At 41.3% G+C, this 144,179-nt stretch overlaps 1 protein-coding gene across 2 annotated transcripts; it reads right to left on the bottom strand.

Moving 5' to 3' along the window:
* Positions 1–76,892: 76,892 nt before the first annotated feature.
* GPATCH2L (G-patch domain containing 2 like) lies at positions 76,893–133,021 on the bottom strand. Of its 2 annotated transcripts, none has more exons than XM_025392472.1 (10): positions 132,915–133,021; positions 129,851–130,522; positions 117,549–117,613; positions 112,253–112,429; positions 110,663–110,742; positions 107,563–107,630; positions 106,333–106,372; positions 103,385–103,470; positions 87,884–87,978; positions 76,893–82,124 (listed from the first exon to the last, which is right to left on the bottom strand). In XM_025392472.1, the coding sequence occupies exons 2-10, from the start codon at positions 130,510–130,512 to the stop codon at positions 81,964–81,966; spliced, it is 1,434 nt and encodes a 477-aa protein (XP_025248257.1). In that variant the 5' UTR covers positions 130,513–130,522; positions 132,915–133,021; the 3' UTR covers positions 76,893–81,963. The 2 variants fall into 2 exon arrangements, with proteins under 2 accessions (XP_025248257.1, XP_025248258.1); XM_025392473.1 differs by lacking the exons at positions 76,893–82,124; positions 106,333–106,372 and adding exons at positions 83,031–83,942; positions 106,222–106,276.
* Positions 133,022–144,179: the final 11,158 nt, after the last annotated feature.

Below are 144,179 nucleotides of genomic sequence, written 5' to 3'. Positions count from 1 at the left end.
TGAGATTCATTTATGCTGTTGTGTGTCTGTAGTTCAGTCCTTTTTATTGTGGAGTGTTATTCCAAGATATTGTCATATCATAATAACAATTACCACTGGTTGGTGGACATTTGGGATTGTTTCTGGTTTTCAGCTATCACAAGTAAAGTTGCCATAAACACTTTTGTACAAATCTTTGCATGGACATATGTGCTGATTTATCTTGAGTAAATAAAAGTGGAATTGTGGGTTGTATAGTAAACATATGTTTAACTTTATAAGAAACTAGCTAACAATTTTCCAAAGTGGTTGACCATTTTGCATTCCCACCAGTGATGTATGCAAGTTTTAATTGTTCTAAATCCTCATCAGTACTTGGCATTAGCAATCTTTTCAATTTTAGCTGTTCTAATGGGTATGTGGTAGGATCTTGTGGTTTTAACCTGCATTTTCCTAACAATTAATGATATGCTTTATTGTGTGCCTATCAGCCATTTGTATATCTTTTTTGTCTGTTCAAATATTTTGTCCATTTTTAAATCAAGTTGTTTTTCTTATTGAACTGTAAGACTTCTTTATGTATTCTTGGTAAAAGTCAGGGTGTGTGTGTATGTGTGTGTGAGAGAGTGTGTGTGAGAGTGTGTGAGTGTGTGTGTGAATGTGTGTGTAGTGTGTTGAGTGTGTGAGAGTGTGTGTGAGTGTGTGAATGTGTGTGTGTGTGAGTGTGTGAGTGTGTGTGTGCGCGCGTGTGTGTGTAGAGAGAGTACATTTTCTTGCAAGACATGGCTTGAGTTTTCATTTTCTTAATAGTATCTGTATTTGTTTCCTATTGATGCTGTGACAAATCGCCACAAATTTACTGACTAAAAGCAACACAAATGTACTATTTCATAGTTCTGGAGGTCAGAAGTCAATTTCATGGAGCTAAAATTAGGTGTTGGCAGGACAATATTCCTTCTGGAGACTCAAGGGGAAAATTCATTTCCTTGCCTTTTCTAGCTTCTAGAGGCTTTCTGCATTTTTTGGGCTGGTGGCCCTGCATCATTCCAACCTCTGCTTCTGTCATCACATCTACTCTGACCCTTCTCCCACCCCCCTTAAAAGGACCCTTGTAATTACACTGGGCCCACTTGGGTAATCCAGGAAAATCTCCCTATCTCAAGATCCTTAATTTGATCGCATCTAAAGAGTGTGTTACCATGTAAGGTTATATATGCACAGGTCCCAGGATTAGGATATGGACATCTGTGGGAGGCCATTATTCAGCCTGCTACAGTGTCCTTCAATGAACAAAAGTTTAAGGGTTTTTTAATTAGAGTTCTCCAGAGAAACAGATTCATCAGGAGATATATAGAGATATGAAAAGATATTTATTATAATGAATTGGCTCACATGATGATGGAGACTGACAAGTCACAAGATCTGCAGGGTGAGTCGGCAAGCTGGAGAACCAGGAGAGCTGACAGTATAGTTCCAGCCAAGTCCAAAGGCCTGAGAATCAGGAAAGCTGATGGTATAGTTCCAATGCAGACTCAAGACCCAGGAAGAGCCAATGTTTTAGTTCAAGTCCAAAGGCAGGAAAAAGTTGATGGCCCAGCTCAAATGCCATCAGGCAGGAGGAATCCTCTCTTACTCAAAGGAGTGTCAGCCTTTTTGCTCTAGTCAGTCCTTCAACTGATTAGACGAGGCCCACCCACATTAGGGAGAGCACTTGGCTTTTTCCAGCCTACCAAGTTAAATATTAATTCCATCCAAAAACACCCACACAGAAACACCCAGAATGATGTTTCACCAAATGTATGGGCACCTGTGACCCAGTCAAGTTGACACATGGTATTACTTGTCCCAAGGTCTATGATCCATTTTGAGTTGAATTCTGTGTGTGGTGTGAAGTAAGAAGAATTAAGCCTTTTTGTTTTTTGGGGTCTTTGGGGTTTCTTCCAAATGGATAGCCAACTGTTTCAGCATCATTTGTTGAAAAGACTATCCTTTCCTCATGGTAAACCTCAGTAGTTTTGTAGAAAAGCAACTGACCATACATGTCTATGGATCTACATTTGAACTCTCCATTCTATTCCATTCATTAATATGCCTATCCCTATGCCAATACTTTATTGTTGTAGCTTTATAGTATCTCCTGAATTCTGGTAGTATAAATCTTCCAACTTTGTATTTTTTCAAAATTGTTTTGGCTATTAGGAGGTCTTTGCATTTCAATATAAATTTTAGAATATGTTTGTCAATTTCAGTTTTTAAAAAACCTACTGATATTTTCATTGGGATTGCATTAAATCTATGGATCAATTGGGGGAAAATCGGTATCTTTGATTTTAGTGCTTTTCCAATTTTTTTTGTTGTGATAAAATGTATGTAAAGTTTACCATCTTAATCCTTCTTAAACTACACATCAGTGGTATTAAGTACATTCACAATATTGTACAAACATCACCACCATCCATCTTCATAATTCTTTTTATTTTATAAAACTGAAACTCTGTACCCATTAAACAAAAACGCCCCATTTTCCTCTCCCCGCATTCCCTGGAGCATCATTCTGTTTTCAGCTCAATAAGTTTGACTACTTTAAGTACTTCATATAAATAGAATCATACAATATTTGTCTTTTTGTGACTTGCTTATTTCACCAAAAATAACATCCTTGAGATTTATCCATATCGTTATGTATGTTAGAATTTCATTTTGAAAGGCTGAATAATATTCCATTGTGTGTGTGTGTATATATATATATATACACCATATTTTGCATATCCATTCATCTATCAATGGACAATGGACAATGGGTGAGTTGCTTCCTCATTTTGGCTATTGTGAAGAATGAACATGGGTATACAAAGATCTCTTTGAGACCCTGCTTTCAATTATTTTGGGTACATACCCAGAAGTAGAGTTGCTGGATCATATGGTAATTATATTTTTAATGTTTTGAGGAATTGCCATACTGTTTTCCAGAGTGACTATATCATTTACATCCCCACTGACAATGGTAGTAGCCATCCTAATACCGACAGGTATGAGTGGTATCTCATTGTCGTTTTGATTTGCATTTCCCTAATGATTAGTGTTGTTGAACACCTTTTCATGTGTTTGTTGGCCATTTATATCTCCTTTGGAGAAATGTCTATTCAAGTCTTTTGCCCATTTTTTAATCGAATGGCTTGTTTTGTTATTGTTGGGTTTTCTGAGTTATCTCTATATTCTGTATATTAACCCCTTATCAGATTAGATATATGACTTGCAAGTATTTCCAACTTGGGTTCTTTTTTTTTTTTCTTTTTAGAGATGGGATCTCGCTATGTTGCCCAGGCTGGTCTCGAACTCCTGGCCTCAAGCAATCCGCCCACCTCGGCCTCCCAAACTGCTGGGATTACAGGCATGAGCCACCACGCCCAGGCTAATTTGGGCTCTTTTTTAAGAGGAAGATTCTAGCTGTTAATAAACTGAGGAACCTCATTGTCCACCATAATAAATGATGATAAAAAGAAAAATGGCTACAATTTATTGAACCCTGGGCTTGTACAGGTACTCTAAATATATTATTTTACTTAATGATCCTAGTAACACTATGAGATATCACACCATTCTCAAAATTTATAGGTGAAGACTCCGATACTCTGAGAGGTTAAGTAACTTGCCTGAGGTTACCATATTAGCAAGTGGTGGAGCTGGGATTTCAACCTAGGCTTTCCTAACTCCAAAATCCATACCTTTCATCAAAAATATTCTGGCTACTTTACATTATGTTCCTCTATCCCTGCCTCTTCCTGCCCTGACCTCAACTTCCACCTACTTGACTCCCTAATTAACATTTACTAGGCACCTATTGTGTGTACCTATTGTGCTGGGTTAGGCGATTTATGCATCTCATCTCTTCCCTCAGAGAGCTAGACGTTCATATATGTCTATGTACCCTCACATGTACACACAGGTCTGCCTCCCCTGCAAAAGTCCCCATGACGGGGATAAGGTTCAGCCCACTGTCAACTCTGCCGCGAAGTCAGGGCAAGGTGCAGGGAGCTCCTAAGCATGCCCACCCCACTCTCCTGGCCAGCCCTAGGCCTCTGAGACTTCAGGGACTTCTCACTCAGCTCACCTGTCTGGCTGATCATTGTAGAAGAGGTTGTGGATTTCCATCTTTGGATGAATGGTTTGATCCTTTTCTCTCACTCTCAATAAATAAGCAAACTTGCACAACAATTGAGATGAATGGCAGAGGACCCATCTCTAACTGTGGGAAACCAGCACTGCTATTTTTAGGTAACCCACTTGCTCTGCGATCTCACCCCTCTGTGGATAGATTTCTTCTGCTCACACAGGATCGGCTCTGAGGAAGCAGGTTTTCCGGGACACTCTTTCATTCCCAGCCACTCTGGTGTATCTCACCATCCCATCCCTTGGCATCCCCATCCCCAAGACCTCAGGCTTGGGTCTGGCTTTCAAAGGTCTGAGCAGCAGTACCTTAATTCTGACCTCCATCTGTAGCAGTAGCGACACCTTCCGTGTAAAGTCTCTGCTCATTTAACGATCAGAGGGAACTTTGATACACAAGGGTAAAAGAGCATCTTGGTCAAACTGTCCTCTTTCGCCCATACTTATCGTGGAATAGTTAGACACCCTAGTCCTTCAGTGGGGTGTCTAGTGTCAGCATTAGAAATTAGGGAAACATAGGCCGGGCGCGGTGGCTCACGCCTGTAATCCCTGCACTTTGGGAGGCCGAGGCGGGCGGATCACGAGGTCAGGAGATCGAGACCATCCTGGCTAACAAGGTGAAACCCCGTCTCTACTAAAATACAAAAAATTAGCCGGGCGCGGTGGCGGCGCCTGTAGTCCCAGCTACTCGGGAGGCTGAGGCAGGAGAATGGCGTGAACCCGGGAGGCGGAGCTTGCAGTGAGCCGAGATGGTGCCACTGCACTCCAGCCTGGGGGACAGAGTGAAGACTCCGCCTCAAAAAAAAAAAAAAAAAAAAAAAAAAAGAAATTAGGGAAACATTTAGGGGCAGGCTGGATGCAAGCCATGAAACGTCTTTCAGACATTCACTCCCTCATTCAGCAAACATGCATGGGACACTCACCACTAGGTTCCTGGTACAATATGCAGTATAGGGGACAGAAAGGAGCAGAGGACACAGTCCTTGGCCCCAAGAACACACAGGCTGGTGCATAGGCTACAAATAGCTACTGTAACAACAGGATGAGCACTGCAAGAGGGGACATGAGGAAAGCAAAAATAAATGTCACTGAAGAACAGGACTCACCAAGAGAGAGGTTCATCCCAGAGAGCCATGGGCACCATTGGTTCAACTCCGATTACAAGGAAAGGGTGGAAGGAGGGGGATGGATTCCCCAGGAGAGGACATGGCTGAAGGCCACTTCACACCCAGGTGATTCACCTGCCTGGTCTCCAGTGAAGACAGAATGTAAGGAAAAAGGCCAGCTCCACCTGGGCACAATGGAGATGACCTGGTCAGGGTGTCAGTGGAATAGGCTGTACAACTCTCTTTTGAGGGGTGTCTACAAATACGATGGATACTCATCAGTTTGACATGGTTCAAATTCAGTTCTGGCTAAAGACAGGGAACAAGATGATGCCCTCTCAAGGTCACTACCAGACCTCAAAATCTCAGACCTCAGGGAAAATGATGGTGCCCCTCGTGCCATACAGTTAGACTCCTGCATGTGACTTAGTAAAGAATATGCCTTGAGAACTTCAGGTAGAACTAGGAAACAGGCAAAGTAACAAGAAAGAAGAGAATGCGTATGGTCGAATGTGCATTATCCATGGAGTAGTGGTGAACGGTAGCGAGGCTGGAGTCAGGCAGACCTTGGTTCAAAACTCAGTTCCACCACTTCTTACCTGCTGTGTGACCATGGGCAACTTACGAAACCTCTCTGAGCCCCAAGTTATTTATCTATAAAAAAGCCTCCATGGCCTTCCCCATAGTTGTGAGAATAAATGGTGCAAATGTGTGTGAATCACCTAACCTCCTGTCCCATGCTTGTTGAGCGAATGGATCAAAGAAGTGCTTAGGAAGAGCCTGGCAGAAAGTAAACACTCAATAAACACCCACCATCATTATTAGCATCATCCAAATGCCTACCCCACCTGCACCCGTCCCACCAATGCTCATGTTTTCCTATCATTTGTAGAAAACAATAAAATACAAGCACAAATACAGGTCTCGGCCCTGGGCTGTCTGCCAACCAGCACATTGCTTCTCTTCTGTTGTCTTCCCGTTTGGATCCAGTTCTTCTTCCCCAATCCCAGCCAACAATTTTCTAAAATGAAAAGAGAGGATCCTGGTCTATTCCTCTATCTCTGCCTCTGTTCTTTTCCCCTCCTCCCCCTTTTATTTTGGCCCAGGAACATGTCCCCAGCATGTCAACAGCAGTGGGAAGTAACCTAATTAGTAGTTATTTGATAGACTGCCCACCCTCCTGTCCCACTGGCAATCCAGCAGCCTTGTTCTGCAGACAGGAAAATATTTCCTTGCTAATTAATCTGAGCACAGGGATTTGAGTTTGGACCAAGGCAGGGAAATCCATCTCCAGGAGTCTTGGCTCAATTGCATCTGTTTCTCCTGCAATCATTTCCTTCCTTCTGACTCCCCCCTGCTCCCACCCACCCCTCTCCAATCTCATCTTCTACCTTTATTAAGGCTGGTTACCCTGATGACTTTCTGCATGCCCCCTACGGCTGCTCTTATGAAGAGGTTGCTCTCCCAGGACGCACTTCGAGTTGGCTCCTCCAGCACCAGGTGCTGCCTGAGGCTAGGCAAGTTCATGCTTCTAGGCTTGTAGCACATGAGGCACCAATGGCCTGGTCTGTTCCACTCCCAGGCCCCATCAGAATAGCACACACCTCACCGCAGTGCCCCCTGCCCCGGCACGTCACACTCCCAAACAAATACAGACATCTCACTGTCGCTTTTAAATAAGGTTCAGCTGCTGTCCCTGGGCCCTGCCCTGGTCCTCTGTAGAATCATCTATTTGCATCCAGGGAAGCTCCTAAGAAAGGGGCAAGTGTACACACAATTCCGCATGCTCCTCCTCCCTGGCAGCTTCTCCCGGGGTGCTGCTTATGTCTCCAGGACACACACTGGACACTGGCAGTTGGAATGGGGTCTTGGGTGCTGACGGGAGACTGAGAAGGAAAAGAGGCTTATCCACGATGAAGGAATGATGGTCTCATTTCTGTCGGATGAGCTTAGGATCAATGGAAAGAAAGCTGTCTTTGCCTGATATTAACTTTTTAGACAAATGTGAAGATTTCGGTGAGAGAGAGAGAGATTGGTTGTAGTTGGTAGATATTCTATTGTTATTGTTTGTCTAGCATAGCCTTTGTCTGATAACTTCTCTCCAGTTTTGCTCTGGCGAGCGGTCCCACACCCATTACTTGCAACCTTGGAGGTACCGCTAATCACATATGACTCATCCTGGGCCAATCTCTCCTTAGGTGGTGAGTGTAAAGTTGGATACCCAAAGGCTGAAAACAGCCAAGCATCCCCACATCTTAAGCTGCCTTGGCTCCTTTATGAGGCTTGAGGCTTGGCCCTTTCTGTGAGCTCTGCCACCCTTCCAATACATTCCAGTTTTGCTTAAGTCAGCTCAGTCAGTTTCTGTTGCTTGCAACCAGACAACAATGGAGCTGGTGATACAATGCCTTGGACAGTCTAACCCTTGTCTTACCAGCTTCTCCTTTCTATCTCCTAAGTCCAGGTCTGGGAAATTGTGTTTAGTCAGGGGTCGGGCAATTTTTAAATGAAATTGTAGTATAAGGGGCTGAAGGTGAATGTGCTTCCCTTTGAAGTCCCTGGGTCTCTTCCTTCTCAGACTATTTCTCAGAAATGTTCTCCACCTCACTTGGGAAACACCTCCAACGCAGTAAGAGTTCTTTCTCTCAGGCTGTATCCTTCCTGTGCCCAGGCAATGCCCCCAGTCTGAGCCAATCATTACAGAGCAAAAGATCAGGCCCTGACCAGATGGTCAGTGATACTCAAATCCAGCCAACTTCCTTGAATGCGGTGGTGCATGTCTGTAGTCCCAGCTACTCTGCAGGCTAAGGCAGGAGGATCACTTGAGCCCAGGAATTTGAGACCAACCTAGGCAACATAGTGAGACTCTACCTCTAGAAAAAAAATTTTTTAATTAGCTGGGCATGGTGGTGTGCACCTGTAGATCCAGCTACTTAGGAGGCTAAAGCCCAGGAACTGGAGGCTATGGTGAGCTACGATTATACCACTGCACTCAAACCTGGGCAACAGAGTAAGACCCTGTCTCAAAAAAAAAAAAAAAAAAAATTCACCCAACTTTTAAAGGACAACTGGGAGGTAAAAGAGACTGGGCCCTGTGGTAGATGTGGATCCTTCCAGATCTAGCTACCCTTCAGTAGCTAAATCTGCATAAGCCACAGGGAGGCCAGCTACTTCATCTACTGTCCTTTTAAAGGAGGCACAGAGCTCCCCCAAAGATATTAATTGTAGGAGGCAGATAACGCAGTCTACACCCAGCTTGAAAGTGGTAATATTTTCTCAAGTATCAAGGCATCTTACCCTTCTACCCAGATGGTGCTTTCCATGATTTGAACATAACATTTGTCTTCTTTGTTGCCCCACGTGGGTCCTGCCCTTATAACAAATGCACTACATTGGCCTGAATGTTGATTTCCCTCATTATTCAAGGATGGGCCCTGAACTCCACTGAATTCTAAGGGTTCCACAGTCTTCCTCTGAGAGAGTTGGCCAAATCTTGAGAAACTAAAGAAAGTTATTTATTAAAAAGGAGGAATAATGTCCTAATGACAAATTTATGATGTCCCCATTTCCTGGAGAGCCATAGCAGAATTCCACTGTTTAAAGAGCACATGAATAAATCCAGATTGGTCCCATTTGTTTCCAATGTTAGTGATAGCATGAAGATTATGACCCTGTTGGAGATGAAGTCCTTCCAGCCCCTGAGGCAGGGCCATGTTATGTACCACGTGGGGCTGCCTTGACTTGGAAGCATTTCTTGAGAACACTATTGGGGATTACTGTTATCTATTCTGGGCCCAAGACTCCCCTGATGACACCACATTTCCTACAAAAGAAGAGCTCTCTCTCCACCTACCAGCCACCTACAGAATAAAGCTCCTCTAGACCCAAAGAACATACTCATGTTTCTCTTGGACAGGGCTACGTGAATCTCAAAGGAGAAGTGACATTTTCCAAATGGTATTTACTAATCTCTATTGACCAAGGCCTGTAATCCCAGCACTTTGGGAGGCCAAGGTGGGTGGATCACTTGGATCCCTGGAGGTTAGGAGTTTGAGACCAGCCTGGCCAACATGGTGAAACCTCATCTCTACTTAAATGAATAAATAAATAAATAAATAAATAATCCGGGTATGGTGGTGGGCACTTATAATCCCTGTTACTTGGGAGGCTGAGGCAGAAGAATTGCTTGAACCTGGGAGGAGGAGGTTGCAGTGAGCCGAGATTGCGCCACTACACTCCAGCCCGGACAACAGAGGGAGACTCCACCTCAAAAAAAAAAAGAAAACAACAAATAACAACAACAAAAACTCTCTTGACCAAGACACTACTTTCTTTAATCTCAGCTTGAATCTGTCTGAAAAAGCCATGCAAGCTCACTTGTCCCTCTCAAATATGACCTGAGAACTGGAGTGGCTCAATCCCAAAGGCCTCCCCACCCATCATACAGCAACATGACCAAGAGCACAGCACTGGAGTCCAACCGCCTAGGTCTAAATCCTGGCTGGGCTATTACCTGTTGCACTGATTATCTATTGCTGCATCAGAAATTATCCCAAACCCAGCGGTTTAAGACAAGACTCCTTGTTAGAGTGTGCACAGTCTGTGTATTGACGGTAGCGATAGCACCTACTTTACAAGGATGTGTGTGGATTAAATGAGATCATGCGAGTAGGGTAGTTTGTGCAGTTCCCTCTACATAGGAGGGTCTCAATATACATAGATGCTGCAGATGAGATCAACCCAAACCCTGGGGCCCTGTGGCTCTGGGAATCTGGGACTAGCTGAGCTAGGTCCTCTGGCTTAGCGTCTCTCACAAGGCTACAGCCAAGGTGTGGCCCAGGGTTGCAGTCATCTCAGACTTCCAAACTCACTCACGTGGTTGGTGGCAGGATTCAGTTCCTCATGGGCTGTTGATGGCAGGCTGCCTTCAGTTTCTTGAGGCCTCTCCGGAGGACAACTGATATGGCAGGTCCCTTCATCAGAGCAAACAACCTAAAGGAGCTAGGGAGAGAGAGTAAGAGCGAGACAAATGTCGCGGGCTTTTGCCCTAATCTCAGAAGTGACATGCTGCACTTTGATCTATTCTATCCATTAGAAGCAAGTCACTGGGCACAGCCCACACACAGGAAGCAGGAACTGTATGTGGATGTGAATACCAGAGGCAAGGATCTTAAGGGCAGCTTAGAGGCTGACAACCACACCAATCATGTGACTTTGGCAAGTTATCTCACCTCCCAGTGCCTCAGTTTCCCCATCTGTAAAATGGGAATGTTAATACTTAATAGCAATTAGCCTCCAGAGATAGTGTGTGGGTTAAATACACGAATTCAGGTAAAGAACTGGGAACATGCCAGGGAAGAGGATGTGTTCAATACATCCTCAATTACGAGTCTTTACAGCAGGGGAGAAATCACAAAGATGATTTTGAGATCCTGGCACGCACCCACTAAACTAAGTCCCAGACTGGTTTGCTACTGCAGAAAATATTCCAGTACCACAAAGAGAGAGGGGGAAGGGGAGCTGGAAGCGGGAGGAGATGCAGGCGGACAGGTCATGAGGATGTGTGACGCGAAAGGTGGGGAAAGGAATCTGGCAGGCCAGGGCTGTTCCAGGAATCCAGGCCTTTGTCTCCTAAAGGGCCCAGGGTTTAGGCTGATCTCATCTGTAGCATCTATGTATATCGAGTCCCTCCTATGTAGAGGGAGCTGCACAAAGTACCCTACTCACATGATCTCCTTTAATCCACACACATCCTTGTAAAGTAGGTACTATTGCCACCCTCAATACACAGACTGTGCACACTCCAACAAGGATGATTATAAATTGCAATTTACTGACCAAAAAAGAGGAAGCTCAGGAGGTTAAGAAACTTGCCTGGGGTCACACAGCTTTGGAGTGGCAGAACGGGGAGTCAATTGAGGTCTGTCTGACTCAGAGCCCAACCTTGAATCCACCAGGCTAACAGGCAGGGACGAGGCAGAGAATGGAAAATAGAGCATGTACTCCTAGAATCTCCATTCACTCTCACTCTGACCCTCACCCTCCAGCCTCCCTGGTGTGAGAAACAGGCTCTCAGGCTTCTCCAGAGCGGCACACGCTGTTGCTCAGCCTCCCCTCCCCATCATTACAACCCACATGTGAGCCTTAATGGTGTCCAGCCTCCAACCTGTCTGACTCACCCTCTCCAGCTTTTCACATCATTATGCCTGTGATAGACTGCATGTTTGTCCCCCTAGAATTCTTATATTGGACCCCTAAGCTCCAGAAGGATGATATTTGGAGATGGTATCTTTGGAAGGTCACTAAGTCATGAGGGTGGAGCCTTCCTGATGGGATTAGTGCCCTTAGAAGAAGAGATACAAGATCTCTCTGTCTGTCTGTCTCTCTCTGTGCATGTGTGTGGGTGTGTGTCCCTTCTGTCTCTCTTTCTGTCTGTCTCACTCCCTCTCTGTCTCCCTCTCTCTGTCTCTTTCTCTTACTCTCTCTCTGTCTCTTTCCCTCTCCTTATCTCTCTCTCCCTCTCTCTGCCTTTCTCTTTCTCTCTCTGTCCACTTCCTCTCTCTGTCTCTCTCTTTCTCTGTCTCCCTCCCTCTCTCTCCCTCTCTCTGTGTCTCTCTGTCTCTCTCTCTCTTCCTCTCTCTCTCTGTCCCTCTCTCTCTCTCCACTAACCCCCCCCTCTCTCCACTAACCCCCTCTCTCTCTGCCTCTCTCTGTGTGCCTCTCTCTGTCTGTGTGTGTCTCTCTATCTCTCTTTCTCTGACTGTGTCTCTCTGTCTCTGTCTATTTCTCTCTGTCTGTCTCTCTCCCTCTCTCTCTTTCTCTCTCTCTGTCTCACTCCCTCTCTCTCCCTCTCTGTGTGTCTCTCTGACTCTCTCTCTTCCTCTCTCTCTCTGTCTCTCTCTTTCTGTCCCCCCCTCTCTCTCTCCACCCTCCTCTCCCTCTGCCTTTCTCTCTCTGTGTCTCTCTCTGTGTGTCTCTCTGTTTCTCTCTCTCTCTCTCTGTCTCTCTCTCTCTCTCTCTCTCCCCCAGGTGAGGACATGAGAGAGCAGCCATGTGCAAGCCAGGAGGAGGAGGCCCTCCCCAGAACCCAACCATGCTAGCACTCTGATCTCCGACTCCCAGCCTCCAGCACTGTAGAGAAATGTATTTAAGCCCCCTAGTCTATAGTATTTGTTATGGCAGCCTGAGCCAACTAAGACAGTCTTAACAGAAATAGAGCAACCTCAACACCATCATTGGAATCCCATCCTGCTCCTTTAGATTTCTTACAGTTGTCACAGTCTGACACCAAGTGCTTTCCAAAGTCACCTTTCTTCTCCACCTTTGTATTAAACCCTTTTCTTCAGATCATATTCATCTATCTTGAGCTCAGGAGCTGGCCTCGCGGACCCCTAATTCTTATGACACCACTAAGATCCTCCTTCCCACAAATCTCTATTTCTAGATCCATATCATGGACTCCCAGGCCACCCTAAAGAGATGCCCACTGTCCTGAGTGACCAGTGGTCCCCTCCAGGAGGAAAAGATTTTTCTCTGCCCATCACCAGGATGGAAGAGAAAGCCAGAGGCCCAGAGGAGAGACAAGAGAAAGATGGAGACCGAGGTGTAGACTCAAGGGGAGAGAGCGTGCTCTAGGGGGGCTATAAATTCCCTTCTAATTCCAAATAATTCCGATTACACGGATGAGTAGTTTTCAATCAGGAAGATAATCTCAGAGATAGATGGCAGGATAATTGTTCGTAGCGCCGACGTAAATATTGTGTCGTTTCTATTAATCTCCGCGAATCGGCTGTCAGAGGTGTCACTCATTCATCACAACAAATTAAAAATAAAATTTTAAGAGAGAAAGTCACGCCTGGGGGTGGGGTGGGAGAGGCTGGGCTCGCTTCGGGAACTGTGAATAAGAGGGGGAGGTATCGCCTGGAAGCTGTTGCCAGAAATAAATCTGGCTTCCCAATTTAATATATTTATTTATGAAAGCAAATGGTAACGAGGGCTGTAGATCTCTATTAACTTCCCTGTAAGCGTGTGCACACATGTGAGCATGTGCGTGCACATGCCTTAACGCAGAATGCCCTACTGAAGCCAAGGCGTGGGCTGCCATCCTGCTAACATTGCCCAGGGATGAAGCATCCTCAGCCCCATCTGGACCATGGAGCATGGACCTCCCAGGGACAGGTCACCTGTATTCTGCACACCCCAGCCTCTCCCAGCCAGCGAGGGGTGATGGTGGGCAGATCTAGGCATTGAGACCCCCCCTTCATATTAGAGATCTGAGATCATTTTAAAGATCAGGGATGGGCTCGCTTCAGCAGCACATATACTAAAGATCAGAGAGAAGCACTAACTGGACTCACACTGATGTTTCTGAAACTGTTGGTGATTTTCTGTAATGCCGTGGCCTTGCAGGGTGACTCAGGCACCGAGGAGCATAATCCAAAGTAAAGATGCTTTAGAGCGACATCTGAGAGACAAGAGTAGGAGCTCATTTCTTTGTCTCTCTCTTATTTCAATTCCTTGAGGGCTGAGGTCCCTCCATGAGAAGGTACAATTTCCCAGGATCCTCCCCCACCCAGTCCCCTCTCCATGCCTAACCACCCATGGTGGCAGATGCAATAGACAACACTGGGGTTTTACCACTGGTTTGGAGACGCTAGCATGCACCCATTAAACTAAGTCCCTCCTGCTTTGCTGCTGCAGAAAACATTTCAGTGCCTCTGTTCTCTGTTCCAGGTATATTAGATCAGCTCTAGTGTTTATATATGTAGTTATTTATAACAATCGCCACCCACACATGCTTCCAAAATGGATTTCTCAAAGAAATTGCAATTTCTCAGTACAATTTGTATTGAGAAAATTTGTATTGCCTACAGTGGCAGTGTGTTTAAGGTCCATGAGCATTAGTCCCTGGTCCCCAACACTGAGCCTATTGTCTGGCACCACACTGAATCCACTCATGTTTGTTGAATGAGTGAGTGAGTGAGTGGGTGGATCAATGGATGGGAATCAGGGTGAAACTAAAATGAAGTAGCACAGGAAAGTCAGGAATACATTGAGTGCCCAGAAATACATAAGTGAATTCCCATATAACTGCTCGAGGTGGGCAGAGAATTTGGAGTTAACGTTTCCCAGAAACAAAGCAAAGAAGGAAATTCCCTTCCTTACAAGATTCACAGTGTTCCTAAGCTCAGCTGTTCCATAGAAGCCCAACTAAGGTCAGAAATTTCTCCTGAGGTCTCATCAAGTGGACACCATAGGTAAGGCAAGTCCCAAGTTCTTGTAGGTCTTTTGGTTTCACCGGTTTCCTCAGGCAGGAGTCTTCATTCTCCAACTTGACTTACGTAAACCTAACTGCTGGAGCTCCAGGAGCCAAGTGGGGAAAGGAATAAAGGAACTGATTTTCAGTATAGAAACTCACTTAATGCTCCTATCTTCAACATGGAATCCCTTCCTTCAGCCGTGTCTAGAATTAAGAGTCCAGAGCCTTTCTGGCTCAGTTTCTCCAGAAAATAAACCTCTTTCCTTTCTCTATGGTAGAGGAGGGGAAATCAGTAGCCCGCGTTGTGGAGAGGGAGGAATGAGGGTATAGGGCTTCTAACAGCTACTTTTCTGAATTTAAACCTGTCCTTTTTATTTTAGTCCCGTCTAGCTTGTTTCTCTTCTCTTCGCTTCGCTTATTCTCCTTTCTTCTCTTCTTTGAGACAAGGTCTCACTGGAGTGCAGTGGCACTATCTCAGCTCACTGCAACCTGTACTTTCCAGGCACAAGTGATCCTTCTCCCTCAGCTCCCTGAGTAGCTGGGACTACAGGCATGTGCCTCCACATCCAGCTAATTTTTGTATTTTTGTAGAGATGGGGTTTTGTCATGTTGCCCAGGCTGGTCTCAAACTCCTGGGTTCAAATGATCCGCCCACCTTAGTCTCCCAAAGTGCTGGGATTACAGGCGTGAGCCACTGTGCCTATCCTCTCATTTTCAAGGGACCTGGTGCCTCTAATATCCCCAGCCTTGCTGGGGTCCCAGAACCTCCGGTAACCTGCTTTGGGGTTCCTCTATCACTCCCTCACACCCCTACCTCCACCCCACTCCAAATTTCAGCTTTAGCTTTCCTTGGTTGACCAGGTCAGCAACACTTGTTTATTTGGTTTCCAACTTCCAATATTTAATTGCTATCATTTCCTTTTCACTTCTAATACTTAATTGCTATCATCTTCTTTTCATTTTCTTTATCCTTATGGGCCTGTGCCTTTTGAAAATCCATTTATCATACTTTAGCTGCTGTGGGGAAGGGATGACAATAAATGCGTGTATTTCAGTTTGCCACAGTTAATCCTGCGTCTCAACAGGCTTCAGATAATAAACATGCTTGTGTATTTCCTACAACCAATGTGGCAGAGCCAACACTGTGAGTCTGCCATCCTGTTCTCTCTTCTTAGGCACTCAGGAGAACACAATTCTCAGACTCCCTTTTAGACAGGTTGGGATCATGTCGCTGAATTCCCGTGAATGGGGTGTACCAAGGAATTTTGTTCATTTGCCCTCAAATCCCTGTCATCCTCAGGAATGAAAGAAAAACACTCCGAGACAGCTGTGTGCCAGCAGGGAGCAGACTGGGTCTCTGGGTCTCTTGTGGAGGAGACACCCCACCGACTCACATTGCACTGTGAGGTGAACACGAAGTCAACCTGTGTTTAACCCTTGTGTTTAACTTAAACCTCTGTGTTTAAGCCAACTGTGTTTAACCCCTGAGATTGAAGGTTTATTTGTTGTCGCATCATGGCCTGCAATATTCTAACCAATACAACTGCTTTGTATAGCATATCTCCATAAAAGCCAAGGATATTTTCCCAAAATAGTTGTCTAGGGGAGCAAAGTTGTATAGTGAGAGCACACGGCTTTCGGTGGTTCGGGCTTGGCCTCGGGTGCACGCTGGAATATCCAGGGGAACTATCCGGGTGTAAACGCTCCGCACAGTCCTCCATGTGAATTACTTTTTGAAATAAAAATTCTTATGAGTTGGCCAGTTACATCTTTGGGGTTATATTCCCTAGCAAGAATTTGTAATACTGATACTGTGTTTTCATTAAGTGTGGAAACATGGCTTTGAAAATGAGCCAGAGGAGAAACGGAATTAACATTCTCTTAGGAAAATGAAGCTGCTGGCCTGTACTCCGCATGAACAGAAGGACCGCTGTGGGACCTCTAGAAAACAGAGGTGTTCCTCCAACAACAGTTCCAGAATTCCTCCAAGGCGAGCACAGGAAGGTGGAGGTTCCAAGGTGGACGGTTGGAGTGGACATTTGGGGTTTATCTGCCAGACGGTTATTCTCTCTTCCTCTGGTAAGAAGCTCTAGTTTTCCTTGAGAGATCTCCTCTTTTCTATCAATGTTGGTAAAGTGGGGCTGACCCCCCCAACTCTGTCCCCCCACATCCCCCCCACATCCCCCCTCCCCCGCCTGCCAGGACATGTGACCAGGTCTGGCCAATCAGCTTGCTGTGTTCTCTAGGCCACAAGGAGCAGTGCAGGAGGAGTGTGAGGTCTCAGGAACTTAAAGAGAATGAACCCTGCGGATTTTGTTGAAACTATTTGTAAACACCGCCAACTGCTACCATTTACATTTCCCCTGGGGTTGTTAGGCTGAATGGACGCGGACCTGGGCCTGCTGCAAACCCTGTTGTCTCCAGGAGGGGAGCAGTTTCCTGGGAATGTAGCTTGTCCAGAGGAACGCAGAGCCCGGAGGTAAAGAGGGCCCTTTCAGCCCCCGCTGGCTCATAGTAAATCCCAACTACATTTCAGGATTGGGGAATAAAAATGAAGAGCTGGAATAAGAAGAAAGAAAGTAGGGGCACTGGGCACCGCGTGGACCCTAAGTTTTCTCTCACTTTCTCTCCAGCGTAATTCAACTCCTCTTGGCTATAAATATCTGTAGAAGCCCCATGTCTCCATTATGCCTCTGACTGGCGTTTGTTTTAACCAGAATCCTTGGCATTCAGAGAGAACATTCAGGAATGTATTGTGGAGGCAGACCATTAAAAACATGAACCTGGGCCAGACGTGGTGGCTCACACCTGTAATCTCAGCACTTTGGGAGGCCAAGGCGGGAGGATGGCTTGAGCTCAGGAGTTTGAGACCAACCTGAGCAACGTAGTGAGACCTCCATCTCTATTTAAAAATACAAAAATTAGCCCGCCATGGTGGTGCGTGCCTATGGTCCCAGCTGCTCGGGAGGCTGAGGCACCAGAATTGCTTGAATCCAGGAGGTGGAGGTTGCAGTGAGCCAAGATTGTGCCACTGCACTCCCACCTGCGCAACAGGGCAAGACTGTCTCAAAAAAACAAACAACAGAATAAAACCATGCAACTGGTACAAGGAGTGAAGTTAACGTCTCAAAAACCCTCAAACCCTGCAATTTTCCTGCTGGCTAAGATGCTCCATATCTCTTGGTATCTCTCTCTCTCTCTCTTTTCCTTCCTTCCTTCCCTCCCTCCCTCCTTCCTTCCTTCCTTCCTGCCTTTCCCTCTTTCTTTCTTTCTTTCTTTCCTGACTGAGTCTTGCTTTGTAGAGTGCAATGGCACGATCTCTGCTCACTGCAACCTCAGCCTCCCAAGTTCAAGCGATTCTCCTGCCTCAGCCTCTCGAGTAACTGGGATTACAGGCACTCACCACCACACCCAGCTAATTTTTGTATTTTTAGTAGAGACGAGGTTTCACCATGTTAGCCAGGCCGATTTCAAACTCCTGACCTTAGGTGATCCACCCGCCTCAGCCTCCCAAAGTGCTGGGATTACAGGCTTGAGCCACCGCGCCCAGCCCTCTCCTCTCTTTCTAAATCAAGACACTTCTACTACCACAAAAACAAAAACAAACAAAAAGACAGGAGTAGCAGTAATGACTGCCAGCTGCTACCATTTACATTTCTTGAGGGCTCACTGTGAATCAGGCCCCTAATTCTCACAGTGAGCCTGTGAAATAGGTGTCATCCTCCCCATTTTATAGATGAAGAAACAGACTCAATAGTTAAGTGACTTCCCAAAGCCTGCCAGCCAGCAGGTGGTATAATTGAGATTTTAAAAATAGCTTTATTGAGGTATAATTTACACATCATAAAATGTAGCCATTGTAAATGTATTCCAATGATTTTTAGTGAGTTTACAAAGCTGTGCAACTCTTGCCACCATCCAGTTCTAGAACATTCCCATCCTCTTAAAAAGATCATCTGTCCAATTGTAGTCTCTCCTTGTCCTCCTTCTCTAGCCCCAGGCAGCCACTAATCTACTTTCTGTATTGATATGGTTTGGATCTGTGTCCTGTCGAAATTTTATGTTGAATTGTAATCCCCAGCGTTGAAAGTGGGGTCTGATGGGAGGTGATTGGATCATGGGGGTGAATTTCCCTTGGGTGCTGTTCTCTTGATAGCGAGTGAGTTGTTACGAGATCTGGTCATTTAAAAGTTTATGGCACCTGCCCCTTCTCTGTCTCTTCCTCCTGCTTCGCCTTTGCCTTCAACCATGACTGAAAGTTTCCTGAGGCCTCCCCAGAACTCACTACACTTCCTATACAGCCTGCAGAGCCGTGAACCAATTAAACCTCTTTTCTTTATAAATTACACAGTCTCAGATATTTCTTTATAGCGATTTAAGAATGGACTAATAAATGTATCTACAGATTTGCCTTTTTGGATATCTCATATAAATGGAAGCATGCAACATGTATCTGCATGGTTTGTATCTGACTCCTTTCACTTAGTTCATAAAGTTTTGAAGTTCATCCATGTCGTAGCAGGTATCTGTACTTCGTTCCTGTTTATGGGTACATAGTAGTCCATTGTATGGACATACCACATTGTATTTATGCATTCATCAGCTGATGGACATTTGGGTTATTTCCACTTTTTGGCTATTATGAATAACGCTGCCATGAACATTTGCATACATGTCTTTGTGTGGACAGAAGTTTTCATTTCTCTTCGGTATACACCTAGCAGTTAATTGCTGGGTCATAGTTAGGATTTCAGCCCTGGTCTGACCCCAGAGCCTCAACTCACTACCTTTTGTTCACTCCCTTCCTCATCCCTTAAAGTCAGTCTCCAGCAGTTCAAACCCTTAGCTAGGATATTCCCTTCCACTCCTCACTCTGCCCCTACCTAGGGAAATATTATGGTTTCCACCAAGTGAGACACTGAGAAGTTGAATGCCAATGATGGGTCCATGGAAGAAAACTACCCTCTTTAAAGGCACAGGCAGGGAGAAGAGGGACTGCAGCAGAGGCACCTGGGGTCCCAGCTGCTTTCAGCAGCAGCTTCAGGCTCCTAGGATGTCCCAGCACAGATGCCACTTGTCCTCTGGCCCCCACCCTGGTCAACAAGCAGAGTGATGACAGGTTCCTCTCACCACCTAGCTTCCTCTGTGCCTTCCAAATGAAAGTGACACTTTGAGGCTGGCAGAAAACGTTGGGGTGGTTGGAGGGGATAGAATGGGGGAGATGACAGACACCTGCAGTCAGTCAAGGGCTGTCGAAACAGAACTGACAGTAGCCGTGCCTCCTCAGGTCAGGTTCAGGGCCAACACTGCTGCTTTCCCCACACAGCGACCAACTCTCAATGGAGTCTTTGATGAGCAGCCTGCATTTGGCATCACAGTGTCTGGCCTGCAGGGAGGACCTAGGGGATGTAAGCTCTGGGAGAGACCAGCATGGGTGCTGGGGCAGAGGCAGACAGGGAGCTGCAGAAGAGAACTGTCTGTCTTTCCACCAGACTGTAAGCTTCTTGAGGGCAGGGACTGTGTCTGCCTACCATACTACAGGAGCAGCACAGTGTCTGGTACACGGCATAACAGCTGCTTAGTAAATACTGGTGGAGCAAAAGAATGGGTGAAGAAATGAATGATTATTGGAACAGCTTCATCAGAGGCAAGTTGCAGAAGTTCAGTGGTGGAGGTGGCTATTAACCAAATAATTATGGACATCTTCTAGATAGTTGGAGATATTCTAGCCTCTGGGTAGGATGTTTCTTCAGGGCACATGTAAAATGGGAAGAGTGAGGTGGAAGGATCTTCTCTGCTCACAGCCCCTAAAGTAAAAATAGGAGTGCAGCCTGGGGCACCACCGAAATGCAGGCCTCTCTGCTGCTCCTGCTGCCACTGTTTGGCCTGGGTGGCTTGAGCACCTACCAGCCCTCACCTTCCTCCATCCTCCCTCCTCTGCCTGTCCTTAGCCAGCAGCAGCCAGACCACCTGTACAGGAGCAGCCAGCATGTGGTGGAGGAGGCTTCATGCCACCTCTTGCTGTCAGGGAAGACCTGCCTTAAGAACCTACTCGCTGAGGGCCCTGGGAGATGCTAATGACCATAAAGAGTCATCTAGATGCAGCGGTGATTAGAGTCTCTTGTCCTCTGTCTGCCACTGCATTTTAGAATAATCTTTCCTTCCTCCAAATCCAGATCTAAAAGGTGCAGCAGTGTTTTAAGGCTTGCTTTAGAACTTCTAGCCATAAACCCCACACCTGAATCAGACCACAATGCAATTATAGGGCCTCTCTGAACCTCAATTTCTTCATATGTGTGTAATGGAAACAACAATACCTACTACGCCCAGTTGTTGTGAAGGTTAAATGGGTTGACATAGGTGTTGTGCCAGGCGTAATGCCCAACCACATGAGCACCTGCCTCTCCATGCCACGCAAGGCTGACCCTTCTCCAGGATCTGATACAATGATACTTACTCACCCAGCACTCATACTTCCACCCCACCATCGCCTCACCCCGACATAAAACCCACAACCTATTCTCCTTGGCATTTATGCCTCTCCCAAAACTCAGTCACTATGCATCCATTGCCTGGTGTTTTTGCTTTATTTCTGGAACGCCATCCCTTTCCCACATTTAGTATCAGGTGCCAGTGCGGCTGTCAACACCAGTGCTTGCAACTCCTCCATGCTGATGCTGTAAATCCAAACTTCATCTCTCCCCAGGAGCATCTTCCAATCAGCGTTGGCTGCCACATGGTCATTACTATTTCTGCAGTTTCTCAGGAGCGTTGCACGATGCTACGCTAACAGTCGTTAATGAGAGGAATATATCTTTGTGAAGTCGGCAGGCAGCTCTCCCAGAACTCAAATGGTATCCCTTTGGGTGATTCTGCATTTTTTTAAAAATAACAATGAATGGCTATTTTTCCAAATATCAAAGTGGAAGAGGCTGAAGCATTGTGCCCTGCTCTGAGAGTCTTTGTCCCTCTATCACCTTGAGAGAAGATTTGGCTTAATAGGCTCCTGCATTTTTGAGGCTAGGTTTACGAAGTGATGAGGTCTCCTGTCAATAAGTTAGACATCTTTCATTCCTCAGAACTGACTTAAGTAGTGGGATTGTCACTTTGTGGACTCTCCAACATATAATCCCCTTCCTGTTACCATCCCAATATGGGAAATCCCACTGATGCCTTCTTGGGGGTAGAGAGTGTCTGCCCACCATCATGGGGAATTCCCCATGGGGTGACATCTTAGGGAAAGGGAGCACTTGGTCATCATTAAGGAAGTTAAAGAGTCCATTTTTGACCCTTCCTGCTCATTCCAAAAGTAGGCAGGAATATGACTCCAAATCGGCCCATCAGACACCACTGGATGCCACTGAGGCTTATCATATAAGACAGCAAAGCCACCCTCAGATGAGGCTCCATCTCTCTGCTGCTCCTCTTTCTGATATAAGTTAGAATGAAGGCACATAAAACACAACTTCTCTACTTCTCTATGACCAACAATTCCGCTCCTAGGTATTTCCCAAGATAAATGGAAAACACATGTCTATGAAGGACTCCGATACAAATGTTCATAGCAGCCTCAAACCAGAAACTACCCAAATGTTCACCAACTAAAACTGGATAAGGAAATGGTGGTGTATCCATACAATGGAATTCCATTCAACAATAAAAAGAACAAACTACTGGACACATGCAACAAATTGGATGACTCCCATAAACATTAGGTGAGTGATAGAAGCCAGACCCAAAATGTAAATAGTGTACGATTCCATTTACGTAAAATCTAAGACCAGACAAAGCTAACCTAGGATGGTAGAAGTCAGAACACAGTGAGCATTGTCTCAGTGCAGTGGAGGCAGGGGAATGATTAGAAACGGGAACAAAAAGAACTTTCTGGAGCTATGAAAGTGTCCTGTGTCTTGTTGGGTGGCAATTTCATAGGTGTATACATTGCTACAATCCATTGCGCTGAACCTAAGATCTGTGCATTTGACTGTACATAATTACACCTGAACTTTTTCTTTAATGTCAGTTAAAAAGAAAAACTGAATAAAGGCTGGAAGCTGCTCTTCTCTGGGGTTTAGAATGCCACCCGTCTCTCCATGTCCCCCCTACCCCCGATCCCCGCCAAGGTGTGGCAGCCCTACAGGTGACACCTGGCACTCCCCAGACCTGCTCTCTGCCCCCAGCAAATCCAGTTATCCTCAGCTTCCAGCTTTGTCACCCATCCCCACCTGGGGATAGAACTGATAGAGTTATCTCTGCAGGCTTCTAGCTGAGAAGAAAGGGACTAAAGAAACCACAGGAACTCCCGGGCTTTGGTTACAGTTGTTCCATTTCAACTGTCCATCTGTCAGGACCACACACCACAGAGGCAGCCCCAAAGGGTGAAAAAACTAACTCAGGTCTTCTGGTCCAGCGCATCCCTCCAGGAAAGAGAAAGACCTATTTGTTTTGGCCTAAACTGAAGAAGGCAGCTGAAATTCCAACTGCCTGCAGAGAAGCACTCGATGAAGCCCTTGGAATGTAAGTGCGGTTGCTGGGGTTGGGGGGAGGAGAGCTCTTTTCTAAGAGGCCTTGTCGTGTAGGATAAGAGAAAAAACACAAGCATTGAGGCAGAGACCTTCAGATCCCAGCTGTGCTACTTAACCAGGTGTGTGACCAGGACCAGGGGACAGCCTCTCTGTGGCTTCCTCATCTACCAGTTCAGAGGGTGGGAGGGATGTTGGGGAGAGGGCATACAAAGTAAGTGCCAAAAGTCCCTACATTCAACCCCCTAACCTGAGCAAGCCACATGGTATGATAAAGATTCTTGCAAACCGTGTGCTGTTTGCACAGAGTGACAGACATATGTAAAGTGACGTGGAGGTGCCTATGCATTACCTTTGTGTAAAAGTGAATAGGTAAAGTCCTCACCTTTCTTTGTATCTCAGGCTCAATGTCAGTTCCTTGGAGAGGCCTCCCCAGACCCTTAAATGTCCCCTTCCATATTCTCTCTCAGGTAGTTATCCCAAGTGATTTTTTTGTTGTTGTTTTTTTGAGACAGGGTCTCGCTCTGTTGCCCAGGCTGGAGTGCAGTGAGGCAATTGCAGCTCACTGCAGCTTGACTTCCAGGGTACAGGCGATCCTCAGCCTCCCAAGTAGCTGGGACTACAGGTGCATGCCACCAGGCCAGGCTAATTTTGGGATTTTTTTTTGGTAGAGACAAGGTCTCACTATGTTGCCCAGGCTGGTTTTTAACTACTGGGTTCAAATGATCCTCTTGCCTCAGCTTCCTAAAGTGTTGGGATTATAGGCGTGAGCTCCCGGCCCAAGTGATTTTTTTTTTGTTGGGGGGGGACAGAGTCTCACTCTGTCACCAGGGTGGAGTGCAGTGGCGCAATCTTGGCTCACTGCAACCTCTACCTCCCAGGTTCAAGTGATTCTCCTGCCTCAGCCTCCCGAGTAGCTGGGACTATAGGTGTCTGCCACCATGCCCAGCTAATTTTTGTATTTTTAGTAGAGACGGGGTTTCACCATGTTGGCCAGGCGGGTCTCGATCTCCTGACCTCATGATCCGCCCACCTCACCCTCCCAAAGTGCTGGAATTACAGGCATGAGCCTCTGGGCCTGACCTCAGGTGATTACTATATATCCACTTGGGGTCATTTATTTTGTGTCTCTCTCACTCACTAGGCTACTAACTAACTACAAAGGCAGGGACTGTCTGCTCTCTTAACCCACTATTTTCATTAAACACGTAATGCCATGCATGGCACAGTGGCTATGCAACAATTATTTGTGAGTGAACAAATTCATATCCATAGTAAAAATGGTTTGAAGCTTATTATGTGACGCTTCCCCACATCCCTAAATCTGGAACGTGAGAAAACCTGGTAGGTAGAACGCTCTTGCTAAAGGTATGAAATGTTTCTGCATAAAGACATGTGTTCATAGAGATTATCATTACAGTGAAACCCACAGAACTTTATTCCCAGCTGGGATCCAGCAGTAAGCTAGCGTCTGACAAAAGCATTATTTTTATTCAAATAACCTGTATCTATAAGTGGCACCTGCCCATAACAGAGCCTATGCTTTTTTTCTTTTAAAAACTCAATAAATCATTCCTGATATTTTAATGGAGATGAAATTAAATTAATACTATCAGCTTCTTTTTAATGCAGTTCACATTTTCAAAGTTTATTTTAAACTAGGTTGAGGTCTGTAAAATCCAGTGCTTTGAAATGGTCTGGGGTTTCAGGGTTAATTTCCATATTAATTTAAGCTATAAACATGGTTAGGAAGTAAATCTACTGCCAAAAAATATATATAAATGCATTCTGAAATCAAAGGTGCATTTGGGGTTATCAATGGATGTAGGTTTCTATGCCAAAGAAGCCCTCAATTAATATAAGGGGATGTAAAACTACTCCATTTTTACTAGTTAAATTTTTATGGAGGTCAGCTTTTGAAGTTTCATGCCACCCTATTAATCAGCAATTTCCCTTTCTTAAAATCATTCCTATGACTCACTTCTTCTGAGAAGCCTTTTCTAAGCCCGCTTCAAGGAAAGCAAACTCAGAAGTAACCCTTGACCTACCGGCCCCAGAAACTCGCCCTCAGAATACCATCTCTCGGAATTGAGCATATGGAACATCCCCAAACAAAAAGTGAGCTCACCTCTGTTCACCAGTGTCTTTGCTCTGAGCTGGGCAGCCCTTGTCCAGCCAGGCTCTTCAGCCTTGAGTCAATCAATAATGCCTGACATTTTTAATTTTTGAGCATATACAGTGTGTAGGGCACTGTCCTGACACCTTTTGGTAGATTATCTCAGTTCTATGAGGTGAATCTCTGTTTAGCTCCATCTTACACATAAAGAAACCGAAGACCAGAGAGGTTAAATAACTGCCCAAGGCCACACAGCAGCTAAGTGGACAGCTAGGCAGACCACCTCCAGGCTGTTCTCTTAGTCACTCCACTCTACTACAATGAGCTGAGCAATCTCTGAATTTAATGTTTTTAGTGTTTGGAAGTCTGGAAAGATATCTGCAAAGAAGAGGAACAAAGAGAAGATTGGAAGGAGCCAGGTGGACCTGCCTTCACTCATACAGTGAAACTCCAGTCTTGGAAGGGAGAAATGGGAGATAGCAAGAGAGTCCCCCAGGAGAGCCACATACACCCAGGCTATGCAGTGGGAAGTGAACTGCACCTGCTACATCTACCGAACTGCCATCTCTACATCCATCTCCATTTCTTCCTCCCGTGCCCTTTGCTGCCTCCTCCCAGAATCCCTGTTGACACAGCCTCTGCCCTCAAGCCTGAGCCTTACCTGCCTCCCTAGCCTCAGCCCCCGAAGCTTAACATACCCTGCAGCATGTCCTAGGCACAATCAACTATAATCAGCCTCTAGCCCTATAACAGATGGAGCTCTTGTGATTTCCTGCAGCTGTGCCAGTTGTTGAGGATGCCAGCAGCTGAATCCCTTCATGGAAGACGCTGAGAGAGACAGTATAGTGGCGGAAAGGATGTGAGTTTTGCAGTCAGATCAGTACTCAAATTGAGATCTCAACTTACCAGCTACTTGACTTGACATGCCCTCCTTGAGACACCATTTCTTTATTGCCCGCTTCAAGGAAATAATAAAATGAAAATAATAAAACCTACCTCTTGGGGCTAAGTGTGGATCAGCATGATGCACTTGGAAAGTAGCTGGAATGAATATTTCTTGTTTTCCTTGTCCTGCATCCTGTCCTCTTTCTACGACAATGCCTTGGCTTTTCCGTGGGGGACCACTGCCCCCCTCTTGGTCAATGTGGTCTGATTAGGTGACTCTACCTTTCCTCTGAGGTGGAAGGATGGCTTAGCCAAATCAGGCCCAGTAGAATCTCAGTGATTGGTTCAGTGATGAGCACTTGACCAAGTCTGTGCCAATGAGAATTGGCCTTAGAACTTTTCCTGGTACCATTGGGATAGAAGCCTCCTGTTCCCTGGAGCAGCCCTGTGGCTGAAATATGAGCCAAGAGCTGTGGCAGCTATCTTGCCACAACAATGGAAGGGGAGCTTTCTTAGAATGATTTCAATATTGAAGAAAATGGGGCTGAGGGAGGGAGAGAGCAAGGCCCTAGACAACTTGGGATACCTGGAATCAGCTGTAACAATTTGATCAACTCCCACTTTTCAGATGCCAGAGGTGATACATTTTCTCATTGGCTTTTTTCACTGTGAGATGGCTACTGTTATGAGCTAAAATGTGTGTCCCTCTTCCTCAACAAATTCACGTGTTAAAGCCCTAATGTCCAGTACACGGAACGTGACTGTATTTGGAGATAGGTCCTTTAAGGAGGGGATGAGGTTGTTGACATAGGCTATTAGGGTGTGCCCTAATCCAATCTGACTGGTGTCCTTATAAGGAGAGGAAATTAGATGCACACACAGCAGAGAGTTGCACAAATATACAATGCGAGGACGCAGTGAGAAGGCAGCCGTAAGCAAGCTAAGGAGGCCTCAGAAGAAACCAAACCCACCAATGCCTTGATCTTGGACTTTTAGCCTCCAGTACTGTGACAAAATAAATTTCTGTTGCTTAAACCACCCAGTCTGTGGTAATTTGCTATGGCAGCTAGTAACTAACACAGCTACCAAAGGACACTTGACTAATACGCTTTCTTTTCCTGCAATCTATGGGAGAACCATAAATGGCCACTTTTCAATGTTGGATAGGAATACACCAAGGGTTTCGGAGATGGGAGAGAATAGAGTGCTGAAGTAGTCAGACACGGCTTCGTGGCAGGTGAGTGGGGGTAAAACCCAGGCTGGGCTTTAACGAATCAGTAGAGAAGATAAAGGCATCTAAGTAGAAGGAACGACCCAGGTGGGAAATAGGATAACTAAGCCAACTGACCCAGCCAGAGAGTGGCTGAGAGAGAAAAGGAATACTGGATAAACGTTGAAGGGCCAAATTATGGAAAGTCTTCTCAAGTCCACACTGGGGAGTTTGAAATGTATATTGTAAAGGACAAGAATTCATTGTTGGTCTTGGGGCAAGGGAGTCACAACTTGAAGGTGGTGTTTAAGGAAGCTTAGCTGCCTCCAGAGATGGAGAGAGAGCAAAGTCAGGGAAACCATCTCTGAAACATTGGATTCCTATCAGGTTCCCACTGGGAGATGGGGAGGAGATGACCCACCAGTCTACTTGAGACAAGGTCCTCCTTCCGAGCAAAGGAGCAGTCTCAGTGGGTGTTGGGGAGGCTGATGGGAGGCTTTGAGGTTAGATTTGGTGACAGCTTTAGTTTATTAATGTTCTCTGCCCCTCCCCCAAGGAACACAGCTGGATCACAGCTGGATGCCATCATCATTGTGAAGGGGATCCAGCTAACCCACTCCACCACTGCTGTCCCACCTCTAACATCCATCTCTGTCACAGCTTCCCAGCTCCACTAACCCCCATGGCCTTTTGCCTTATGCAGACATTCAGATCTTACGATCCCAGCAAAACACTGGTAGGTCCAAAGCACCCTCCAAGCCCAGCCTCCATCCTGGGAGAGGAGTAAAGTCACCTTCTTTCTACCCTCTCAGAGCCTTCCACGATGGCAAATCCACAGAAACCAGTACTAGAGGCCCTTTCATCCTTTCATCCAATAAGTATTTGCATATATTATGTGCCAAGCACTGTGGTAGGCATGGAGGATACAATTAAGAAATTAAAGTAAGACTCAAGTGGAATTCCACAGCATTTAAGATATTATGGAATTGTCACAAGGACAAGCAAATAGACCAATGGAACAAGAGAGTCCAGAAACAGACCCACACATATATGGCCTATTAATTTACAACAAAAGTGACATTGTAGAGCAGTGGGGTAAGGATGGTCTTCTGAATAAATGGTGCAGGGTCAACTCAATATCAATAAGAAAGGTAAAAAGAAAATAAGATGATCCCTACCTTATGCCATATACAAAAATCAATTCCTAGTGGACTATAGATCTATAAAGAAAAACAGAACAATAAAGCTTCTAGAAGATAAGGCAAAAGCACTGCCCGTAAAGGAAGAGATAGATAAATTTAACATCATTAAAATTAAGAATTTCAGTCCATCAAAAGACACTATCAAGAGAATCAAAAGCAAGCAACATAATAAGAGAAGATTATTTGACAAACACATAACCAGCATAGGATTTGTGTTCGGAATACATAACTCCCAAAGATTAGTTGTTTTTTTTTAAAGGCAAACACACACATAAAAATGGGCAAGAGATTTGAATTGGCACTTCAAAAAGGAGATTCCAAAGAGCCAGTAGACATATGAAAATGTTGACCTCATTACTAATTGGGGAGATGCAAATTAAGGTCAGAATGAATTACCTTAAAAATCTGTCAATCCCCAGTGTCAGTGAGCTGTGAAGAAACAGTTACTGTCAGACGCTTCTTGTGGGAAGGTAAATTATAAAACATAGAAATATACTTTGACCCAGAAAGACCACTCCTAGGTTTCTCTCCAAGAGAAAGAACTATGTGTACAGGAAGACCAAGAGACATGGAAAACAATGTTGATAGTAGTACTCTTCACAATAAACAAAAGCGAAAGATTACCCGAATGTCCGTCAACAATAGATTGCATAAATACATTTGGTATGCTCCCACGATGGAGTGCTATACTGGATTAGGCCATTCTTGCATTACTATAAAGAAACACCTGAAACTGGGTAATTTATAAAGAAAAGAGGTTTAATTGGCTCATGGTTCCACAGGCTGTACAGAAAGCATGATACTGGCCATCTGCTTGGCTTCTGGGGAAGCCTCAGGAACCTTACAGTCATGGCGGAAGGTGAAGGTGGAGCATGCATGTCACATGGCAAAAGCAGGAGCAAGAGAGTGAGTGGGAAGGTGCTACAAACTTTTAAACCACCAGATCTTACAAGAACTTACGCATTATCATGAGATCAGTGCCAAAGGGATGGTGCCAAACCATTCATGAGAAACACCCTCATGATCCAACCACCTCCCACCAGGCTCCACCTCCAATATTGTGGATTACATTTCAATATGAGATTTGAATCATTCATTGCTCAATTAAACTCCTTTAAATTTAATCCAGCTCAGATGAAGTTTTTCTTTTAATAATGTATATGTGCTATACTTTATAATATTGTTAAAATATTATACACACATCCAAAGTATATCATATACCAAAATGAAAATACACAAATTACAGCTACATGTCACACATGGATAAATCTCACAAATCTAAGCAATAGATAGAACTAACTGTAGGGCTAGAGTTCATGGGAGCTGTTCCTGGAAGGGAAGAAGAGGGATAAGAATTGACAGGGGATCTGGGAGAATTTTCTGGAATGCTAGCAATGTCTGGGTAATGAATACACAGGTGTTTTGTTGTATAATAATCCACTGCACTTTATACTGTATGTACAGTTTTATGTTGTTAAAGTAAACTAAAAATGGCCTGACAAGGACTCCGTACTTCTATATTTGAGTCCTTGTGGATGAACCGCAACCTAACTTAATAGGTAGACAGGATTGAATACCTAACTTAGGAGTATGCACCTGTAACAACAGCTGAGTCTTGGCCAATCCCAGCAGCCATACTTCAACCACTCATACACTGCTGAGTGTTCAAACTGTGTCTAAATAAGGCAAATGCCAACCTGTAACCAATCCAGCTGTTTCTGTACCTCACATCTGATTTCTGTACGTCACTTCCCTTATTTTGATCTATAAATTTGTTCTGACCAGGAGGCATCCCTGGAGTCTCTCTGAATCTGCTGTGATTCTGGGGGCTACCCGAATCACAAATCATTCGTTGCTCAATTAAACTCCTTTAAATTTAATCCAGCCCAGATGAAGTTTTTCTTTTAATAATGTATATGTGCTATACTTTATAATATTTTTAAAATCAACAAAAATTATGGTGTATGCCATCGACCAGTTAAGAGCTTTTTGGGGAAAAAAGAGAAAAGAAAACAGGCATTCATGACACAATGAAATCAATGCCATGATGAGCCTGACCCAGCTCTGCCCCAATCTAGTCATGTGGTAGCAAGTGACTTAAACTCTCTCAGCCTTCTTTTCTTCTTGCATAAAATGGGAATGATAACCATACCTGCCTCATGGGGCTGTGAGAATTAAATGAGGTAACAGAAGTAATACAGCTAGAATATACTTTGTATATGGTAATCAATCAATATTTTTGTTAGCTATTACTATCATCATTATTAGTACCACCACTACTAGTACTATCACTAAGAGTACCATCATTACTAGTATCACCTCCATTAGTACTACCACCACCAGTAGTACCACTTTTACTACAACTACCACAAGAACTCAAGGAGGAGAGAGTGGAGTTCCCCGCATCTCTTACATCTGCTCTTTACCACTCTCCAGCCAGCTGGTGTCCCTGGGAAGATGGAAGAGGAAACCATTGAGTTACTTTCCCCTCTCTTCCCCCAGGGTCCTCAAATCAGCCATAGCAATCAATTCTCAATTCTCAATCACTTCTCACATTTTGCTCAAAACCTGGCAAAGGAAACACTAGAGCCACTACTAATGCCCAGGTTCTCTTACCATGCCAGTGCCCTATATACAGCTCACTATATGCTTATTGAATGCATGTAGACTAAGGGGATAAGGATAAGTGAGAAAGTGGGTGAGTGAGCAGAGCCAACTGAGTAGCACGAAGGAACCCCGTGTGTTATCAACAACCATCAACAGAAACAGAGGCACCGGCTGTCCTTGAGCCTTCTCCTTTTCTATCCTCGTGGCCAGATTCCTGGCTCTTCTCTGCTTCTCATCCTGCTCAAACCTCCTGGCCACCCAGACTAGAGGCCACGCAGTGATCTGCTGAGCCACCTACTGCTCAGATGGCAATGTAACAGAGTCACTATTTATCTTTGTTACTGCTGCGAATGTCCAAGAAAAAACAGCCTCAAAGATCACGTCTGTTAGGATAACCTATTGATTTGTGTCACGTTTCTCCCAATCCCCATTTTATTGTTGTTCAAGACGGGGTCAGGGTAGGTCAAAAATAACTCTTTCCAGTGGAGGCAACAGACTGAGAAATTATAACAGGAATTTAAAATTCTCTAAAAGACATGGGCCAGGGAGGCAATGGAAGAGTGAAGTGTCCCAACCCCAAATTAGAGACTGTGGGAGGGAGGGTCCGAATGAGGTCTGCAACAGACAAGCTTAGGGAAAAAAAGGAAAAATTAGGAAGATAGAATGGATTTGCATCTTAGGATCAACACCCAGTACAAGCTTTTAGAAGATGTTTAAAACTTAGTTTTTCATACTGGCCAAACCAGTTTGCTGAATATAGTCTAAGTGTTAGCCAGCGATCCTATGATCAAGGAAGAGGTAGGTACTTCATTAAAATTAAGAACTTCAGTCCATTAAAGTTGTAGCTCTCTATGTTTAGAGCCAGGAAAGTCCACTCATTTGCCAAATACTTCATCTATAGTAGGGGTCAGCTGTATCCAACTGCAACCAAATCCAACCACTGGCTGTTTTGTAAATAAAGTTTTATTGGAACTCAGTCATGCCCATTTATTTACGCATTTATCTATGGCTGTTTTGCTACAATGGTAGAGTTGAGTTGTGGTGACAAGGGAAAATATGATCTGCGAAGCCTTAAATATTTACTATCTGGCTGTTACAGAAAAGTTTGCTGATCCATGGCCTATAGGATCTTAGTAAATTCTCACAACCTCATTTTACATAAGGAAGGTTTAACTCATAAGGGTTAAATAAACTTGGTCAAGATCAGGTTCAAGGATGGTATTGAGATTGGAATACATGTCTGCCTGATGCAAAAATTTTCCCTGAGATATGTGCTACTTTCCATAGGAGAAGATATTATGATCACTCCTAATAATATTACCTACAAAAGTCAAACACCTATACAAATCAACTCTATACCAGTCAAATTTGGCTCAAAGGCTGTCCAAACCCTACTGTTTAGCCAAAAAGTCATTCTCTTGAGAAGTTTTTGAGGTGAAGATACCATCTTAGGTTTAGAACTAATTTGGTTCTACTGAGATTTCAGGGCAATGCCATTCATCATAAAGTTAACTTACCATCCATTTCATCTTGAGGACTCCTACTTGCTCCTTAGCTTTGACCAACAATGACCAGTTGGATGAGAAACAAATACAAACTCTCTTATTGGAAGCTAAGACGAGGCATGAAAAAGCAATGCCAAGGCACAATCTATAGCAATTTGAGATAAAACCCAAGGATTCTATGGCTTTGTCTTTCATCTTCGCTCCATTTCCTGGCAATAGAGTCATTCCCTAAGACACTGGGCAAGGCTGATACAATACTCAGGGTGAGGGAGGTGGGAAGTTGTAGAAATATTTGGAATGCAGTACTCTCCAAAGTGTCTCTGATTCTTGTGTCACTCACGGGAAAAACTCACCGTGATCAGAATGAAAAGAGGAAATACGCTAATGCTTGATTTCAGGAGAAAATAGTCACTACATAAGATAGGGTGAAGAGACAAATACAGAGGGACTTGGAAAGGACATGATATCAGCATCTCTAGCGGGATTGTTTAAGGACAATTAGAGGGACACTTCATAGAAATGTGATTTTCAAGCAGCTACTAGTTCCCTGGGACTCCAATGTAAGCCTTGGCCCCAGGTGCCTTGTAGATCTGTACTTTTGGAGTGATATTGTACCGCATTGTGAGAAGCCTGACAGCAGCATGGTCATGAAGCTTGAAAAGAATGATGCCTGGGAATTGCAGAAGGATCTCAAAAGGTAAAGAGTAAAACAACCATGAGGGCATTTCATTGGATGATGTGGAATAAAGTCCACAAAGCAAATGACGGTCAGCTCCCCATCACTGGCAACCCTAATTCTGGAGCAAAATAACTTTAGGAATGTGACTCTTCCAGAGTCAACCTGGGGACCCCAGTAGATACCAATCTTACCTACCTTTGAAGTAGAATGCCCCAGGTTAAACCAGCCTTTTTTCAGCTGACCCAAACTTCTTGGCTGTCTTCCTACAACTCAATTCTTCCCTCAGATGATCCTGGAGCCAGGCTTCTCTTCCCACCTCCTATTGAGCTTGACTGTGTGCACACCCCATCTTCCCCATGCAGCTGCCCCAACACAGGATCACTTGCTGGAGAGCAGCACTGGCTGCAGACACAAGATCAGTTCCCAGGTTCACCTCTGCCCCTATTGCAACCCCAGAGAAAGTTTAGTTACAGCAGTGGGAAAGCCAGGAAGACCCAGACATGGGCAAAGGCATGACACTGATTAAAAACACACAAGGAAAGATACAGGGATGAGATACTGAAAACACCATTGAAAACAGTCTCAATTTACTTTGTTTCTTCAAACTTCCAACTTTGCTACCAAAAGGGAAATGAGAAAAACAAACCAAACACACATTCAAGATGGAAAATGATACACATCTTTCATCTCAAACCTAACCCTGTTTTTGCTCCTCCTCGAGACATCTCTTTCTAATGGAAGAAATTAAACCCCTTGAGTCTTTAAATGCTGCTAGGGGTGAGCACATTCAGGTCAGAAGCAGCGCTGGTCCCAGGCAGAGGCACCTCAGGAGTTAACCAGGGGTATTTATTTACAGGTTAAAGAGGCAAGCTCCAGAGTGAACGGCTGGGCTGAGGCGATGCTGAGCGTGAGCTAACAAGACGCTCTCTCTAGTGGCATTCTGGGCGATTACTCCCGAGCACCCAGCCATACCAAAATCAATAAACAATTTCAGCGCAGCCCAGGGAACTTTGCCACACTTAATAAAAGTCTCCAGCTGCAGTTATGGCTTCATTTCACCTTAACGTCTTCTTTAACTGTCCCTTCTTTTCAAGATCAATTAGAGGTACATGCAAAGAGAATAAAGAAATACACATGCAGGTGCACACACACAAACACACACACCAGAAGCAAACAAGGTCAAAACTAGCTATGTGCACCAGTGGGCTCTCCCCTCTCCACTCATAATTTCTACTTTAAGATGACCCACAGTAAGTCAGTCTGTGGGGTGCAGTTGGGTTTGCAGAGAAAGGAGGGAGGTGAGGGATTAGTCCACATTGCCCAAGTACAGATGACTACTCCCAATATGAAAGGCACCCTTACTAGGTTTCCAAGGATCTCTTCCTCTCCATAAAGCACCCATGATTTTTTGCTTTTGGCTATTTCCTTACTCCCTAGAATATCCACTTAAGAATAGATCAAAATAGGGAGAGAAATGAGGCCAAAATGTGTTAATGTTATTGTTAATGCCTTCAGTTAAAGAGTTGAGAGGCATTGCTTGGGGTAGGCAGGCTGGAGGGAAAAGAAGAGACACAATTCAACCTGTTAGCTAAAGCGATGTGTAGTTCTGGGTTGTTTGTGTGTTTCGTTGTCTCAGATCCCTTAGAAACCCACCAGAACATTGGGTCTGGAACTGGGACTAGCACTTGCCTACCTGAGCAGTCATCAGCCATTTTCCAGCCTTGATTGAATATATGACAAATATAAATGAAAATCTATTTGACTTTTTAATAAATGGTCCCAGTGTGTGTTACAGCCTCTACATTTGAAAGTTCATTCTATATGCACATCTCTATGTGCACAAACCCTGCCCTCTCACTTTAGAAAATTACCGAACTCTGGTTTCTTTGCCAGTAAATAGTATGGTCAGAAACAAGTAGAAAGCTCCATCTGCAAGAAGCACAGGGTGGCTAGGCACGGTGGCTCATGCCTGTAATCCCAGCACTTTGGGAGGCCGAGGGGGGCAGATTACTTGAGATCAGGAGTTCGAGACCAGCCTGGCCAACGTGGTGAAACCCCATCTCTACTGAAAATACAAAATTTAGCCATGCGTGGTGGTGGGCGCCTGTAGTGCCAGCTACTCGGGAGGCTGAGGCAGGAGAATTGCTTGAACCCAGGAGATGGAGGTTGCAGTGAGCCGAGATCGTGCCATTGCATTCCAGTCTGGGCGACAGAGCAAGACTCCATCTCAAAAAAAAATTTTTTTTAAAGCACAAAGGTAAAGACCTTCTGTGAACAAACACACTTTACCAAAACAGAAGTCACTCAGATGACAGGAAGAGATATATTAGGATATTTGAGTGAAAATGGAAATGGTGATGTCCCCTCCCCTTCCTTCCCCCTTTTCCAAGTGTCACCAGCTCTAGAACAGTGAGCTGCAAAAGCAGGTCTTGGGAGCCGCCTTCCTTCGGGTGGAAAAGGCCTTCAGGAGGAGACACTGGCTCTGATTGCATAATTGTGGCTCCTCCCTTTCCCTGCATTCCAAAGGCACCCTTCCCATTGGACAGACGAAATGAGCGTGCGGAGAGTAAGGGGAAGCCTTTTACCAGGGGCCTTAGTCTGAGAGTCCTCTCTGCTTCCAGACCCGTCAGTTCCTTGGCCCTGACTCTCTGAGCTACAGTTGTTCTCCAGTTTTCCAAGGACTTGACTCCAGTCACCGTGGCAGCTGCATCCTCTACTCAATTTGCCACCTTCTTTCTCCAACTCTAAACATTCTCATTCCCATCTGCCTTTCCCAGCAGACTCTTCAATCTTACCAAGTATATCTTCCATCAAGCTTTGGAACATCCCAGGGCATTTGGGAGGACAGAAGTCCTTAGAGAAGTAATTATAGCAAAGTTCCCAAGTCCTTCTACCAGCCTAGAAAGTGGCTCTGTTTAAAAGATCCATTTATATGGGGTAGAAGGAATAATTGTGAGGTATTTGGCAACTTTGAATGCCATTATAAGAGGTTGGAATGCTAAAAATCAGAGTTTGGTAGAACACCACAGAAATAAAGCCGCTGTTCTAAATTTGTTCATTTTTATTTCAAGACCAAACTAGACATGTCAACAAGTCAATCATAGAGTTTCTCATACACTAGGCATCTCTTCAGGTTCCAATGCTTTTATTGCTCACTCGGCATGACAAGTCCGTGACCAAGTTAACGCATTAGGCAGGAAATCCTAAAGCTATCAGTAGCTAACATAGAACAAGCCACAGGTACACCTACCTTTCTAAAACTCAGTCAATAAACACATTTGTAAAAATATTCCACAAAACGAAGACTGATCTGCAGCTTCCAGCAGAAAAACACAACTACAAAGGTGTGTGTTCTTATGCCTTCCTCATGCCTCTATCCTATTTAGTATTTTCATGGTGAGCATTCTGTCCTTTGATATCCTACAGGAGCTCAGGATGTGTAACGATCTTTATACGCAACCTTCACAAGCAGAGAAACACTCATTTAAAAAATAATCAACTGAGAATCTGGTTAGAATAAGGCTTAGCTATTGAGGACTAAGAAAGGCAAAGTGCAGATTAGTACAAAATACATTAGCTGGCTGAAAATGGGAGGTAGTTGGACACCTGGGTGTCTGAAGACCTCCTTTATTTTGAGAAATACATAAGACTTGCAGGACAGCAAACCTTCAAGTGGTGATTCAAATGGTCTAATTCACCAAATTCACAAATGACAAGATCTATTCTTTGTATGTTTTCTGATCTCTCTATGGTTCTGTATATCACACAGAGCTTTGAAATATATATTTGGAACCACACAACATACATAGAAACTGACTTCAGCTATAAGTCAATTCCTGGCTTACTCATTACTTTTTTAAGGAAATTATCTGAAAATTAAGTGGAAATCAGTCACAAGATATGATTAAAAATCATTTCGTGATCAAAGAAAAGACTAGAAATAATCAGACAATGGGCTGACCTGCCCAACCCAGGCTACCTCCAACACCCACCATCATCCCCCACCATAACATATGTCATATACCACATAGCAATTGATCACTGTACACCCTCCTCTCAACTAAACCCCCTCAGCGGCTATTACTTGGGGCTCTGTATTGCCAAGACTAGTACTTCATTCTGTGGTTACTCCTCCAGGGCATGCCCTATTAACTCATCCCATCCATCCCAAGACCTGCAGGAAGATTGAAACATTTGCACTGAAGGCATTAGGAGCTTGACTCATGACATTCTATTAGTGAGGGACTCTATTTCTCAATGTCCTACTGTTCAGCTGTGTTGACTGTCTGTTTGGGCCAAGAAGTAGCATGAGTCCTTTCTTGGTTTTTCAGGGCAAATGATGAGCAACTACAAGGACTTTTTTTTTCTTCCATATGACTAAGAGGTTCATGCTAGTAACCTCCTGAGAAGGTTAAGGATTACTGAAATCTATATTCATAAGCTTGCATTAGCACATTCCCAGAGTTCACTAGGAACTTCTACTCTGGGGTCTCCAAAGCCATCTGGCATCTGTGCAGTCCTTGGTCAAAAGGCACAGCCACTCCTGAACGTGCTTGCTCAGAGGCAGGATTCCCCCAGCTTTCCAAAAGGACAGTGTCCCACCAAGTGCACCAGTGTCTTAGAGTCAGTCAGGTTTTCAATCGTTGTCATTTTTCCCTTTGAATTGTGAGTTACTGTTGGTTTGGCTTCAAAAATATCAACTTAGTTTGTTATGAATCCTGTAATGTCTTCTGATGCCTACTTGCAGATCTGCGTGGTAGGATTTCTAAGCATTTCTCCAATTACTTGACTTAAAGACCTGTATTTTTGCTATTCAAATGGTAATCATTCATACCTCTCATGGTAAAAGATATATTCATGACCCTCTCATCACCATCACCCTCAACACACACACACACACACACACACACACACACACACACAATTTCCTCATACAGAGACCCTGGATTGCAATCACTGAGCTCTTTTTTTCCATTAGAAACTGTGAACAGTAGGTGATTAGCCAAAGTCATGGATTCTAGACCTTTCCACAAACACACGGGGTTCTGGGACATCAACATTTAATGGCAGAGATATAACATCTGTGGGAAATTATATATTTCTTGGTGGCATCAAATTTTCCCATGAAGTCAATCAAGATTAAAGAAAATTGCAGTACACATTTTAGAGTCCTCCTGTGATTAAAAAAAATCCCCAATACTGTAATGTTTTCTTTTATAGAAATTCTGAAAGTTGTTCCAGTCTTGTGAGATGGTTCACAGAAGAGCTGCGCCCATATCATGTGCAGCCCAAGTCCCTTCTAAAGGTTGAATGAGGAAAAAGCGTGCAGGAAAAGGTAGTTTGTTGAAAACTAAATGATCTAAGAAAATCAATATTGAATCTAAGAGCCTTAGCCTGGCAGTTGTACTGGACAATCCTCTCTCCAAAAGTCTTGTTCTCTGCACCAAGCATTCTAACAGGCTCATCTCTCCCCCATTCTCCATGAAGGATGATCTCTTTCTTCAGTAACACCCTTTCCTTACAAAGGCCTGCTTCTATTTTGTCAACTACCACAAGAAAGACGTAAGTTGGAGCAACTTCCAGAATTCAGACCAAAGGCAACTGAAATTCACCTGCAGATGAGCCAAATCTCAGATGGGAATGGAGGTCCCCAGCCATTCTCCTACCAACTTCACACCTTTAAACCCAAGCATAGCCTGTTTGATTGCTGAATAGGGTTGTTGTTATATTTGAGCTATTATATACAACACGGGGATTTATTTATATATGTGCATACATACATGCATGCATTTACAAACACATATACATGTGTATATATGTACACTCTTTGTTACATCCTTTGTCAAGTACTCACTATGTGCAAAGTATTTTCTTAGGGTAAAAAGCGACAAGAGGGTAAGAAATGTTAGGGTGTGTGTGTAGAAATACAAAGATGAATAAAAAGGCAACACCTGAAAAATCATTTGGCAATATGCATACCAAAACTGAACAAATGCCTAGCCTATGACCCATCAATCCAGCCCCTTGCTCTGTGTACATAAACTCACCAAAAGAATGCACAAGAGCATTCCTAGCAACACTATTTGTAATAGCCCCAGACTGGAAACAAACAGTTCATCAACGGTAGACAGAACATCTAATTGTGGTATATTTATGCAATAGAAGAGTGTGTCTCAATGAGAATGAGCAAATTACAGACACATACAACAGACTGGGCGAATCTCACAGACATGATAATGAGCGAAAGAAGCCAGACCAAAAGAGTACACGCCGTGGTGGTTCCATTAGCATGAAGTTTAAAAACAGGCAAACCTGATCTATGTCTTTATAAGTACTGAGAGTGGTTACCCTTGGAAGGGGATAGTGACTAAAAGCAGGGCAGGTAGAAGAATGGCTTTTGTGTGCTGGTAATGTTCTATTTCTTGATCTGGGTGCTATTTATATATTTGTGCTGCTTTGTGAACATTCACCAAACCAAAACTCGAAGGTTACATATTTTTCAGTATGTACAACTTACTTCAATCAAAATACAATCACTATCCTTCAGATTATAACTGGATACAAAGAAAAATGAGCACAAGGATAACTTTAATGAATCTAAAAACTATCACTAGGGTTTTTAGCTAATTAGAAGCCTTTCAGCTACAAGTAACAGCAAAATCAACTTAACTGGCTTAATCTAGAACAGCTAAGAAAGGGCTTCACATACTGTGAAGTCCAGGGCAATAACAGGATTGACTAATTCATGGTCCAACAAAATCACAAAGAACTCTGGTTCTTTTTTTTGAGATGGAGTCTCGCTCTATTGCCCAGGCTGGAGTACAGTGGTGCAGTCTCAGCTCACTGCAACCTCCTCCTCCCGAGTTCAAGTGATTCTCCTGCCTCAGCCTCCTGAGTAGCTGGGATTACAGGCATGTGCCACCACGCCCAGCTAATTTTTGTATTTTTTTTTTTAAATAGAGATGGGGTTTCACCATGTTGGCCAGGCTGGTCTCAAACTCCTGACCTCATGATCCACTCGCCTCGGTCTCCAAAGTGCTGAGATTACAGGTGTGAGCCACAGCACCTGGCCAAGAACTCTGGTTCTTTCTATCTTCTGCTCATCCATCCACCCATCCTTGGGCTCCCTTTGATTTATAAGGTGGCTTCCATGATTCTAAAAATCATATCTATGCAGATAATATTCGGCAGTACTCTTTCTTCCATAATATCTTTCTAAAAGCCTTTCCCAGAATGCTATGCTCTTGTCTAGCAGACATTTCGTAAGTCATTGGCCAGAAATATATCACATGACCACTCCTGCACCAGTCATTGCCAAGGGAATTGGGGCCACTATGAATGACTTGAACTAAACAGGATTTGACCTGACTCAAACTAAACCAGAGCTCTGCCATAAAGAAGCAAAAGGGGAAGGGCGATTGGGTGAGCAACAAGCAGGCACACAAGGTGTAATGTGGGTTTGGATGAAGAGGGGAACATCTGACTGAGAGACTCAAAAGTGATGTCACGGAGAAGGTGGCTTTGGGGACAGGACCTGGAGGATGCAAGGATTTTATAAGGTGGAGATGGGACTTGGGCTATAATTTCAGGCTGGCTGGCCAAGGTGTGGAAGTCTGACTGGGGTTCAGGGCACAGCAAATACTAGTCCAGTTGGGTCTGTTCAGGGTTATATGTAGGAGCATCTTGCGGACTTAACTGTAGAGTGAGCACTTAATTTGAGGTACTAAAATGACTGAAAGCTTCTTAGAAGGAATGTCGCATGAACAGAGACTTAGCAGTGGTGGTATAAAGGTTTGTTTTATTGTAATGTATTAGTTATCAATTACCGTGTAACAAATTATCCCAACTTAGTGGCTTAAAATAACAAACTTTTATTATCTCAAAGTTTCTATGGGTCAAGAATTCGGGAGTCACTTACTTGGGCCATTCTGTCTCATGGTCTTTCATGAGATTGTAGTGAAGGTGTTTTCCAGTTTTGCAGATATGACTGGGACTGAATGATCCGTTTCTGAGGTGGCTCACTCTAGGGCTGCTGGAAGGAGGCTTTAGATCCTTGCCACATGAGTCTCACCATAGGGTTGCTTGATCTTTTTTTTATTTTATTTTATTTTCTGAGACGAAGTTTTGCTCATGTTGTCTGGGCTAGAGTGCACAGTCTCAGCTCACTGCAACCTCTGCCTCCTGGGTTCAAGCAATTCTCCTGCCTCAGCCTCCTGAGTAGCTGGGATTACAGGCACCTGCCACCACGCCCAGCTAATTTTTGTATTTTTAGTAGAGATGGGGTTTCACCAGGTTGGGCAGGCTGGTCTCGAACTCCTGACCTCAGGTGATCTACCTGCCTCAGCCTCCCAAAGTGCCAGGATTACAGGCATGAGCCACTGCGCCCTGCCTTGGCTGCTTGATCTTCCTCGCAACGTGGCAGATGTTTCCTCCGGAGTAAGTGATACCAGGAAGTGGAAAAAGAGGAAACTACAATGCCTTTTATGACTTCCCTTCAGAAGTGATCAAGTTTTGGGTAAAATATGACTTCTGCCATATTCTGTTCATTATAAGAGACACTCAGTAGAACCTACACTCAAGGGATAGGAAACTAAGTACCACCTTTCAAAAGGAGTAATATCAAATAATTTGTGAACATACCTTTTTTCTTCCTCAACTCCCACCAGCCCACAACCACCCCAGCCCCTGGTAACCACCATTCTACTCCATATTTTCATGAAAGCAATCCACCTAGATTCTACAGATGAATAAGTTTGTGTGGTATTTGTCTTTCTGTGCCTGGCTTATTTCACTTAACATAATATCCTCCAAGTTCATCCATGTTGTTGCAAGTGACAAGATTTCTTTCTTTTGTATGGCTGAATGGTATTTCATTGTGTATATATGCCACATTTTCTTCATCCATTAATCCTTTGATAGACACTTAGGTTAAGTCCGTACTTTGGCTATTATGAATAGTGCTGCGGTAAACATGAGAGTGCAGATATCTCTTCAACATACTGACTCCATTTCCTGTGAATATATACCCAGTAGTGAGACTGCTGGATCATATGGTAATTCTATTTTTAAGTGTTTGAGAAACTTTCATACTGTTTTCCATAATGGCTGTACTAATTTACATTCCCACCAGCAGTGTGCAGGGGTTCATATTGATAATTATCATTTTGGTAATAGCCATCCTAACAGATGTGAGGTGATATCTCATGGTTTTAATTTGTATAGACTTTGGTTACATGGTCTAGATAACCATGGTTAGTGGTTAGTGGTGTTTTCTGAGATTTTAGTGCACCTGTCACCAGAGCAGTGTACACTATACCCAATATGTAGTCTTTTATCCCTCACCCTGTTCCAACCTTCCCCCTCAAGTCCCCAAAGTTCATTATATCATTCTTATGCCTTTGCATTCTCATAGTTTAGCTCTCACTTATAAGTGAAAACACACAATATTTGGTTTTCCATTCCTGAGTTAATTCACTTAGAATAATGGCCTCCAGCTCCATCCAAGTTGCTGCAAAAGACATCATTTCATTCCTTTTTATGTCTGAGTAGTATTCCATAGTGTATATATACCGCATTTTCTTTATCCACTCCTTGGTTGATGGGCACTTAGGCTGGTTCCTTACCTTTGAAATTGCAAATTTTGCTTGCTATAAACACGCCTGTGCATGTGTCTTTTTCATATAATGACTTCTTTTCCTTTGGGTATATACTCAGTAGTGGGATGGCTGAATTGAATGCTAGATCTACTTTTAGTTCTTTAAGGAAGCTCCACACTATTTTCGATAGTAGTTGTACTAATTTACATTCCCACCAGCAGTTTAAAAGTATTCCCTTTTTGCCACATCCATGCCAACATCTATTGTTTTTTGACTTTTTAATTATGGTCATTCTTGTAGGAGTAAGGTGGTATCTCATTGTGGTTTTAATTCTCATCTCCCTAGTGAAGAGTGATGTTGAACATTTTTTCATATAGTTGTTGGCTGTTTGTATATCTTCTTTTGAGAAATGTATTCATGTCCTTTGCCCACTTTTTGATGGGATGATTTGGGAGGGGTTTTGGTGATTTGTTTGAGTTCGTTGTAGATTTCAGATACTAGTCCTTTTTCGGATTAATAGTTTGTGAATATTTTCTCCCACTCTGTGTGTTGTTCATTTACACTGCTAATTATTTCTTTTGCTGTGCACAAGCTTTTTAGCTTAGGTTGGTCCCATTTATTTATTTTTAATTTTTGTTGCACTTGCTTTTAGGGGGTTAGCCATGAATTTTTGCCTAAGCCAATGTCCAAAAGAGTTTTTCTGATGTTATAACCTAGAATTTTTATGGTCTCGGTCTTAGATTTAAGTCTTTGATCCATCTTGAGTTGATTTTTCTATAAGGTGAGAGATGGGAATCCAGTTTCATTCTTCTACATGTGGCTTGCCAGTTTTCCCAGCACCATTTATTGAATAGGGTGTCCTTTCCCCAGTGTATGTTTTTGTATGCTTTGTCAAAGATCCGTTGTATATAAGTATTTGGCTTTATTTCTGGGCTCTCTATTCTGTTCCATTTGTCTATATGCCTATTTTTATGCCAGCACCATGCTGTTTTGGTAACTATAGCCTTGTAGTATAATTTCATATCAGATAGTAAGATGCCTCCAGATTTGTTCTTTTTCCTTAGTATTACTTTGGCTATGCAGGCTCTTTTTTTGTTCCATATGAATTTTAGAATTGTTTTATCTAGTTCTGTGAAGAATGATGATATTATTTTGATGGGAATTGTATCGAATCCATAGATTGCTTTGGACAGTGTAGTCATTTTCACAATATTGATTCTGCTCATCCATGAGCATGGGATGTATTTCCATTTGTTTATATCATCTATGATTTCAGTGTGTCATAGTTTTCCTTGTAGAGATCTTTCACTTCCTTGGTTAAGCATATTCCTAAATCAGGGGCTGGGTGTGGTGGCTCACGTCTGTAATCCCAACACTTTGGGAGGCTGAAGCAGGCAGATCACTTGAGGTCACGAGTTTGAGACCAGCCGGGGCAACATGGTGAAACCTAGTCTTTACTAAAAATACAAAAATCAGCCAGGTGTGGTGGCGCATGCCTGTAGTCCAGCTACTCAGGAGGCTGAGGCATGAGAATCACTTGAATCCAGGAGGTGGAGGTTGCAGTGAGCTGAGATTGTGCCACTGCACTCCAGCAGTGTCTCAACAGAGTCTCAACTCTGTCTCAGCACAGTCTCGTTCTCTTGCCCAGGCTGGAGTGCAGTGGCACAATACATATTAAAAGTTAAAAATATATATATAAGTTCCTAAGTATTTTAATTTTTTGTAGCTGTCATAAAAAGAGATTGCGTTCTTAACTTGGTTCTCAGCTTGGTCATTGTTGGTGTATAGCAGTGCTACTGATTTGTATACATTGATTTTGTATCCTGAGACTTTACTGAATTCATTTATCAGATCTAAGAGCTTTTTGGATGAGTCTTTAGGGTTTTTTAGGTATATGATCGTATCATTGGCGGACAGCAACAGTTTGACTTCCTGTGTTCCAATCTGGATGCCCTTTATTTCTTTCTCTTGTCTGATTGCTCTGGCTAGGACTTCCAGCACTATGTTGAATAGAAAGCGGGCATCCTTCTCTTGTTCCAGTTCTCAGGGGGAATGCTTTCAACTTTTTATGTGAACATATTTTAAAACCACAACAGGTGGATACTGATTTTCTGCTCTCAACTTACCTGGCACGTGTAGAGCCACAGAAGACATACCAGCAAAGGTGGCAAAACACTTCTGGGAATGCCTGGTATTACGCAGCTATGAGATCTTGTTCCCTGTCCTCCCTAAACACTTTTGGGTTGGTGATGTAGCCACACTCTGGCCAAAATGGATGCTCACTAGCAAGAACTTTTCATTTCAGGTAAAAGAGTTGGGAAAGGAGCTTTCGCCCAGCAAATCAGATCTTCAGCCAGCCTATACTGACATACCTGTATTTGTCACACAAGGATAATGTTTATCTCTCTAATTTTCAGAACATTATCAGGCATCTGAGAGGTACCACCTGGTTGATTGTAACACAAAGTATTTTGCCCAAATGAAAATCGTGGAAAAATTCAACACTGGTCAGTATAGAATGCACATGCTCGTAAAGTCTAAATATTTGCTTCCTCTTGACTCCCATGTGAGTTGCTTAGGTAGATTTCTGGCTTGGGTTCAGAATGAAACTAAAAGTACAAAGAGCATCTTTGCCTGGCTCAGGATGTTCTCAGTTTTTAATGAGATGGGAACTCCCAAATGGACTACAACTGGTTGTCCAACCTAGGATGGTTTAAGGGAAAGGAAAGGAAGTTTCTTTAGAACAGTGGTTCTCAATGATACCGAGACCAACAGCGACAGCACCACCTAGAACCCTGTTAGAAATGTAAATTCTCAGTCCCCCCTGGAACTACGAAATCAGCAGCTCCAGGGTGAGGCCCAGCAATCTGTGTTTTAACAAACTTTTCTAAAATATGCTTGAGTTTGAGAAACACTGCTTCAAAAAAAAAAGTCCTACACACAGCTCATTGCATGTAATTTAATAATAACTCAGTAAAGTAGCTGGGCTGGATACTTTCACTTATTATTGTTCATGCATAAACACACCAGCACAGAAACTGCACAGAGAGATCAGGACACAGGACACACATAGCACAATGAATGGCATAGACAATCATTCATAGGTTAAGTACCAAAGCCCAAACCCCCTGACCCCTGAGAGTGGAAAATGTCTAGTGTCCTTTCAAGAAGGGTAAGGGCTGGGCACAGTGGCTCATGCCTGTAATCCCAGCCCTTTGGGAGGCCAAGGCAGGCAGATCCGTTGAGCCCATGAGTTCGAGACCAGCCTGGGCAACATGGTGAAACCCCATCTCTACAAAAAATACAAAAATTAGCCGGGCATGGTGGCACACTCCTATAGTCCCAGCTACTTGGGAGGCTGAGATGGATCACTTGAACCTGGGAGGTAGAGGCTGCAGTGAGCACCACTGCATTCCAGCCTGGGTGACACAGTGAGTCCCTGTCTCAGAAAAAAAGAAAGAAGGGTAAGGAAGAGAATGGGAAAGGGGAGAGACAGAGTAGAGAAATAGGAGAAGGAGGAAGGAGGAAGAAAAATGATAAAATACAGTGTATTTTCAAACACGATTTCATGAGACACAAAGTCTTTCTAAAGACAATCAGAATTCAAATGCCAGTGATCTTCACAGGAATCTTAATAAGAAAGTTAAAAATTTTTAATAATTGTATGGCTCATGAAACTCTTCATGACTGAGGGTGTTGCTCACATCCTTAAAAGGATAAACATCCCACTAGAGATGCATCTGGCACTTCAGAACTTTCTCCCAAACAGCTCGTTTGCTTTTATCTCGTGGACACTGTGAAGGGAATTGTTGATTATGTTTCCTTCTTCCAGAAAACGCAGACTCAAATTAGCAAGTGAACATCAATCAGCCTTTGGTATGAGAGCCTCACGTGGCTTTGCCTCATGTTTCCTGCCTTTATTTCCCCTGCCTGGGTGTCCTCCTTTGCTGCACTGTTTTTGTTTTTGTCAGATATTTCAAATCCTTTTAGGAATGAGGCTGACAATAAGGAAATACATTTAAAAGTCGGGGAGAAAAGAGAAAGGCTCTCTCCCCAAGCAAACTCGAAACCTGGGAGGAAGGGCAGTCAAGGCATGACAGCCATGGGTCCAGTCAGGTGGAGAAGCCCAAGGGGGCTGGCTGATGCTGTGGGAAGTGGGCGAGGGGCAGCTTCTTTGCCTCTGGTGGAAGGTGGATGGGCGAGCCTGAAGGCAGGAGCAGAAAGGAGAAGGACAACTACTAGTGGCTGAAAAGCTCTTTGCTCAAGTTGTTTCCTGGGGTTAGGAAAAGGGAGTATGGAGAAGGAATTTGTGTCTTTTTTCTATTTTTTTTTCGAGACGGAGTTTCGCTCTGTCGCCCAGGCTGGAGTGCAGCAGTGCAATCTCAGCTCACTGCAATCTCCACCTCTCGGGTTCAAGAGATTCCCCTGCTTCAGCCTCCCGAGTAACTGGGATTACAGGTGCCCACCACCACAGCTGGCTAATTTTTGTATTTTTAGTAAAGACAGGATTTCACCACATTGGCCAGGCTGGTCTCAAACTCCTGACCTCAGGTGATCTACCTACCTCGGCCTCCCAAAGTGCTAGGATTACAGACGTGAGCCACAGCACCCAGTAGAATCTGTATCTTATAGATCGGCTGATCTCTGTCTTCCTTAGCCTTCTCTCTTTGAGACTGAGTCAATATCCATACAGGATTGGTCAGCCTGATGCAGGCACTGCGGATCCAAGCATTCCTCCCTGTTGGTGTAATGTACCAGGTACAGATCCAGACCACCCTGGTTCCACTCTGCTCAGAGTTCCCAGGGAGATGGGCCAGTGGCATTAGAGCAGATGATTAGAGCACCTGTTCAGGTCTGGTGCAAAATCTGAGAAAATACGTGGTTTGATTTCCTATCTGGTTTGGAATGGGTAGAAGGGTATTTTCCTTGGATAGCTATGTTGGAGGGACTTATTTCAGCTCTAAGGTGGTCTGGTTGGACAGAACCTGGGAATCAACCACAAGCAGGGGCTGTTTGGAGCTGCCCTTTCCACCAGCCAGCAGTGCCTCCCAGGAAAACTTCCATAAGCAGCTCCATCAGGACTGCAGTGCCAACCTTGACCAGTCACTTCTGAGTCCAGTTACATCCATAATGACATTTCTCCACTGCCCCCTTCGTCCCCGGAGCATGACAGATGAGGGGCTTCAAGCAACAAGTCCCCGAGCTGTGATGGGAATCTGTCTTGCTCCGCTGCAGAAAGAATATATATCCCTGAACAGCTGTGAGGAATTCTTTTATTAGTCATCTGCATCTTACTGCTAGTCTTCGCTTCCTCTTTTTAGAATAAAAAATGAAAACAGATTAAATGTCATATTCTGACAATGATTGTTTTCAAACACCCAGGCTAGGAAAGGAGAGGTGACAGAGAGAACACTAGAGAGAGAGAACAGAGCCATGGGCCATGGAGACAAAAAGGGAAAACTGTCCCTGCATGGGGGGGGGGGGCACAAGGGAGGGTCCCAGGGTGGACGGATCTGCACAGTGACCACATAGGCTCAGCTCAAGGCTGAATGCTTATGTTCTAAAGCTTTTTGTTGGGAGCAATTTACAACCATTCAGAAATCAGACTGGAGAAGCTATGTGGAGAGGAGAAAGTAAATTACACCATAAACAGAAATATTCACAGGGAAAAGAAAGTGCAGACAGACACCCAAAGATCATATACTCAGCGTTGTCCACATTGGAGAAGAAACTGCAGGGTCTGTTGAGAAGGTATACACCCTTTGGCGGGTCTCACATGAAGATGCTTGCCTCTCCAGAAAATCACCCTAAGGCTAGTGTGGGCAGGCTGCAAGGAGATCATGGGGGAAGGTGAGAGGAGGTGAAGCAATTGTCAGAGAATGCCACAATCAGCCTGGCTGGAAGGAGGGCCTGACCACCTCAGCTAGTGCTGACGTGGGTCACAAAACCACCTCAGAAGCAAAGGATAGTGAAGTTCAACCATCTGGTCAATGACCAGAGGACTCATTCAGCTAAAAGCACAGTGTCTGATCCGGTCTTAACTAGCCTTCACGTTTGTTCGTTATATTAGTCCATTTTTACACTGTTAATAAAAACATACCCAAGACTGGGTAATTATAAAGAAAAAGAGATTTAATGGATTCACAGTTCCACATGGCTGGGGAAGACTCACAATCATGGCAGAAAGCAAAGGAGAAGCAAAGGCATGTCTTACATGGCAGCAGGCAAGAGAGCTTGTCCAGGTGAACTCCCATTTGTAAAACCATCAGATCTCATGAGACTTATTCGAGTTAAGTCTACTACAAAAATAGTATGGGGAAAACCGTCCCCATGATTCAATTATCTCCACCTGGCCCCACCCTTAACACATGGAAATTATTACAATTCAAGGTGAGATTTGGGTAGGGACACAGCCAAACCATATCAGTCATTCAATTCAATATAGTTTAGTGAATGTCTACTGTATTCATTTTTTTTCTTTTCTTTTTCTTTTTTTTTTTTTCTTTTTTGAGATGGAGTTTCACTCTCGTTGCCCAGGCTGGAGTGCAATGGTGCGATCTTGGCTCACTGTAACCTCCACCTCCCGGGCTTCAAGCAATTCTCCTGCCTCAGTCTCCCAAGTAGCTGGGATTACAGGCATGCACCACCACACCCTGCTAATTTTGTATTTTCAGTAGAGACGCAGTTTCTCCATGTTGGCCAGGCTGGTCTCGAACTCCCGACCTCAGGTGATCTGCCAGCCTCGGCCTCCCAAAGTGCTGGGATTACAGGCATGAGCCATCACTTCCTGCCTACTTTATTCATTATCTGTGCTGGTTAACTACCCACCACAAACTTAGCAGTTCTAAATAGCACACACTCATTATCTATAGTTTCTGCAGGTCAGAAGTTTACACACAGCTTGGCTGGCTTCTCTGCTGAAGGGTTTTACCAGCTGCTATCCAGGTGACAGCTGGGGCTGCAATCTCATCAGAGGCTCAACTGAGGAAAGATCTGCTCCAAGCTTCTTCAGGTTGTTGGCAGAATTTATTTCCTTGTGGCCGTCAGACTGAGGGTGTCAGTTTCTTGCTGAAGTCTACCCTCAGCTCTTAGAGACTGCTGACAGTTCCTTGCCACATGGGCTTCTCCAACATGGTCATTTATTTCATGGAAGCTTGTTCCTTCAAAGCCAGCAACAGGTAGAGGGAGAAAGAGAGAGTGATAAGAAGACAGACTCCTCTGTAACATAACCATGGGCATGACATCTCATCACCTTTGCCACATCCTATTGGCTAGAAGCAAGCCACAGCCAAGGGGAGGGGATTACACAAAGCTGTAGACTCCAAGAGGCAGCAATCATGGGACATCTTGAAATCTGTCTGCCACACCTGCTGTTTTAGGCACCAGAGGTACAACAGTGAACATTAAGCCATGTCTTACACGAAAGCAGCTGGAGAGAAAGAGACAGAGAAAGAAACCATAGATTAAAGAATTAAAGGACATCTATTACATTAAAAGACATATCTATGAATCTCCATGAATCTCAGTATCTGGTCCTCATTGGGATCCTAATTTATTTTTTATTTTTTAGAGACAAGTTCTTGCTCTGTTGCCCAGGTTGGAGTGCAGTGGCACAATCAGAGCTCATTGCAGCCTCAAACTCCTGGGCTCAAGTGATCCTCCTGCCTCAGCCTCCTAAGTACCTAGGACCGCAGGTGTGTCCACTGTGCCTAGCTAACTTTTCCTTTTTCTTATTTTTGTAGAGAGGAGGTCTTGCTATGTTGCCTAGACTAGTCTCAAACTCCTGTCCTTAAGTGATCCTCCTGCCTTGGCCTCCCGAAGTGGTGGGATTACAGGCATGAGCCACAACACCTGGCCTGGACCCTAATTGTTTTTAATGTAAAAAAAAAAAAAACCCTGTTATTTATGAAACAATTGGAAATTTCAATACTAGCTGGGTCTATGATGACATTAAGGACTTATCATTAATTTTTAAAGTATAATCATTGTGTTTGTGAATGTTTAATGAAGAGTCCATATCTTTCAGAAATTCATACTGAAATATTACAAATAAAATGATGTGTCCAGGAGATTTTCTTCAAAAACACTATGACAGTGGGAGAAGAAGGTGGGGCTACGGATGAGGTAGAATTCCCAGGAGCTGATTGATGGTTGTGGACCTGGGATGATGGGCATGTGGGAATTCATCAAACTATTCTATCAGCTTTTATGGGTGTTCAAGATTTTCCACAAGAAAACCTTTAAAGATGGGCAAGTATTTGCCCTCATTTGTAATCAGAAATGCAAATGAAAATTATTTGAAACCACCCCTTTGTATCTATCAAATCGCTAGAATTTTTTTAAAAATGGCAATGCCCATTGCACATGAGGGAGTGATAAAACGGATGCTCTGATACCTGCTGGGCGGGGGTGGAGAGGAATGGAAGACAAATTGGTCTAGTCTTGGGAAGCATCTTGGCAATATGTATCAACAATCTTTAAAATATTTATGTCCTTTGCTCCAATAATTCCACTTCCAATAATACCCTAAAAATTCACCCTCAAAATGGAAAATGCTCCTGCACAAAGATATTTGTCATAGGCTGTGTAGTAAAGAATCCACCTTACCCAAAAAGCAGTCTGGCCTTTGTTCTCTGCTGCAGGAAGGTGAGCTTTGGGCCCTTGGCATGTCCTGCCTGATAAGAGTGCCTTTGTTTGCCTGGGGCCTTGGCCACTGGACAGTTTCACAGTGATTTATGATGGGGACATTGGGCCATGCAGTATCCATTTTACCTCTGGAGAGGCTGGAGACTAAAGATCAGCTGCACGGGCAGTCAACTGTGGAGCCCCAACAAAATCTCAGGACGCCAAGACTCGAGTGAGCTTCCCTGGTTGCCAATATTCTGTGTGCATTGTTACACATCAGTGCTGGAAAATGACACTGCCCAGGACTCCGTGGGTAAAGGACAACTGGAAACTCCATGCCTGCAACCTTCCTGGACTCTGCCAATTGCATCTCTTTCCTTGGCTGATTTTAATGTGTGCCCTTTAGCTGTAATAACCCATAACTGTGAGTACAACAGCTATCAGTGAGTTCTGTGAGTCTTTCTAGTGAATTATCAAAGCCCACAATGGTTTTTGGAACACCCCCGGACTTGCAATTGGTGTCAGAAGTGAGGGTGGTCTTGTGCACTGTGCTCCCGCTAACTTCGAGCAGAGTTATTTATAAAAGAAAAAAGGGCCGGGGGCAGTGGCGGGCACCTGTAATCCAAACTACTCATGAGGCTGAGGCAGGAGAATTGCTTGAACCCGAGAGGCAGAGGTTGCTGTGAGCTGAGATCGCACCATTGCACTCCAGCCTGGGTGGCAGAGTAAGACTCTGTCTCAAAAAAAAAAAAAAAAAAAAAAAAAAAAGGCCTGGGAACAACTGCAATGTTCAATAAGAGGAACACTGTGTGTTTGATACAGCCATTAAATATAGCACTTATAAAAATATATACTAACATGAAAGCCTGGTGCGGTGGCTCATGCCTGTAATCTCAGCATTTTGGGAGGCTGAGGAAGGAGGATTGCTTGAGCCCAAGAGTTCGAGACCAGCCTAGGCAACATGATGAGACCCCATTGCTACAAAAAATACAAAAATTAGCCTAGGGTGGTGGCACACGCCTATAGTCCCAGCTACTTGGGGGGCTGAAGCAGGAAGATTGCTTGACCTGGGAGGTTGAGGCTGCAGTGAGATGTGTTTGCCCCACTGCACTCTATCCTGGGTGACAAAGTGAGACCCTGTTATATATATATTTATGTGGGAGGATGGCTACGTAACACATCAAACACAAAATGTTGGAGGCATAGTATCATTACTATATACATGTAGAATTCAAAACACATGTAGAATAACATCCACAGAAATTATAACAAAATGCAAATGAGTATCTGTTTGGGGGTGGTAATACATATGATTTTATTTTTGCATTTTCTACTTCTGTATATTTTTCAAATGGTCTACAATATGCTGATACACGTAGCTTAGTTTGATAACCAGAGGAGTGTGTGTGTGTGTGTGTCTGTGTGTGTGTCTGTAGTTTCTAATTTTAGCCATACTAGGGGCGATTCCATAGCATAAAGAAAGATGGTTCATGACTAGGAACTCCTCAAAACCTCAAATCTGACTCTGTCACTAAAAATGTCACCAAAAGGAAAGAAAGGGAGATGGGATGTAAAGAAATCTAGGCAGCTGCAGAAGGAACTCTGATGGGCACCACTAAAAAGGGGGAAGGACAAATATAAAGGGTCAGAAGAAGAAACAGAAAGCGAGGACCTACACAGAAGGTCACATGAAGCCCTGAGCCGGGTGCCAGGCAGCACTAGGAAAGAGAGGGTCATGATGACGGATGATGTGAGTCGATAATGGGGGGCTTCAGCCTGGCAAACCCTTTGAATCACTCCCCGGTCAGTACCAACAGTGAGGGCTTCATTCCTTGAATCAGGCAAGGGGGTTTTGAGTTGATACCATGCCCAAAACACTTTCCTAAATATTGCCTCTATTCTCATGGGCTTCTGTTATTGGCAGAGTGGAATGTGAATTAATAAATAAGCTGACTTTTGGTTAAAGAGTGTCAGAAGTCCGAAGCCAGCAATGAGTTGAGACTTGCAAAAAGAGCCCAGGGCATCACAAATGGCTCCTGCTTTTTAAAGTTAAGTTTAGGGCAAGTATAAAAAAAGATAACACAGGCCACTATTTAGGATCAGTAGTGATTATCAGAAAGAAGGCAGAAGCCCTCCACCCTTAATTTACTTGTCGTTTCTGTCAAATAAAGTCTTTTACCATGAAATGGGTAATACAAATGTTGGTGAGGGAATTAAAGCTCCAAGAGGAGAGGTGATAAAAAGTGCTCCTGCTCTCTAGCCATGCTAATGAATTAAAGCTGCTTACCTCGATGAATTGCTTTCCAGATGCTGACAGCCCTTGAAAATGGGACTGGTAAATTGTCAGTGATCTTGGAGGCAACCAAGAGAACAGAAGATTTTAGAAGATGAGGGTTGGGCCGGGCGCGGTGGCTCAAGCCTGTAATCCCAGCACTTTGGGAGGCCGAGACGGGCGGATCACAAGATCAGGAGATCGAGACCATCCTGGCGAACACGGTGAAACCCCGTCTCTACTAAAAAATACAAAAAAACTAGCCGGGCGAGGTGGCGGGCGCCTGTAGTCCCAGCTACTCCGGAGGCTGAGGCAGGAGAATGGCGGGAACCCGGGAGGCGGAGCTTGCAGTGAGCTGAGATCCGGCCACAGCACTCCAGCCTGGGTGACAGAGCAAGACTCCGTCTCAAAAAAAAAAAAAAAAAAAAAAAAAAAGAAGATGAGGGTTGGTGCTCTTATAACAAACTACAGCCTAGACATAAAGCACTGCATTTTACTAAGTATTTTTACACAAATTCTTGTTTGTTCTTCCCAACAAACAAGTATAGTTGGGCCAAAGTATAGAGGATCAATGTGACCACAAGTGGTAAGGTCCCACCCAGAGGCTTGCAGGTATGATCAGTGGGATCGATAAAATTATTCCATCCATTTTACAGTTGAGGAAGTTGAGGCCCAAGTTAGACTCACCAAAGGTCCCACCGAGAATTCATTCTGCAAATACAGGAGCTACTCATGACTGCCAAGCAAGAATCTCAGATCCTAAATAACCTCTGAGCATCTAGAAAACAAAATGGTGATCACAGTGATGCTGCACGGGTTCATTTACAACACACATATGCTACATCCAATTGACATCATTTCTGTCTTTGCCACATTAGACTCTTGGATGTGGTCCATCTGTATTTCAGCAAAGGTCTTCTTACTCCCCTTCTGTGTCAGCCACAAGGCTAGGCTGTCCCTTAATGGATGGTTGAAGCATGAGGTGCCCACCAGGAAACCAGGAGAGCTGTGTCAGTGAAGCTAACGTGAGTCAAGGCGGGCCCGCCTCAGAGCCTGGTTACTGTTGAAACCTGCACTTTGTTTTACATTGAGAGTTATATTGCTATAGGCAATAGACTATAACTCTCATACATTGAAGGGAAACTGGACTTACCTGGGAAAAGACTGGAGAATTCATAACACTGATGGGAAGGTGGAGGGTCCAGGCAAGGGTGGCCAGAACTGTCTTGTCAGGGCACTCTTGCTGGAATACATGCCTCTGAGTGTTGTCTCAGGGCAGGGGGGCTGTCCTTCTACCACCAAATCAAGATTGAAAGTTCAGGACAGTGAGTCCCACTGCGTAGCTTTAGAAATTGTGCCTACCTATCGAGCTTGGAGAAAGGAGGGAGAGAGATGTCATTAAACCTCATGACATGAGAGTGGAGGAAGGCAGATTCTCCAAAGAAAATCGGGGTTATTGCTGGAAATAAGGCAAGCGAGCCACCTTATTGACACTTACGCAGGGCCATAGAGGGCAGCTTCTTGGGAGAACGCACCTCTGTTTCCAGGGCCCGTGTTAACATGTGGAGGGACTACTGCGAGAAAAACACCAGAAAATAGATTTTGGTAAAGTATAAGAAAACACTTGCTAAGAGTTGAGCTTTCTGACAAACAGATGAGCAATTATAGGAGGCAGCAGTGATGTTCAGACAATCATTGGGTTTACCAGGAAAGTTGTAGTGAACTCATATATCAGATGGGGAATGGGGCTGGACCGCAGAGCAAAGTCCCTGTCAATTCTGAATTTCTGATTCTATCATGAAACAGTGAATGCATGGCCTGGTTCAACAGCACGAGCAGCATCTAGCATAAGAGGGAATATCAATCCTTTACAAAACTCAGAAATTAAAGTTCACTCACACCACTCCTAAGCTGCCATATTTCATCGTCAGCCAAGCTCCTGACACAGGGGTTCAAAGAAATTAAAGTCTTGTTTTTCTTGATGCCCACGGAGAGTTTGCAGTCACCTGGCTGTGGGCTGCAGCCCTGTGGATGGAAAGCACGTCTGAGTCAGTGCCTCTGTCAGGAGACAGATGGAAGCGGCCACATGACCCCTGGTCCCACATCCATTCCACCAAATGGAGAGACATGACAAGCCTTTTATTTTCAGGACAGGGCGTCATTGATTATTCCCTGTTAATGCTTCCCTGTCGATGGCGGGCAGGGACTAGAGGGAAATGGAAGGATGTGATATCCGGGCCCCCCAAAGGGAAAATCAATGTGATATGGTTTGATATTTCATCCTAGGATAACCTCTTTCTCTGAGCTCCAACCCACAGGCCACTGTTTCTCTCCCCACCAACTCTACCAGACACTGTCACCTCCTTTCACAGTCATCGAAGGACACAGAGGGAGGAGACAGATGAGGAGTGGGCACCAAAAATGATTAAACTCTGCTTTTGTTTTCTTTTAGGAATGTATAGCAACAAAACAGTCTACGAGCTGTGCTGGGACTTCCTCAGCAGTATCAGATCAGAAGGGAAGAGCCTACTAAGTCAGCTGAAGAAACCCTTGTCTGACTTATTACAGATGCAACCCACAGAACACTAATCTCAAAGGACGACCTTGGAAAACCGACAACCTAGAAACTGCCTGCCCCCTGGCACAATGCGGAAAGTTACAAGTTCAGAGCAAGAGGCAAAGACTTGTAATGCAGGGAAGTGAGAGGGAGAAAGCAACCTCTTTCTTTGTGTACACACACGCACACACACACGTGCGCACGCACACATACACACACACACATCAAACACCAAGTATTTATGTTCCCCCTCCCCCAAAGGAATCCAACCTTCAAAACAAAACTCTCATGAATCTTGTATGTAACAGAAAGGGGATTTTTTTTTCCTTCTGGGGTTTCAGGGTAAAGAGGAAACACCACCACTTTATTATCTTTTAAATGGGGATGCAAAACAATAATATCCAGATACTGAAAGCTATGCTCACCCTTTGGTTCCAGACAAGGCATCTTGTTAGCATTTAACCTCATCAGCGCTGTAGCCACACAGATCCAGAAACTGTGTTAGTTTATTTTGTGCTGCTTAGTTTATTTTGCAGTGTTGCTTCTGGAAAGCTCCAGGTTGTTCACTGCTTTTTCCCTTTCACGTAGGAGTTGCGCTGGGAGAAATGAATAGTGGTTTTCCCTGCTTTCCTTGCTCCCTGGGGACAGGAATCAGGGACTGAGCCCTCTGCCTGGGAAAGGCTGAACCAGGTGAACTGCAACAGGCTTTTCCAACTCTGATTCTATGTAGGGTTCCTGTGGTACAGACTCATGGGGCTGAGCCAAGGAGTCTGTTTTCTGCCTGTTGGGGGAATTGGGCAACTCATGTTTTACATACTGATGCAGTGTGGATATCAATTCTACTGGAGTTCTTGTAAGTACTACTTTATCCAATGCATTCGTAAATGTATAGGATTATATCTGTGTTACTCACAGGAGCTACTGTTTAATATCTTAAACTAAAAGCATGTGTCTTCACAGGAGCATGATTCATTTCGGTTATGCAATTCACAAATGACCTGCAAGGATGCTGCCACTGAAGCTATGGGTTGCAAACATCCTACACAGTGTTGCTGCACATCCCTGGATTCGTCTCTCCACAGGGAATCAACTTCACATTTTGGGTTCTACCCCATCGACTGGTCACAGTTATTCCTGCCTGAGTCACTCTCTCCTGGACTCTGGTACACCATTAGTCTCATTTCCCTGCGGCCTGGGGTCTTTCCTCCACCCCACACTGGCCAGTGAGGGGCTCAGGTCTTTTGAGGTTAGGAGAAGAGGGAGAAACAAACACTGGCAAGCACTTAGTCCCACACCAGTGATATGGTGTAGGAGGGTGAGTATCCTAATCAGAACAGATGCTGGCCAAAAGACTCAGGGTCAGAATCCCAATGTGTCTGATGCTGTGGAAGTTTCTTTTCAAACAATGTGGAGAATATACACGGCCTGACAGCCTATTTGAAAAGAAAACGCCATGGGCCCTCAAGGATCCCCAAACTGCAGGAGGGTTGGAGCTCGTGGACAGTCCAGGAGGGAGGGACTCTGTGTAATACTTCCTGCTGAGGCTCTGGGCTTAAAGGGGAGCTGGGACTGCACATGCCCTCCCCTCAGCTCTCAGATATCCGCTTACATTCAAAAACACCTTTCCATGCTCATACACTTTTTTGGGCTTTCATTTGCCTTGTTTCATTGAATAAAATACGCTTCCAGAAAAATGCACAATCATAAGTGTACAGCTCCATGTACACTCTCTTTTACAAAGAGAACTGTCTTAGTTTATTTCATACTGCTGTAACAGAACACCTGAGACTGGATAATTTACAAATAAGAGAAGTTTACTTTTCACAGTTCTGGGGGCTGGGAAGTCCAAGATCAAGGCATCAGAATCTGATGAGAACCTTCTTGCTGCATCCTCACACAGCAGATGGTGGAAGGAGGTGAACCCACACCCACGAGCCCTTTTTATAGCATCATTAATTCATTCACAAGCCTTCAGTGAACTTTAATTTCTGAGGTTTGTAGGGGATTGGTATTCCCTCATATGCTAGATGTTACGCTTGCTGTCAAAACCAGGCCATGCATTCACTCTTTCATGATAGACTCGGGATACAGCAAGAACACATCCTCTAAACAAAGACAGAACATGACCACAATTTCCACAGGCCCTTCTTCTCCCTCCAGTGACTACTCACATCTACAGCAAGCACAATCCTGATTTGTAACAGCAAAGTTCCGTTTTGCATCTTCTCAACCCTGTATAAATGGAATCATATAATGCGTTCTCATCTTTGACTTCTTTTGCTCAACACTGTAATTCTGAGATTCATACATGTTGCTGCGTACAGTTTGTTAATCCTCATTTCTGTATAGTGTTCTGGTCTATGAATATACTACCACTTAGGAATTTATTACCCTATTGATGGGTACTGGTATCATTTCCAGTTTTCACTGTTATATGTAGCACTGTTGTGTACATATGTTTTGATGCATATATGGATGTATATGTATATTTCTATGGGTTTGTACTTCACAGTGGAATTTCTGGTAGATTGGGTTTGTGTATGTTCAGCTTTAATGAACATTGTCAAATAACTTTCCAAAGTGGTTGTACAAATTTACTCCCTGACAGTAGTTTATGAGGGTGTTCACTGTTCCATATCCTTACTTAGTAGTTGGCGTTATCTTTTTAAATTTAGACCTTCTGTTGAATGTGTAGTAATATCGCATTGGGTTTTCATTTGCATTTCATGGATGACTAATGACGTTTAAGCACTTTTTGATGTGTCTATTGGCCATTCGGATATTCTCTTTTGTGATGTTTTCTTCAAGCCATTTGCCCATAATTTCACTGGATCATCTGTTTGTTTTAATTGATTTGTAGTACTTTTAAAAATAGATTCTGAATGCAAGTCTTTGTCAAATATTTGTGTTACAGGTATAATCTCCTTTTTTATGGCTTGCTTTTTTACTAATGGGGTCTTTTGATATATAGAACATTTCAACTTTAATATAATTCAATAATTATAGTAATCATTTTCTTTCTCTTCCTAGATAGTGCTTTTGGTATTTTATTTTTTAAATCTTTACCTACTTCAAGTAAATGAAGATGCTTTCCTTTTTTTAACCATAATCTTTACTTTTTTATGTAATCTATATGGACTTGTTTTCAAGCTGTGAAAACAGGGATCAAGATGTATATTACCTGTGAACATTCAACTGAGTCAGCACCATATATCGAACAGCTCACCCATTCCTTGCTGCACTACATCATTACCTTTGTCCTTAGTTAAGTGACTACCTGTTTGGATCAGCTTCTAGACTCTGTTCTGTTTCACTGTTTTATTTGTTTATTCTTGCACCAATACCACATGGTATTAATTACTGTAACTTTATAAGAAGTCTTGATAGCTAGCAGTGTGTCTTCCAGCTGTGTTCTTTAAACACTCTCTTCTCTATTCTTGGTCTCTAATGTTTCCATATGTTTCAGAATCAGCTTAATTTCCCCCAAGAAATCTGCTGTGATTTGGACTGGAATTGCATTAACTCTGTAGACCAGTTTGAAAATAACTGACATCTTTACAATACTGAGGCTTTCAATTCATGAACACAGCAGATCTCTCCATTTATTTAGACCTTATTTATTTTTCCTCTGTAATGCTTTCCATATAAAGATTTTTTTCTCTCTTTCATTAGATTTATTATCAGTTTATGTCTTTGATGCTATTGTAAATATTTTTAAATTTCATTTTTGAACTGAATATTGCAGATAAATAAAAATATCCTTGATTCTTGTATAGTAAACTTGAACCCAGTAGCCTTGCTAAATTTACTTATTTCTAATAAATTTGTTGACCATAGATTCTTTCGAATGTTCTACATAAACAATCATATGCTTTGCAGTCTGTAACTTTTTTCCTTGCCTTATTGCAATGGTTAAGATCTCTAGTACAATGTTTAATAGAAATAGTATTCAGAAATATTCCTAATCTCAGGGTGAAAGCTTTTAATATTTCACTATTAACTATGATATTTCCTGTAAGATTTTTACTGATGATCTTTACCAATTTAAAGATGTTTCCTTCCAGTCCTAGTGTGTTAAGTGTTAACTATGAATATGTATTTGATTTTATCAAATGCTTTTTCTGCATCATTCTATTGAGATATGTTTTCTGCCTTATGATGCTAATATAGTGAAATACACTAATATTTAAATGGAAACATAATTCATATATTTTAAAAATCATCATTTTAAAGAGTACAATTCAGTGGTTTTTAGTATATTCACAAAGTTGTGAACTATTACCATCATATAACTCCAGAACATTTTCATCACTCCAGAAAGAAACCTCATACCTACTAGCAGGCCTTCCCCATTTCCCTTTCCCCTTGGCAGCTACTAATCTACTGTCTGTCTCCAATATCTATCCCTATGGATTTGCCTATTCTGAACATTTCATGTGAGTGGAATATGGCCTTTTGTGTCTGGCGGTTTTCAACTAGCATAATATTCTCAAAGTTAATCCATGTTGCCACATGAATCAGTACTTCAGTTCTTTTCATGGCAGAATGATGTTTTACTGTACAGATATACCACATTTTGTTTACCATTCATCAGTTGATAGGTACTTCGGTGGTTTTCACTTTTAGTCTATTGTAAATAAAGCTATAATGAACATTTGTGTACAAGCTTTTGGGGGTACATAAGTTTTTAACTATCTAGGAGTGGGCGTAAAGTGGCATCTTGTAGTTTTAGTATTTCTTCAGTGACTAATGATATTGAGCATCTTTTCATGTGCTTGTTGGCCATGCATACATCTTCTTTGGAGAAATGCTTACTCAAGTCTTTTTGCCCATTTTTAAATTGGATTGTTTACCTTTTGGTTGTTGAGTCATAAGAGTTCTTTATATATTCTTGATATCAGACCCTTATCTGATATATGATTTGCAAATATTTTCTCCCATTCTCTGGTCATCGTTTCATCTTCTTGACAGTGTCTTTTTGAAGGACAAAATTTTAAATTTTGACAAAGTCTTATTTATCTATTTTTTTTTCAATTGCCTGTGTGTGTGGTGTCATATCTAATAAACCATTACCTCATCCAAGGTCATGAAGATTTATGCGTTTGTTTTCTTCTCAATGTTTTCTAGTTTTAGCCCTTACATGTAGGTCTTTGATATGTTTTAATTATGCATATTGTATAAAAAGAGATCCAACTTCATTATTTTGCATGTGGATATCCAGTTGTCCCAGGTAGTTTGTCGAAAATAAATCCAGTTGAATGGGTTGAAAACACTGATTTTGTGATGTTAAGCCAAAATCTTGCATTTCTAAAATAAATAATTCACTTTACTTTCTAATATTTTCTTTAAAATATTTATAAGTAGTTCATTAGATATAGTGACCTATAATTTTCCTTTCTTGTAATGAACCTGCCACCCTTTGGTATTAAAATTATGGTAGCCTCAAAGTGAATTGGGAATTATGTTTCTTTTTCTATTATTTCAAACAGTTTGTATAAGACTAGTGTCAATTCTTTAAATGTTTAAAAGAATTTGCTGGTGAAGCAAAAATCTGGACTGGGGATTTGTTTATGGGAAAGTTATAGTTACAGATTCAACTTTTTTTTTTTTTTCTTTTTTTTCTGAAACACAGTCTCACTCTGTCATCCAGGCTGGAGTGCAGTGGTGTGATCTCGGCTCACTTCAATCTTCACCTCCCAGGTTCAAGCGATTCTCATGCCTCAGCCTCCTGAGTAGCTAGGATTACAGGAGCATGCCACCATGACCAGCTAATTTTTGTATCTGGTCTCAAGCTCCTGACCTTAAGTGATCCACCTGCCTCAGCCTCCCAAAGTGCTGGGATTACAAGTGTGGGCCACTGCGCCCGGCCCAGATTCAACTTCTTAAATAGATATAGACAATTCAAATTTTCTATTTATTCTTTTGGGTTGTTGTTGTTGTTGTTGTTGTTACAGGGTCTCACTCTGGTTGCCCAGGCTGGAGTGCAGTGGCAGCATCTCAGCTCATTGCAGCCTCGACCTCCCGGGCTCAGGTGGTTCTCCCACCTCAGCCTCCTGAGTAGCTGGGATCACAGGTGCACGCCACCACGCTCAGCTAATTATTTGTATTTTTAGTAGAGACGGGGTTTCACATGTTGGCCAGGCTGGTCTTGAACTCCTGGACTTAAATGAGCCACCCACTTTGGCCTCCCAAAGAGCTGGGATTACAGGCATGAGCCACCATGCCCAGCCTTCTATTTACTCATGAGCTGGTAAACTGTATTTTCCCAGAAATTCCATTTCATGTGGATTTTCTGATTTGCTGACATAAAGTTCTTCATATTATATTCTTAGAATACGAAGATTTGGGGTTTTTAAAAACCCCAGGCTTTTTCTAGGGTTTTATATTGGTAATTTGTGCCTGTTTTCTATTTTTAAAATAGAGTTTAGAGTAGTTTTAGATTCACAGCTAAAGTGAGCAGAAGGTACAGAGTTCCCATATACCTTCTTCCCCCACACATGCACAGCCTTCCTCACCAGAGTGATACATTTGTTACAATCCATACATTATCATAACACAGTGACACATCTTTATGATCCAAAGTCCATAGTTGATACACTAACTTTCACTATTAGTGTTGTACATTCTATGGGTTTTGATAAATGTATAATGGCATTTAGCCATTATTGTAGTATCATACAAAGTATTTTCACTGCCCTAAAAATCTTCTGTGCTCTGCTTATTCATCTCTCCTTCCCCTCTAACCCTTGGCAACAATTCATCTTTTTACTGTCCTCGTAATTTTGCCTTTTCATATAGATGAAATCATACTGTATGTCTCCTTTTCAGATTGGCTTCTTTCACTTAGCAATATGCATTTAAATTTCCTCTATGTCTTTTCATGGCTTGATAGATCATTTCTTTTCAGAGTTAAAAATAATATTCCATTGTCTGTATGTACCAGATTGTTTATCCATTTACCTGCTGAAAGACATCGTGGGCAATTACAAATAAGTCTGCTACAAACATCTGTCTGCAGTCTTTCTGTGGACATAAGTGTTCAGCTCATTTGGATAAATACCAGGAAGCATGGTTGCTAGATTGTCTGGTAAGAGAATGCTTAGTTTTGCAAGAAACTGCCAAACTGTCTTTCATCATAGCTGTGCCATTTTTCATACCCATTAGCTAATTCCCATTAGCGTTCCTGTTGCTCCACATGCTCACCAGCATTCAGTGTTGTCAGTGTTTTGGAAAATCACCATTGTAATAGGTATGTCATGATATCTCATTATTATTTTATTCTGCAGTTCCCTAATGACATATGATGACCATCTTTTCATATGCTTATTTTCCATCTGTATATCTTCTTTGGTGAGGTGTCTGTTCAGATCTTTTCTCCACTTTTTAATTGGGTGCTTTTTTTTTTTTCTTATTGAGTTTTAAGAGTTCTTTTTACAGTTTGGATAACAGTCCTTTGTCAGATGTGTCTTTTGTAAACATTTTATCCCAGCCTGGGGCTTATGTTCTTTTTTTTTTTTTTTTTTAAGATCAGTCTTGCTAGGGGTTTATCAATATTATTAGTCTTTTCAGAGAACCAATATCTGGGTTTGTTGCTATCCTTTTTATACTTTTTGAGATGCGTACTTAGACTGCCTTCAGACTTTTTAATGCAAGTTTTGATGTCATTTAAAAATTGCCCTAGTTCAAAATACTGTCTAACATCTATTGTAATTTATTTTTGAACTGTCAGTTATTTAGACGTATAATGCTTAATTTCTAAATATTTCAGGCTTTTCTGGGGTTTTTAAAAAATTGATTTTTAGAGTAATTTTACTTTGGTCAGAGAACATATTTTAGATGATTTACCCTTTGGAATTCGTTGGGACTTAAAGACCAGCATATGATAAATTTTGGTAAAAATTCAGTGGGTACTTGGAAAGAATACCTCTTCTGACACTGCTGGTTATAGTATTCTACAGACATCAGTTAGGTTAAATTTATTATTCATTTTGTTGTAATCATCCATATTATTAATGACTACTTGTACTATCAGGTACTTCTAGGTCTGTAATTTTGTTTTCTATATTTTGAAGCTATATTATTAGTTGCATTAAAATACAAACTACATCTTTCTGGTAAATTTATCTTTTTATCTCTATGAAATGTTCCTCTGTGTCCTTAGTAATGCCTCTTGACTTACATTTATCTCAACTGATATTTGTATAGCTATATCAGCCTTTTTTGGTTGGTGTGTTTTTATCGTCCTTTTACTTTCAATCTTTCTCTTAACACTCAAAGTATGCCTCTTGAAAGCCAGATATAGTTAGGTTTTTAAAATATTTACCCATGTGTTAGGCAGCCTCTAACCTCTAATAATGAGGTCATTAAGATGACCTCAAATGACCAACCTCTTGGTATTAAAGCCTTTTGTAATCGCCTTCCTTGTGTGAGGACTGAACCTGACTAACCTCTAGTGAATTCTAATGGTTAGTTTTGCTCATGCAAAATGGAGTCACTTGTGTCAAACCCTGACAAAATGGAGCCAGGGAAGGCTATGAAAGGAGGGATTTTGTGCACGATTTGCCTGATAACAGAAGCGAATCAAAGCTTACCATTTAAGTCACACAAAGACAGCAGGACAGCTAATCACTTTTGTAAGAACACTTGCCCGACACACTGACTCATATGCAAGGCCAATCGAACAAAATATAATTTTAAGATTACAAATTTCAGCCAACAACTGCGGCCACTGACAAATCACCACTTGCCAGCTCCCAAAAGACACTATCCCCAATGACTTTCTTTCAAAACAACTTGTATAACCTCCTGTTTCCCCAATAAAACCCTAACATTTTCCTTTCCTCTGGACATACTGGAGGACACCTTGGTCTGTATGTATGACCTGGTTTGCAATCCCACATCTTGTGTATTATTCCCCAATAAAACCTTTTTACTTAGAGATTCATCTTTCTATACATTTTTATGTTGACACACGTTATTTTGCATGTATAGATACAATTCTCTCTGTAGGGCAAATTCCTAGGATTGATGGGTTTAAAAATGTAATGTGCCTTTGTAATTTTAATAAGATAGTGTCAACCCTTTATAGTTTGCACTAGTTTATACAATGTATGAGACAATCTAACTACACACTTGCCATTATAGTGTGTTAACAAACTTTAGTATTTTTGGTAGGTGAAAAGCTTCTATTATTAAGCATTTTCATATGCTTTAAAGTCATTTGTATTTTCTCTTCTATTAAACGTCTCTGTTAATCTCCTTTGCCCATTTTTATATTGGATTGCTAATGTTTTCTTTTTTATTGATAGGGACTCTTTCTGTTTTAGATAACTTAGTCCCTCATCTTGGCAGAGTTACACATTTCTTGCCCAGGTTCTCATTTGCATTTGCTTATGGTGCTACTGTCACGATGAAATTTTTTATGTCCATGAAGTCTAATCTAGCAGTCTTTTCTTTTATGGCTTCTGGGTTTTGTGTCATACTTAGAAAGGCCTTCCCCACTCTTAGGTTATAAAATAACTTTCCTTTTTTTTTTTTCTACTTTTAGAAGAAGTATTTTTTTACTGTTTAAATCTTCAGACTGTCTGTAATTTGTCCTGGTATAAGAGGTGAAGTATAGATCCAACTTAATTTTTTTCAACAGAGCCCTACCTAGTAGTTCCCACCCCATTTGCTGACTAATCTTTTTTCCACTGACTGAAAAGCCACCTTTATCATCTTCTCAATTCTCGTATTTAGATCTATTTCTGAACTGTTCTGTTCCACTCATCTGTATGACTACTCACAAATTACTACCACTGTTTTAATTGCTGTAGATGTAAACATTTTAATATCTAGTAGTCTCCCTCTATCACTATTGGTTTTGAATATGAACTTTAGAATCAATTTATGTAACTTTTTTCAATTCTACTGATATTTTTATTGAAGATCACATTAGATTTGTAAATTGAGAGAAGTGATATCTTTATGATGCTGTGTATTTCTATGCGAGAACGTGGTATATCTTCCCATTTGTTTGGGTCTTGTTTCATCTCTCATTAGCATTTTAACCTTTTCTACAAATAATATGTCTTGTGTTTATTCCTATGTTATCATTTATGTTTTGTGCTGTTATAAAATGGGTCTTTTCTTCCCTTAGAGCTTGACATTAGACATTGTATCTATAAAAGCTATTGATTTCTGAAAATTAATTTATTCTTATTTTGTAAGGTCTGGTTAGTCTTTAGTTTCTAAGTAAAAAACTCAGTATCATCTGAAAATTACAATTTTCTCTTCTAATTTCTGTATCTTTCTTTCACTTGTCTAATTGTTTCGCCTACGTCCTACAGAACATTTTTAAATAATAGTGCTAATTAGTGGACATCTTTTTCTTGTTCCTGACTTTAATGAAATTGCTTCTGGTATTCTCAATTAAGCACAACGCAGGCTTTGGATTGAGATAAATATATTTTATCACATTAAGGAAACATCCAGCTATTCCTAATATTAAATGATCCTTGAATTCCTGAAATAAGCCTTATTTAGTCATGGTGAATTAGTCTTTCATCTAGAGCCAGCCTGACTGGGTTCAAATCCCGGCACCATTACTTCTTGGTTTTTGTGTTCAAGCATAATACTTCACAACTTTATGACTCAGTTTCTTTGTCTCTTAAATGGGGATGATAAGAATATCTACTAATTAGGTTGCTGTGAAAATCAATGGACTATATGGAAAGTTGAGCATCTTTTCATATGTTTGAGAGACATTTGCATTTTTTTCAGTGAACCGTCTGCTCATATCTCTTCCACAGTGGTCTACAGGAAATTCTCTATTTTTATGTTATTTATAAATTAGAAGTATTAGCCTTTAATCTGTGATGTAAGTTGCAACCATGTTTCTGGGTTATCACTTGTATTTTAGTTTGCTTACTGTGTATATGCATACAACATTTTTTTAAAACAGTCAAATATATCTCTTATTGCATCTGAATTTTTAGTAGTATTTAGTGTGGAAGAGTATATTATTGGTTCCAAAACTTTTCAGTTCCCTATATCCCCATCCTTTGCCATGTGGATTTACATTCCCTTCTACCAAAGGAGTGCAGTGTATTTTTGTACTGGTCCAAGGAGATGAGAGACACTTAGAGCAGATATACCCCAGCTGAGTTCAGTGGTATTATTATGCAATAGCTAACCCAGGTTACAAAGCAAGGGTCCACAGTCTTTTTTAAATAAAAGTTTGGATAGTGAATATTTTAGAGTTTGCGACCACATAAAGTCTCTGTTCCAGGATCTCCTCTTTTTGTTATTGAACACTTTAAAGGTGGAAGAAAAAACAAAGCAAAACACCATTCTTAGCTTGCAGCAGCCCAAAACTAGGCCTTGGGTCAGTCAGATTTGGCCTACAGGCTATGTAGCTTGCTGACCCCTGTCACAGAGGAATTCATCTTTTTTTTTTTTTTTTCTAGTAGTTGTATAGTTTAAATTGTACAATTAAATCTCTCTTCAATTTGAAAATTATCCTGGCATAGTGTGAGAAACAGATCCACTTTTTCCTGTATGGTTATATATTTATATGTAGCCACAAAACTATATCCAATTATCTCAACACCACTCATTTTTATAATCCATCTTTCCCCCCTACTGACTTAGGGCACCACCTTTATTGTATCCTGAATTGTCATATGCAATTGGGCCTGTTTCAGAATTTTCTATATTGTTCCACTGACCCATGCATGCACCTCTACCACACTTTCAGAGTTGAGACTTTATGTTTTAATACGTAGTGGGACTAGCCCTCCTCCTACCAAGTGCTCTCTTAAAAGGGTTTCCTTGGGCTGCTCTTGTGTAGTTGTTCTTCTAAATGAGCTTTACAATCAATGTGTCAAGCTCCAGAAAAAAAACTGATGGCATTTTGGGGGTCCCATAACATCTTTCTGCAGAGTACACAGGCCCAGATTTTAAACTACTTACTAAATTTGTTTAATGTTACAGAACTAATCACATTTTCTATTTCCCCTGAATGAGTTTTGAGAAATTATTTTCTCTAGGAATTTTGTCTAAGCTTTCAAATTTATTGGCTTAAGTTGTTTATATTCATAACTTTATCTGTGAGAGTTCTTTGATAACTGGATTGAAGGTTCATTCCTCCAGAGAGAATCTGTGGTTGCTTCTAGTAGTTACCTGGGGTTACAATTGGCTTGGGTCTACGGTAAATTAAATTTCCTCATGCAGTATTCTGCACCATACAAGTAGTACAAATGTGAGCCCCAACCCTCTATATAAGGGACAACTTGTTCAACATTTTTAGGTTGGTAGGAGAGAAACAACTTTTCCTTCACCCAGGGCCAAAGTCAGGAAAGTTTTGTCTTACTTGCTTTCCTAGGTTTAAGCTTTCATGTCATTTTTTACTTCTATAGATTTTTTTCATTTCTCATCATTCTTCTGGGTATTTAGAAACAATTTTTGTTTTTTTGTGTTTGTTGTTTTACTAGAGGAGCAATGATAAAACTAACTTCAAAAGTAAAAGAATTCTGTAAGGATGCTCAGTACCTCACCATCACGCAATATACCCAGGTAACAAACCTGCACATGTACCCCTCAAATCTAAAATAAAAGTTAGAAAAAGAAAGAAAAACCTTTTCCATGCATTTCATGGCTTTAGGGCTTAGATTATACTAAGCTAAGAAGATAAAAATTGACTGACCTTTGGCTGCAAAACAAAAAGAGTTTGCTACTGACTGCTATGGCATAAATGTTTGTGTCCCCCGAAAACAGGTGGAAATCCTAATCCCCAAAGTGTTGGTATTGGAGACAGGGCCTTTGGGAGGTCATTAGATTAGGAGGGTGGAGCCCTACTGATTGGGATTTATGCCCTTATACAAGAGACCCCAGAGAGCTAACTAGTCCCCTTCACCATGTGAGGACACAACTAGAAGGTGACATCTATGAACCAGAAGGCAGGCTCTCACCAGACATTGAATCAGCCAGCACCTTGATCTTGGACTTCCCAGACTGTGAAACTGTAAGAAATAAATTTCTGTTGTTTATTAAAAAAAAAATAATAAGGCAGCAAGATACATTAGCATACAAAATCAGTAGCTTTTATATATAGAGCAATAACCAGTTAGAAGACATAATGGCAGAGGAAATCTCACTTACTAGCAAATAAATTAAATACTTAGGGATAAGCTTAGCCAGAAACGCACAAAACCTACACAAGGATAATTTTAAAACACTGCTGAAAAGGCACAAAATAGACTTGAATAAATGGAAATACATCCTGTTCTTGGATAGGATGACTCCACATTTTAAAGATGTTAGTTCTCCCTAAATCAGTTAATATCATATAATATCAATAAAATACCAATGTACCTTAAAAAATGAATTTAGACAAGTTGATACTAAAGTTCATATGGAAAAACAAACATGTTTGAATAGCCAGAAGCACAACAAATAGGAAAAATTATAAGGGGGACTAGCCTTGCCAGTCATTAAAACATACTATAAAGTCTCTATAATTAAAACAGTGTGGTACCATGCACAAGTAGACCAGTGGAATAGAATAGAAAACCCAGAAAGACCCAAGTACATATGGATCCTGGATTGAATACCAAACCAGAAAAACAACATTACTGGGAAAACTGCTATAATTCAAATAAAGTATGTAGTTAATAGGATTGTGCCAATGTTAATTTCCTAGTTTCAATAATTGTACCATTGGTATGTAAGTTAACATTAGGAGAAGCTGAGAGGACACACAGGAAATCTATTTTTGCAGCTTTTCTGTTAAGTCTAATTTTTTTTTTTTTTTTTTTAAAGGTTTTGGATCAAGAGCCCCTGAGAATGTGGAAAGGGAGCTCTGTGTCAGGCTAACATGGAACACCAGAGGGAATAAATCACCACTGCTCACATTCCCTGAGTTGGTCTCACTTTATCTCTGGCTGGTCAGCTTTTGCTTGGATTCTATAAAATACATGTCTTTTCAATAAATTCCATGTCATGCTTTAAAATGTAAAATAAAAAATTGGTGTTATAAAAAGTTTTTGTTAATCCTCCAAATGCATTTGTTTTCATTGGTAGGGTCTTTAAAAATACTTAGTCATGCTAATTGAAATACTTACTTCATTTCTTCTACAATTGTTATATTAGATTTCTTTTGATGTCATTTTTTGGCAAATTATACCTTCCTAGAAAATTATCCATTTAATCCAAATTTTTTAATTGTTTGCGTACAGTTGAGCAAAGTATATTTTATGGCTCTTATATATTATCTGGTAATTTTTATTTTGTGTTTGTCTTCTCTTGTAACGGTGGCTAAAATGTTACATATTTTACTGCATATTTTAAAAACTAGCTCTTTAATTCTGTTTCCCCATTTTTCTAATTAATTTTTCTGGATTCTTTTAGTCTGCTTTTAAAAGATGCCTTTTTCTAATATTTTGAGTTATACAACATTTATCTTAGTTTTTAATATACAAATTTTAGGGCAATGAATTTTCCTCTGAGCACTGTTTTATGTGTATCTCAGAGGAACAAATTTATAGTCTAGATATGAAATGCTTTTTAATGCTTTACATTTCCTAATCAACCCAAGAATAGTTGAAGAGCTCAAAAACATTTTAGATTGCAGATGAGCAGTGTTTTCTGGCTTTAATTTATTGCATTCTTTTTTTTCTGACCACTTATCCTCAAATTCTAAGTTTATTACATTTTTATCAGCAAATGCCATCTGTTGTTCCTTTTCTCTGTTCTGAAACTTATGTTTTCTGTATGCTCTAATACACAGTCAAATGGGGAAATGTTTTATGGGTACTTTAAAGTGTAGTTACCATTTTTAGGGTAAAGTCTAGTATGTATCAACTAGATCTTATGCATCTTATTTAAATCATCCCATGTCCTAGGTTTTATCCATTGATTTGTCATGAACTGACAGAACTGAATTAAAATATCCGACTAACACTGTATTTCAGTTTCTTCCTGTGTCTCCCATGGCTTCCAATACATAAATGGTTTTCCATTATTTGGTACAGATATTGAGAAACATTGTATCTTGTGAGTCACACCCTTTAGCATTATGTAGTGTTTTTATTTTTCTTTCAATTCTTTTTCCCTAAGTCCAACCTTGCCTGATATGCAGACTACAACTCATTTTCTTATTTGCATTTGCTTGGTTTACTTTTGCTCAACCTTTCTGAATCTTATAACATGAAATTAGTGTTTGCTGACATTTTTGCCTTTTATCTATAGCTAAGTTTACTTTTATTAATATGACAGGTACATTTGTTCCTATTCTATTGTTTTAGAAATCTTCCATTTTTGTGATTTGTTTGGTTGTGCATACATGTTTTTTCTCATAATTAGCAGTCTGAATTTTTCTTCTAGTGATAATCTCTTTAATCATATTTTCATATGATTCCCATAATCCTCTATTTCATTAGTCAATATACCTTCTCTAGTATGAGCAATGAAAAATTAGTATATTTACCTCTCCTCCCTATGCTATTTTAATAATGGAACATAAAAGTCACTTTCTTATTTCTATGTACAAAAGCTAGACTATATCACCTAATTTAAAATGCTGGTCAGTCAGAAGCTGTTCAGGAAAAATGTTGGCCCAAAACTCACAATTATTTCACTTTTATGCAGTTTCAAAAGGTTTAGCTAACTTTATGTATAGCACGGTATTAATGAGACCAAAATCATGGGATCAGAACTTAGTGTGAGCCAGCAGATTGGTTTTATCCCATGGGCACTTTCTGTAGGCTTAAAATATCAAAGATTGCTAAGGTGTTCAGTCCAAAAGGGGTAAACAGATCAACACAAATTTACCGTCACTACTGAGAAACAAAGCCCAAAAAACTTAACTGGCAGTTGAACAACTTCATCGCTGAAGAACAGTACAAGGAACTAAGACCATCACATTGTGCATTAAACTCTACTAAGTCGGTGGTTCAAGGGGAATAACCTCAGACTGGTATCATGCTAGAACATGTAATGGAATCAGTCAGCCATGATTCCAAATAAAGCATTACTTCCAATTCAGTTTAACCTAGTTTTAACATGTCAGTAGCTCCTACCAATAAGTGGGCCTAGCTATATTTCCAACGGAAGGTGACCAAGGCAATGCAAACCTGTTCACATCTCAGTTCCAGCTTTGTATGCACAATGGGCCAGTTGCAGTAGGGTTTCCATGAATACACCCTGAGCTTAGCAGAGGAATACTGCCATAGTTCTCCAACTCAACAAGTAAGCCAGTATACACAGGACCCTTCACTTCCTGTCTCCTGCCTTCCTCTCTCTGTTCCTCTATAAGCTTTACATGTGGGCCATACGAAAACACTTGCAGTGCTCTGAACAAACCATGCTCTTACCCTTGGAGGGCTTGATCCACTCTTCTTAACTCCTGCTCATCCTTCAGGATTTCATTCCGTGTTTTTTTTTTTAACTCTTCCACTGCCCAGTTTGAGTTAAAGTGCCCTCTTCCTTGCTGCCAAAATACCCTGTCATTCTAATACTTGCTTTTCTTGTCTCTTCCTCAGAAGACCATGAACATCATGACAGCAGGAATGCCTTCCTTCTCTGTATACCCAGCTCCTAGAAGAGTGCTTGGCATAAAATATGTTCTATACACATCTACTGAATAAAGGGACATTTCTAAAAGCCAAGACTGTTAAGGCAGCTTTTGCTAACAGTCAAAGAAATGTTTACCAAGGTGTTGAAAAGTCTATCACTAACATTACGATCTCATAACACGTATCTTCCTCGCTTAGGAATCAGTTGGCCTTGGTACACAAAGGACAATACCTTTTTATTGCCATAGGTTTGCAAGATCTGCAAGATTTGACTTTTCTCTCGCTCTGGTCACTCTCAAGAACAAAACTAGGTTGTTATAAGAGGATGTCACAGAAACCAGCTATCTCCATTCAATGATGTACACACAGAGAAGGGATGAGCCCATTCAGTGGCCTGGTAGAGAAACCGCCCAAGAGAAACAAGTCAATAAAGAGGTCTCATCAGACACTGGCCCAGGGCCCAGTGGCCCACAGCTTATGCATACGTATATGCCCTCTGACAGTTCAGTTTGTCAAAAGAGGCAGCAGAGGTATTGGTTGGGAACAGACACTCTTTAACATCAAACAGACTTGAATCTGAATCTTCACTGATGCTTAATAGATATGTGACTTGAGCAAGTTTGTCTATAATTGTATTTCATTGTTTTAAAATGGAGACAAAAGTACCTACCCTTAGAGTTGTTGAATAAATGAGATGTTGTTTCCAAATGGCAGACCACTAAGTACATATTTGCCATTATTATTATTAGGTATTCTGGACAGGGGCCTAATAGTCTCAAGGATAGTATATCTAAGGGGCCCAGGGGTATCCTGCTTTAGGGCAGTTATCCTCTTCCCTAAGAGGTCCCTGAGGAGCACTTGGCTTAATCAGTGTTCAGTAAATGTTTGTTGAATGGGGCAATGGCTCTGGTGGACCTTTGTTATTCTTATTGGCTGTCCAGCATCTGAAGTACCTTCCCACATGTGAGGAAGCTCAACTTTCCAGATAACCTCATTCTGACTTCCTAGCCAGGACACAGGCATATGACTACTAATCAGATCCACCTACCTCATATTTTGAATCAGAAACTAGCGATTCAAAGACATCAGGAACACACAGCATCACTTCTGATGAAAGTGGAACCCATATATCCAGTTCCAGGGGCAGCATGCAATGGTAACAGTAGACTGGGAAATCAAATTTCACTGTATTCATAGGGCTAGTGGTGATGCCCCAATAAAAAGTTCCTTGATAAAGATCAACATGAAGCTCAAGGTCAAAAAGGGATGAGGCAGCCCAATTAAAAATCTTAACCAGCAGCAGAAAGCCAGAGATTGAAGACAGCATTAGGTGGAAGAGCCTCTTTTGGGCACAGGCCCCCTTACCAGGCCAAGACGCCGAAGAGGAGAAAGCAGAAGAGGGACCACAGTCCAGGTCATCTTTTCACAAACAGCAACTCATAAGTAAACAGGAGTGATCCACCTTAGAATCTCACTAATCTAATCAGCAATTCCTCCTACCTCACTGGGCTTGGAGGAGGAACAAGGGAGGTAAGAGAAGGACCAGAGTCCTTTAGTATGCTTTCCTAGAAGCCTGCAGTGATTAGTGAATGTGAATGCTCCCCTCTAATCTGTGCTTTTAAGTTGGTGCATTAAGGTGGTATGGCAAAGGAACTCACTGGCACACAGGTGTTCACTTAAGTAACGGAGGTGGTGGCAGAGACCGGCATCCAGTCTGTGCTAGACTGACCTACCAAACAACCCAGAGAAATTGAGAAAGAGCAAAGTAGTGGGAGAAAAATCAGGAAAGCAGGGTCAGGAAAGGGAGCATTCCAAAGAAGGAAGTGGTTATATAGCATCAGTATCATAAAAATCAACCTATGGGCTACATTTTGACAGTAGAAGTCACTGGTGAATCCAGCAAGAACAGTTTTCATGGTAGCAAGGGTAGCAGCCAGGTTTTAGAGCGGTGGTTCTCAGCCTCAGCTACACTTCTTTTTAAAGACTGAAACCCGTCCCACCTCCCCACGCTGACTTAATGGGTCTGTGGTCCAGTCCAGAATTAGGACGTTTTAAAGCTTCCCAGGTGATGCTAACATGCAGCCAGGGTTAAAAACCACTGCCTCAGTGGACTGCAGAATGGACAGAGTGCAGATAAGGGCAGTATACTTTAGTGGTAGTTAGGCTTTCAAAGGGTTGAGGAAAGGTATTTTTGTTTGAAGCAGGAGTATCTGAACATGTTTAAATGCAAAGCTGTATGTGCCAGGAGTGTGAGGCTGTATCTAGATAAGTCATTTATCAAGGGAGAGGGCTTAGAGCACAGGAAAAGGGATTCGTCTTGGGCAGGACAGGCACTGGCAAGAAGGTAAGGAAGGGTGTGTGTGAGGGTGTCTAAGCGGGAAGTTCTGCCTGAGGCTGTTACGTGGTGGGGGAGGGCTGAGATTAGCTGCTGAGATTGAGAGAAGGTGGGGGTAGAAAGGGTTTATAATAGCCAGTTTGCAGTAGCTGCTGACAACAGGAGGGAGTTTGAGATCAATATTGAGAGCAATTCAAATCGTTACCATGGTTTTGGGGTGGCATCAGTTTGCATGGTCATGAGATTTCTTTTCATGGCCCGCTTGAGGAAGCAAGGTGTAGGACCTATACATAATGAAATGTGTTGATTTTGAGTCAAAGTCACGAAGGCCATCTTTAAGTTCTCTGATATTTTCTTACCCCTTTCAATTAAAAACATTTGAATGAGGGGTCAGCAAGGGTCAGAACTTTCAGAGAAAGAAAACATTAACTTATATAATTTTACATCTTAAAGCCTTCTAACTTTTTAGTCTCACACCTTGATAATATCTAGTAACACTAACATTTGTGGCCAGAGGTAGTTTTAACTGGTCTTTAAGATGGAAAAGAAAAATTGTGTGGCGTTTTAAAAGACTGCAAAAATTGAAATGAGAGCTTAACAGCCTACACACATAAGCATCTGAGGAAATGAGAACTCCTAGTGTACCTTTGCAAACACAATGAACTCTTTAGCTATGCATATTCCCTGAAAAGACAGAACCTGGATTTCTGGGCTCTGGCAACCAGTTAGGACCCAGCCCAATTAACACAAGTAAAATATAAAGAAAAAATGGCCACGGTTTTTTTTTTCAAAGCCTTAAGATTAGAGTACCATATTCTGAAATGCTGAATCCACGAGTCAGACAATAACAACAACAACAAAGCATGAGATTGCTATTGGTCTCCAACCCCTGCAGAATCGCTAGCTGAAATCTAAAAAAAGACAACACGGTGTGATTAAGTGGGATCACAGAAAATTGATTTTTACATGCTCTGAAGTACTGAGATTCAATCCTAGCAAGAGATTATCAATAACTCAACAGCTATTTATTACACACCTATGTACCCAAGGTGGTTTTTTCTTCCAATATTTTTTTTTCATTTTTATGAGCCATACTTTAAATGATTCATCATTATCATGCTGGAAAATACATGATACTTTCCCTTGAAACTAAGATCTTATGAACAAATGTGGTAAACTCATACCTTACACAAATCACATTTTTACTGCCAATTGTGAAAAATGACTATCATTCATAGACTAACAACTCATTGTTACATTTTTATCCATTTTTATTTGATTATTCATTTTTTGATACAGGATCTCGCTCTGTCATCCTGGCTGGAGTGCAGTGGCCAGATCATGGCTCACGGCACCCTCAACGTCCTGGGCTCGAGTGATCCTCTTGCCTCTGCCTCCCAAGCAGCTGGGACCACAGGCATGCACCATCACAGCCAGCTAATTTTTAAAAGTGTTTGTAGAGACAAGGTCTCACTATGCTGCATAGGCTGGTCTTCACATCCTGCGATAAAGCAATCCTCCTGCCCTGGCCTCCCAAAGTGTTGGGATTATGGGCATGAGTCACCACACCCAGGCTTTATCCATTTTCAAGGTTATTTCCATCCATCTAAACATAGCCCTTGATAGCATCCTTTGTCAATTTTTCAAAAAGATCTTTCAGGAGCTTGCAGGGGAAAAAAAAAATATGAGAAATAAAGACATTAACAGTTTCTGCAAAGAATTATACAAAAAAAAATCTCTTTACTTATGGAGGGAATATGAGAGCATCTCAGAGCTTAGAAGGAGACCAGTCCATTAAAACATCTTTTTAACTGTGTCAAAGTCTATGGTTCTCAAACTTGAGCATGCACCAGAGCCCCCTGGAGGGCTTACTGAAAGACTGCTGGGCCTTGCGCTGGCAGTTTCTGATTCAGCAGGTCTGGTGTGCGCAAGGTGTGCTGGTGTTGTTGGCCTAGGGACCACACGCTGAGAATTCCTGCTGGGCAGCTCCCTTTCTCTCCACGTTGCTTCCCATTTCTCCACCTTGCCAAGATTGCTTCTTTGCTGAATGTCTTCAGGATGTGCCCCCATTCTTCAATACTGTACTTGAAAAATTTTTTATTCCCTAAATCTGGCAATTTTACCAAGCATTTATGATGTCTACTTGCAGTGATAGAAAAATGTCTTCTTTCAGCCATAAGTTTGTCTTGCTGGACTTGTTAAAAACCCTACAGTCCATACTCTTCAACAATACTTCTCATCTTCCTTCTTTTTGATGTTGCTGTTTCTGGGCATTTGATGTTCATCTTTTGGAGACGTTAACACAGGAGAAAGCATCTCTGTGCCACTTGCATTTAGTTCTGAGTGATGGAATTCACCATTTTCCTCACCCTTTCCCTCTGTACCAGACTTCTTCTAAGGGGAGAAATTGTTGCCAGTGACAGTAACTCTGTGACCTTTCACAACAGGAGTGGGAGATAAGGAAACACTGACAAATAAAATTGGCAGCTCAAGCACTAGCAGAGGGAAGCAGCTGACAAGAGCTAACTGCTTTTACCATCCCTCCAACCATCGCATGAACCATGACGTCCTCCAAGCCATGCCTCCAACTAGACTGCATCCACAGCTGCGAGAGTGAGCCACTCTGCTCTCAGTCCAGCTCGGATAAGCTTCACAAGACATACAGGGCACTGAACACAGCTGCTAATGCTGAGGTTTTTACAGTCTTCTCCCCAGGGGGAGAAACCTGTGTGGCTCAGAACCACAGTAATGAAGCCAAAATGAAACAAAGACCGGAAATGAATCATGCATCACCACCAGGAGCCTACGCCTGGAGCCAAAGTGGAGAACCCATCGCATCAGCAATGACTGTGCCAGCCTAGTTCCTTTGTCTCAACACTCCGTATCTTCTTCAATTCCAAGTGACTTTAATGATAACTCTGCAGCAACAGAACTTTCCAGGCTATATTACAGGTATATAGATACAGCTACAGTGTCTCTAACTCCAAAATGCAAGGCTCTATCAATCTATTTGGAAGTCATAACTAGTTTAGTTACTTGTCCTAGGTGTTGTGCTTTACTTAACAAAGGATGCTCTACAAGCATCACAGACTAAGAAGATTTATTTCAGCTTTTGGCCATTTTGCTACAAAAATAGCCTTGTTAGTAGCCTATTTCATAGCCCAGCAATGTCCTCTAAAATTTCGAATCTCATTTGATTTCTAAACAATTCAAGGCTAATGCGGCCTATTTTCCAATCACATACCACTCAGTAAAAACTATACCCAGCCCCCTCCAAATCCGGTACCAGGTAAACAAGCTACTAATTTCCTTTTATTAGTTCTTACCAAGAGGCAACACAAGGCTGGGCATGGTGGCTCACACCTATTACTACAACACTTAGGGAGGCCGAGGCAGGAAGATTGCTTGAGGTTAGAAGTTCAAGACCAGCATAGGCAACAGAGCAAGACCCCATCTCTACAAAAACTTAAAAAACTAGCCAGGCGTGGTGGCACACTTCTGTAGTTCTCACAACTCAGGAGGCTGAGGCAGGAGGATGGCTTGAGCTTATGAGGTCAAGGTTACAGTGAGCTATGAACACATCACTGCACTCTAGCCTGAGTGACAGATCAAGAACCTGTCTCTAGGAAACAACAACAACAACAACAACAACAAAAGGCAACACGAGAGTTTTGTTCCTTTCAAATACTGCATCTGAAAAATAAACTAAAATTCCCTTAAACTCGTAATTAAAACCAACTTTTTATTAATGATCCTCACAGAAGCAGATAATGTTTTGACTTCTGCCCATCGTGGAAAACACACAAAATTAGGATTCAGATAGGCCATCTGTGTAGCCAGCTGGGAAAAATCAGAACCCTGAAATAAATAAAAACTGTTTAACTCAGCTTTAGTTATTACTTTTGAGCAGGTCAAATACATGAGCTCAAGGATCATCCTCAAAGTAAGTCGTGTTTCAGAGTTTTTCAACACTGATTACAAAACCTGATTTTTGAAACTAGGTAATTTCTTTGAAAGATAATAGATTTTTCTTAATTTATGACATTATACACTGTGCCGCATATAAAGAAACTTTAAGTTTTAAGATTCAAAATACACTCATTTCTAAGGCTATCCTCTGAAACTGGTTAATACAGAAAGCAAGCAGAATACATTGATTAATAATCCTTAAACATGCACATACAGCACCTTAAAATGAGGAGCACAATTTACAACCCTGTGTTGGAAAGTATTTGTGTGCTTAATATTCTATTCTCTCAGGCAACTAACTTTCTCCCCATTTATTACAGGTAGATGTTGCATTCTTGGGTAATCCCTGTTGAAAGTATTCAAAATGGGTAGAAAAGCATGCCCAAGAAGATAATAAATATTCACGGTATACTGTTTCATAAATAAGCCTCTCAGACTGACTCAGGTCTATCACTGAAAAATAAGAGATTATAACCCAGGGCAGAGAAAATCTGAAAGTCTGGGATTCTAGTCCTGGCTTAGTTCTGTGATTTGGAGCAAGTCACTCAACTCTGTGACTGTTTTCGTCTCCTTAAAATGGCATGACTTTGTAGAGATGTTTGAAATGTAAATAATGTTGTATATAAAAATTATTTTTAATCATAGGTAGAAAAGTGGACTATCAGGCAACAAGTTATATAGAAAAAATGTGGGAACACCTTGGCCACCTGACCTTTGGAGGTTTTCACTAATAGGCCATGATCATGGGACCAATCACTGCATGAGTCACACAGCTTGACACAAACAAAAAATTATGTCCACAGATTTCTCTCAAACCCAACCAAGTATGTTAAAAATATATGCCACGGGTCACTATGGTGACAATGCACATGACAACAAAATCTAACCTCATCACTAAAACAATTCAGTGGTACCAATTTATATTCAACAGACATATTTTCTATACTTCTGTGGGTGCAGCCCACAGGGAAGGGAAGTGCAGCCTGGGAAATCCCTGTAAGCACACACACTGCTGCATGAGAGCCACGGGTGACTCAGAGGTCTGCTGGGCCAGTTTCAGCATTCTCCCATCCCATCATCTCCACTCCTGTTAAGCACACATACTGCTGCATGAGAACCAGAGGCAACTCAGAGGCATGCTGGGCCGGCTTCAGCACTCTCCCACACTGCTGCATGACATGAGAACCAAGGGTGGAACACCCCTGTGAGCACACACACTGCTGCATGAGAACCAAGGGCGACTCAGAGGCATGCTGGGCCGGTTTCAGCACTTTCCCGTCCCATCATCTCCACCTGCTCTCCCTCTACCATATTCCTGATTATGAACAATTGACATGTTCTCAGTCTTAAAGTGCCATGTAAACTTAGCTTCAAATCCCCTTTTCCAACTAGATTCATGCCCACCCACCTCCCCACTTCATCGATAAAGAAATCTGGAGTTTCCATTGATAAGGACTATAATTGTAAAAGGGAGTATGATAAAGCAACCCATCATTACACTTTGTATGGGAAACAGGGGCAATCGCACTTTGGGGGGAGGTGCTGCCCCATCCAGCACCTATTTAAGACAGAAAATAAGCAGGTGCATGAGTAGGAGTCCCTCTACAATGTGACCAGAGCAGGCAGCAATTCACCAAGAGCTTCTGTGTATTTCAGAGTAAATGCACTCATTGGTATTAAAAAAAAGCCCTTCTGTCAGCCAGGCCCCTGAATGAATGACAGACACTCTTGATAATACTTTTTAGAAAGCGTGGCTTCTCTCCAGCAGCTCCAGGCCATCACTTATTTCTCATTTTGACAAAGTAGCATCCAACTTCAGGCACGACTGTATATATAACTCCACATGCAGCTGAGCCATCATAAACACGCCAAATATAAAGGCATGTCAAAAAGACATTTTACCTCCCCAAAGCATGGCCCCAAGAAGCCATTATTATAATAGAGTATGAATTTCTGCTGCAGGTTATTAACCTATAATACTAACAATAAAGTTCTGCTTAGGACATAAAGGCTTACACTGGGACATGAAGTAGTAAGACACAATTCACTGACTATTTTAAATTTGCTGTACACCTAAACCATCTTCACCATTACACCAAGCTGTGTGTGTGCATGTGCATGTATACACACGTCCTCTTTCAGTAGAACATAAACTCTGAAGATGAGGTAAAATACAATACAGCTGCTGCTGCTGATGAGCTGTCTGAGTTTCTGCAGACAATCTGCAAAAAAATGGAAGTTCTCAAGGCCCAGTTGCTGGTGTCTCTTTTGAGGCTCCAAAATGAGAACCTCGTTGATTTATCTTATTGGCACTCTGCGTGAATCAAGAGTAGGCTCAAAGGCAAGCCTTATCTCCTGCAAACAATTCCATACAGGCCTCAACTCAGTATTTAAATTTGTTTGGAACTGGCTACAAATTTGGAACTTCCTCAAATGATATTAAAAGCTCTACACAAAACGTATGCAGAAGCAGTTACTGGTTTTTCAAGAACAAAGACAACTGCAAAAAAGCAACAGCTCTGTAAATGGAGCTGTAGTAAATGTTGAGACAGCAATAACAAGGTAACAAATAGAGCAGAGGATGACCTTTTTGTAAAAAATTGCTGCCTCAATATTTTACTATTAAAAAAAAAAAAAAAAAAGATTCCCACAACATGATCTTCTGAGAGAAAAAGAGTCCACTGCTGTGTCTGAAAGAGGAGTTGGTTCTGGTGGTGAAAGGACTGAGAATGTTGATTAAGATATGCAAGACTATCTAACACAAAGTCCAACATTTGCTTCAGCAACACCCAGTCAGCTCCTGGAGGGTGAAGTCTTGCTCTCTAGCTGTATCCAGGGCTCTTTTCTTGTGGCATTTTAAAAAATGTAGCAGTAGTTGCATCTGTGGCTTTCTCTGCTGCAGAGGTCCTGACCAACCACTCAGAGCTGGGTGATTTGGGGGCTTGTGATGCTGGTGTGGTTGGCTCCACTGCATCCATGTGAACTAGTAAGGTTACAATAGAGAGGAGCAAAAACATCAAGGGGAGATAAATTAGAATAAGACAAATTAGAATGAGAGACACTTAGAAACAAAATTTTCTTAATCCTTATACTTCATGTCCTAGTAACCTAAGTGGCCACATAAGGTACCTCTTTTTTCTCTACAAAAAAGTAAAGACAAGATTTAAGTAAGATAGTATTTCCTAATCTGAGAAAATGGGTTCAATTGAACAAATAAATAAATTCAGGAGAACGCATTCATAATGTAGTAAAAATCACTTATAAAGTACTTACGTGCCTATTGCTTAAACAATGAATACTCATGATCTTAATTGTTAATACAAACCCTTACTCATAGATACTCGTAGAGATGACTCATAGTGATCTCCACTTTCTAGATCAGGGAACTGAGGTATAGAGAGATCAGACAAATTGTTCAGGGATAAAACAGAGCTGGTTAAATATCAAGATTCAAACACAGATACTGGACTCTAAACCCCACGCTCTTCCTGCCACAACCCATTCCTCCGACAGGGCAGTGTTACCAATAAATATATACCATACAACAAGGAAAATGGCAGAAAAAGAGCACAATCAGGCCCAATATTTTTCCATAAGATCACTAAAGACATTCTGGACAGGAGACATGGCTTGTGCAGAGCTGTCCTGTACACTTCAGAACACTCACCGATCTGGATCCTATCTGCTGAATGCCAGGAACATTCCCCAGTCATTGTGACAAACAAACATTTACTTCACATTTCCAAATGCCCCTGAGCGGAGTGGCACAAACCATCATCTCCACCCACTCTGCTAAGAACAAATATATACTAAAATATGGCAAAACCTAGGAAAGTTTGGATTTTACCATGTCACCCAATAATTCCACTCCCAGAAATGTAACCTAGAACAGTAATTTTCAAATTGCGGGTCACAAAATCAATTTAGTGGGTCATGACCATTACTTTTTTTCCTCAATGAAAAAAATTGAAAGTATCAGCACGCACCCAGGATTTATTTCAGATTTACATGTGCAACCAACACACATATTCAAACATGAATTTCTTATTGTGGGCTAATGTAAAAATATCTTGAAAGCTGTTACTCTAGATACAAGAGTTTCTTGAGGGCAAAAGCTTTCAAACATTTTGGAACTTCACCAGAGCAGCAGGAAATACATTTGACAACTCAAATCTCTCTCTCTCTTTTTTTCTCTCATACACACACGCACTCACAACAAACTCAGGCACACATACTCACTCATATTTAACTGGTAATAAATTTCAAAAAACTATACCTACATGGTCACCAAACTGCAGTGAAAAAAGCACTACCCTAGAAAAACTTTTTTTTTTTTTGCTATTTTTTACTACAGTAAAATACACATAAAATTTGCTATCTTACCCATTTTTAAGTGTACAGTTCAGTTGCATTAAGTACATTCATACTGCTGTGTAACTATCACAACTATTTATCACCAGGACTTTTTCATCATCTCAAATGGAAACCTCGTACCCATTAAACAATAACTCTCCCCATTTCCCTCTTCCCTTGGCCCCTGGCAACCACTATTTTTCTGTTTCTATGAATTTGACTATTCTAGGCAGCTTATAAAAGTGGAATCATACAGTATTTCTCCTTTGATGTCTCACTTATTTCACTTAGCAAATGTCTTCATCCAATTTGTAGCATGTAGCAGTTTCATTCTGAACAAGAAAGCTTTCAAGCTACATAATATTCCGTTGTATGTATACAGCACATTTTGTTCATCCAGCAATGGACATGTGAGTTGTTTCCATCTTGACGATTGCAAATAATGTTGCTGTAAACAAGGTGTGCAAAAATCTATTTTGAGTCTCTGCTTTTCATTCTTTTGGGTATATGCACAGAAACAGAATTGCTGGATCATATGGTAGTTTTATGTTTAATTTTTTGAGGAATTTTTTTTACATACTGTTTTCCACAGCAATGCACAATTTTACCTTCCCACAAGTACTGCACAAGGGTTCCAATTTCTCCACATCCTCACCAACACCTGATGCTCTCTGTTTTTGATACAGCCATCCTAATGAGCGGGAAGTGGCCTCAAAGAATGTTTGCACTTGTTCTCTCAGAGAACAGTGCAGTATTTTCCATAATAGCATAAAACAGGAATACGGTCCAAATGTCCATCAAGAACATTTAATTACGGTATATTAATCATATTCATACAATGGAATACTATATACATGGCAGCTGAAAAATAGATTTTGGCAGGACAAAGCATGACTGAATCTCAAAAACAGAACCGGGTGAAAGCTGCAACATAAAATATGACATACTTTGATTCTATATACAAGGGTTCAAAAAACACAAAACTAGACAATATATTGCTTGAAGATACATATGTCTGCTAAAACTACTTGAAAAAAAACAAAAGAATGACAAACGATAAAAAACAATCAGAATAACTTTTACCTCTGAGGAGAGCAGGGAGATTTTTAAAGAAGATTTTAACTTTTGAAAAAAGAAAATTTTAACTTTTTCTTAAAGTGAATGGTAGGTACATGGATATTTGCTGTATTTTCTTTACTCCTTACATATCTGCTATAAATGTTCTTTTATACCCATTCAATATTTACTAAGAAACATGTTTAATTTTAAAAAACATTTAAACTTTAAAAAGAGACAGTGGGCAGTAAGAATTTGCCCTATGACTCCCGAGAAAAGGGACATCCTAAAATGGAACTACTGAATCCAACCATGTGGTTAGAGTACATCAGGAATCACTCTGTTTCACCTTTAAGATTCTAATAATTTATTCTTACAACAAATAACTAGTGGGTTTGTTCCACGGGCTAGGTATTCATTTAGATGCTAGGGGTACAGTAGTGAGCAAAACAGATACGCAGTCCTGCTCTTGTGAATGCATCTGACAATCCATTTGACAATTCAAATCTCTCTCTCTCTCTCTCTTTCTCTCTCTTATGTCACTGACCTAGTATTTGAAACCTGATGTAACTAATTAGCAGATTAACTATTCGGTATCCTTCTGAATGATACTCTAAGCACACATATCCTATCCCAGAAAGAGAAAGGTCAGAAAAAGTTTTTGGGATAGCTAAAATATACTCACACAAATAGCTGGGTTCTCAACAGAATTTCTGATCACCTCAATTCCGCTTTATCAAAAGCCATGTGTTTACTTTTTGAAGGATTGGAATCTGCATGCCGATGGCTCTGATCTACCATTCTGATGAAGAAAATCATTTCAAGAAAACGAAGTCTGGTTTTCATCTGGGTTTATTACGTTTTTTACAGCTACTTAGTCTCAAATTTTGGAGAAGATATCCATTTTTTTTCTTTTCTGAGTACATTCTTTAAGAGCATATTCAGCTAGTTCACTTCAGCATGAGGGAGACACTTGCGGGAAAATCCCTGTTCTGGTGTATCAAGTCTCAGAAGCAGGTTAGCATGCTTGCTCACTAAGATCCAGGGTGGAGTTCTGTGCAGTAGACACTTGCAGGCTAGAAAGCCATAAGGAGGGGAGAATGAAGATACAAAGAAAATAAAGGTGCTACACTTTCAAAATGGGTCTATTTAACAACCCTATGGTCATTTATGGTCTTTTTCCTTGGCCTTTTGTTACTATTAGTACAAAAAGACAAGGAAGACATACTGTTTCTTCCTGCTCTTCACCTCTCTACCCTTATTAATATCTTTAAATTCAGTCAATTTCAACTCAAAACTTTCTACCAGTGGGGGAGGGGAAGAAAGGGAAAAGATTTGTGGCTGCATGTTTAAGAACGAAGCTGAATTCATCACAGTGACAGGGGAGAGTGTTGGCAGAGATCTGAGCTATTTATTCTTTTAGGAAAATCCTATAAAGAATGACACAAGGAAGCCTCTATCTGCAGTCTTGTTCATCACACTGGTGAAGAGTCCGATAACAGATGTATGCAGTAGCGTGATTTAGTGCCAGGAGCTGGCCCCTGATGTGTATTAATACAGCGGCAAAGCGGAACGCACCTCTCTTCATCACTCATTCCCATAAAAGAGGTGGAATCCGAGATGGCCCGATGTTAGGCAGAGCAAGCCCATTTGTTCTACTGACTGATGGCACAGACTCAGGCTATGTCCTTCACCTCCATGGGGCACTCAGGTTGTGGGTAGAAAAAAAAGAAAATGCTCAGTGAAGCAGGGCTTAGTCAACAAGTGAGAGAAGAGGAGCTGGGCTCAGGAGGGGAAATGTTTAATGCTCAAGTCTTGTTTAATACCCACCCCCACACACGTACATTTCCCAACCTGAATATGGAATGAGGATTTTAAACTCTTCCCAATGGTTCGTTCTTCTCTTATAAACAATTAAAAGCTAAAACCAGAAGCTAGATATTAAGGAGGAAAAAAAAGAACAAAAAGATAAAAGAGGGGTGGTTTTCTTTTAATGCTTCCAATACCATAGACTGAATGAGGATCTGAGTTTTGATGCGGGGTCATAGTCTGGACTTGATCCTATTGTATATAAAAAGAAGAACACCTGCAGTGCTCGAGAGGACAGCTCTAGAGTCACAGGGAAACTGGTCTGATCTTGGCTCTGCAATTTATCAACCATGTGGCCTCAGGGAAGTGATTTAAGCCTTGGTTTTCTCATGTGTAAACTGGGAATAAAAACAGCGTCTACCTTACAAGGCTGTTGCAAAGATTAGGTGAAATAATGTTTACAAAGTGTTCAGCTCAGGGCCTGGCCATGTGGAAAGTACTAAAAAAAAAAAAAAAAAAGGTACTATAATCATCAGACCTGTGATGAAGACTGTCCAGTATGAACCACCATCAAGCAGACACCACAAACAGAAGCTCAAAGAGGACAATTTCACAGTTCACCAAAACTTACTAAGTCAAGGTAGAGGATAGGGCTCCCTCCCCATCTGTCTGAGGTTTACTCTCTATTCAGCTTTCAACTGCTCTGATCTATATAATAGGTAGCATTTTCTAAAGAAAATAAAATATTCAATGACATATTCAATATCCAGTTTTCTCACAGAAATATTAATAAATACATAACTCTCCCCTTTTTTTCATTGAAGGATAACATACACACAGTGAAGGACATCAATCCTAAGTGCACAGCTCCAGATTCTACCTATGTAAGCAGCCATACACCCCACCAAATTCATCATATGGAGCACTGCCAACAGCCCAGAAGGTTTTCTTGTGCCCTCTCTTGGTCACTGCTCACCCCACCCCCCACCAAAGATAAGCACTATTTTGGCTTCTACCAATTAGTGTTAGTTTAAAAAAAAAAAAAAAAAAACCTGAAAAGTTTTAGCCTAAAAAAGTTTTTAATTAGGAATGTCATGACCAATAAAATATTAGCATTCCACTTATAAAAGCAGTGAGAATGTACTGTACTATATGCAAAATAAGAAAGTAAATAACCCCGTGTGACTGCCTGACTGCTGATTGAACTGCCACCTCACCTGGACTTTCATTAACTTGGACCTAATTTCCTGTCAGTGCTAAAACAAAAGCTCAGATGACTGGAGATTGCTGATAGTGGAATACAGGGTTTCAAACTCTAGATAGTCATGTAACAGTGAAAAAGCATAGACTTCAGAGTCAGCGAGAACTAGGCTAATTATTTCTTGTAGTCTCAGTTTTCCCATGTAAAGTGGGAAAAAAATGATCTACACTATCACAAACATTACATGAAAAGGTATACGAAATACATAATTTAGTGCCTGACACACGGTACATGCTCAATGAATGGTAACTGCATGTAATCACCTGCACTGGGGCTAGACAAAGATGCTGTGGCCACTGGTTTCCGCTTCCTCTTGATGTCACGTGAACATGGTGGTCCCCAATGTACATTTGCCTGTCTGCAGATGTAAGAAGAGGAAAAAGGTTTGAACTTTTTAATTCTTATTGTAAGACATTACATGTAGCCCAGTTTAAATCCTTAACCCATTACAGACATAAATAAAATGGGCACTGTCTTTTGCCATTAAGCATTGGGACAACATTATTCAGAATTAATAATAACTCACTCTTTATCCACAATACACACCCATTCTAAACTTTTTACCTGATTTCAGTGTAGGAGGCATTCAAGATTAATTTCAATAAATATGTGTTGCATTACATGCTTATTTTTATACAATTATTTTTCATAAAAACTATAACCACAATTGTTCTAAACTCACTAATGAAATACTTACTCCCAAGAGGTAATATATTGAAAAGTTTAATGCTGCAAGAACACAGATATTTGCACAGAATTTTAATAGAAAGTTTAACCTCCTGCCATGTAAATCTGAATTTTTAATACTGTCTACATCACAAGTAAAGTAAGTTTGGCTTCTGTGACTTTTAAAAATACTAATTATGGCCGGGCGCAGTGGCTCACGCCTGTAATCCTAGCACTTTGGGAGGCCGAGGCGAGTGGATCACAAGGTCAGGAGATCGAGACCACGGTGAAACCCCGTCTCTACTAAAAATACAAAAAATTAGCCGGGTGTGGTAGTGGGTGCCTGTAGTCCCAGCTACTCAGGAGGCTGAAGCAGGAGAATGGCGTGAACCCGGGAGGCGGAGCTTGCAGTGAGCCGAGATCGCGCCACTGCACTCCAGCCTGGGGGACACAGCGAGACTCCGTCTCAAAAAAAAAAAAAAAAAAAAAAAATACTAATTATGTTTTTTATTTTACAGGCAAAAAAAGAAAATAAAAATATTAATTATGTGACAATATGTTCCTTCATCTGAATATTCAGCTTATTTTAAAAGCAAATGATTCTGTGAAAGACAATGGGCTTAACACTGAACTAGCTGGTATGCTATTTTAGTTCACCACTGTTCCCCCAAGAATGTATTGTACTGTATGCAAATTAAGAAGTAAAATAAAAATCTTTACGTATGTTACAAAGTATTCAGCTCAGGGCCTGGCCATGTGGAAAGCACTAAAAAAAATCTTTATGTATGTAAAGATTTTGTCCCTCTCAAACTAGACAGATCCTGCCCCTGATTAAAGACCAAAATGAGTCTCATCTTTACACAAAGTGTTCCCTTGAACATTTGGGGCCTCATCTACCATGAAGCAATGTTTAACTGGTGTGCATATATATATATCTTGCTTCTCTGATGAAACAAGAAGGCTTAATCTCTTTGAGGTTAAGAACAGGGATCTTGAGAACAAACTTTATTTACACTTCTTTGATAATTTTCCAATGATCTACCAACCTTGGCTCAAGGCACACAGGCGATCCTCATCAGCTGTTGATTAAAACTGCTATGAATGAATAAAAGTTCTAAAAATCAAATGGCCAACTGAATGAACACTTAAAAGTGGTTAAAATAGTAAATTTTATATTATGTACATTTTACAATTTAAAAAAACTAGCCAAAGTAAATAACATATAAAATTATACCAGATAAACTCCTAATCAGTAGTCCCAGCTGAGGATCAAGACCCTTAGTAGTTTTAAAACTGGAACCTCAGACAAACCTAAGAAAACCTGGTTAGCAAGGCAACAAGACAGCTGGTGAGCGGACAAATTTTTTGACTCAGAAAGCCCCCAAAATAACTTGCACAGTTGAAAGGGGTGCATGCATGCATGTGCGCGCATGCACACACGCACACACACACACACACTTTCAATTCTCTAAATAGCAAAAGCTTAAGAGTCAATTCAATTTATAAATAGGAAAACATAAGAATTTGATTAAAATCCTAACAAACTAGGAATGTGAAGAATGTTACAGGCTGAGATTTATAATACAAAGCCAGTGGTTTGGAAAATTCCATCCAAAGCACCTTTTATTGATCACTCTGTCCTGTACAGAAAATTAAGTCAAATACCTCATGAATAATTAATTCTGAAAGCCCAAATAGTTAATTCTAAATAGCTAATTATAAATGTGTAAAGTAGAGAAAACACTTCCTTTTTCATACCTTGCCTTGCAAAAATCCTGGGAATAAGTCTAGGGAGCATGCTGATTTAATAACAAATTAACATAGAGGACAACATCAAAGGTAGACAGGACTTCAGTCTGAATGGAGTGCTGGTAATTCCCTTTGAAGTCCAGACACAAGCAGAAAATAAAGTTGACATGACAAAATTGTGTTTCTCCTCAAAACAGAAATGTGGAACACATACAGCATCCATCTTTTCCATAAACATGGGACTTGAGTACAGACCCAAACTGAGACTATCCAAGCACTCTGATCTTATTCAATCATCCTTATCCTCAGGCATGATTCAGAAGGAGAAACAAAGTCAAACAAAGGCTAACATAGTCATGTATAGTCATGCTTTTTTCCTCTTTATCTGAAGCTCATTAAAGGAACCTCCAAAGCTTTTCAGAAAAAATGTTGACACCATTGCTTCAAGCTAAACCATGTTACTGTTAGACATCAGGATGGTGGCACTCTACAGCAGTGGCGAGGGGGAAGACCGGCAGAGAAGGAGGCACAGGGAGCTTCTGGGGTTCTTCTGATAATGCTCTTTTTCTTCATCTGGATGCTTGTTACTTGACTGTAACTTTGTGACTGTTCATTGAGTGTATATTTCTTTGTACTCTTCCCTGTATGTTTATCCTTCAATAAAAAGTTAATTAAAAACATTGCTTCTTCAAGATCACAGTTTACAATATGCTGAGTTTCATGAGACAGACGCAAAATGAGAAGCATAAGTACTCAACAAGTATATTAAGATATTAATTCTTGGAGTATCAACTTAAGCTACACAAATACTGCCTTTTATTTGCCCCCATCCATCATTTTCACCATTTTGCATACTTGACATGTGTCAGTAACATGGGAAAAGGCCCATATTATCAACTGTTTTATGGATCTAGTCAGTACTACTTATCTCACACTTTCAAGGAATGATAGTGTCATTTTGGAAGTAAAAAAAAAATTTATGCACTACAATGTTTAAGTTTTTAACAACTTTTAATGGAAATGCTTATTTACTTTAGCAAACTGCGAATAAGTATTACTTACCTATTATTACGCACACAGGTTATTACACTGCAACATCTTAGGGTGTTATTGGGGGTTCAATGGCTCAGGTGGTCCTTCCACCACCCTGCTCCTCTAGGCGATACTGTTTAGCCTTCAGGTCAATTGTCTCTACATTAATTGACCCTTGACTGTTATGCCTCCAGCATATTACTTCTCTCTGTGGTAAATGGTCTACTTCTACCACCCCATTCCCACCTCTAACTGTTGTCTTGAATATCCTAAATCCTTCAGATTTTGTAAATTCCTCTGGTTACAACAGGAAAGAACTGAAGACTTTCTAAGAAATCAAGTAATGAAGTTTGTTAAGTGAATTATTTTATTGTAAAAGTAATGTACTTTTGTGGACTATTTCCTTTCTACTAAGCAGTTTTGTTGCTTCTTTCATTGTTCACTAAATTTTTACTGAGCACCTACTCTTGCCAAGCACTGTACTAAACACTAGGAATATAGTGATAAACAAGTGACAATCTCTGCCTTGATGGATCTTATAGTCAAGTTCTACCTGCAGCTGTGCAGCTTTTCAGATTACAGAATATGAATAACAAAGAAACAAGGGTATCAATAAAGAGAAGGTACGTTCATTTTTAAAAGTCAATTTAAATGATCCTTCCCTCTTAAAACATTTCTCTTAAGACACATTTCGAGGTTGGAGAGCTATTTCATAGGAGGTAGAATAACATCATATCTTAGCAGTCAGTATACGAGGACATTTTTCTCTATGTCCCTTCCTAGACAAGATTTGGGGAGGGAAGAAGAGAAACGATCAAACTGTTATAATAGGACAGTAAGACATTTTGCTTCTGTCTTGATTTTAAGCGAACATTAGTACTGCTAGAGTTTACAGCTTGGGAAAATCTATTTTTCTTTTTTCTTTTTTTTTTTTTTTTTTTTTTTTTTTTTTGAGACGGAGTCTTGCTCTGTCCCCCTGGCTGGAGTGCAGTGGCGCGATCTCGGCTCACTGCAAGCTCCGCCTCCCGGGTTCCTGCCATTCTCCTGCCTCAGCCTCCCAAGTAGCTGGGACTACAGGCACCTGCCACCGCGCCCGGCTAATTTTTTGTATTTTTAGTAGAGACGGGGTTTCACCATGGTCTCGATCTCCTGACCTTGTGATTCGCCCGCCTCGGCCTCCCAAAGTGCTGGGATTACAGGCGTGAGCCACCGCGCCCGGCCGGGAAAATCTATTTTTCTATGTGAAAGCCCCATCCACTTGGAAAGAACCCTAGAGGACAAAGGAGGAAGAGGACCCAGAACAAGCCTGCTACACAATGGAATACTATTCAGGCATTGAAAAAAAAAAAAGAGTAAATCCTGTCATTCACAGCCACATGGATGGAACCAGAGGACATTAGGTTAAGTGAAAACAAGCCAGGAACAGAAAGTTAAACACCATCAGTTCTCACTCATAAGTGGAAGCTTAAAAAAGTTGATCTCATAGAAGTAAAAAGTAGAACAGAGGATACCTCCGGCTGGGGTATGGGAAGGGAGGGATAGAAAAGGATTTATTAAAAGATATAAACTTAGAGCTAGATAGGAGGAATAAATTCTAGCATTCTACAGTACTGTAGGGTGACTATAGTTAACAATTATATATTACACAGTTTCAAATAGCTAGGAGGATATTGAATGCTTCTAACAAAAAGAAATGATAAATGTTTTGAGCAGATGTATATGCTAATGACCCTGATTTAATCACTACATATTGTATGTATTGAAATGCCACTGTATACCCCATAAATACGTACAACCATTATGTGTCAGTTTTTTAAAATAAAATAAAAATTTAAAAAGAAGAACTAAAAAAAAAGAACAAGCCTGGGGAAAAGAAGAAGGAAGCTGGGTGCTTAGAGCAAGAGGATTCAGAGGCAGGAAACAGAAGCTGTCATGCAGCATGGCACGTCCAGAATATTAGCACAGCCCTGCTCAGGAGTAAAGAATACTACCATGTGTGGGGCTGGCAGGGCTGCCTGTATTATTTTGGGGAACCTTAGCATGTGGGTAAGGCAACTGCTACAGCTTCGGCTTCCTATCGAAGAGGAAGTTCCAGTTTTTTGTTTATCCCCAAATAATTCCAGATCATCAAGGGTTGCAGACATAAAAAATTAAAGAAGGGAAGGAAAAATAAAGAGGTTGTCCACCTCTCCAACCCCATTTTCATTTAGGGGTACTTAACAACCACTTGGCTCCTTTTCTTTTTAACGTGTTATTTATTTAATGTGTGTTATTTTACTTTGAAAGCATCACTGTTTACTCTCAAAATGGAAACTAAAAGAGGGACAAAAGCACAAACGCGGTAACAAAAAGGATAAAAAGAGTCTAAGCTTCTCTTTCTCACCAACACAGAGACCCTTCCGGCAAGTAGAAAGGGTAAAAGACTAACGAGATATTTCAAAACTATTTTTCAAGAGTAGTATACGGTTGTTCTTGGGTTGCAAACCATGTAATATATTAGGGGAAGTGATCTTTCAATTAGGCATAGTGTATAAAAGGCTAAGTATTAAGTTAAAGTCTCCACCAAGTTAAAACTTAATTCTCAACTGGAGTGGCAAATGGTTATCAGAATTATATAAGGAGCTTTTACTAAATACACATGTCCCTATCAAGATCCTAATTTAGTAGGCTGGGCAGGAGTGGGAGGAGAATCAGTAACATACTTATTTTTAAATTTTTCCCTGGGTAATTCTGATAAGCACCTACCTACTTTGAATATTACTGAGTTGAAAAATCTACCAAATTCCCAGAGTCAACCTAGTCAATAATGCAGATCTAACTATTCAACCTAAAGAATAATAGAATGATTAAATTAATATACACTTAGATAAAAATACTATTCCCCAGTATATACGCAATTAGAGAAAAGACAGGCTATGCCTTTTCTGTTTCATCTGATCAGGGCCTCAGGGACAATCTTCACTCAGGCCAGTAAAACCTGGGGCATATGCTTCTTTCACAGTGTAAGTGTGGGATCAGTACTTCCCCTAAGAGTGTGATAGTTTCCCCACTGTGGTGGCATTTGCCAGGGCAGAGTTGGAAGAAAGAGCACTAAAAGCAAAAAGTACACTCTTTTTAAAAAAATTCTTATCCCAGAAAAAGTCACTAAATTCTTATTGTGTGAAGGTGAATGCTGAAGATTAACAATTAATGGAAAGAGGATTCTTTCTATCCAAGCATAAACACAACATTTCTGTTTTCTTTTTTACTGCAGGTAACTGAAAGATCAGGTGAGTTGTTAAAACTGCAGTGTTACTTAGGAAACTGGGCAGATCACTATGTCCTTGGGGCAGGAATGTACTTTTAGGGAAAAAAAAATACTTTGAGAAATACATGCATGTTTAATAGAACCAATGTTGGCAAAAAAATAACTGAAGTGACTGCTTTAGATTTGGAACAAAGATGTTTAGAGTCACTCCTATGGAGAGAAAACAGTCTGTCTGCCAATGGCAAGCTAGTTTAAGGAATAGTTCACCTTCAAAAATCACTCATTTTTAAAGTTAATGAAAAGTTCATTTTTTTATATAGAATAAAAATCCTCAAAAAACTGGGTATGGAAGGAACATACCTCAACATAATAAGAGTCATACATGACAGGCCCACAGCTAGTATCATACTGAATGGGGAAAAACTGAAAGCCTCTCTTCTAAGATTAGGAACATGGTAAGGATGCCCGCCTTCACCACTGTTACTCAATTTAGGACTGAAAGTCCTAGCTAGAGTAATCAGACAAGAGAAAGAACTAAAGGGCATCCAAACTGAAAAGGAAGAAGTCAAAGTATCCTTGTTTGTAGATGATACGAATTTATATTTGGAAAAACCTAAAGACTGTACCACAAAACTATTAGTAGTGATAAACAAGTTCAGTAAAGTTGCAAGATACAAAATCAACACAAAAAAACAGTAGCATTTCTATACGCCAAGAGTGAACAATCTGAAAAAGAAATTTAAAAATTAACCCCATTTATAGTAGCCACAAATAAAATTAAATACCTAGGAATTAACTTAAAGAAGTAAAAGATCTCTATAATGAACATATAAAATATGGATAAAAAAATTAAAGACACCAAAAAAATGGAAAGATACTCCATGTTCATGGATTGAAAGAATCAATACTATTAAAATGTCCATACTACCCAAACCAATCTACAGATTCAATGCAATTCCTATCAAAATACCAATGACATTCTTCACAGAAACAGAAAAAGGAATCCTAAAATTTATATGGAACCACAAGAGACCCAGAAGAGCCAAAGCTATCCTAAACAAAAAGAACAAAACTGAAGGAACCACATTACCTAGCTTCAAATTATACTACAGAGCTACAGTAACTGAAATAGCATTGTACTGGCATAAAAACAGACACACAGACCAATGAAACAGAACAGAGAACCCAGAAACAAATCCACACATGCAGAGTGAACTCATTTTCAACAAAGGTGCCAAGAACATACACTGGGGAAAAGACAGTCTCTTCAATAAATGGTGCAGGGAAAACTGGATATCCATATGCAGAAGAATGAAACTAGATCCCCTATCTCTCAGCATATACAAAATCAAATCAAGTAGATTAAAGACTTAAATCTGAAATCTCAAACTATGAAACTACTATAAGAAAACACTGGGAAAAATCTCCAGGACATTGGGATGGGCAAAAATTTTTCTAGTAACATCCCACAATCACAGCAACCAAGGCAAAAATGGACAAATGGGATCACATTGAGTTAAAAATCTTCTGCACAGCAAAGGAAACAATCAACAAAGTGAATAGACAACCCACAGAATGGGAGAAAATACCTGCAAACTACCCATCTGACAAAGTGTTAATAATGAAAATATATAAGCAGCTCAAACAACTCTATAGAAAAAAAATCTAATAATCCAATCAAAAAATGAGCAAAAGATTTGAACAGATATTTCTCAAAAGACATACAAGTGGCAAACAGGCATATGAAAAGGTGCTCAATATCACTGATCATCAGAGAAATGCAAATCAAAACTACAATGAGATATCATCTCACCCCAGTTAAATTGGCTTACATCCAAAATACAACTAATAATGCTGGTGAGGATGTGGTGAAAAGGTAACCTTCGTACACTGTTGGTGGGAATGTAAATTAGTACAACCACTATGGAGAACAGTTTGGAGGTTCCTCAAAAAAACTAAAACTAGAGTCTTTTTTGACTCTATTTTATGATCCAGCAATCCCATTACTGGGTAAATACGCAAAAGAAAGGAAATCAGTATATCAAAGAGATATCTGTACCCACAAGTTTGCTGCAGCCCTGTTCACAATAGCCAATATTTGGAAGCAACCTAAGTGTCCATCAACCGATGAATGGATAAAGAAAATGTGGTGCATATACACAATGCAGCACTATTCAGCCATAAAAAAGAATGAGATCCTGTTATTTGCAACAACATGGATGAAAATGGAGATAATTATAATAAGTAAAATAGACCAGGCACAGAAAGTCAAAAATTACATGTTCTCACTTATTTGTGGGATCTAAAAATCAAAACAATTGAACTAATGGAGATAGAGAGTAGAAGGATGGTTACCAGAGGCTGGGAAGGGTAACGAGGGTGGTGGGGAATGTGGATAGTTAACATGTACAAAAAAAATTGAAAGAATGAATAAGATCTACTATTTGATAGCACAACAGGGTGGCTATAGTCAATAGTAATCTAACTGTACGTTTTAAAATAAAAGAGTAAAATTGGCTTGTTTGTAACACAAAGGATAAATGCTTGAGGGGATGGATACCCCATTCTCCATGATGTAATTATCATGCATTACATGCCTATATCAAACCGTCTCTTGTACCCCATAAGTATATACACCGACTATGTACCCACAAAAATTAAAAATTAGAAAGTTAATAAATTTCAGTGTAAAAAGGGTATTTGTTTTCTATACTTTTTCTTTAACACAAACAAGTAACACCAGGAAAAAATTTGATGTTTCTAGGGACCAAAGGTCATATATATCATATATTCCAATTATTCTCCTTAATTACTAATCTGTTCACCTCAATTATTTTTAACAAAAATTTATGGAGGCCTACCCAATGTAACATACTATGCTGGATGTGCAGAGGGAGATAAAAGATGACTGAGCTGAAGTCCTGTCCCCAGGAGCTCACAACATAGTAGGAAGGCCAATTTCTAAAGAAAGAATTAATACTCCGAGACACTGAGTTGTAATCAGAGAACAAGTAAGTGCTAGGGTAAAAGGAGAAAAAGGAGGATTAAATCTAGGGATTTAATCCCTAGATTAAATGTGCGACTCCTTTCTCACATGCGATTTTACCTTTAGGGTTTACTGACATTTATTAAGCAGTCAGAACGGGAAATATTTTCAGACTTGCACCTGGGAAAAGATCTAGGCCTATGGCACTAGGAGCAGCTAGGAAGGAAAAAAAAAAAAAAACCACTTCACAATTATCATAGGAAACAGAGGAGGCTTATCTAACAGGACGCGATCCTAGCAATTCCACTAATGGTTTTCACTTAAATCTAACCCTCAGTAGTCTGTGACAAACTGCTCACCGGCACCTGAAAATTCCCCCTAATCTAATTCCCTTAGTGGGGCTAAAGTAGGCATATCATGAAGCTGTTTCATGCCACCCATAAGAGTTGAATCATTTCACATCAGTTGGAAAGATGGGTATGTTACAATGGAAAAACAGAGAGACAGAGAAAATGCTTTCATCATTCCACTTAGGCAGTAAGATGCCAGCCAGCTGACAGCCACTGTCAATGAGACCCTCCAATAGAGGACAAAAGATTCAAGAACTGTGTACTATACAATGGGCAGTTCCAATAGGCTTGGGCAGCCTTATAGACAATACCACAGCAGAAACATTGCTTCACACATGGCCCAAACTAAGGCACTAAAGAGGTGAGAAAGCAACACTGTACTTCACAGCATCAACAGATACAGGACTAATAAAAGGTTCCTTCCCCCAAGCCCTGAGGTAAAACCTCAGGCTGTTTATTATGGCTCCAAAGGTCAAAATTAATAGCATGAAGTGAGTCTTCTTCTTACTCTTTGAAACTCCTTGTCAAGTGGCACAGCCAGCTGGGCACACAACTCTGATATGTAGATCATAACGTTTGGGAACACATAAAATGAATTACAAATGAGCTCAGCCTATCCTATTTCAACTCTCTAATGGGCAGGAAGGTCTCTCTGTCTCTCTTTTTTTTTTAACCCCAACTCTGTCCAAATGCCTCCTCTTATAGACCATTTGAGGCCATTTAAGCACCTCAAGAATCTGTATTGCATCTAATTAGCAAATGACTCTGGAAGCCAACTCAAAGTTTTTAAAATTGCAGTTATCCTAAGGACAGAGTAGGGCAGTAACTACATAACAAAAATTTACCAGGATGCTAAATATTTACATATATTATTTCATTTTGATCCCCACTCAACCAATTTAAAAAGTATTGATATTTCCATTTTAAAGATGTAGAAATTGAGGTATGGGAAGATTAAGTCATTTGCCTGGGTGAAGCCAGGATTCTCACCCAGGTCTGCCTGACACTAATATCCACACTCTTAACCTCCTACCACCTATGCCAATGGTCTATGAAGAAAGTAGAAGCTATGAAACTTTTCATCCATTCATTAAGAAACATGTATAATATTTGCATACCAGGCTGATATCTGCCATCCTTACTGCAACTAAAAATAAGATTTCCCAAAGAAAAAATAGTTTATTTACAAAGGAAGCTGACCTATATGAAAAGAAGATATCAGTACTTTGCTATTTCAGAGCTTAAAGAAAGAATAAATTAAAATGGTAATGCATGACCAAATTATCTTCCAAAATAAAGGAAAGGTCACTACAAGTTGACCTTTCCTTTGAGTTGGAGAAAACTAAAACACTGCCATGAAAAGTTTTTGCACTCAAAAACTGCAACTGGTGACTTATGCATCACACAGATGCAACTGACCTGTATGTAGCAATTGATAAATCCTACTTATCGTTTTCTTTGGTAATAACAGTAAGAAAAACTATCCTTCACAATCAACAAATCTCTCATTTTGGGAAAAACTGCTTGCAGCACTAGTCTCCTTATTACAAGTTTGTGACTGTGCCCTTAACAATACCACTGCCTCTACCAGAACGCCAATCACACCATCTGCTGTTTGAGCAGCAGCAATTCTTAACACCACTACCAAGTATTACACCTTTAACAGCAAATCCCAATACTAGCAACCAAAACAACCAAACCAAAACAGTTGGTTTATGGATTTCACCCACACGGCCAGCCAACAATCCAACTATCCATACAGCCACCTGACAAAACTCTGCCCCCCCCATTTATTAAGAACTATGTGCTGGGCACTGTGCAGATACTAACACTCTTCTTTACCTGCAGTAGGTTCTCCAAAACTAAAAGAAGTCCAGGGGTCTACCTCCCATAAGGAATGGTGCATACTATACCAAAGCACAGAGTTCGTGCCAATTATGAAATGGGAGCCCCTATTAAGCAAATGACAAAGCACCAGTCACAAACCCATATGCATTTAGGACAACAGTTCTTAACCCTGGCTGCACATTAATCACCTAGGGAGCTTTAAAATAATGCCAATGTCTAGGCCTCATTCCAGACCAATTAAATCAGAATCTCTGGAAGTAGGGCCCAGCATGGATATATTTTCTTAAAGCTTCTTAAGTGATTCCAACTTGCAGCCAGGGTTGAAAACCACCAAGTTAACTATTTCCAGAGTGGTATTCCTGAAATCCATAAATCTATTAGATGGTACAAAGACCACAAACCCTCCCATCTACTGCACCTGTCATCTGGGCTGTATTAAAACGATACATCAATAAAATGTTATTTTAAGATTATGGTCCAATTATTTATTTGTTTATAGCAATGAAATACTAAACAAGAGAGGATTTTAGGTCATGTGCCATCCTCCCAATGCCCCCCGCTCCCACCTATTCTGAGAACCAGAAAGGCATACGGTTCTAGCAGGGAGGAAACTGTTGAAAATCCCTTCCTCTTGCTTGGGAGAATGGAATTGGCAGTGTCCAGGCAAGAAGCAGCCTCAGCTCAGTAACCTGACAGGAGGGAACCTTCATAGTTCAGGCATGATTATCGAACTCTTTGTGCTCTTAAAGGAGAGTAATTATAGGCATGTGAAAAAAGGGAAGCACTCCCTGAGGAACTCTTCCTCACATGCTTCCCAAGAGGCAACAGGGCCATTAAAAATTCCATGATGAAGAGGAAAAACAGCCTGGGAACAGCCAGGAGGCAATACAGCAAATTAATACACCAGCCCTCCTCGGGGAAAGCTGTGATAAAACAGGAAACACTTCTCTTTGCAAAATAAAATTATACCACTAATGATAACATAGTCGCCACACACACACACACACACACACACACACCCCCCATGCTAATGATGCATGTGAAATTTCCAATGCTGTCCAGATGCTTTGAAATAAATGTTTCCCTACTACAAATAAAATGGGACAAGAAAAAGATACAATTTCCATTCAAAACAGTTTTTAGTATAGTCTTTCACCTGCTTCTTCCGCCACTTACTCCTTCACACTCCTCCTTGGTGCCAGGCTTTTGCTAAATGATCCACTCTTTGCAAAGCCTACTGCCCCGTTCTGAATCCAGTCTCATCAGTCTGCCACACTGGACCTAAACGGTTCCATCCTCACTAACCCCCTGCTGGGGAGGAACTATTACAAAGGAGTGACCAGTTGCCCTGAGAGCTCAGTATGTCATCATTCACATTTTCTAAACATTGCATAGAAGTCACTTGCGCTGATCATTTCCTATGGAGCAGCGGTTGCCAAGTTTTATTGATGTGCACCCTCACGAGTAAAAAATCTGAAAAAAGATGATATGTGTAGTACATACACATAAAATATAAATACATGCTACTAGACACAAATGTACAATTTAAAACAAAAAAAAAATTTGAAGGATCAGCTATCAATAAATGTAAGTTTAAAAATGTACCTCCCCTGTCCCAAAAAACCTTCATGTATGCAACCCACTTGGTATCTATTGCCCTGGGTATGATGTCTAGAAGTAAGGACAAAGAGGATGTATGATTATCCACATTCTCTCTCCTTTGCTTTCAGCAATGGTCCAAAACAATAAGCAATATCACCCTAAGGCTGAGTACATAGAAGCACAGTAGAGACTTCCTTAGGTTTCCAAGTTCAGCCACAAACACTGCCAGGCAAGAGAGTGAAGACAGTGATACAGATAATGAGATACACAAAGAAACAAGAAGCTAATGCCTAGTCCAGCCCCAGGATAAGGCTTTTAAAAGAAACAGGAAGCCTAACAAAAGTACGAATACTGATCTCAGCACAGCACAGCTCTAGGTAGCACAGGTAAAGTGAGGAGGGAAAGTAATCCACTTTCAGCATTCTGACATGGTATCATGCTACTCAAATCATTTTCCCAAACAGTATACACAGACATCATTTTATTTGGTATTAAGACAAACAGCTGAAGGACTGTTTTCCTATGGATTAAAATCTTGTTGTCTTCTCTGACAGCTTGAGCACAACCTCTAAAAAGATCTCCCTGAGCCTCGAAGTTAGGGGCCCCTCCTCTGTGCTTTTTCAAACCTTTATTGTAATTGTCAACTTCCATACCTGACTTTCCCATGAGAACATAAGCTCCTTGAGGGTGGTTTCTAAACAAAGAGGCTGGCTCACAGCAGGATCCCAGCAAACGCTGAATGAATTAATGATGAATAAACATCATGCTACTGAAGGAAACGCCTTACAACTAATAGTTTATATCACTCCACAATTTTCCACATTCTTTTTTTTTTTTTTTTTTTTTGAGACAGGGTCTCACTCTGTCATCCAGGCTAGAGTGCAGTGGCATCATCACAGCTCACTAAAACCTTGACCTCCTGAGCTCAAGCAATCCCACCTCAGCCTCCCAAGTAGCTGAGACTACAGGTATACGTCACCAGACACAACTGATTTTTAAAAAAATTTTCTGTAGAAACAAGGTCTCACAATGTTATAGCCTAGGCTGGTTCCACATTCTTAATAACACCATTTGTGATGGTCTCTCTTTTCAAAAGACATTCTGTACAGAAATACCAATATTTCAGTAGAAAGATCTCGCAGTAGGTTATGGTGCAAAATTTATTATTATAGCCCACAGTAGAAGTTCTAACTGTATCCACAAAAGAGTAACTTCTTTGTGCAGCCTGCACCTCAATAACTATGAACATAACCATTTAAGAACTTATTAGGGAAAAAAACAGTTATCAGAACCTTGGAAAGAAATTCTTTGTGCCACCAGAAACAATAAAACTTCTAGGGTCCAGCCTATTAGCTACTCTTTTCTGCATAACAGCCCTGTAGGGGCTGCTACCATTAAAACCATATTTACTTCCCACGTCACCTAAAAGAATTTATATTTGTAAGGAGTCATTCATTTGACTAATATATATTAATGCCTAACAAGTCCCAGATACTGTGTTAGGGAGTTATCAGGAACAAGACAACATCCCAGTGCTCTGAAGCTTATATTCTCATGGGAAAGACTGAAGGATAAAGTGAAAAAGAAAAAAAAGAAAAAGAAAAACCAAACCCACTAAAATAAACTAATAAGCAAATTCATTTCAGACTGTGATAGAGCAATAAAGGAAACAAACAGATAATGAGCAGGAAGTGCTGGAGGTGGCCCCTTAGACGGGATGGTCTAAGTGGTCCTCCTTGACGAGGTGGCACCTGAGCTGAGACAAGCAGCAGCTCAAAGACAGTTTTCCAGTCAAAGGGAAAAAGAGCAAAGGTTCAGAGGCAGGAAAGGACTGCTGCAATTTTTGAAGAACAAAACACAACTCCCTGGTACTGCTGGATCTCTCCCGGACAGAGGGAGAAAATTATACGAAAGGAGGCTGTACATGCGGGAAGAAGTCAGATTATGCAGGGTTTTACAGGGTCATGGCAAGGAACATTAATAATGTTCTTTGAAGATGGGGCTTTTAGCAGCGGAAATAAAATGAAATATGAGCCAGAAGACCTAGGTCAAAGTTGAGACTTAATCACATACTAGCCTTGGACCATAGGAAAGATACTTCACTGCTCTGCCTCAGTTTCTATATCTGTAAAACATCTATCCACCTCAAAAGATTCCTATGGATTAGGAGGATTGTCAGGATCAAATTGGATACTGTACACAAACATATTTTATAATTTCAGGAGTAACAGAAAGGAATATAGTATTGTCCAGAAGCAAATAACAGCTACTAAAAGACAATTACCTGGCAGAGCAGTGTGCTGGTGAACACCTTCGGTGAGAAGCATCAGCAAGAACGTCCAGTGAGTAAAGGGGAGACAGGGGATTGAACTGCAGGAATGAATAAGACTATTTTAGTAAGGCTTACAAGAAACGGACCTGATCCTAAAGGGTAACCTACACTTTGATTACTTTTCCCCTTTGACTGTCCAACTCTTTTGTCAAACACAGGCACTGTTCAGTAAAGTCACGCATATTTAATAGTGTGCCTGTGAATGTACCCAACCTGAGCTAGCACGTCAAAAAAAAAAAAAAAAACCCTAATCTTTATTAAACAACACTTTTTCAAAAACTTCTGATATACAGTAGTCACTTAAATGGCAGAAGACAGTTTTTTCCACATGATGTAACAGGAACTTGTGCCTGCTGATTATCAACTATGTATCAGCCCTTGTTCCCAAGATTAGCATGAAATTACCTTTTCATTTCCTTATCCTGGCAAATGTTTCCAAGAATAACTGACTGGTTGGCACATAACAGCAGCATCACATTGTGGAAAGAGAACTAGACTAAGAATTAGAACACCTTTTAGTTCCAATCTACCACTGATGTACTGGGTGTCAAAAATTACATAACCTCTGAGCTTTACTATCCTCATCTGTTAAATGAATATATCACTATCTGTCTTACCTAATTTTTTTTTTTTTTGAGACAGACAGTCGTCGCTCTATCACCCAGGCTGGAGTGCAGTGGTATGAACTCAGCTCACAGCAGCCTCCACCTCCCAAGTTCAAGCAATTCTCCTGTCTTAGTCGCCCAAGTAGGTGACATTACAGGCACCCACCACCACGCCTTGCTAATTTTTGTTGTTGTTGTTACTGTATTTTTAGCAGAGACAGGGTTTCGCCATGTTGGCCAGGCTGGTCTCGAACCCCTCACCTCAGGTGATCCACCTGCCTCAGCCTCCCAAAGTGCTGGGCTTACAGGCATGAGCCACTGCGCCAGGCCTGCCCTACCTATTTTACTTTCATTGCTATCATATTGCTTTTAGAGTATAATTTCAGTTTCTCACCTGCAAAAACATCTATTTGACTTCAAAATGTGGCAGTGAGGATCAAATGAGATCCCTCACTTTATGTTTGCTAGCTTTCTTTGGACTTTTTCCACAACTAATAGTCCTCTCCAGAAAGTTTAGAACTTAATACCTTGTGACATACAAAGACTGGAAGACCCTGGAATGATAACTTCAAATGTGTTTTATGAGAATACAAACTAAGCAACTGTTCTATCTGCCACAGAGGTTCCAATCTTGGTTCTACTAGCTGTATGACTTTGGGCAAATAGTATGAATCTTATAGATCTCCGGTTCATCATTTGCAAATAACAGATCTGGACCAGGTGACTGCCACAGGTCCTCTTCTGCCTTTAGATCCTCTGATGCAAACATGATTAGTGCTCTAGCTTAGTGTTCCCCAACCTGCAGTCTCTCACATACCACCTTCATGATTTTCCTTAGCTGCCTAAAACCTGTACTACTGTTTACTTATTATTTTTCCTCATATCAATTATTTTTGCTCAGCTTTGTCCTTACTACATTTCTGTGAAATAACAAGCTTGATATAATTACATCTTTTCCAATGTAAACTGTAATACAGAACTTAAAAATTGTGCGTCCGCATGCCATCTAAAATCATCTCATACACATACACCAGTTAAGTCTTCTACCACTCTAGTTCATTTTGAAACAGCAGATTCATAATGAAGATTCCAAGTCTAAAATGTGGATCATGTGTATCAACTCAATAAGCTACTAAGTCGTTAAAAAAAAAAAACGACAAACAGGAAGACTACAACTTTTCACCTGTCAGTGTTCATCTATTTTACAACTAATTACCAAGATAAAGCAATCTTCCAAAAAAAAAAAATCACAAAGCTTCACACATAAAGAAACATATCGATAACTACTATGAATTAATTTTTAAATTGTGAGCCCTCTACATGGGCCTAAATATGCCAAGGGCCCCCCTCAGGGGGTTGCTAGGGAAAAGACTAAGAAGGAGAGGCTCTACGGCAGGGGTCCCCAACCCCAGGGCCGCACAGCAGGAGGTGAGCTGTCAGCAAGCAGCTGCTTCCCATCGCTGGCATTACCGCCTGAGCTCTACCTCCTGTCAGATCAACAGCCACATTAGATTCTTATAGGAGTACAAACCCTACTGTGAACTGAGCAAGCGAGGGACCTAGGTTGTGGACTCCTTATGAAAGCCTAATGCCTGATGATCTGTCATTGTTTCCCATCACCCCCAGATGGGACTGTCTAGTTGCAGGAACACAAGCTAAGGGCTCCCATTGGTTCTACATTATAGTCAGTTGTATAATTATTTCATTATATATTATAATGTAATAATAATAGAAATATAGTGCACAATAAATGTAATGCACTTGAATCATCCCGAAACCACCCTCCTCACCATGCCCCCAACCCGGGTCCACAGAAAAACTGTCTTCCACAAAACTTGTCCCTGGTGCCATAAGGTTGGGGACCACTGCTCTAAGGCTTTGACCCCACTTCACCCAGAGCAGCTCTACCTTCTGCTTCATACGTTTAGGCTTCAACATAGTAATTCTCAACGCAGGATTCTCATGTTGAACTAAACCATATGCAAATGAGATTCATTCCGCTTTCTTACTGCAAAGTTCAAAACTAAAATAAAAACAGGATTCCTATGAAATATATGCTACAAGAAACTAATGATCACAGTTGAACCTACAAAGAGGAAATAGCTGCAGTTTTTACCAGTAAGTATTGGTTACTCTTAGAAAACAGTTCTCCAAGAAAATCAAAATAACAAGAGGAAACCTTACCTCATGTGCACAAGCAGAAATGTGAGGAAAATCAGAAGCCAACGCTTTATTCTTTCTAAAGAAAAGGAAACCAAATGATAAAATAAAGATGACAAAGAAAAATGATCTTACCTGATTTCGTTCTCTTTTCCCAGCTGATGGTAACCAGAAACTAAAGAGAGGGAGAGAATAACAGGAAAGAAAACAATAAAAGAAGTGATAGGAAAATTACAGAAGGGAGAAGATAAGATGTTGGAATAATGAAGTAAAGACAAAGCAGGGAATAGAGAAAAGATGCAATCAGAGGAGAAGACATTAAATGCATGTGAAGGTTCTGGAAAAAAAAAAACAAAACCTCTTCAAAGGAAAAAGGCTTCTAATGGAATGTAAAAGACTGGACAATAGAAATAAACCCAAGATTACAGTGTGACACCAATACTCTCTCAGTTGTGCAGTGACAACAGAAGCCTCAACTCAACAAGGGCATAAACCACACCCACATCTTTATTTTCTATGTTAAAATTAGCCCGGGTTGGATGTGTACAGGATCATAACTGGGTACTGACCATGATGCATACAAGATATATGAAAGAACCAACCATTTTAGGGGACAAGGCTGTCACAAGAATTTGCAGAATTATTTTCCTGTAGCTACATACAGGCTTCCTACAGCACTCACCACAGTAATTAGAACAAGATATTTCACAGGTTGGGCGCAGTGGCTCACATCTGTAATCCCAACACTTTGGGAGGCCAAGGTGTGCAAATTGCTTGAGCCCAGGAGTTCAAGGCCAGCCTGAACAACATGGCAAAACCCTGTCTCTACAAAAAATACAAAAATTAGATAGGCGCAGTGGCACATGCCTGTAGTCCCAACTATTCAGGAGGCCAAAGTGGGAGGATTGCTTGAGCCTAGGAGGCATAGGTTGCAGTGAGCCATGACTCCACCACTGCACTCCAGCCTGGGTGACAGAGCCAGACCCTGTCTCAAAAAAAAAAAAGACATTTCCCTATGAAAAGGTCTAAAAATGGGAAGAGAATATAGGAGGATAGAGGCAATCATCCATTTTGGAAAAAAAATTTAGAGACAGAAAAATTAGTTTAAAATAAACATCTTTACTGGAGGCTACTAATGCAGCATCTGCAGGTATAAAAAAACAATACAATGAAACTAGTCTAGAAAGGAAAAGAAAATCACTGTCACAGGTTTAGGATGTTGCCATCTTTAACTGTTATAAAGTACAAATCTTTAAGATCTCTTTGAGCTCTGAAGCCTGATTTCTAAGTTGCTCCATAAAACTCCCCTCCGCCTCCTTCTCCAAGGAGCAGACTAGCACAGCCAGTAAATACGTAAGCACTTACTCTTTCTGCCGAGGGTCACTAATGATATGGCTTATCCTCTCAGTCCCCAAAGTGTTTATGCTGGTCTCCTAAAAAGACAAGGCAGACAAGAGTATCATCCAACCACAGAAACAAACACATAAAGTACAATATCAACCTTTCCCATAATTGTGCCAGCTAAGGCAACCTCAAAAGGCACATGTCAAAAATCAATCTTAAAATAAAACAGCAACTATATTTCTTTTTATTGCAATTCATCTTAAAAGTATTACATGTTACCCTACATTTATTATTCTCCAGTGATCCAAGTCTTTATCAACACTTTATAGACACTATTCACCATATATGGTATTTTAATAAGTACTATACCTCCTGGAACTACTGCAGTGTATAGGAGTAAAAATCCTTTTTAGAAAATTCAACAGTAGCCAATTTTTAACAGGGGAGCACACCAAGCTCCCTAGAGCTATGTGATTATAGTCCCAACAGACTTCATCCTGGGACGTTACTAAATCCTCACTGGTAAAAGTCTCTGCTGACTAAATATAAATACATCAAAAGAGTTTTGTGACTTGCAAAAATTGTTACTCTGTACTTTGTCCCTCAAACATCATCTCAAGAAATAAAAATAGAAATTTGTATAAAACTGATTCCTAAATTCAGGGTTCTCAACATCATTAGTATAAAAGCTTACCCATAACACCACAAATAGTTCAGAAATCAACCATTTCCAAAAAATTGGAAAACGGCAATTCACTCTTCATTTGAGTACATTCCCAATGCTTACCTACCATGGCACCTGGGAAAGCATACCAACACACATCTGAGTAACTGCTGTGTTGAGATAACGCAAGTCACGGGCGTGACTGTCAAGAATGTCAAGGCTGTTCTTTAAACACATTTGTGTCTGGACAAATGTTATTATCTGTATTCATCTATATGTGTGGACTGTCCTAAACATCAGGCTACACATTTCAGCTGAACTGGCTATAGAAAAATTACCCTGAGATCAGAGTCCGGGCAGTAGTGGAGTTAAATGAGAAGTTTTCATATACTATATTCTTCACATTCTGCATTTCTTATAGCTATGCCTCCTGGTCACAGACACAGACACGGTAGGGGGGCCAAGGGAAAAGATGGTTGAAAAATGAGCTATTTGTTACAGCAGAAAAATTATTAACTTAAAGTGCCGTAATGTTTAAATTTACAGTTTATTACTGTGTAAATTACAAGCAGTACTTTGTGTAATTAGCAGCTCACTGGCAGGGAGCTGTGAATGAAACTCATTATTTACGATGACAATTTAGAAAACCAGAAGCGAGATAGGGGAGGGAAGAAGGGGGCAGAGCGGTGACCTCTGCTAGAAATGATAAATATCGCTGTGAGGTGATGAAGATGAATTAAACAAGTAAATATTATCCTACTCATCTGACATCATTAAAGGCACATCCAATAGGCTCTCATTCCCTTCCAGGCAAACTAAAGGGAAACCTTCAAGACAAAGTGACTTGCCTCCATGGACGTGGATGGCTCTCATTTTATAAGAGCTGAAAGAAAGTAACATAGGTGGCAGGGGGAACATTATCTGTCAAGCCTAAACAATAAAAGTAAAATCCTCTCCTTCCTCCACCCCATGTGCTGCTATTCTGCTAGCTATCCCTGTTAACAGTAAGCTCCTGGAGCAGCAAAAGCAGCGCTTTGCCTGTAAAATGAGTAATTCGAAAGGTATCAGTCTTCCAGTAATCAAATGTCTTCTAATTCAAGATTTGAACTTGAGGCCGGGCACGGTGGCTCATGCCTGTAATCCCAGCACTTTGGGAGGCCGAGGCAGGTGGATCACCTGAGGTCAGGGGTTCGAGACCAGCCTGGCCAACATGGTAAAATGCTGTCTGTACTAAAATTACAAAAAAATTAGCCAGGCAAGGTGGTGGGTGCCTGTAATCCCAGCTACTGGGGAGGCTGAGGCAGGAGAATCGCTTGAACCTGGGAGGTGGGAAGTTACAGTGAGCCGAGATAACACCACTGCATTCCAGCCTAGGTCACAGAGCGAGATTTCGTCTCAAGAAAAGAAAAAAGATTTGAACTCAAATTGAAAGATAAAAAGAAATAAGTATCCTGGGCTCGTCTGGAAATAAACAGCCTCATTTTTTTTGCATGCCTAAAACTTCAGAAAACTGTTCCCTAGTCAGGCTATAAAACAGTATCCCCTTAAGGGAAGCGAGACTGTGGCACACATTGTGCCACCTAACAAGCATTCTAAATGCTTACCAAGTTACAACTTGTAACTTACCAAGTTTGTTCTTACCAAGAACAAACAAATTAATGCTTCAATGCCGCTCCTTTCCTTATTCTTTGCCCACTACCATCTTCTCTGAATGAGGATGAGCCCCTGTCTTAATTTATTTCTCAATCTCAAAGTAGAGTAAAAAATAAAATTCAATAAAAATGTAAAAAGACAAAAGTAGACCTGGGTTCAAATCTCTATTCCACCATTCCTATCTGGGTAACATCAGACATTCCTTAACTTCTTCAAACCTAAGTTTTCCTCATCTGCTGAAGGGGCTTGCCCTTTTTCTACAAGGTTGCTGGAAGGATTAAATGAGTTGAGTCCCTGGCATCAACCCTGGCAAAGGCAGAACTGAATAAACAGCAGATAGTTCTCCCTCATGGCTGAGAGGCTCTTGAAACTCAATAACAGTTTTTTTTTTTCTTTTTTATGAATTCTAGGATGAAAGACCAAAGTTAGGAAAGAACAAAGATGCATTCATGAATTCAAGAGGAGTCATAAAGAAGCCAAGAATATTTTAACCTACACAATAATAACATGACATTAATCAAAAGTTACAGAAGGCACAGCTCAGGCTTGTAGGTTTATAGGCAACAGACACTGTAATGACAGTGTTTGCTTTATCAGAACTTCTGTATGAATTACGTTTCATCTTTTATTTGTATATCCATTCACATTCTACATAATGTTCACTCTTGTAAACTCCCAACACATTCCAGTTGGCTCCATTAACTTCAGGGAGTTCTGTAGCACCTCTGATTGTTAACAGGGTACACGACTCCCATAGGGAATATTATCTCCCCACTGAGCCCAGCAAACTGTGAGAGGTATCACCTTCCCAACCAGCCTTCTTCGCCCCTTTCTGAGGCACCGAGCTGCAGCTCCAGGCAGACGATTCAAGCGAGCATGATACCCTAAAAAAAGAAGGAAGGCCTCAGATACCGAATGCAGAAAATCCAAATGCAATCCTATGTTTCTAGAACAGTGAAGGCTTTACCCCCAGGATCTTACTAGATTGACCTTTAAACTAGTATCACAGAGTTATCTGCCGAGGATTTATTATTCCCAGGTCTTTGTCACTAGCAGTATGATCACAGGCATGCCATTTACCTTTGACCTAGGCATCCTCCATCTATAAAAGAGGGATAATCACTCAGTCCTACCTTACTGGGCTGTTTTGAAGACCCAATGAAATAGCAAATAGAAGGGACTTTATAAACTGAAAACACTACACAAACATAAGGTACTATTAACAATTTTTAACTTAAAATTAAATGTTAGTTTCTATGTCAAAAACATTCTAATTCATGACATAATGGGGAAAATAGCACGCATCAGATAACCCAATTTTTCTCACTGCTGCATGTGTTCTACACAAGGAAAGAACTAGAGGAAACCACACCAAAATGTTATTAATGAGATTGTCTCTGGATATGAGATTATAGGCCATTTTAAGTTTCTTCTTACTATTCTTGCTTATCTGTATATATTTTAAATGGTCCATTAGAAACTTCTAGAAATGTTCATCAAAATGTTCAATAAAGCAATGTGTGCCTCAGCCAGTCCTTACCAAGAACCAACCGCTGGTTCACCATGACAAAAAAAATTCACCATGACAAAATCCTACATAATACGAGTTTACATCTCGTAGTGTGATTCTGATCACCAACCGATGTTCAACAAATTCTTGACAACTGATTAACTGGTTGATTATGGGTTACTGGGAACCCTAGAATCATAAATTTATAGCACTAAAATAAATGGTTTTGTCCAATGTCACATATCTTAAGTGATGACCTTGTCATCCCAAGAAAATGAAGCGACTATCACAGAGCTTGGTAGACAGTACCAGAGTATTAACACCACATTTCCATCTCTCTGTCCTAGGTTCTTTCCACCCACTTTGCTACATCATAATTGAAGAAAAAGCAAAGGGAAAAGGAAACATATTTGTGTTAAAGTCCCCAATAATAGGGTCATTAAAATAGAACTACTTAAATTATTTTAAAAGCATCCATTTTTAAAACACCATTATATGTGAATACTCTTACTGAAAATAAGAATGTGTAGATGAATGTTCTTATTGAAATCTGTTCTCTTCCAAAACCCGATACTCAATAACCTATCAGTTTCACATCAGGATAAGCAGCTGTCACTAAATCTGGCACAAACGGCAATGGCAAGCTGAAGGAATACCCTGCTAATATATATGTCCCAAGAGTTTCCATGGATTAGTTTAGGAAGGAATGGAAAGAACCTTAAGCTTTGAGACTTACTTTGAATCCTCTAGAAAATCCCTGAGCTAGCTCCAAAATTCAGATAGTTAATGTGTGATTGAAGACATGAGTATGCTTGCTAGGAGATGATTGCCCTGCCCAAGGAGAACCATAAAAGCATTAAGTTCTTGGTCTCCTCAGAACTCACCTCTTTGAGCTGGCCGAGAAGGTAAAAGGAATGTGGAATCTGAAAATTTATCCAATCCAGAATCCATTCTTTCTACTTCAGAACAATGATCAGGAGCCCACTTGGGCAGAAGATTAGCAACAGTGAATCCTGGGACACATTCTCCTTCATAGAACCAATCACTCTGCTCATCGTCACCTAAAGTAAAGAGATCATATCATAAGCTAGAATTTTAAACTAGGTCTGAGAAAAACAAATGAGAGGGATGATTTCTTAGAGCTATAGTTTTGATCATCCTTTTTTTTCCTTTTTGAGACAGAGTCTTGCTCTGTCACCCAGGCTGGAATGCAGTGGCATAATCACATGTTCAGGCAATCCTACCACCTCAGCCTCCCAAGTGGCTGGAACCACAGGCTCATGCCACTATGCCTGGTTATTATTATTATTTTTTTTTTTTAAGATGAATTCTTGCTCTGTTGCCTAGGCTGGAGTGCAGTGGCATGATCTCAGCTCACTGCTCCCCTCAGCTCTGCCTCCCCTCCCAAGTTCAAGCAATTCTCCCTGACTCAGCCTCCTGAGTAGCTGGCATTACAGGCGCCGCCACCACGCCCGGCTAATTTTTTTATTTTTTAGTAGAGATGGGGTTTTTGCCATGTTGGCCAGGCTGGTCTTGGACTCCTGACCTCAACTGATCCGCCTGCCTCAGCTTCCCAAAGTGCTGGGATTACAGGCATGAGCCACCGCACCCAGCCTTTTTTTTTTTTTTTTTTTTTAAATTCTTTGTAGAAACTGGGTCTCCTTATGTTGCCCAGGCTGGTCTTGAACTCCTGGGCTCAAGCAATCCTCCCACCTCAGCCTCCCAAAGTGCTGGAATTACAAGCTGATTATACTTTTAAATAAATCAAGGCACACAAAAAAGAAATTGTTCTGGTTCTTCTCGATTCATATTGCAATGAAAACTGAAACGTCAACCTGATTTCACATAAATGTCATACTGTGTTAAACAGGACTGCTTTAACAGTTAAAAATAAATAAATAAAGCTACCACTTACTAGGCCCTTACAACCTACCAGGATCCATGCTAAAAATCTGTAAATATGCCATCTCTTTCAAGCCCTACACTAACTCCAACTTACAAACAAGGCAACTAATGCCTAGAGAAGTCAAGGTCAATTTAGTAAACAACGAAGCCAGGATCTGAACCCAAAGCCTGACTAACTCAAAAGCCTGAGATCTTTATTACAAAAACAAACTGCCTCCCCTATACCATTCTCAGTGGTATAAACTTGGGGGTTCAAAGCCCATAAATGTTTCTCAATTCAAAGCTAGCTATTCCTGAGGGATTTCTTGCTATATTTGCCTCTCTCATAAAAGGTGAATGAAGAATATACGTCTATACTTCATTTTATCCTTGGTATCTCATTAATGGGACAGAAATCATCTTGACACTAGCAATCTAAGCTACTGGGGGAAAAAAAAAAAAACCACAGCAACAAATAACATAATTCCCTAAGACTTTTCAATAAGTTATACCATTTTCCCAAGACCATATTGTTAATTAACAGCAAAGTCACAACCAGATCCATATATCCAGACTGTTGGTACAAACTTCTCTCTACTGGCTGCAATGATAGTATCTCAGTTTCCACTAGAGTTTATTCCTGCCAACAAAGAATAGATAACTTTATGTCTGCCACACTATACTCCTTTCAAAATAGCAAAGTTGAAGGAAACTATTACAGGAATATCTAAAAGAGTTCACAATGTAGTCATTCTCTAATGTACACTGGATTCCAGAGAAGTTGCTCAGAACATGTCAATCCCATGAAGTATGAGATTCATGGGTCATTAACACCCAGGATAGTAACTCTTAAATCACTGTGGAGATCTCCAAAATGGGCAATGAAAACTGCATTCTGGTAAAAAGCAGCAGATATTACAACTAAGAAAGTTACTCAAAGTGTTCCCTTATGAAAACACACCACAAACAGCTGTCTCTCTGATACAGTAGTTCTCAACTTTGAGCATGCATCAGAAGCACCAGAAGGGCTTGTTAAAACATGGACCGCTGAGACCTAACTCCAGAGTTTCTGATTATAGCCTAGGCAAGACCAAAATTGTGTATTTCTAACAAGTTCCTTCATGATGCTAAGCTGGCCTGGGGACCACGTTTTGAGAATCACTACTCTAAAAGCATCTCACGAAATCAGATACATAGATGAACTGAAGACAGGCATTAGTGCATAATAATTAGTTTCTCTGTACTTCAATATATTAATTCTTTTCTTATTCATAAGCATTCCTCAGGACATTTATTGAAATAGTATACTTAATTAGGCCATGTTTTCTGATGACAAATGGCAAACTATAATGGATTTTGTTTGGTTCTCAAGCATTCATTCAAGATTTTTAATAACACAAAAAGGGACTCTCTGAACTAGAAGGAACATTGTGAGATCATGTAGACCAGTAGTCTTCAATCAGGGTTCACTAAGATGCCTGACAGAGGAGCTCCTTAAAAGAGTACTGCCAGGGAATAAGCAAGAAGCTGGATGGATCAGGTTCCTGACCTCTGGCTCCTCTAGAATTTTGCTTTAAACCAAATAGGCTTAGTTGTTTTACAGTCTGAGAATCTATGTATGATTTTGTTTGGGGGAAAAAAAGGAGAGTTTTCCCTTTAATTGGATTATCAATAATTATTTATTAAGCATTTACTATATGCCAGGAACATGCTAGGTACTGCAGTTGCACATAGTAACTCCTGCCTTGAAAAGCTTCAAGGGAAAAGACGTCTACCTACAAACAATAACATAATCTAGTGAGTACTAAAAGAAACAGTAAGTATAATACAAGGAGCCACAGAGAACAAAGGAGAAAGGGCTATTGGCCAGAACCCCCTCAGCAAACACATGGCACATTTAAATGGGGTCATTGCAGAGATGTAATGAAGTGACTATTCACAAAGGTGTAGACAGTACTAACAAGGAACCCCACAAGGGATGGTGAAGCACATCAGGTAGAGCCAGCACAGCAGGAGGCCCTTACCATTCCTAGACCTGGAGTGGCAAGGGAAAGAATGGTTATCAGAGTCCAAAGAACTGCAGTTATAAAAGAAGGCTGCCAAACAAGAGTGGTGGCCCTCAGCAGAGGAACATAACCACTGCCAACCAGCAATCCAACAGAAAGGGTATCAGGGAAAGCAATAATCTAATGTGGTAGACTGCATTAGCGTTTCCAAGTCCTCTCTATAATAGAATCATTCATCCATGCCTTTTGCTCTTTGTCATTGGATTCCACAGTACCTTCCCTTTTAGGAAGAGCACACTTCCTCATCCTACTGACACTGGGCTTGGTCATATGACTTGCTTTACATAGTAGAAAATTAACAGACATGATTCAAGCAAAGGTTTTAAATATGTACACGTGGTCTAGCCTGGTCACCTGGCATTTACATCCTCTGCCACAGGAAGTCCATGCTGCCTATCACCATTGCTCCTCCACCCTAGGTCCCAAAATACAAGACACTGAGCAGATGTAAACCTAACTTGAAGCCTGGAGACCAGTGGAGCCTAGACAAGATCAGTGGAACCATAGGCAACCCACAACCCCATAGCAAAAAATGAGTGTGGTAAACTGTGATAAGCCACTAAAATTTGGGGGCTGTTAAGCAGCATTACCACAATAAATACTTAACTAATATATCCAATATCATTCACCTCCCTCCCTTCGGTCTTCTGTTGATGCCTCCTATAGGCCAACTCCAATAAGAAATTGAAACCAAGAAGACCCACTGATATAGTTCATAAATATGCCCTTGCAGGGGCAAAAGGAAAACTGTGTCTTGGTAGACGACCAGTCATTCAAGGAAGATGAGGATGAGATTTCAGGCAGAAAGACCAGAATAAACAAAGGCACAGAGGCAAGAAATTCCATAGCTTTACACTGAGAACGCTAAGCATCAATGTCACCAGAATGTGTGAAGCTGAAGCAGAGAAAGAGAGGAAAGTTGGGTCTACAGAATATTCTATAATCTCTCATGATACACTAAGGAATCCTTATCAGTGAAAAGGCTTTCCAAAGGCCCAAAAACTTAATCTGCTGTAACAGGTCCACACTTTCTTCCATCTCTATAATTAGGCATCATAACCTTTAAGAGGTGCATTTTGATGTTCCTAGAACTATAGAAAAGCAAAGAAAAAGAGCAAATATTGGTAACTCTGAATAGTATATATAACTCATTCATGGAAAGACATCAGACTTTCCTGGTATGAGATAATAAAATCAAAAGAGCCTACCTGTACACACACACACATAATCTCTAATGACACCTAATTCCCTCAGAATCTAAAAGACAGAAATGTACTCACAACAACCTCCATTACAGTAGGAAGCTCAACAACTCCAGGAGGATAAACTGCCTCTATGCCTACAACTTTGAGGCATGAACAAGATGCTGTCCCCACAGTCCTTCTCCAAAAATCAGGACTTGGATGCTAAGTCTCACAGCCCCAGTATCCCTTCAGTTACTGGGGAAGCTACCTGGATCAACCTAGACATGTAGCCACTACGTCAGTCCTTTAATTGCTTAACCCATGGAGAAAAATTATTGGACTTTGGAGCTAGAAGGGACTTTAGAAATCCCTAAGTCCCCTATTTAGATTAAGAAAACCACAGTCCAAAAAGGCTACATAAAATTTTTATTGGCATGTGGCCCCACACAAGTCTAGAGGACAAACATTTTCTAAAATACCCTGATATACAGGCAAAGTTTTAAATTAGTGTTTAGGTAGTAAAAATAAAGAACTGGTAATTAACATACACCAGCCTTATTCACAGGACTCTATACTCCAGGAGTTTTACTTTGAGGAAGATGATGTTTTATACAATATATTCACCTAGAACACTATAATCATTATAAATAAGGCTATAAAAGTGACAAGATTTTCTCTATATGAAAATAATGTCTTAACACCTAAAAAAAGACAGTAACACATGAAGCTATTTCTTGATTCTAATAAAAAGAAACTTCCCAATGTCCCAGGCTCGACACACTGACCACCTAGACCAACGATTCCCAACATCTACCGGCATAAGAATCAGTTCAGGTGCTTGTGAAAAATGCAGATTCCAGGGGCCAACTCTAGACCTATTTATTTCTAGGAGCTCAGGACTGTGCGGTTTTAACAGTTCCCTAGGTGGCTCTCATATGCCTTAAAGTTTGAGAACCACTGCCATAGACAGTCACCATGTTCTCCATGATTATTCAAACATTTCCATAAACACGGAACCAATGTCCCAAAGCTGGGATCAACATTACCTTGTCGCCCTTCATCATTGGTAAAGAGCCCAGTGTCACTGCTGCTACACACACTGCTGGTTTCACTGTAAAAAGAGTAAAACACAAGAGAACTCATCAGCTCCAGTCAATAAGCACTGTACGCTTATTACGGTTTTCAAGCTTCCCTGATTTCACTCCAACCTATTAGCCAATCAGATACGTAAATTTCATTGGGAAGGTACAAAATTTTATTTTCCTCCCCAAACAAAGGAAATATAAGAGGAGAACTCTAAAATTTTCACTTATATTTTAAAGTACTAAAAAAAATCTAAAGTCACTTTGTTAGTTAAGGACTAGAAAGCTATTAAAGCTCAAAGACATAATCTCAACCTAGTTTGATATATTCAACAACACAAATTTACAAATTTACCAAACAATTTTATTCTTAAATATTGCCAACTATCAGTCTGCAATGAAGCTATGTAATTTTAAGACGTCTAGCATCTTTAAAGTTTTCCCCCATTTACAAAGAAGTAAACAAAAATCCATGAACAAGAAAAAAAATATGGCAAAACTTGTTTTCTGAATTTACTGTCCTCCTTCATATTGAGCAGATACACAAAACTCATTCTGAAAAAAGGAACTAAAGTTAAAAACAAAAATATAAAAACAAACTTCATTTGAACTCACTGAAATATAGCTTTTGTCCCATGAAATTCTGCCCAATCTGTTTCATTTTCTGAGCTACTGCTCACAGTTGATTCTGTTTCTTCTGATGGTGCGCTTCTAAATTTGATTTCTCTGGTTCAAGAAAAACTTCTCAATCCTCTACAGTATTAGCTATTTCCTTGATTGGGAGTATTTCCTTCCAAGATAGTCAAAAAATTTTTTTCACCTACTCTAGAAGATGCAAGAAACCAAAGCAAGGAAGAAGCATTTTCACCACACTATAGAAAACATAGGCTTGGCAAAATCCCAATCTATATTCCTGGATCAAAAATCTGAAAACATTTTGTATTTTGCAACATTTCTGAACATCCTTCCAACACTAAATCTTTAAAATGCCAATTAAATTAAGGAGCAATGCTTTCCTTACTCAAGCTTGTCCCTGAATATCAGACGCAAAAGATCTGTCACAGAAATAGTCAACAAACAAACCCTATTTTTTTTTTAAAGTTCTGGGATACATGTGCAGAATGTGCAGGTTTGTTACATAGGTATACGTGTGCCATAGTGGAACAAACCCTATTTCTTCTTTTTTTTTTTTTTTGGAGATGAAGTTTCACTCTTGTTGCCCAGGCTGGAGTGCAGCGGTATGATCTCGGCTCACTGCAACCTCCACCACGCAGGTTCAAGCAATTCTCCTGCCTCAGCCTCCCAAGTAGCTGGGATTACAGGAGCACACAACCACACCCAGCTAATTTTTGTGTTTTTAGTAGAAACGGGGTTTCACCATGTTGGTCAGGCTGGTCTCGAACTCCTGACCTCGTGATCCGCCCGCCACGGCCTCCCAAAGTGCTGAGCCACCGCACCCGGCCCAAACTCTATTTCTTTATAGATTCTTTCATTTCATTTTCTTATGTACTTAATATAAGCTGGGCCTCCAACTATATTACCTAATTATTATAACATTGCTAGAAAAGCAACTGAACCACATCCAAGTGAAATAACAGAGTTAGTGTAAAGAAAGTCATCTTAACGTGCAGCTCCAAAGGTTTTTGCTCTCAACGTTTTACTAGGAAATTTTTCATCACTTAGATTCTGCAAGTAACATTTTGCTTTCCTTGTTTTTTCACACATCTCTCTATCTAACCTTCCCACCAGAGAGTCTTTGAAAACAGAGGCACCCTAGGTAAGCCAGATGATTGGGCATGGCATCTACTTTCTGACAAGTGTATTTTCATAGGAATCGAGCCTAATAAAACACTATGGAGCCCTCTTGTCCACTGTTAACACTGTAAACTTGGTACTGTGTTTGGACTTGAAAATGCTTTCATCTTAACTGCTTTTCTTTTCAAGTTCTGAAGATGAACTGTTTGCCTTTCAAGGTGCAATTAAAGGGTATGGTTTTCAAACTAGCAAAAATTCTTAGTTTTAAAACTGTAGATCAATAGCTTTTTATTCTATATTTTTTATATTTTTACATTCTATCTATAGATCAGTGTTTTGGTTGTATTATGTTCTATAATTTGAAACTCATACTTATTGGTAAAAGCAGAGTCAATAAAGTAAAAACCCAATCAGTACCAGAAACATCAAGAACTATGGTTCTCAACTAGAGACAATTTTGCAGCCCCTCTCCCAATTTGGCAATATCCAAAAACATTTTTGATACTCATGACTTGAAGCAGAGAAGGAGGAGTTGCTGAACTACTGACATTTAGTGGGCGGAGGCCAGGGATGCTGCTCAACATCCTGCAATGCACAGCACAGCCCCACAACAGAGAATTATCTGGCCCAAAATGCCAGTAGTGCCTAAATTGCGAACCCTGATCCACGATGATGAACAAAGCAGAGGGCTGGAAGAGGTAGACCGTCCCGTTTAGGGAAACTACTTGAGAAGAGAGGAGCCTGTGCACGTTAGCTGGATGCAGCAGTCAACATCCCATAGAAGCAACAATACCACTTCCTTGCCATGGCTGGGCCAGGGCCTCAAATGATCTGAAGCCTCCAGATCCAGAAACAATCAGAAGGCAGCCGGACCTTCAGACAAACTGGTAGAACTGAAATTACTCACGAGTCATACAGTTCACCCTTCCTTGCCTAACCGGGGCAGAAAGAAGATCCTGTAACCATAGAAGAGAATGATCCATGGATCCAGGGAAAAAAAATATCTTGCTCATCTCAATGTCCCCAATGCCTAGCATAGCGCCTGGCACATATCAGACATTCAGTAAATGTTACATAAATGGAATGAACTTGTTCTAGACACCTCTGTTGCCTGCCCTTATACAGCCTTGTGGCATGTCACTTCAACTCTTTAGTCCTATTTCCCTACATGTAAAATGTGGATGGATTATTAAGGATGTGACAGTATGAGGTATGTGACCCTGCTTTGTGAACTCTAAAGCAATACACAAATGCAAAGGATGAAAGATTAGAAAGCTACTTCTAGGGCACCAAGTCTGTGTCTAAGTATTATTTTAGAGGTTAATAGTAGTAATTTCCTCACTGACAATCTTCTCATTAGAACAGTACTCTAAATTTTATAAGATGCAAACCTATTTTCATTTTAAATGGAAAAACAAATATGGCCTATGAAATCTATTATTTTTCCTGCACTGGGTTGCACCCAAAAGAGAGGAGGCACTACTCTCAGCCAAGATCTACAAGTGCCTCAGGAAGGGGTTTGGTACTTGAACTGAGTTTATTCAGAAAATTATTAATATAGAAGGCTACTATTAACGATACCAAAAATATCATTCACTGAGTTCGACTGCAGGCCAGGTAATATACTAAGCACTTTATACTAATTATTATTCTTCTACCCCCAAACTCTACAAGGTAAATACATCAACCTCATGTTACATATGGAAAGGGGCTTAGAGAAAGTATACAAGTTATCCAAGATCGCACAGCAAGTAAGCATCAGAGCCAGGGCAGTGCATGTCTAAAGCCCATGTGTTCACTGAATGGCCACTACAACACAGAAAGCACAGATACTCATCTCATTTACTAAAGTCAATCAAATGTTTCCCTATTCAGAAGATACCTCTGAATTCCAGGACTTTTCATTCTCCTGAAGATGCAAACAGATTAACTGAGCTAAGGAAGAAGTATTCGTTTGCTTTTAGCTACTTAAAACTTTCAGGCACAGCTGAAACTGCAGCTATGCCTTGACTACTATCCCTTATCAGCAAATAATACATCATATATGCTGAACCCTAAGAAAACTAATTATAAACTCACTTTGGAAAGAAGCTTTCCTTCTTAATGCTGTATCTTGAATTCAATTAACACTCATTTTCGACATGCTGACATAAAATACACCAAAACATATTCTCAGGGACCCATACCTCACTTGCCTTTATGGTTCCTGAATGCTCTTCCTTTGAAATCAAAGTAAAAACATACTCTTAATGAGTTCAGGGGAAATAGCAGAGTCTGAGAATACTATTCCTGACTTTAGCATCACACAAGGCTAGGAAAAAAATGTTTCAGGCCAGTAGTCATCTGTGGTAACCAGACTCCCAAGATGACTCCCAATTACCCAACCTCCTATTAATGCACACCCCGGTGTATTACTTCTCACACTGCACCAGGTCTGGTCTGTATAACTGATCACACACAACAGAAGCAATAGGTTGCCACTTCTGAGATTAGGTTATACAAGACTGTGGCTTTCATCGTGGGCTCTCTTTCTGACTCTCCTCATCCCTCTCGGATCACTTACTCAAGGGGAAGCCAACTATCATGTCCTGAGGACGCTGATGGGCATGCGGAGGGGCCCACGTGAAAAGGGACCGAGACTCTAAGTCCAACAGCTTTATGAGGAAATGAGCTCTGCCAACAGCCATGTGAGTGAGCTTGGAAGCAAATCCTTCGGCCCTAGTAGAGCCTTGACAGAACTGAGGTCCCTGCTAACAGTTAGACTATAACTGCGTGAGAAGACTCAACCAGAACCATCCAGCTAAGTCACTCTCAGATTCCAAGTGATAAAATGTTCATTGTTTAGCGCTAGTAATTTTTTTTGTTTATTTTTTTTTGAGATGGAGTCTCCCTCTGTCGCCCAGAGTGGAGTGCAGTGGCGCGATCTTGGCTTACTGCAACCTCCACCTCCCAGGTTCAGGCAATTCTCCTGTCTCAGTCTCCCGAGTAGCTAAGATTACAGGACTATGCTACCATGCCTGGCTAATTTTCATATTTTTAGTAGAAACAAGGTTTCACCATATTGGTTAGGCTGGTCTCAAACTCCTGATCTTAGGTGATTCACCCATCTAAGCCTCCCAAAGTGCTGGGATTACAAGCATGAGCCACTGCGCCCAGCCTAGAGCCAATAAGTTTTAGGGCAAATTTTTCTGCAGCAACAAATACAGAATCTTTATAAACTCTTTGTTGAAACTAATTCCCTTCTTCCTAAACAGTAGCTTCTAGTTTCAACAAAACAAACCCCCGCTCTGAATTCCCACTATTGCCGGGGGGAGCAGGGGGCAGAAAAAAGCAAGGCACACCCTCTGATCTGAGAGCTTGCTAATTCTTTCATACTCCTAACCACAGAAGACTATAAAGTGAGAACTGAAAGAGTAACTTATACCTGTTCCAATTATAATAAGGAGCTATAGAATTAGTTTATCACTATAAGCAAAAGTTGGTATTAATAAGTTACCATCTGGGTTTGTTTCTCTCCATTTAAGAGCTTATTAACCAAGTAGCTTAATAAGGGGTGTTTTTTGCATATAATTAATAGACATCTTAAAATACAGTTTATGGCTTACATCGTTTCTAAAAAACTTTTCTTAGTAAATAATAATGCGCTTAACAAAAATAAAAGTTGTTTCAGAATTAAGAAAAACGTGGGAAAAAGTCACTCTTAGATCTACTGCCCAAAGGTATTTTTGCTCTATTATTTTCCAGGGTAGAGGTAGCACATTGTAACCCTTTGTAATCAGACTTCTGAATCTAGTAGTACACAAGACTGAGGGAGAGGTTATTCAGAGAAATATTCACATCAGTTCCAAAATTATTCCTATAAGTAATGAGAATATATAATAGAAGAATTTGTTTTTCAGTTTCATTCAGACGGTGACATGAAAGGCAGCAACCTCCCCAGGTTGACAGGTTCAATACTGCGACCAGTACAATCAGGTACACTTTCCAGAGATACAATTTTCCTCAGGACTCTGCTATTGAGCTGGGGGCTGTGCCTCAAGACATCCCTTTTCTTAGAGCTAACAGTTATTCACCTTCAGGTAGATGAAACGTCTTCTCAGAGTAAATTTTTAAAGAGCATGGATTCTGGGGCCTGCATATCTAAGAATGTCTTTCTGCTGCCTTTCCATATAAAATATACCTTTACTGTATATAAAATGCAAGGTGAAGTGAGTCACTTTTTCCCTCTCAAAACTCTATGGGCAAATGTAGCCCTTAACACTTACTATTGTAGGGATGAATGTCAGTTTTATTTTCATGTCCCACCCCCAACTTTTTTTTTAAGAGACAGTATCCCTCTCTGCCAACCAAGCTCTGGAGTGCAGTGTTGTAATCATAGCTCAGTGCAGTCTTGAACTCCTGGGCTCAAGGGATCCTCCTGCCTCAGCGTCCCAAAGTGTTAGGAATACAGGTCTGAGCCACTGCACCAAGGCTTCAATCCCTTTTAAGAGTTTTCTTTCCTTAGTCCTGAGCATATGTGAAAAAAAGAAAAACTAAAATAAAATACTTTTTAAAAAGATCCATTTCAGTAGAGGTATCTTCTCATTAATTTTCTCTTCTAAACTTTAGACTTCATTTTTCTTTTTTTTTTTTTTTTTTTTTTTTGAGACGAAGTCTCGCTCTGTCGCCCAGGCTGGAGTGCAGTGGCCGGATCTCAGCTCACTGCAAGCTCCGCCTCCCGGGTTCACGCCATTCTCCTGCCTCAGCCTCCCGAGTAGCTGGGACTACCGGCGCCCGCCACCTCGCCCGGCTAGTTTTTTGTATTTTTTAGTGGAGACGGGGTTTCACCATGTTAGCCCATGTTGGGATGGTCTCGATCTCCTGACCTCGTGATCCGCCCGTCTCAGCCTCCCAAAGTGCTGGGATTACAGGCTTGAGCCACCGCGCCCGGCCTAGACTTCATTTTTCAACTCAAGAACACTTTTTTCTCTTCAGTTGTATCTTCTTCTTCTCCAGCACTTTGGTTTCTTCCTTGGGAATATTTACACACTCACAGATTTGGCCTCTTTAGAGCTACTAAGTTCTACGGCGATTTTTTTCTGTAGCAATAGAGAATACAGATGGCCTATTGCCAAGGTTTCCTCAAACTACAAGGCTGATAGAACTGCACTCAACAATGAAATGGAGGCCCACATGAGAAGTGCTGGGCCTGCCCTGAAGGTAGATAGCAAGCCTCTGCATCCTTTCTCTACAGTCACCTTGAGGTTCAGAAATGCAAGGCCAGTTTCAGTCAGAAAATCAGGCAGCTACAGTTTGTGGCAGGGTGTGGTTCCATCCTTCTCTTCCCACTGAGTATCTTTCAGTTTCTGGTGTTTTTTTTTTTTTTTTGAGACGGAGTCTCACTCTGTCACCCAGGCTCCAGGGCAGTGGCGTGATCTTGGCTCATTGCAAGCTCCACCTCCCAGGTTCACACCATTCTCCTGCCTGAGCCTCTCGAGCAGCTGGGACTACAGGCGCCCACCACCACACCCGGCTAACTTTTTTGTATTTTTAGTAGAGTCGGAGTTTCACCATGTTAGCCAGGATGGTCTTGATCTTCTGACCTTGTGATCCACCCGCCTCGGCTTCCCAAAGTGCTGGGATTACAGGCGTGAGCCATCACACCTGGCCTGAGTATCTTTCAGTTTCTATTTGGTGGCTCTAACTCCCAGAATACACTTAGATAGGGAAGCTTAGTGTTTTCTGTGTGTATCTGTGTTTGATGGTAAGGAGCAATTACAGGGTATTGAGTCCTAGAAAGCACAGTCTTCAAGAATAAAGATTCCAGTTGACATGGGTAGAGAAGTGCATTCTGGAGATAGTACATTCTGGGGACTGTTGTGTTTTCTACACCTTCATTTATGGCACACTCCTGGAATGGGGTCAGAATCAGGCAGTGAGGGTTGGATGATCCTATCTCAGCCCAGCATAGCTGTATGAGATTAAAGCTTCCCAGTAGCACTGGGAGCACTGGGCTAGGGGCTCTGCATATTCTCTTGGCCAGTTGTAGATCTGAGAATGGCATGTTACCTATGTCCATGGGAGTAGAGAAGGGGACCAATGGTAATCTATGCACCCTTGCTGGCAAATACCAAGAGGCCTTTGAACAAATTCTGCAAAATAAGAGAAAAGGGAATATCATTCTAAAAGTTCAGAGAAAGAACGAATCTTTGAAGATGACTGCCAGTGGAAACCACAAGAATTCAAGTGGGCAGTTGAGGCTACTTACCAGTTAAGATGTTACAATGGTGGGAGGTGGACTATGACTGAAAAGAATCACGGCATCTCAGTGTTACAAGGGATTTCAGAAGTCTTCCGTTCAACCCTCTCAACTCCACAGCAACTAAGTAAGCAGTCAGAAAGCCCATGTTTGAATCCCCCCGACTTATCTAGAAGTCATTACGCATTACGTGGTGAAACAATTCACTTCATTTTTACAGAGTCCTAATTTTTAGAATGCTATTTTTTATCCGCAGCAACATTTAACACTCTGTACTTTCTATTCCTGAGTTCTGTCCTGTGGAGCCACATGGAATAATCCCAATATTTCTTTTAAGAGGTAGACTCTTTCAAGAGATGGATGTTTCTTTCAAGATATAGACCTTCAAGTACAATAGTATCATATCTACCTCCCAAGGTGTGTTTTTCAGTTGTCCCTAAGGATACTAGCAGAACTGTGAATATATCCATATAAGCACACTATGCTAGATTCGAGAATCTCACATGCAATACTACCAACTGCAACAATAGTAAATACACTCTTGGTCAGCATCCCTACTTACAGAATAGAAATCAGAACACCCCTACCTACCATACATATTCTTTTACACAGCTCCAGGAACCCCTGATTAATGACCTCCACTTGCAAAGGAGGCTACTTACCTTAACCATGAAATAATGAATGCTATTGATCCAACAAGCTACTGCTATAGAGTGTTATTGATCACCCAATCTTTGGTTAAAACGGTCCTCATTTAGCAATTTCACTGTCACAAACACCTGGAGCAAAGCACACTCATAATTAAAGAGTTTGGGGGAGTTAAAGTGAGAGGTGATGGACAGAGATCTCAGCTTTCTCCCATTTATTCTTGCTTCTGAGCTATTGTTTGTGTCAGAAGGGATATTGATTTTCTATAAAAATAAGAAAACAAGAGGCACCAAGGGGCCGCAGAAGGTCAGCCTGGGCTGGAGAAGGAGGGGGTAGGTTTAGCACTCTATCTCTGTCACTTGCCTTCCAAGAGAGGAGAATATTTTCTTTCCTGTGAGATCAGCCTCTAATACATCACCTTAGGAAGGCTCCTGAATGTGACTTCTGGCCATCACCCAACCAATTCACTTATGAAAAAAAAAGAAGCTAAACTATATTCAAGGGGAACAAACAAATGATGTGTTAGTAAAGAATAGAGCAAAATTAGGCTACAGTCCCCTAATAGCTAATAGCTATTAATAGCTGCTATATAGACAATTTAAATAAAGATCAGTAGAAAATAATTTTACAGTAATTGTTCTACTTTAGAATACTCATAAATACACATACACAGAAAAATATTAAAGTAAGTTTGATCTCTATGCAAGCAGGAAAAAACTATTATACCATAACCATTTTTAGTTCCTCAAAACTTGTGAGGGATTGGCTGGTGTAATATTAAAGGAAGACCAGAAACAGAAAAGCAAACAAATATTGATGAAGTCTATAACTACTCCATGTTTAGTTCACAAACAGTGAGTTTAAGGAAATTAGAAATAGGCTGATTGAGACATACATTTTCAAATCCAAAACACCTAAAACATGCTTTAAAAAAAAACCCAAAAACTCTACCATTGACCAGGCTAAGCTAAACTTAACAATCAACTTCATCTTAATAATCTTACAACGTGGATCATTACTCTGACAACCCTCAATATCACTGCTAAAAAGTAAAATTCTACATTTTGATCTGTATGTGAACAGTGGCACATCCAAGTAGATTTATGAAAGGGTAACCAAGAAGATTCTTGAAAGTATTTCTTTTAAAAATGCAGGGGAAACAAAAAAGTAGAAAATTATTGACAGAATCAACAAACTGACCAAGACAGTATAATATCCAAATCATAAACTATTATCTACTTACACTCTAATGCTAGCCCTTTTTAAAGGTGTGCCTAACAATTAAGGGAGATTTTAGTTCCACTCTCCTCTTGAAGAGAGGCTGAACACAACATGCGGTCAAAGAGTAAGAATCACCCCCTCTCCCACAGAATGGATTTAGGGGAAAAAAATACAAAGCACTTCTGTTTGTAACTACAGATGAATCGAGACAAGTCAAGGGGAATTTAGAACTCCTAAATAACTAGAAGATGTTAAAGAACTTTCCTCATGCCATGTGTGCCACCACTCCGCCCATTATTCCTTCACAGCTACAAGCCCTTTAGCATCTACATATTGAAAGAACTCTCAAGTGAGAGGCCAGGGTAATAGCCCAAATGGGTGAATGAGGTCTCCTCAATTTGAAAAGAGGAAGAATTTCACAAGAATTCCCATCCACTTAATTTTATCCAGACTCTCAGGTAACGAGAATTTATATTATTACATCCTGACTAGAATGTGCAATAGATGTGTCTGGAGTAAGAAGGAACAGAAAAGAGTGAAGCATCTCATGCTAGATTATAGGCTCTGCATCTGGAGCCACACTTGAGCTGTTATCTCAGAGCAGACAGAGTTAACAGTCTCTCTTTCACATACAGTTATGTCGTAGTTTAATAAGAAATTATGGGGAAGAAACATACACAAAGCTATTATCCCAAAAGGCTACTTTTAAAATCACCATTCTCAATCCTAAGAAGAATTCTATTTGCTATATATGCTCAATATTAAAACAAACTTGAATATCTCAGTAGAGGGTTTCAATAGTGTGAAAGGCTACAAGTTGACTAAGCATTTCTTGTTTGATTAAAAATAGTCTGATGAGGAAAATAAATACCTTTATAATCCAAATATATACATATAAATTCTGTAAATAGACCTTAGAAGGAAGGAGGCATTAGAGGAAAATTAGGAAAGTCAAAATATGAGCCTATCTCAATATAGTCTGCAGACTGGCAAATATAAAGTTAATAAGAAAAAGTTTAAAAGCTGGATTAAAAACCATCCATGAAAGGTACAGGTAAACAGACCTAAGCAGCTTTTCCTGTTACTGACACAGCCTCACCTCAGAGTTCCTAAGATTAATGTCTTTGTTTTTAAGATAAACTTCAGAAAGGTCATCTGTTCTACAGCTGGGAAAGTTAAACTGAGACAGAACAACTCAAAGGGCAGCAGAACGTGGTGGTTACGAATGAGCTTTGGAATCAGGCTTGATTCCCCGTTTTGGCACTGGGTGACCTTAGGCAAATTATCTAAGCTCTTATAACCTCAGCTTCCCTTCTATAAATACAAATAGTGGTATCCACCATATAGTGGAATTGTGAACATTAAATAAGAGTATATGTTAAGTCCATAGTACAGTGCCTGGCCCATAGTTAAGTGCTTAATAAATGTCAACTAATATTAACAATAATAGAATACACTGGTTCTCAACAGGGAGTACTCAATCCACCTAGGGATCACCCCTGGAGGCTTTTGGGTTGATACAATGAAAAGGGGGTGTGAACAATGCAGAGATGCTAAATATTCTGCAATGCACCATAAAGAATTGTCCCATCCAAAACACCAATGGCATCCTCGCTATTAAGTAAAAGATAATCACAGATTAAGATTAATAACATTAAAGTATCAAGCTGGGGGGTATCAATGTTCCTAGGACTATCTGAGATGTAAAAGCTAAAAAAAGTCACCAAAACTACACTTACATTTCTAAACACGTACCCATTAGAGACAAATTTTTCTGGCTTGATCACATCTGATGTAAGACTAATGGGACTCGGTACTGTTATTTTCAAAGCCTACCATGTGTTCAGACAATTTGAATGTCAGCCATAAAAAAATAAATTCAATATAGTCAAACCACCAGTAGCAGAAAACAAAATTATAGCCAAAAAGTATCTAAAGCCATGATTCTTAATGAGGACAGGCAACTTAACGGAACATTTATAAACTCCATATGCCTGGTGCTAACATTTTCTCTTTCTCACACACACATGCACACACACGCACACACACACACACACAAACACCAGCCTCTGCTGAGACCTGAGTTCTAAAAAACAATATTTATGTACAAACTACATGGCATAATAAGCAACAAATTGTTTTTTAAAATTATTAGCTGTGCATTTGAGGTACGCGTTTTAAACAGTTTTTAGAAACAACTGTGTTTCTATAGCCTTCCTGACAGAGGGAAATAGACACTTGAATGGTACCTTAAAAAGCTAAACTACTGACTGATTCAAGGAAGTCTTCAAAGTCAATACCAGAGTGGCTGGTTTGAAAGAAGGTAGAACCCACTAAGACTGCGGATGTGTACCTTGGGAAACATTAACCAGGAAAATCTTTGACTTAGTAAGGGAGATCTCACCATTCTGACATGTTCTCATCAGAGCCCTGTTTTTGTTCATCTGTTTCACACTCCATCCTTTCTTTCCTTCCTGCTTTGCTTAGGAAAGTCCTGTTTTCTGCTGATTCACACAATCCGTGGCCTGATGAGGTCCAGGGAGTATTCTCCTTCCAGCGGGACAGACGCTGCTTCTTAGCAGATTTGAACCTGCAGCCTCTCTCATAGCTCCAATCTGACACCTTCAGTTTCTGCTGAAGGCTAGCAGCCACCTCTGATGTCACTCGCTTCACCTTCCGCCTGCGCCTGAGTGGTCGACAAGGTGCATTTTCAGTAAAGGAGTCAGATTCATGCCAAGAATGCTGCTTACTCTTAACAATGGCATTGAGAGCTGGGTGTCGTTTGGCCACCATTGTGTCATCAGAGTCACTAAAATTGGTCACGGGAGCCACTTCTCGACAGTCCTTAGTGGCCTCATCCAGACTTGACTCAGAGGCCTCGCTGTAGCAGCAGGTATGCTCTGCCAGGTGAGTGAAGTCAGAACGACGCTTCCGACCTCGGCGTTTCCGAAGCTGCCTCCTCTGCTGCCGGGGGCTCAGGGCCATCTCCTCCCACAGCTCACCAAGCTTATTCTGCTCAGATGTCTGCTCCAAGGCTGAGGCTAAGTCGTGTACCAGCTCATCCATGAGGCCACATCTGCCAAAAGGAAGTTTGGCAGGGGGTGGGGGGGGAGAAAGAAAAGAAAAAGAAAAAGAAAAAGAAAGCCTGAAAAGGATCTGTTGTTTCGGAATAATTTGATGAAACAGATCATGGTAGTCCACAGTTCTGCCTGTCTAAATGAAATAAGTCACCTTTCATCTGGCTACACTTAGATTCTGTTCCTACCACTTCCTAAAGCCACTAAAAATAGATGTTTTGTCCCTTGTTAAATGCCTGAAGTCAACATATTCTTAAGCACAAAAACCTACTCACCAGATGACAACTGGGACAGGACCCAAAACAAATTCGGGGGACTAGATCCTTCTCACTTTTCCCCAATTAAACTTGTCACTGAATTACCTAATGATGAGATCCAGAAAGATTAGAGACTGTCTCACTAGACAGGAGTAGAAAAACATACAACTTCAAAATCACACTAGAGTTGCAGAAACACAGAGCAGGACACGGTCTCATCGAGGTATTGAGAATGAATGAAAAACTGTTCTTTGGCCTGGGGTCACTGCTGACAATGACCATGGCAGAAAGAAACAGAAAGACAACTTAGTGATACCCTTTAAGGAAGAATGCAGTTTTCATGATCCAAGAAATTGTAGTGGCCCAGGTTTGAAGTCAGAATGGAGAAGAGACTAAGTTTGCACCCATTCTGGTACCAACTACCACCTGGAAGCTAGCAGGTATAGAACCTTATACAGTAGGTCATATATTTTTGAATAATTAACAATTTTTAAGCCCCTCTCCTACTCTTCAGAAAATAAATGTCCGAATGTCCGTCCTAGTTATGTGCTTCAGTGCCACACAATCACACAAAAATAGGATACAACAGCAGCTGAAATGACAGGGATAGGGTGAAGTTTCTAAGATTTCTGGCTGAACTGCTTTCCAAAATTTCTTATTTTTCTGTTTATCCTCAAACCAAACATCACACTTCAGGAGTCACTTCAGAGGCAAACATTTCAACAAATGAGAGTAGTAGGAACAATCTTCAAAATTCCCTCTTAAGGGGAAATGTTTAATTTGAATAGCAGCTAATTAAATACACATTAAACTTTTAGCACTTTTCCCTTGCCTCTATGCCCAAAGTATTTCAATATCATGTTAAAATTCTATGTGGTACTGCTCTCTCACCATATTCCCATTCATTCGGTTTTCACTTTGCAAAGGGCTTTCTAAAACCTGTTTTCACGCTGTGCCTATGCCAATGAATTTAAAGACAGGAAAACAGTCCTGGGGCTTATCTGCCACACCTGTAGGAGCAATGGTGACACCTACTTCCAAAACTACCATACAAACCAAGCGTCTCAAAGTGTCCAAAGGCACATACATTTAAACAAGACCAAGTTCTTTTAAGCATGAAGAAGTGATTTATTAACACCTGTGAAAAGAAGGGGAAAAAAATGGAAAAAAAAAAAAAAGTGGATTAAAATGCCATGATTGAGGTTTGGGAGACAACTGTCCCTAAGACCAAAATAAAGAAACAAGTGGGAACAGCATGCCTAAATCTACTTCCCTAATAAAGAATTACTGCTTTAAAAACTCAGGCAACTAAAATACAAAAAAAATAATAATAATAACAAATAAAAATCTCAGGCAGAATAGCACAAACTTGAACACGGAACGAAGTCACCAAACAACTCGTAGTCGAATGCTTGTGCAGAATCCTTTCCTGCCTCAAAGCCTGTAATTCGAACAGTGGGTGACAGAAGAACCCTAGGGCTCCCCCCATCTCCAGTCGCGGGTGCACACTCTCGAGAGGACCCGGCGTCCAGGCACGCACCCGGGTAGAGATGAGGCTGAGTCACGCACAGGAAGGAACGGGTAGGGCAGCTGGTGGACAGCAAGTAAGAAGAGAAACAGGAGCAGGGTGGAAGTGAGGGGCGGAGTAGGAGGTGGGAGAGGCAGGAGGCAACTTCTCATTTGGGCTCACCAGGGGCGGGGGTCGGCTCTTCTAGGGCAGAAACTGAAAAAATGCAAGTCGTGGCGACTGAGCTCCCTCCGGGATCGGGGGTCGCAACACGGCCACATATGTGAGAAAAACTGTGTTTCGAAGGACTCTCCACCTCGCCCCGGCCCGTCCCTGAGGGCTGGGGCGACCATGGCTCGGGACACCAAGCCCTCACGCTGCCGCCAGCCCCAGAGAGGCAGAAAGAAGAAAGAGGAAGACGGGGCTGTGGCCCCGGAGACGGCCCGACCCACATCCCCAGGGATGGGGACAAGGGCCCTGAAAAGCAAGGCCCCACCACCCTCACCCTCCGGCCAGCTGCCGCAGCCCCAAGACGTCCTTAGCCGCTCAGCCGCTGCTTGGCGCTCCGATCCCCTCTGGTACTAGCCCCCAGGACCCCAACACTCTCAACCCACTCCTCCCCCTCACCAGCTGCCGTAGCCACCTCCAACGGCCGCCGCTTTTTGGGCCGACTCTCACCGCCAGGGCTTCCCTCTCTGACCTCATTTCCGGTCTGGGCCTGAGGGGTGGGGCGGCGGCGAGTGGGAGGGGCTGGCTGCAAGATTGGGCCCCTGACCCATTGCTTCCGCCCGTGGCCACACCCACTTCCGCCCCGTGGTGGGCGGAGCCACAGGAAGCCAGAAGATGGGGCAGGGGACAGGGAGGGGTGCTGAGTAAGGTCTGGCTGGGAAAGGGCGTTTCACGGGTTGAGGTGCCCATGTGGGGAAAGACCCCTGCATGCTGGCCTCATCTTCCTTCGGGGCATCCAGAAATTGGGCGCTAGGCAGGGGTGTCAGCTTCCCCCTTGCTTTCTGACCTTTTTAATGGGCCTATGAAGTTGAAGAGAAAAGGATCTTAATGACGTCTACCCTGTGAGCTGGTACAAACATTGGGAGGGGTGGTTCTTCACTTAGTTACTCAGAACATTACAAATTGCCTTGAGCAATAAAACAAGTGATATTGGATTATAACTCAAAGTATAAAAGAAATATTCATGAGCCCATACCGATATAAATAAGTGATTGAATAAATTAACGAATGAGGAAGAAGAGATAAATCCCCCACAGAAGAATCTCAAATAACTTATGTAGACAGCCATCCTGGAGCATAACTTCCATCTCCTTAAATGTGGGCTGTGCATAGTGACTTCCTTCCCAAAAGTACAACATCTGTAAAGGGGAAAATGAGTGATTTTACAGTGGGGAAACCTGGCAAACAGTAATTCAGCCAGGTGATCAAGACTATGTGCTAAATCATGTTGATAGTATGTGGACTGATATATGATGAGAATGGCACTTTATGCTACTTTCCTAACAAATCTCATAACCCAGTCTAATTATAAGAAACAACTCAGACAAACCGTAATTCAGGGACATTCTGCAGAGTACATGACCAGTATTCTTCAAAATTGTTAAGATCAGCAAAGGTAAGGGAAGTATAAGAAACTCAGAGCCAGGAGAAGCCTGAGGAGGCATGACAATGTAATACGGTATCCTGGGTGTGACACTGCAATTAAAAAAAGAACATTAGGTAAAAACTAAGGAAATCTGGATAAAGTATCAACTTTAGTTAATAATAACGTTATCGGGCCAGGCGAGGCGGCTCATGCCTGTAATCCCAGCACTTTGGGAGGCCAAGTCGGGCAGATCACCTGAGGTCGGGGGATTGAGACCATCCTGGCTAACATGGTGAAAACCCGTCTCTGCTAAAAATGCAAAAATTACACGGGCATGGTGGTGCGTGCCTGTAATCCCAGCTACTCAGGAGGCTGAGGCAGGAGAATCGCTTGAACTCTGGAGGCGGAAGTTGCAGTGAGCCGAGATCCCACTATTGCACTCCAGCCTGGGTCATGAGAGCAAAACTCCGTCTCAAAATAATAATAATAATGTATCAATTTTGGTTGCAATCGTGACGTGTGTTATACTTCTGTAAGAGTGAATAGCCGGGTGCGGTGGCTCACACCTGTAATCCCAGCACTTTGGGAGGTTGAGGTGGGCAGATCACCTGAGGTCAGGAGTTCGAGACCATCCTGGCCAACATGGTGAAACCCTGTCTCTACTAAAAATACAAAAAATTAGCTGGGCATGGTGGCACACGCCTGTAGTCCCAGTCCCTACTCGGGAGGCTAAGGCAAGAGAATCGCCTGAGTCCAGGAGGCAGAGGTTGCAGTGAGCAGAGATCAAGCCACTGCACTCCAGCCTGGGCGACAGAGCAAGACTCCATCACAAAAAAAAAAAAAAAAAGTGAATAATAGGGGAAATGGTGTGGATTATACAGAAACTGTAGTATCTTTATAATTTTTCTCTAAACCTAAAACTATCCTAAAATAAAAAGTTTATTTAAAAATATGCACATACCTTGGACCCAGAAATTTTGCCCCGAAGAACTGTATTCTAAGGAAAAATTGGAAATGGGCACAAAAATGTCAAATATAGGTAAATCATCTCTGTAGCATTTCTGAGGGAGAGATGAGGAAACTAGAAAAAGCCAGAAGTTCCACAGCAGGGGTTAGTTAACTAAATTATGGTACGTCAGTGGGTGGAATACCTTGCAAATTTTTAAAATTGATGTTGCAAAAGAATATTTAATGACATGAAAAGCCATCGACTTATGATTGTGTACATTTCTGCATGACTGTTACACTTCAATAAAAAGATTACTCTGAAAATGTAGAGTATGAGTCCCGTACAAAGGAAATTAAATCTATACTCGCATAGGAGTATGACCAGAAGAATTTACTACACAATATCGGAAATGATTTCATTATTAATGATTATATCTCCTATCTGTTGTTTTTTTGTGGATTTTCAGAATTTTCTATAGGTGAAAAAAAGTCAATGTAGGAGACAGATAGTTGAGGTTTCAAGCTAGGGCAACTAAGACAATGGTCAGTGCCATCTGCATAGCTAGAGAAGTCAAGAAGATAAACAAGTTTAGTGGAAAGATGATTAATTCCATTTTGGACATGCTGAATTTGTGACTCCCACAGGACAGAAATACGGAAATGTTCAACAGGTGTCCACGGCCATCAGGCCTCTTTTCTGCATGAGTGAAAATTCTCTCCCACAAATCACATCTGTTCCCACAGTGTTGGTTGCCTGCATCAGCACTGAAAGCTCCCAAGTTTCTTGAAATCCAACTTATATTTTCATCTTTCTACTAGATATCTCCACTTGTTCACCTCACCAGCATTTCCCATTTAAAATGTCAAAATAGGCCAGGTATAGTGGCTCACGCCTGTAATCCCAGCACTTTGGGAGGCTGAGGCAGGTGGATCACTTGAGTTCAGGAGTTGAGACTAGCCTGGCCAACATGGTGAAACCCTGTCTTTACTAAAAATACAAAAAATTAGGCAGGTGTGGTGGCATGTGCCTGTAATCCCAGCTACTGGGAAGACTGAGGCAGGAGGATCACTTTAGTCCGGGAGGCAGAGGTTGTAGTGAGCTGAGAGCATGCTGTTCCACTCCAGCCTAGTGACAGGAGTGAAACCCTATGTCAAAAATAAATGAATGAATAAATAAAATAAAATGCCAAAAATAAAAATAAAGCTTAGTTTCTTCCATAGTTTCTTCCTTTCTTCCCTCTCTCCATTCCTTTTTTTTTTTTTTTTTTCCAGACAGGGTCTCTGTGAAATGGAAGACAGAGTGAGACACTATCTCAAAAAAAAAAAGGAAATGGTCTCAAAAATGTTAAATACAGGTTAAATTATTCTCTACAGCATTTCTGAGGGAGGACTGAGGAAACTAGAAAGTCAGAAATTCTACAACAGGGATTAGTTAAGTAAAAGATGATACACCTATGGATGGAACACCGTGACATGATCATTACCTCACTGCAGCCTTGACCTCCTGTGCTCAAGTAATCCTCCCACCTCAGCACCCTAAGTAGCTGGGACTACAGGCACACACCACCATGCCCAGCTAATTTTTAAATGTTTAGTAGAGAGATAGGGTCTCCACTATGTTGCCCAGGCTGGTCTCGAACTCCTACCATCAAGTGATCCTCCTGCCTCAGCCTCCTAGAGTGCTGGGATTACAGGTGTGAGCCATCTTGTCCAGCCTCTTCCATAGTTTCTGTCAAACCTGCCCCTTCTCCACTGTTCACTCTTTTGGAAATATCACCACCATCATGCAGTTACCCAGGTGAGAAGCTTCAAACCCATTTTTAGTTCTTGTTTCTTTCTTTTACCCCTTTATCTAGTAAAGTGCTAAGCCTCGTAGATTGCACTCCTGCAGTAGTCTTGCATCCGTCCTCCCTCACTGGTTTTTGCTCTGCCATTGGCCTCATCTGGGCAGGCAGCCACTCTTCTGGATGATGCAGCAGCTGCTGCCTTACTGGTCTTCCCACTTGCAGTCTGTCCCCCCAAAATGTCATCCTCTACACAGGCACCACAGTGAGTTTCCTAAAACACAATTTTAATCGTGTCACTTCATCCATCTTCCACTACCTCCTGCAACATGCTTGAGCACACCACATCACTTGCTAGTTCTTGAACACCCTTGGGATCTGGGGTGATTTAAACGCTCAATTCCAATGTCACCTCAATAAAGACACTTACCCTTGCTTGCCCACTCCTTTGGCTCTCACGCTCAGTACTTGCCAGTACCTTTATGACCGCACTCTCTTCATTCAACCTGAACTAGAGCCAGTTATGTGCAAGTTTGCCTCCCCAACTAAGTCACTCATTCAACAAATATTTACTAAGCATCGAGGCCGGGCGCGGTGGCTCAAGCCTGTAATCCCAGCACTTTGGGAGGCCGAGACGGGTGGATCACGAGGTCAGGAGATCGAGACCATCCTGGCTAATACGGTGAAACCCCGTCTCTACTAAAAAATACAAAAAACTAGCCGGGCGCGGTGGCGGGCGCCTGTAGTCCCAGCTACTCGGGAGGCTGAGGCAGGAGAATGGCGGGAACCCGGGAGGCGGAGCTTGCAGTGAGCTGAGATCCGGCCACTGTACTCCAGCCTGGGCGACAGAGCAAGACTCCGTCTCAAAAAAAAAAAAAAAAAAAAAAAAAAGAAAAAATATTTACTAAGCATCTACAGTATGCGTTGCCCTGTGCTTATACGTATATAATTGTGTGAACAAAACCAAAGCCCTTTTTGCTTTGCCCTGAAGACCCTGTCCTATTCATTGTATTCTCATCAGTGCCTAGCACAGTGCTTTACACATGGTAGGTGCTCCATAGTTATTGTTGATTAAAAATTAAATGAATACTTGTTTACTAAATGCTGGGTCAGGGACATTAGAAGTGTTTGTCTCAGTCCCATGAGAAAATTGTAATGAAACTTGCGCCTTCATGGGATGGTGGAATCCATGGGCAGAATCACATAATGAAAGAGGGTGGCGACAGAAGTGGCCTGTTGGAGAAGAAGAGGATAGCTCCAAAGAGACTGAGAGCATCTGAAGAGAACCTGTGTCTAAAAGCCAGAGGAGAGAGAGCTTTAAGAAAATGAAGAACAAAAGGAAGTTTGAGGATGAACAGTTCTAAGGAAAGGCCACCACACTTGGCAACTGAGGAGGTCACTGATGGTAATAAGGTTTGAGCAGGCTGCAAGCAGGCAGCAGTGGAGGAGGGGGAAGGAGGTGAAGGATGAAGCCCTAGCTGCCTGACTGTGTCCAGAGCTAGCAGCTTCACCTCTTTGAGCCTCTGCTTCCCCATCTGCAATATGGAGACAATATTTGTACATACCTGTCTCTTGGTTGGAGACGAAATGAAATAATGAATGTAAAGCATTTAGTATACAGCCCAACACAAATTAACTGCTCCAAAAGTATTAGTAGTTACTGAAAAGAGGGGAGTAGTCAACAGACGTTTCCCTTTTTTGACCATCAAACGTAGTCAAATGAGGAAATTCCCAGCTGAAAAAGAATCTGCACATGGAAGGAAATAACAGACTTCTCTCCTCTTTCCTCCCCACAAAAATGTATATATATATATTTTGAGATAGGTTCTCACTCTGTCACCCAGGCTGGAGTGCAGTGGCATGATCATGGCTCACTGCAGCCTCGACTTCTCTGGGCTCAGGTCATCCTCCCACTGCAGCCTCCTGAGTTGCTGGGACTACAGGTATGCGCCACCATGCCCGGTTAATTTTTGTACTTTTTGTTTGTTTACTTGTTTGGGGGTTGTTGTTTGTTTGTTTGTTTTGAGACAGAGTCTCATTCTGTCGCCCAGGCTAGAGTGCAGTGGCGCTACCTCAGCTCACCGCAACCTCCGCCTCCTGGGTTCAAGTGATTCTCATGCCTCAGCCTCCCTAGTAGCTGGGATTACAGGCACACACCACCACACCCAGCTAATTTTTGTATTTTTCAGTAGAGACAAGGTTTTGCATATTGGCCAGGCTGGTCTCGAACTCCTGACCCCAAGTGATCTGCCCGCCTTGGCCTCCCACAGTAGTGGGATTATAGGTGTGAGCCACCAAACTTGGCCATTTTTGTACTTTTTGTAGAGACGGGGTTTCACCATGTTACCCAGGCTGGTCTCAAACTCCTGGGTTTAAGAGATTCGCCCACCTCACTCCCAAAGTGCTAGGATTACAGGCATGAGCCACTGTGACCAGCCCAATATATTTTTTAAACAAATAATTAATAATAAATGAAAATCTTCCACTGCTGATTGATTACATTCCCTGCACTTATAATAAAACTAAAGTCCTCCCCATGGCCTGCACAACCAGGTGTGATGTGGGCCCTGCCTGCCTCTGGTCTTGACTGTCTTCCCTGTGCCCACAGTACCAAACCACCATCCTCTTTTTCCACTTTCCCCAGGGCCTTGATATGCTGTCCTGCACCTGAGAGCATCATTGAGGCCTTGGCTAAAATATCACCTCCACAGAGAGGCCTTTTCTAATATGATCTAAAGTACTTTCTATCCCATCATCCATTTTGTGCAGCTATAACAAAATACCATAGACTGGGTGATTTATAAAGAATAAAAATTTATTTTCTCATAGTTTCTGGAGTCTAGGAAATCCAAGATCAAGGCGCTGGCAGGTTTGGTGGTCTGATGAGGTTCACTCTTTCCTTCCAAGATGGTTCCCTGTTGCTGCATCCTTTGGAAGGGAGGAATGCTGTGTCCTCACATGATGAAAGGCAGAAGGGCAAGTGAGCCAACACTCTGTAAAACCTCTTTTATCTGAGCCTTAATTCCATTCATGAGGGGAGAAGCCCGCACGACCTAATCACCTCTTAAAGACTCCACTTCCTAATAAAATCGCATTGGCCATTAAGTTCTAACACCTGAATTTTGGAAAGGACTCATTTAAACCATAGCACCTTGTATATTTCCCTTATGGCACTTAGTATTTGGTACTTATTTGTTTGTACTCTGTTGCCTCCCACCAGGACGTAAGTTTCATAAGAATAAGGACGGTATTTGTCCTTTCACCGTTGTATCCCCCTGGAACCTACAACAGTGCCTGTCACATAGTAGGTGCTCAATAAACATTTGATGAATGAATGGATTCCTCATCCTCTCTCCATAATTTATTTCTCTTTTCCCCTTTTCCTGGCTCAGATTTTCTCTGAACAAGTCCAAGACATCCTGGAATGTTTCCAGAAAGTTTTTCCAGCAGCCACTGGAGAGATGTTACTAACAGAAACAGTGTCCACCAAGGAGGACAGGAAGTGTTAGCATTTACTTGGAAAATGAGTGACACCTGGCAACTTGCCCTCTTCCCCTACCCCTGATACTCCTGGTGCCTTCTTCGGAGCCTTCCCTGGAGGCAGGAATGCAGGGATGGAGAGATGCTGAGCACTCCTTGGCAGCAGTGATAACAGAAACACATCTCCTATAAAGCACATCAAGAGAGAGGACAGTGAGGGGCTATGCTGGGACCCACAGCAGCAGCCAAGGAGCAGGTGGCAGTGGACAGAGGTTCGCCAACTCCTCCCTTGCCATGGCTCTCATTCTCTCTCACTTACCCTCCTCAACTCTGTTGAATTTGGGGGTTTTGTTGAAGTAACATTTACTAAAATCTTACTGTAGGCCAAGAATCATGCTGAAGACTAGATTCAGTATTTCATTTAATCTCGTCAATAACCATTTTGACATTTGTGGCTATGGCACCCATGATAAAGGACAGATTAACAAAAGCAAAGCATACAAATGTATTTGAGATAAGTTTTACCTGACACAAGAGCATTCAGAAATGAAGACCTCACAAAACAGGGAAAACTGTATTTTTATGGACAGTCATTCAGATGTATGACTGGAGACAAAAGGATATGATCTAATGGTACTAAACTGGGGGAAACTTAGCAAAGCCCATTTATTCAGATTCTTTTTGGTGTCTTTGCATCTTTGAGGATAAGGACATTCTTTTTCTCCGGGTATAGGGAGAATGCCTCTGGAATGAGGGTCCTATGACCTATTTTCAGGGAAGGTCAACTTGGGTTTATGGCCCACTACAGGGGAAAGGAAGTGAGAGAAATTCTTCTTAGTTTCTATGGCCTGTTTCTGCTATTTCTTCTATAGCAAAAGTGCTATATTTTGGAGTAGTGTGTCCTGAACGCCACCAGTTTTCATATGTTTTGCTTTTACATATGACAGAAATCCTGCAATACATTTATATTTCTTAAACAGTCAATTATTACTGAAAGAGTTTTTTTTAAAGAAAATATATTTTATAGTTTCATAAATACCACTTTTGGTGCTTTTCATTGTTTTGTTATCTTCTGATCTCTATTTGGTATGATTTTCCTTCTGTCTGAAATTTTTTTTAACGTTTCATATAGTTCTTGTACATTTGTGATGATTCTGTCAGCTTTGGTTTCTTATAAAGTCTTTATAATTGTCTTCATTTTTGAAAGACGTCTTTGCTGGGTATAGAATTCTATGTTGACAATGTTTTTCTTTCAGGACAGTCATATGCTACATAATGACGTTTTGGTCAACGATGGACTGCATATACAATGGTGGTTTCATAAAATTATAATACTGCATTTTTATTGTATTTTTTCTGTATTTGGACATGGTTAGATACACAAACACCATTTTGTTACAACTGCCTACAGCGTTCAGCACAGTAACATGTTATACACGTTTTCAGCCTAGGAGGAGAGGCTATATGTCGATGTGTTGCAGGCTATACCACCTAGGCTTGTATTACTATATTCTATGATGTTTGTATAACAAAATCACCTAATGACGCATTTCTCAGAATCTGTCCCTATTGTTAAGCAACATGTGACTGCACTTTAAAGATGTTGCTCTGCTGTCTTCCGGCTCACATTATTACAAAGATTAAGCCTGTTTTTCTTCTTATCTTTGTTCCTCTATACATATCGTCTTTGTACTCTTGCTGCTGTTAAGATTTCCTCTTTGGCCAGACATGGTGGCTCACGCCTGTAACCCCAACACTTTGGGAGGCCGAGGCGGGTGCATCACCTGAGGTCAAGAGTTCAAGACCAGCCTAACCAACATGGTGAAACCCCATCTCTATTAAAAATATTAAAATTAGCTGAGCATGGTGGCACATGCTTGTAATCCCAGCTACTTGGAAGGCTGAGACAGGAGAATTGCTTGAACCCAGGAAGTGGAGGTTGCAGTGAGCCAAGATTGCACCATTGCACTCCAGCCTGGGTGACAGAGCAAGATTCCATCTCAAAAGAAAAAAAAAACCGATTTCCTCTTTATCACTAGCTTCAAGCAATTTGTTTATAATGTATGTTGTTGTCATTTTCATAATGTTTCATTATGATTCTTGTCCTTGGAATCATTGAGCTTTCTAATCTGTGGGTTTATAGTTTTCATACTTTTTGCCATTATTTCTTAAAATATTTTTCTTCTCCCACTTTTTATATATGGGCATACCTCGTTTTATTGTGCTTCACTCTTTTTTTTCTTTTTTTTTAAACAAATTGAAGGTTTGTGGCAACCCTGTAAACCCTGTATTGAGCAAGTCTATCAGCACTGCTTTTCCAACAGCATGTGCTCACTTTATGTCTCTGTGTCACATTTTGGTGATTCTCACTATACTGCAAATGTTTCATTATTACATCTGTTGTGGTGATCTTTGATCAGTGGTCTTTGGTGTAACTATTATAACTGTTTTGAGACACCATGAGTTGTGACCATGTAAGATGACAAACTTAATAAATGTTGTTTCTGTTCTGACTGCTCCACTGACTGGCCATTTCCCCTTCTCTCTCCCCTTTCTCAAGCTTCCTGATATGGTTTGTATCTGGTTCTCTACCCAAGCTGATGTTCATTTGTAATCCTCAATGTTGAAAGTGAGCCCTACTTGGGGTGATTGGATCATGGGGGCAGTTTCTCATGATTTAACACCATCCCTTTTGGAGCTGTTGTCATGATAGTGAGTTCTCATGAAATCTGGTTATTTTAAAGTGTATAGTACCTCCCTCCCCTGCCCCTCTCTTTCTCTCTCTTCCTTCTGCTCCAGCCATGTGAAGTGCCTCCCTCCCCCTTTGCCTTCCACCATTGGAAGCTTCCTGAGGCCTCCCCAGAAGCAGAAGCTGCCTTGCTTCCTGCACAGCCTGCAGAATCATGGGCCAATTAAATCTCTTTTCTTTATAAATTACCCAGTCTCAGGTATTTCTTTATAGCAATGTGAGGACTGACTAATACACCTCCCTATTCTCACAGACACAACAATATTGAAATTTGGCCAATTAATTATCTTACAATAGTCTCTAAGTGTTCAAGTGAAAGGAAGAGTCATACAGCTCTCACCTTAAATCAAAAGCTGGAAATGATTAAGTTTAGTGTGGAAGGCATGTCAAAAGCCAAGACAAAATGAAAGCCAGGCCTCTTGCACCAAACAGCCAGTTTTTGAATGCAAAGGAAAAGTTCTTGAAGGAAATTAAAAGTGCTACTCTGGTGAGCAAACGAATGATAAGAAAGCAAAACAGTTTTATTGCTGATAGGGAGAAGGTTTCAGTGTTCTGCCTAGAAGATCAAACTAGCCATAACATTCCTTTAAGCCAAAGTCAAATCTAGAGCAAGGCCCTAACTCTCTTCAACTCTCTGAAGGCTGAGAGAGGTGAGGATACTGCAAAAGAAAAGCTGGAAGCCAACAGAGGTAGGTTCATGAGGTTTAGGTAAAGAAGCCATCTCTAGAATGTAAAAATGCAAGGTGAAACAGTGAGTACTGATCTAGAGCAGCAAGTTATTCAGAAGATCTAGCTGAGATAATTGATGAAGGTGGTGCTAAATAATAGATACTCAATGTTAATAAAACAGCCTTCTATTGGAAGAAGATGCCATTAAGGACTTTCATAGCTAGAGAGAAATCAATCCCTGGCTTCAGAACTTCAAAAGACAGGCTGACTCTCTCATGAGGGGCTAATGCAGCTGTTGACTTTCAATGGAAGCCAATGCTCATATACCATTCTAAAAATCCTAGGGCCCTTAAGAATTATGCTAAATCTACTCTGCGTGTGCTCTACATGTGGAACAGCAAAGCCTAGATGATAGCACATCTATTTTATAGCATGGTTTATTGAATATTTTAAGCCAACTGTTGAGACCTACTGCTCAGATTTTTAAAAATCCTTTTAAAATACTATTGTTCTGCTCTGACAATGCACCTGATCAACCAAGAGCATTGACGGACATATACAAGAAGATCAATGTTGTTTACATGCCTGCTAACACAACATCTATCCTGCAGCCCATAGATTAAGAAGTGATTTCAAGTAACATTCAAGTATTATTATCTAAGTAGCAT

This window comes from Theropithecus gelada, chromosome 7b (assembly GCF_003255815.1).
Source record: "Theropithecus gelada isolate Dixy chromosome 7b, Tgel_1.0, whole genome shotgun sequence".
NCBI lineage: Eukaryota > Metazoa > Chordata > Mammalia > Primates > Cercopithecidae > Theropithecus > Theropithecus gelada.
The sequence above is the reverse complement of the archived record's forward strand: the minus strand, read 5'-3'. Positions and strand labels throughout refer to the sequence as shown.

Excerpts from the sequence above, each read along its gene's own strand:
- GPATCH2L (XM_025392472.1), bottom strand. The coding sequence starts at position 130,512 with ATGGATGAGCTGGTACACGACTTAGCCTCAGCCTTGGAGCAGACATCT. Across the intron at positions 107,631-110,662 it reads GAAGAAGGCTGGTTGGGAAG|GAGACCAGCATAAACACTTT; the intron begins GTGATACCTCTC and ends TTGTCTTTTTAG. Across the intron at positions 103,471-106,332 it reads GGAAAAGAGAACGAAATCAG|TTCAATCCCCTGTCTCCCCT; the intron begins GTAAGATCATTT and ends TCATTCCTGCAG.